The sequence below is a fragment of the Lynx rufus genome, unplaced genomic scaffold (assembly GCF_022079265.1).
Source record: "Lynx rufus isolate CCGP_SWC_20201006 ecotype Redwood Valley unplaced genomic scaffold, mLynRuf1.p SCAF_8, whole genome shotgun sequence".
In the NCBI taxonomy this organism is placed as follows: Eukaryota; Metazoa; Chordata; class Mammalia; order Carnivora; family Felidae; genus Lynx; species Lynx rufus.
The window spans coordinates 57,704,628-57,826,523 of record NW_025814896.1 but is presented as its reverse complement, the minus strand read 5'-3'; the positions used below and the strand labels follow the sequence as shown (position 1 = coordinate 57,826,523).

Genomic DNA, 121,896 nt, shown 5'->3' with positions numbered 1-121,896 from the left:
CACCTTGAGTTGAATATACACAAGGGGATGAGCCAGACCATTTCATATATTTTGGTTGGCTTCACAACATATCTATGACTCAGGCAGTGAGTCATGGCAATTGTTAAGGATGACTTAGATATAAACCAAAAAGTGTGTTCTTGTGAACGCAGCTTGACCACTCGTTTCAGGTAAATGGACATGTCCTTTTTTCCCCTTTGATGGCTAAGTTCCAGGTTTTCCTTGTCATTTTTACAAGCCTGGATCCTATTATATCTCTAGGACTATGGCAAGGGAGCCTTATGATAGGAAGAAGCTGAGAAGAATCCAAGGGCACTTCCTGACCAGATGAAATACAATAAAAGCTTGGAGCCAGGGGACGTGGAGTGGATTATAAAGAAAGTTATAAAGGAAAGCAACGCCTCCTTTGTTTAGATGCAGAAAAGTTACGCGGCTGGAGAGAGAGAGAGAGAGAGAAGTTAGATAAAGTTTTGTTGTCATCAGATTGTCATTGAAATGTTTTAAGTTTGTTTATTTATTTTGAGAGAGAGAGAAAGCATGAGCCAGGGAGGGGCAGAGAGAAAGAGAGGAAGAGAGAATCCTAAGCAGGCTCCTCCTCAGTGCAGACCCCATGCGGGGCTCGAACTCATGAACCGCGAGATCATGACCCGAGTGGAAGTCGGATGCTTAACCGACTGAACCACCCAGGCACCCCTGGATTGCCATTTAATTCTTACACATGCCTTCATATATGTGTGCATGTGTGTACCTGTGTATCTGAGAGGAAAGACAGATTAGAAAGAGGGAAGGGGAAGAGGCAGAAGGACGATGAAGAAGGAAGAGGAGAAGGAAAGGAAAAGAAGGAAAAACAGAAGGAGGAGAAAAGAGAAGGAAAATAGAGATATATCAGGAGAAAAATCTATGAAAAGCACATGGCAGAGTCCCTGCCAGTCCTAAGGCGTGATTTTGGTTTCCTCACTCTCTTTTGGAGAGATATAAATAAAGAGGAGGACAAAACACATAAACATATAGACTTGTATTTAAGCATGTGTATTACACACGCAAATACAATTCATAATATGGACTTCACATACAAGTAGAGAGTCGTACAGAAATGGGAGCATGACTGCCCTACTTCATTCATCCAGATGACTACAAAATTTTCCACTTGTCAATAGACAGCTACATGAAGTTTGAGAAAGAGTAAGGACATCATTAAGTGAGTAAATACAGAATGGGGGAAAAAACTGGGTTGAGATTTCTTTTCTGACTTTATTTCCTCCCTATCAACAACTATGGAGATTCTTATCCCAGCTGACCTTTGTTCCTATGCTTTTACCAAGTGGGAACGCTCGTCCTTGGGCACTGAAGCCTCCATTCTACAGCTGTTTTCCCTAAGAGGTGCAGGCAAGGTTATGGGTCTTGAAAATAGGGCACAGAAGGCAGCAGGTGCTGCGGTCCATACAGGCCCTTATTGGCTTTCCCTGCTGAGAATCCAGGCCATGGCTGATGTAGGGGTGTGTGTATGTGTCACGAAATCAAATTCTTGGATTTAGCCAGATTTGATTTCAACTTCTGAGTGAGCCTGTATTTTCATGGGAGATCAGCAATAACTTCACAATTCTTTCTCTGCAGGTAGAAGGGTAGACCAGGCTGTTCTGTATTCTTTGGGATCAGAAAATTCATTTTACCTTCTCCTCTGTCCTTAGCTAATTCTGTCCTCTGAAATCTCACCCTCTTTGATAAAAACATAATATTTCATAATGACAGTCCAGTAGTATGGAATCTCATTATGTCTCACCAACATCTGTGATTATGTTTTATTCATGTAATATCTTTATTTAGATGACACATTCATAAGGAAAATTTCCAGTTAATCCCAGATAGATATCCAGAAATGTTCAAGGTATGTTAAACTGGTTGGACCATCATGCTACCAGGATTATTTTTTTTTTAATTTTTTTTTCAACGTTTATTTATTTTTGGGACAGAGAGAGACAGAGCATGAACGGGGGAGGGGCAGAGAGAGAGGGAGACACAGAATCGGAAACAGGCTCCAGGCTCTGAGCCATCAGCCCAGAGCTTGACGCGGGGCTCGAACTCACGGACTGCGAGATCGTGACCTGGCTGAAGTCGGACGCTTAACCAACTGCGCCACCCAGGCGCCCCCCAGGATTATTAAGCTGAATGGGAAGTGATCAAGCTACAAGTCAGGAGGTCAGAATTCTTTTTTTGGATATGGCACTGATTTTTTTTTTTTTATTAATTCAGTGCATTTTTTTAAGAACTCATTCTCTTCTGTAAATGCAGGCGTTGGACTCTGTGTGTGTTTGTGTGTGTGTGTTTATATGTGTGTGTGTAGTTTTTTTCCCATAAGAGGAAGACCCAGCTCTTTCTTTTTCAGACCCTTCCTTTTCTGGTCAGATACCCAGAGACTTGTTAGTGAAAGAAGGGAAATTGGAGATGCTATTCCTTAGAACTGACATATTGGGGAACCGGGTGGATCAGTTGGGTAAGCGTCTGACTCTTAGTTTTGGCTCAGGTCATGATCTCATGATTTGTGAGTTCGAGCCATAGGTCAGGCTTTGCGCTCACAGCGCAAAGCCTGCTTGGGATTCTCTTTCTCCCTCTCTGTTTACCCCTGTCCCACTTGCTCTCTCTGACTCTCTCAAAAATAAATAAACTTAAATTTTTTTTTTTAAAAAAAGAATGGACATATGGACATTTCACTTATGTGTCTCCTTCTACTATTTAGCATTGTGGGGACTGTCACCCCCCCATTGCAAGCATTACTGAAAAGGCACCTGACCCCTTCCGTTTCAGTGATTCGACTGGCTTCAGTTTAGTCATCTGGCTCATACCTGTGATGTAACAACTAAACACAAACATCTGGGAAAACAGGGTCCAGGCCAGTGTAACTTTGCACAGGTAGCTGCTTTGGTGGCCGTATGTATGTTTTCCTATTAAATGTTTGTTGGAAGTCCTTTCTGCTAACGTTTGGTTTCAAGGACTACACAGGGTTCCTAGATAATTGAACCGTTAACTCCTTAGCGTGGTAACTGCGTCCATGTTTTTGAGTAGTTGGAAATGAATCCGATTAGGCACGAATTTAATCTAAAACTCAAACCTGCATAGGCCTGAATTTAAATCTAAATAGGCCTAAAATTTAGTTTAGTAAAACTTAAACTATTTTATTTGCAGATCTAATTGGAGTTAGCGATTCTTTTTTTTTTTTTTTAATGTTTACTTATTTATTTTGAGAGAGAGAGAGCCGGGAAGGAACAGAGAGGGGAGAGGGAAAGGCTCAAGCAGGTTCTGCTCTGTCAGCGCACAGCCCCACAAGAGGCTTGATCTTACCAACCTTGAGATCATGACCTGTGCTGAAACCAAGAGTCAGAAGCTTAACTGCCTGAGCCACCCAGGTGCCCCTCAAGTTTGTGATTCTTGATGTCCAATGTATCTTTTTTTTAATGTTTATTTATTTGCGTGTGTGTGTGAGAGAGAGAGAGAGAGAGAGAGAGAGAAATAGAGACAGAGACAGAGAGACAGAGAGACAGAGAGAGAGAAAGCATGAGCAGGGGAGGGGCAGAGAGAAAGGGAGACACAGAATCAACTCAAAGCAGGCTCCAGGCTCCAAGGTGTCAGCACAGAGCCCCATGTGGGGCTTGAACCCATGAACTGCGAGATCATGACCTGGGTGAAAGTCAGATGCTTAACTGACTGAGCCACCCAGGCACCCCGATGTCCAATGTATCTGTACATTCAAAGGAAAATGGTAAGTTCAGAACACAATATTAACTGGTGCTTTGGCCAATCACCCTTCACCCCCATTATTTTTATTTCCTTCTGGTTATTTCCATAAGTGCCTAAGTAATTAGAAAAATGGAAGTAAGAGCACAAGCTGATTTTGAATCATTGAAAATTTAAGTCCCTTAAATCTATAAAGGCAACGAATTTCATTTCCTCACCACATCTGTGAAGAGGTTATATTTTCACCATTTCGGACCAGCATAATTTATGTACGTGAAATGATACCAAGTCTAAATATATATTCTTGTAGTGCCTGGTTGGCTCAGTTGGTTGACTATCTGGCTCTTGATTTTAGCTCAGGTACAGTTTGTGGGACTGAACCCAGCATCAGGTTCCCCTGTGACAGCGTAGAGACTGCTTGAGATTCTGTCTCTCCTCTCTCTCTGCCCTTTTTTCCACTTGCATACTTTCTCTCTCAAAATAAAACATTTAAAAATTATATATATATATATGGATTCCAATGAATACTAAGAATATATATATATGTGTATATGTACATATATATGTACATATATATGTGTATGTATATATGTGTGTATATATATACATATATATGTACCTATATATATGTGCATATATATACACACATATATACATGCATATATATGTATGTATATATATTCATATATACATACATATATATGTATATGTATTCGTATATTCATATATATGTACATATATGTATATATATGTAAATATATACATATCTGTGTGTGTGTGTGTGTGTATATATATTCTTAGGATTCATTGGAATTCAGATAGGACCCAAGTGTTATTGAGCAGTATCAATGGTCATCAGGCACTATGCCATGTGATACTGGAGCTTCCAGGGCCCTCCAGGGACTATGTAGGGAGGAGAGTTGATATTTATTTAGAGTGTGCTCTATTCAGACTGCACTGGGTACTTAACCATACATTTTTGCAATCAATCCTGACAGCAGCTCTCCAAAGTAGACACCATTACTCTAATTTCATATATGAAGAAATAAAGAAACGGAGGTCTGTGAAGTCGTAAAAATGTACCTACATAGGGCCTGTCATAAGTATCAAACACATTCATGATTAGTGTGGGTTGTTTTTTTTTTTTTGCCACTCACACATTTGCATGTGTATATCACTTTTTTTCAACTAACTCTAGGATAGAAAAGATATTCACACTTATAAAATGAAAGAACAATTCAAGATAGACATATGATCAGTAAGAGTATAAAATTTATGTGAAACTATCACAGGAATGTTAACAGTAATAAACACTGAAAAACAATTAAATCTAATATTTGGTCAACTACTCTAGAGAAGGGAATGTTTATAGAAGGGTAATTTTACTTCCTCAATAGAATTCTTAGGAGGGGCACCTGTTTGGCTCATTTGGATGAGTGTCCAACTCTTGATTTTGGCTCAGGTCATGATCCCAGGGTCCTGGGATTGAGCCCCTCATCAGGCTCTGTGCTCAGCACAGAGATTCTTGAAATTATCTCCTTCTCTCCCTCTGCCCCCTCCCCCTGCTCTCTAAATAAATAAAAATAAATAATAAAAAAAAGAGTTCTTAGGAAATCTCAATGCAACATGACATTCCATTTTTAGGAATTTGCATAGTGATTATGCACATGTGAGTCATATTGATGAAGTCATACTGCCCTTCATCAGTGAATCTCTCTTTGCATGTTTTTAGTCTGTCTATTTTATCGGTCACACACTGTTACAATACATAAGAGAGTTCTATTGTTACCACTATCATCATTATTTTAATATAAGAAACTACTTAGTGTATATGTTGTTATATATACCTGTTAGTTGGCCTAAGTTATACTTATCTCTTTAAAGCTATTACATTATTTTTCATAAAATTATTCTAACCTAGAAGAGCATTCAGTATACTAGATGCATATCATAAAATATGCATTTAAAATTAGTGTCAGGGAGTAAAACTTTCTTGATATTGGAAACTTGATTTCTGTGGAAGCCATGTCAAGTATCTTTGCAAACAGTGTATCTGGATAATCTCAATGCTCTAAACCCAGAAGGAGGAAAATGTTCTCTCTCTGACATTGTGGCATAAACAGGAAATATACACTGTTTTCTAAAACTGTAAAACTTGAAAGGCAAATAGCGTATTAATCAATTTAGAAGTGAAGCGCTGTCTGGTTCTGCATGAATTTCCAGTTTTCTTTCCAAGAAGGGATACAAGGAACCCCCTTAAATGAGATGGTAGGAAATGTCTTTGTCCTGGTTTCTTATCATTCTTATTTACCAGGTTCATCCATTTTGTACCTCCCACTGTCACAACAAATTTGATATCGAGTTGTTGTATATTTAAGGTTTAAAATACAAGGCTTTGGGGCGCCTGGGTGGCGCAGTCGGTTAAGCTTCGGACTTCAGCCAGGTCACGGTCTCGCGGTCCGTGAGTTCGAGCCCCGCGTCGGGCTCTGGGCTGATAGCTCAGAGCCTGGAGCCTGCTTCCGATTCTGTGTCTCCCTCTCTCTCTGCTCCTCCCCCGTTCATGCTCTGTCTCTCTCTGTCCCAAAAATAAATAAAATAAATACAAAAAATTAAAAAAAAAGAAAGAGAGGTGTTAATCTCTATTTAAAAAAATAAATAAAATAAAATAAAATAAAATAAAATAAAATAAAATAAAATAAAATAAAATACAAGGCTTTGACTCATTTGGAAACGTTTAAGAGGACTTCCCATGTCCTAGCCTCAGAGATCAGCAGTGCTCAGTTCTGGAACTCAGGTAGGGTTGAGATGATTGTGCTATCAGTTTCATTTTAGAAGGAGAGGAAAGGCTACATTTTGAATTGAAAATGTTTCATTTGTTGAAGGAGGATTTGCAAGAACTCCTTTGGAAAGAGTGACCTATACAGAGAAGCAAACACATTGCTATCCACCTGATCTGTTGTACCTAATTACTTTTATACTTTTCATTGAGGTTTTCACATAAATGGATTCTTTAATTTCCTTTCAAGTTAGTCAACTGATATCTTTTCTTTTTTTTATTTTTAAAAAAAAATCTTCATCTTTGAGGAGGGGGGGAGGGGCAGAGAGAGGGAGACACAGAATCCAAAGCAGGCTCCAGGCTCTGAGCTGTCAGCACAGAACCCAACACGGGGCTCAAACTCATGAACTGTGGGATCATGACTTGAGCTGAAGTGGGACACTTAACCAACTGAGCCACCCAGGCGCCCTGTTAATTGGTATCTCAAACCAATGCCTTAGCATTGTCCCTCCCAGGGGTGAGCTGAGGGTAAGTTTCCCTCAGGAGGTTAAGTAGAGCAGTGCTCTGCTGAGGCACTGATTTTGGGATCAGAAGAGCATATTCAGAGAATCAGGACTGCAGGGACTCGACTTGAATGTATGCTTGCCTTCAGCCTTTACTCAAGATGATTCTGTTCATTTGCCCAACAATAGATTTCGACTGCAGACAAGTCTGACATACCAAGCAGTGTTGCTTTGAGGAACATATTCTATGAGCTGTTGTAAACTTCCATTATTTGCTAACCATATGAAAAAGAAAAAAAAAGGGTACTGTGGAAAACTCATCAATTGCTCCGAAGCAGACTGGTTCCACAACTCCAGAAGTCAACTACCAGGGTGAACTGTCCTTGGCATTCCACACAGTCATTTTCACCTCAGGAGGAAGCCATGAGTGAATGTTACAATCTGGGAGGTTGCTACCCAGACTCCTGAGTAGAAAAAGCCAGTTGCAAGCGAGGACTTGCATATCTTGGGGCTCAATGTCCTTCTCTTTACAAGGATGAGAAAAGCATGTAAGAAAGACCGAGGGAGAGTTTAGATGAAATCGCAAGGAGCACACAGTTGACAGAATGACAGACAGAATGAAAAAGAATTCAGTAAGAATTAAGTAGGACAGGACCAGGCAGCAAATCAAGGCCATTCACTGATTTTTTTCCACTCATTCAACCACTGGCTGAACATCTACATGGCGTCTGCTCACTAGAAACTCACATTCCTAGAGGGTGAGAATGGGACAGGAATAAATGAATACAGGGAAGAGAACCATAGATAATCACATAAGCAACTAATTAAGGGGCATATAAAGTCTTCTGTAAGGATTTTTCTCTGTATAATATTCTCAGAATTCCAGAATTGACAAAACTACCTCTAAGTAATTTCTCTGACCAAGAAGGAAGTAGTGTCCCAGAACAAATCAGGGCTTTTGATTTTTTTAACAGCCTGGGTAAATTCTAGCTCAGATTAAGCATTGGAAATTATTTGGAAATACTTTATGGTATTTAAATCTTGCTCTAAATTTGTACAGTTCTTACCATGCATCTATATGCTCATATTAGGGATAAGTTGTTACTTAATACAAAATAGCCCATTTTAGTCAAATACAGAATTCTGAAGAAATTCCAGGCCATGTCCCTGTGCAAAAATCAACTGTGATCTATATTGGTTTGTAAACTTGAATCTATAAGAACGGTATCTCATGGGCTATTCATTTGCTTCTAGAGGAGGGACTGCCTTTTTTTTTTTTTTAAGTTTATTTATTTATTTTGAGAGAGAGAGAGAGAGAGAGCACAAGCTGGGGAGGTTCAGAGACAGAGGGAGAGAGAGAATCCCAAACAAGCTCCACACCATCAGTGCCAAGCCCCATGTGGAGCTCGAACTCATGAACTGTGAGATCATGACCTGAGCTGAGATCAAGAGTGGGACGCTTAACCCACTGAACCACCCAGGCGCCCCGAGGCAGGACTGTCTTTAAACTTGAATTACCATTTAAGATTTGTGCCAATCCACGAGAAAATGAGCTTCGTTAGTTCAAATACCTCCTATTGTACAATGATGAAAGTCTGTTACAAAGTCTAAAATAATTCAGTTGAATAATCATTTGTTGAATGAATAAATCAATATCTGAACACATTTCACAAATTACATTCACCTTTTGCAGCCCTTTTTCATAAATCAAAGTATACACGAAAATAAACAAATTCATTAATAAATTCAAATATTAAACACTCCACACTTTGGTGCCCTCCACATCTTTCTGGTTCACTCTTTCAAATACCCCCAATGGTATCAATCCTTGCCTTCACTGGCACCTGTAGTCCCTCAGTCCTACCTGACTTAAATGCCGTTAGACCATTGTACCACTCCCTTGCGTATGCACTCAATCACCTCCCTCTGTCCTACACGCCTGGTGAAACCACAACGTAGGTGAATCTGATCTCTGCCCACTACATGCCCGCACCTATACAAGAGAATGTATGTACAGAAAACACACAATTTATCTGACTGGTCCCTTTTTATATGCCTGGTTATAAGCTTCAAAGGAGCTCTAATTCTGCTTGTAATTCATAATTTATATGCCTACATGCCATTCACTCTTCCAATGTCCTTGAACCAATATTTTATATTTTCACTTTTCTCCTTAAATCTTCAATGCTTCACTCCCTAACCTCATTCTCACTGAAGAATTGAAGCAGTGAGACCAGAACGTGTTAATTTGTGCTGTCATCACAACTGCTCACCGACCTGTCTGTGCCCTCTTTCCTGTTGCCGCGGATAGACTGTCCTTGCTCCTAGCCACGCCGGATCCTTCCATCTGCACACTGGATACCATCCCTCACATCTAACCAGGATAGCGCATCAGCGATTTTTCTGTTTCTCTTCTTTCCCCCGTCTCATGGGATCATGCTCATTACTAGGAAAACATGCTGTTGGTTCTCCAGGCTTTACAAATGTTTCTTTCTTTGAACCTGTTTCCGTCTAGCTATTGTCCCATTTATTTTCTTCCCCATAAAGTAAAATCCTTGAAATCGATGTTTCTACTCACTGTCTCCAACTCCCGCTTCTTCAACCTGTCAGAATTTCACAGGTACTGCTGTACAAAAATTGTTCTTCTCCAGGTCCCCAAACCTCTACGTTTCTAAACCAAAAGCCCTGTCTTCCTTCTCATCTTACCCATGAGATGATAGATGCAGTCTTTGAAAAAGAGTCTGTCTCACTTCATGTGATCAGTAAATGTTAGCTATTGGTATTCTATCTATTCTGTCATGGGTATATAATTATCAAGGGAAAGATTCATATGGTCTATCTCTGTATTTCCTGTAGGAACGAACACTTAGCACACAGTAGAGTCGCAAAAAGTTAAATAAATTCTAGAGGTTTGGTTGTATAAATAAATAAATAAATGGATGGATGGATGAATAAAAACAGAAGTCAAAGATAGGCAGGGCATAATGTAGCACACATTAAATTTTAAACTAATGTTATCTCTTTGAGATGTTTTCAGGTTTTTTTTTTTGAATTTTTTTTTCAACATTTATTCACTTATGAGAGACAGAATGCACAAGCAGGGTAGGGACAGAGAGAGAGGGAGGCACAGAACTGAAGCAGACTCCAGGCTCCCAGCGGTCAGCACAGAGCCTGACGCGGGGCTCAACCCTACAAGCTGTGGGATCATGACTTGAGCCGGAGTCAGACGCTCAACCAACTGAGCCAGCAAGGCACCCCAAGATGTTTTCAGGTTTTAAGGCTGATAAAGAGAATTATAGAAGCCAGGGACTGATGGGAGAAGGGAGATTCAGAGGTACACACACTGGATTTCTCCTTTGAGAAGCACCGAGAATCCAGAGAAATAGCCCTTGGTGAACTGACTGGGCCAGAGTTCACATTGGTTGCAGCTGATGAGATTTTCTCAGAGTGAACTCTCATTAAATAAGATCTGCACAAGCATGCCTTTACAGTGACCTTTGGAGAGATAAATTAAAACTCAAAAAGCTTTAAGGACTTATTTCAGATCAAAGAGCAAGAGGAAGTGACTGAAGACGCTGGGATGAAGATGGGTGTTTTAAAGTCTGCTTCCTCTATTTCCAGGTTAGGGTTTGGGCAGATTTCCACCTCCAGTATGGTAGCAGTTGATTCACTTCCAGAATGCTAAACGAAATATACATTTGCAAGGGGATTCCTCATTCCCAGCTGCTTCTACAAGCATTTTCGCCATGATCCTGAAGAGTAGTGGTATACACTACCCCAAAACATGCCACTTTGGTATGTTGATTATTTTGAGCCGTGGACATTTGAAAAGCAGCAGACACAGGGGGAGGCTTTCTCCGAACTCCCTTTATCTGCCTAAAGACAGATTCTCCAGAAGGAAGTTGGCTGCTATACATCTTCCTAGGAGTTTCAGCAACCAGGAAAGATGGACTGGTCACAGGAAATTGACAGGAGACACACTGTGTCATGAACTATTGGTGTTTTGGAATGGTGGGGGCTCGAAGCTGACAGCCAAGAAGGAATTCTTGAAGTGTTTTTGGTGCAAAAAACGTGATTTTTTTGGAGCACGGGGACAGGACACGCCCAGAAAGGCTGCACTGGGGTTAGGAAGAGTGGCTGGTTATATGTTATGGAGTTGGGGAGGTAAAGGCAAATGCAGGTTTCCAGGAGGACTTTGATACGCTAAAGAGGACTCCTAAAATAACTGAGGCCTTGCTATTAGTCACGCTAAGGTAGTTTTCCCTCCAGGAAGGCATTAACATGAAGACAGTTGGGGGTTCCTGGACTAAGGTTATACTCCGTATTTGCCTCAAGTATTTGTCAATGGGCTGCAGGTTATAAAGAAATTTAATTTCACCTGCTATTTCCTCTTGCCTGTGTTCCCCACATCACTGCGGAGGGGAGGGTGGATATTAGGGGCTCCAGAAAAGTGAGCCTATAGGTTTCTGGAGATTAGGTTATTGATAAGATTGCCTTTTTCTTGTCATTTACTAAGACATTTGTAACTGATGGAGACCCGTGTTCTGCATGACTGTGATCTCTATCAGTTAACCACCATTTGTTTTCTTTCCTTTCCTTTGTTCTTGGGCAGCCAGGAGTGCCTGAGGAATATCATACATATCCCACCTGGGGAGGGGGTGGTGCCAGCTTGTACTTTGTGCTCAGCTTGCCTTTTGCTCACTCATCATTATCCTCTCCCATCTATTCCCTTACCCTCCCCTAAAAGGTTACATCTTCCCTCTACTTTCCCTACAAAGATGGCATTTCATCCTAGATTCTAAGCCACCCTGGAGAGATACTCATTTTTCCCTGGAGAGCTCTCATGTATGCACATAACAGGCACACATGTTAATAAGCTTCTGTTTTTCTCTCGTTAATCTCAGCTGAAAACTCAGAAGGGTACCAAAAAAAAAGGTACAAAACGACTTTTAGTAGCAGGTGCCTAGCAACTTCAGAGGTTTACTTTATAAATATTTGTTGAATTGGTGAGTGGGTGTGCCTTATATGTAATCATGGGATACTACTGAGAGGTTTCTGTGGGTTGTCTTTGGTTTTTTGATTGCTCTGCACTTCAGAACCAAGATATAGCGAGATAAAGGAGAAGGAGGCTCTCCCCCCACACCTGACATCACAGGGCCGAGGAGGGTGACATAGGATGTAGGTGTGTATCTCTTTTACACAAATGTGTTGGATTCAAACCCTAGATTTTATTTAAGCCTTCTAGAAAGAAACGTAAAGTTTATTATTACAAGTCTTTTTTTTTTTTACAAAAGAAAAACAAGGCTCTGCAAAGCTTAGTGGTTGAATATCTGAAGACAGAATCTTCTTTTTAAATATACTAGGAGATTTCAATATGAAAAGTACCACGCTTGTTTATTTACCTTCAATTTGCAGCTTTTCAGACACCAAAACATTTCTCTGCTGAAATGAAACAAGTATCTCTGGCTAAAAAGAGAGAGGGAGAAGCATTTAATTCTGTGCACATAATAAAACATTCACACTACTGCATGATCCTTGCTAGGGTGGCTCTTTAAGGAGTGGGCTTTAGGTTTTTGCTGAGAACTGTCTTTAAACAAACAAACAAAGCTAGTGCAGGCTTCAAGACTTGCAAATATAATAATATAATTATCGAGTCAACACTCTTATGAGGGCTGACTTTATAAGCAAAGATTTGGAATTGAAATATCATTACAACATTAACGGTTTGTAGTTGTACAATGCAGATTTCAAAGAAGGAGAAGTTAAAATATGAATATTATAAAAATGTGTAAAAAAATAAATAGTGTGAAATGTCAGTTCTAACTCTTTTCTGTTACTAGGGACTCTGCGGCACCCTAGAGCGGAGCCCTTCGCCGCCCCCTGTGCCCGGAGCACGGAGCACGCATGCGCAGCAGACTGCAGCCCACGTTGCTGTCGCCAGTTTGCCAGTGGGGAGAGGACGGGCGCCACGCTGTGGTGCAGGGGAGCCACTGCCACCTGCAGACGGATCCCTTCCTCTGGTCAGCCTCCACTCTACCTCTGGAAAATCGGGGTGATACACAGGCTTTCTGGAGTTGTCTGCCAGGCTATAGAGATCCCCGCCTTCTCCTTCACACAGAAGTTCCTAGGGTTCAACTCTTACCGAGCTCCAAACTCTGGGTAGCAAGGCAGCCAGTTAAATCCCAGATCCTCCCGAGCTTTCCAGGGCGAGGCGGAGATTTAAGAGCAGCCTTGCACTAGGATGATCCTCATCTTCCCTGCAGGACTCACATTTCTATTTTTTAAGGTGCACTTTCTCTTGAGCTAAATTCCAAAGTCCTTTGTGAGTGTTAGTGATGCCAGAGGTACTGTCCAGTTTCATGACTGGATGGTTCAGGAGTTATTTGTGTTACAGGATTATAATATTCCAATCGACCGCGTCGGATCAAAGGGCAGAGAAAAAGCCTCACCGGTTTCTCGGGGAGGATTCATATGCTCCTATGTGAAGGTCAGTCTCAAATCAGGTAGTTACCCTGCATGAAAATATTGTTTAAATGTTTATTTATTTATTTTGAGAGAGAGAGAGAGAGAGAGCAGGGGAGGGGCAGAGAGAGAATCCCAAACAGGCTCTGCACTCTCAGTGCAGAGCCCCATTTGGGGCTCGAACTCGCAAACCGTGATGTCATGACCTACCTGAGCTGAAATCAATAGTCAGACATTTAACCCACTGAGCCACCCAGGCACCCCAAAGTATGAAAATATTTACATATCCTGCCGTGTGATCAGATTTTCACATCATTTGGGTAGAAAGAAAAAAAGGAGATGTGAGATCCCAAAATATGAACCAGGGATCATTGAAGGGAAACATTTCATGTGGAACCCTTCATATCCTTCCTGTGACTGATACAGTCAGGGAAAGGACTGCAGCCTATACCCCTAAGGCAGGAGAGCTGGCCTTCATCGGATACATACTAGGTGGTATTTATTCTAGGCACTGTGCTAGGAGCTAAGGATAAGCAAGTTAATCAAAGCGATCCCCCTTACCTTCACAGAGCTTTTGGTCTAGTGTGAGAAAAGTAAAATGATTAAGTGCTAAGACAGAAAGCTATAGAAAGACATCAAAGGCATAAAATGGGATTCTAATTAGTCCAGAAAGGTAGGTGTCAGGTAAGACATCCTTGAACCAGCTACCTTCAAGCAGAGACCCTAGGAAGAATTAACAATGTGAAAGGCAGAAAAGAGGAAGAACAGAATGTGCAAAGGTCCTGAGGTGAGAGGGAGCCTGGAACTTTGGTCAGAGTTCACAGTGCATTGGTGGTGATGGGATAGAGTAAGGTAGTAGGAAAGGCAGAGGTCAAATCAGGTAAGCCACTGTAGGATTTTAATCTTTCCAAATGGCACTAAAAGTCACTGAAGGATTTTAATTTGATAGAGATATGATCTTACCTTCAGTCATTTCATGTGTACAGTAATAGGTGGTGTTACCACTTTCAGGGGTTGAGTTCTGACTCATAGGCCCCTTTGAAAAATGGCTCAGCCAGGCCCTCCTCAGCATGGGAGTATAGTTTGATACTTTGTTATTTGCTTTAGGGGAAGGATGAAAAGATTGTTTATAAAACCAAGTCCTTCATCTTCCATTTATAGAAAAGAGTACTTTTCTAAATGTAAGAAAAAGCTGATAATCTTTAACTACAATAACACAGATTTATACAAGTGATACTAGAGTCTGTAATTTCTACAGTTGCTATGGGCAGTCAGATCCCAGAAACATAGATTTGTCATTCGTTTTCTTGTTTATGATGCACAATCATTCTTCAAAGCATTCTGTAATTCAAACTTCTAGAAATTATTGTCTGAATGTGCCCTTGCCCTGCTGTTATTTCACTAAACTTGTAGAACTGGCCCGATTTGCTTACTGCAAAGAAAACTTTATTCTGCTGTGGCTTTTTTGGACAATCTTTAAATTAGCCTCCACTGTTCTATGTAAAACCACTGGAGAAAATAATCTGCCATTCATGGCCAACTAGTCCTCAGGTGGAGGGAGTGCTGGCACGGACAGGCTGACTTAAATTCCTCCTAGACCATTATTTGATTGGTAAACTTGGGTACATCAGCTTGCTTGCTTGTTTGCTTTTAAGTATTTCTTCATCGACAATTCTTCGCTTACAAAAAGGGTACAAGAATGTAAAATGGATAGAAGAATGTCTACCTCTTTGAGGTTTTGTGATAATTGACAAAAAATACAGGTAAAGTGCTTTGCATGCAGCTCCCCACATAGAGCTACACAGTTTTACAAACGTATTATTTGCTGCTCCTTTCTTCCCAGGCATATGAAGCACATACTTTTTAATGAAAATTTAGAAGGCAGGCAGATTTTTGAATGGCTCATTGATTCTTTTTAAGAAGATAGGACATCCCTACATTCAATTCTTGTTACACTTTTGAAACACTAATGCTTTATATTAACTGAAGTACTCCTAGAATCCTTCTCTTATCCTGGACTTGTCCTGCATAACTTTCAAAGTCTGAAGATGACTTATATGCTCTATTCAGGTGGAGACCTTTTTTTTTTCTTTCTCCCGTGTATCCTCTGTTGACCTCTCATAGATTCCCTATGTTAGAACTGGGGGGGGGGGTCTGCTTTAAACTCTGAAATGCCGAGTGCTTAGTAGCAGGAATCATATTTTGACATTGAAAACATTTGAAAAAAGAGAAGGATTTTATTTCCTAAATATCGAAGGGAAAACGGTTTCAATTATTTGAATGACGACCGGTCCGCTTTCGACGATGGATCCTTTCAGTTTCTGGTGATGAAGATACTGGGGCAGTAAGACTTCACCCAGGGAAGCGGAAAACTGCCCTGTGAGCAGGCTGCGCTCCGAAGGCAGGGGGCGGTCGGCGCTGGAAGCTCCTGGAGATCCAAGGAGAATCGCGTTCCCTTTTCCTCCCCTCTCCTAACCGCAACCCGTCCTGTAATTAGCGGAGCGAGTCTATCTGAGCTAGGCAAATCACTGGCTTTTCACGAAATAATTATATTTGTGTTGCTCTCGGACATGTGCACCTCTAAGCCTGAAAACAGAGACAGCTGTTTTTCTTTTTCGTGACCGGGGGCAGGGAGAAAACAGGGGAAGCGACAGTGGTGGAGGGAGCGAAACCAGTACGGGGTGGACGAGAAAAGTGGGAGCGTGGGAAGAGAGTCTGGCACGGACAGTTTCAGCACGCAGAATGCCCTGTACAGTACGCGATGTGATAACCCTCGGAAGGGGAACAAAATGAGGCTTTTCTCAACTTTCTGAAACAGCCACAGAGCTCCCCAGTGTGTCCCGGCCTCCGCAGCTCCGGGGCCGGGTCGGGAGCGCCCCCACCCCGCGGGGCCGGCCTCCCCTCCGGACCCCGAGCCTGCGGCGCCTGGGCGCGAGCCCGGCACACCCGGCGTCCCCTCGTAGGAGCCTGCGGGGGAAAGGGCGCGACGCGTGGGTCGCGCCGGCCCCTTCGCTGGAGGGACGCCCGACGCTGCCTCCGGGGCGGGGACAGCTCCGGCCACCTTGCGCGATTCCGCCCGGAGCCGGCTGGTTCCGGGGGTGGGGGGTCCGGGCGCGCGGTGCGGGCTAGAGAGGAGCGCGGCCCCGCGTCGCCCGCGGGCTGGGGCAGGTGCGCGGCGCGTCGGCCCGGTGCTCGCGTCCTCCCGCCCCGCGGCCGGGGCGCCGTGCCCGCCCCGCCCCTGCCCCCGCCCCCGCCCGCGGGCCGCCCGGGGCAGGGCCTGCAGCTGCGGCCGGCGAGCGGCGCACCGGGCATGGGCCGGCGGCCGGCGGCGGAGGGCGGCTGAGGGTGCGCGCTCGGCCAGGCGGTGTGCCCGCTCGCAGCGGGGACCGAACCGGCGACTGCAGAGACCCCGGCCCCGCAGCGGGCGGCGGCTCACGGATCCGCACCGTGCGCGGCCGAGCGCGCGGCGCTGCTTCGGAGCGATGCGCTGAGCTCGCGGAGGGCCGAGCGCGGGGCTCTCCGGCAGCTCGGGGAGCCGACCCCATGGAGCCCGCGGGCGCCGGGAGGAGCCTGCGGGCGCCGCCACCGCCGCCGCCGCTGCTGCTGCTGCTGCTGCTCCTGCAGGTGGCGGGGCCGGCGGGCACCCTGGCTGAGACCCTGCTGGACGCGTCCAGGGCTATGGGCTCCAGCTCCAGCCCGCCGAGCCCCGCGAGCGTGGTGGCTCCCGGAACGACGCCGTTCGAGGAGAGTCGTTTGCCAGTGTTCACCCTGGATTACCCCCACGTGCAGATCCCCTTCGAGATCACCCTGTGGATCCTGCTGGCCTCCCTGGCCAAGATAGGTGAGCGAGCTGGACCCGGGAGCTGGGGTGGAGGCGATCGGAAGGGGACGCCCAGGTGGGCGTCCGAGTAGGCGAGTTGGCCTCTGGGTGGTGGCCACCTCCCTGCGGATCAGGGCAGGGGCGACAAAGCAGCTTCTGTTCCACAGGGACCCCGGGAGGAACACTTTCATGCTTTGGTTCTTAAGTGGACATTGGCCTTGAAATAGCCCGAAACTATTAGTCCATACAAACTCAGCGATTTGCTGCTTGCTTTTGCCTCGGACACCAAGTGGTACAGCCTCCTGCCAAAGTAGAGACCTGTTTACTGAGGGAGGAGGCGAGTTAGCTGAGGTTTATTGGTCTCCCCCACTGGGAGAGAGGCGCGGGCTAGCACAGAGACTAAAACGGTTAAAGCCCTGGATGCTCTGAGAGAGAGGTGCCTTGGCAGTGACCCAGACCCTGCCATGCACCTGACTAATGAGGTGCATGGAAGAGGACCGGGGACTACTGAGTGCCTGCAGCTGCGACAGGAACACCCTGTCTCCTCCCCTCCTTTGGGCTGAGGCTGTCACTATCCAGGAAGCGTTTTCTTAGGTGACTGAGGCCAGTGAAGCAAGATGCATATTTAAAAATAATTAACCCACTTTTTAAACTGTCTCCTTAACTCTCATTTGGAAAACAGAAGCGCAGAATGTCTTTTCTCATCTGCATTCCCCACGCCCCCAACACGTAAACTTTTGTTATGCTCATGGTGCTTTATGCTATTTTTGCTTTATATTTTAAATACTTTTTTTTATTTTAAAATATGTCAACTACTGTCGTCATGATTCAAAAAGTTATTAGGTCGAAAGACACGTATGCATTATTGCATACGTCTTCTGCATTTGTCCTCGGAAAGATCCTGTGCTGCACCGTGAGGCAGGTCGCCCTAAAGGATGAGAAGACGCCTTGCCTGTCGGCCTTGGGCTTCTTGATTGGTGGGAGGGATGCCATACACACCAGTGACCCTAATACAAGAAAGTGCTAAGTCGTGTGACAAATTCAGAAAAGATAATATGGCAGTGTCGGGAGGCAGAAGTCACTTCACGATGTGAAGGGAGCATTTAAATTGGGCTTTCAAGGATGACCAGGGTAGGGTCAGTCGGAGATGAAAGGGAACAACATTCCAGAGAGGAATGAACAAAGGCACAAATTGGGAGGAAAGCACAAAGCAGGTAAGAAGAGATGGTTTGCAGGAGGGTGGAAGTTGTGGGAGGTAAGCCTGATGTGAGATAAAATTAATTAGATTCCATTAATGGTGGCCAAAGGAGGCACATGCTGTTTAGAGACTTTTCAGGCTGCGGTTGCCTGGCTTTGACATTGTTGTACTAGTTCAGTGTTTTAATTCCACCTGAGAAGTGGAAGCAGGGGAAGTGGATTTCCCCATCTGTCAGGTAGGGTATACACATTTACATAAACTCCTTGTCTGTAACAATAAACTCAGGTGCTGTCTCCTCACATAGTCATTACAACAACCCTGCCACTCAGGAAGGGCAGATATTAATACCCTCCCCGCCCTTGATAGAGGTGGAAACTGAAACTCTGGAGAGTTTACAGGAGTTGCCCACAGATCTACAAAGTGGGGAGCCAAATGCAGGCTCTGTTCACTCTGTCCCAGCCTCCATCGCTGGAGAGGTGCTTTTGTGCCCTGTTTCCATTACTGCTGCTAGGTTGCTATTTCTATTCAATTACAAGTCTTTGTTTTGTTCTTCACTCCTGATTATTTTAATCTGATTAATTACACTAATAACAGCTGCTGGTAGGCACTTAAGTTCATTACCTCTAATTTTCACAACCATCGTGGGTAGGTCTGATTACCCCATTTCCTATACGAAGAAACAGCAGTGGGGAGGTTACCTTGCTGGTGGGTGGGGAGCCAGAATTCCATCCAGGTCTGTCTGATGTCTCATCTTTGTGTCTATCCTGGAGGCTTGTTTTGTTATGGGGATTAAATGACACTACCTATGTATAACATTCTTAGAAAATGCTGGACGTGTGGTAAGCGCTGAATATTGTCACTAGTAGGCGTGGAAGAGGAGTGAACTGAAGCCTTGGGTAGTGCTCTGGCACTGTGTTTCCTTTTCCACTGCGCTGGGTAACCTCCTGCCTTTCTCTACTCCTTTAGGCTCAGCCTTTCCCAAGTGTTCCTATTCGTGTGTGGGTTGCTCTTTCATACTTGTTGTTTTCTGTCATCATCTATTCATCTCGTTTGACTTTATCCCATTAATTGTGTGGTATTTTATTAAAATGCTTCTATGAGTTCATAGGTGTATTCATCTGCCCATTGGCAGTATTTTTGTTTTATACCCAGATGTATTTATATTCCCTGGCACTTGTTGTTCTGACCTTTCTGCCCCTCCCCCAATTGTCATCTTTACTGGCTACTAAGTCCCCTTTCTTCCCTGCATCTGGGGTGGCACAGAAATGGGAACACAGACAGATGTTCATGTCTCCCAACCAGAAGGGTCTGACCAGAGAGAGACCTCAGTGGAGACTGCCATGGGCGGGGGGTAAAGGGTATATATAGTTCCCAGAAGAGAGAGTATAGTTTGAGTCTCCCAAAGCCAGTTCTTGGGGGTCTTTCCTAGGTTCTTTGTGTATATATAGTCCAGCCCTGCCTTCCTATTGCAACTCTGCCCTTAGAGAAGCCTGGAAATGCCCAGATATCCACCCCCAAAACCCTCCCCCACCAGCCCTGCACTTTTTGTTGGATTTGAGGAAGACTGTCCTTGTATTGTGGGATGCCTTTACAGCCAATTAAACAGTGTCTAGTTATTCAAATGCTATCTTAACTTTTGCCCTGGAAAAACTATTATTTGGGGAGACGTATATGACTTAATTTGCTCATATTTTGGGCACGATGATGAATTGAGCTGTGCAGGGAGACTTGAGAGATTACAGATGTGTTAACTCATGCAAAATGCCATGGTTTCTATTTGGAGCACTTTTATGCCATGTACCTGGTGTACCTGAACTTACCTACCCAGAGAACATGGAGAAACATTGCTGGTGATTAATCTAAACAAAGGTAACAGGTTGCCCCAAATGGAGGCTCCTAATAACATTTGTAGGAGGTTTAAATCATGCCTGATGGTGAATTCAGAATTGTTTGCTAGATTGCAGTACAATATAACCTTAGAAATATTGCAGTCAGAAGTGAGCAGGTGCATTTGCGGGAGAGTGTTGAATGATTCAACTTTTCACTGTTTTACCTGATTATTAGGGAAACTCAATTTCTGAATTATTTGGTTAAAAAGAGAATCCTCTCATCATGATGATGATGTGAATGTGTATGTAAAGTAGGTTAAATAAATCAAAGAATGTAGGAAACTTATTATACTTTTGAACAGGTGTTAAATTTTGCAGTTTTAGAATTTGTTTTTCACTTAGATCCAAGTTAGCACATGTGAACTTGTATTATTCTATAATTTTTGAGATCTATACTTTGAATAATTGTTGATTTTTTTAACAGTTATAAAATGCACACCTTGCTTGGTAAATCCTATACACAGCAATGGAGTTCTACAGCTTAGAGTAATAGGTAGCCAAAGAATTAAGAAGAGGAAGAACTTCCAGGAGTGTTCTAAGATTGTCTCCTCTGATTTCCTTGCCCATGAAGTGGATCAGTGGATTTGTCCTAAACCAGGTGAACTTGGGCATGTGTTCTACCATTCTTCGGAGTTCAGGGACAGAGTACTGGGTCCCTGCTGTTTAAAGCAACACAACTCCGTTCTCTTGTCCCCTCACCTACCTAGTAGTCTTGTTGAGCTGGCCTGTTTGCCTCTTCCAGGTGTCAGCATGAATCCTGCCCTTTTCATCTCCTTTGCCCTTAAACTTGGGGTTAGGATGCAGAATTTTCCACTTCCCTCCACCCCGTTGTCTTGACATTAAATAACTTGTAGTATTATTTTAAGGAAAAGTCAAAGCAGTTTGGTCCCTGAAGGTTTCTCCTCTGGGATCAAGTCTGTCCTGATTTGAAATATGAAACCAGATAGTTTCTGCAGTTGTTATCTGTCTGTATTACCTGAGATCTTGATCTCTTAGAAAAACCTATCGTTGCCCTTGATCTGTTTCTCTTTGTTGTATTTGTTTTTCCTGAAGTGTATACACCAGCTGGTTGGTCAGTGGATGAAGCTCATGATCTTTCCTTGTTTCTGAACCACATCTTACTTTGAACACACTTGTGGAGCTCAGTCTTCCTGATGGCGTGCGCTTGTTCCTAATAAAGCTAAAAGAAGAATTTTGATTTCTTTTTGTCTGAAAGCTTCCATCTCTCTCCACTTTGGGTTAACCATACATTTCCTGTGTTCTGTGTGAAGGATGACTGCAGCAGCTTGTATTGTTTCTAAGGATCATTCAGGTGCCACCTGGAATCTTACCACTGCACTGTAACGCAGAAATATTTTCATGTCTTTTAAAAGAATAACAGGTAATTTTTCTTTCTTTCTTTACCTTGATCAACAGTCTCTGAAGTTTATCTATTTTATACTTTTTCAAAGAATTAGATTTTGTTTGGTTTCTAGTTTACCAATTTCTTCTCTGTATTACTTAGTTACTCCTACTTTATTGGCATATATATATTTTTTTCATTCCTGAATTGAAAGTTTAGCTCATTAATTATTGAATTTACTTGTTTTCTAATATGTGTATTCCCACCTAACAATGATAATTAATCCCTGAAAAAACAATTATAGTTGAAAACATAATATTACTTTCAAAAATTTTAATGACAAATGTTTTTATGAGCTCCTATGTTCTAAAATAGGCATGCCCTTATGCTAAAATGACATCAGTCTTAGTAAAATGCACAAAACTATTTCAGTAGTTTATTTTAGTTATTACAACTCCTAAGAAGCCATTTCTCTTCATCAGTTCCTCCAAAATGTGGCTATTTACTTGTTTTCATTAAATTCAAAGCTGTGATAAACTAACACTCAAGACTGTGTTACAAAGCATAGTCATGATAACTATGTTTATGTAAATTTATCTGTATTGCAAATTATAATAACAATAAAGAGCATGGCAAAGACTAAAGAATTCAGGGAGGTGATGCAAATGAAATTGCACTTTCCTAAGCAATTGCATGAAATCATTACTGCTATTAATTGACAAACCACCTGTATTCTGAAATGAGAACTTAACATATCAGTGATAAAGCTGGAAAGATGACTGAAGTATCTCATCAAGGGCACCCAGCCACCGATTTAAAATCTGTAAAATCCAATACAGTCTTTATGAAGTCAAAGAAATGCCTCATGTGCTGAAATAGGAATAGTAAAAGAAACTCTTCTTAAAGATGGTTTCTCATGATCCAAATGGGTATATCTTAGAGGAATGGCAATGAATGTATTTTTTTTTAACGTTTATTTATTTTTGAGAGAGCATGAGCAGTAGAAAGGCAGAGAGAGAGGAAGATACAGAATGTGAAGCAGGCTCTAGGCTCTGAGCCCTCAGTCCAGAGCCTGACATGGGGCTTGAATTCACAAACCGCGAGATCATGATCTGAGCTGAAGTCTGACACTTAACTGACTGAGCCAGCAGGTACCCCAGCAATATATGTATTTAAGGCTAAAAGTATATTGTTCTGTCCTACTCTATTTGTATTGTATAGTTTTGATATGTAGAGTTTTCACTATTGTTTAGTTTTCAGTATTTTTAAATTCCCTTATGATTTTTTTATTCTAGCCCAATAATTATTTAGAATTATAGTTTTTAGTCAGCAAGCATATTGAGATATGTGGTTATTTTTTATTTATTCATATTTTATTTAATTTTGGTTAGATATGCCTGATAATTGATTTTTAATATTGATTGAGATATCCTCTGTGGTTTAATATCTGGTCCTTTTTAAACTGCATTTTCCATGCTTGCTTGAAAAAGATTATAGGGGTGTCTAAGTGGCTGAGTCAGTTGAGTGTCTGACTCTTGATTTCAGCTCAGGTGATGATCCCAGGTTCATAGATTGAGACCTGTGTTGGCCTCCATGCTAAGCATGGAGCCTGCTTAAAATTTGTGCTCTCTCTCTCTCTCCCCCCCCCATTCCTCCACTCTCTCTGTCTCTCTAATATAAAAAAGAAAGAAAAAAAGATTATATATTCTCTATTTATTGGATGTAGGATTCTATACAGGCACATGTGCACATATGAAGATAACATGCCTCCACACAGAGGATTAGATTACATTTTAATTATTGTGTTCAGATATTTAATAGAATTGCTGAGTTTTGGTTATTTTATCTATTAGGTTATGGGGTACATTAAAATCAGTCTCTAAGATTGTGATGCCAATTACTATTTGTAATTTTGTCAGTTTTTGCTTTATATATTTTGATGCCAAGTTATTAGGTTCATACAAGTTTAATATTATATCTTCTGAGTGAATTCTTTAATGATTAAATTATGAGCTTCTTTATTTTCAATAATATTCTTGTGGCTCATAGTCTGTTTTTTTCTCTTATTACTATTGCTATTCAAAATAAAACTAGATTTTGCACATGTATTTTTTCTGTATCTGTTTTCACATCTACATTTTCCAGACATATCTTTTCCCTTAACATTGCAATCAAATCAACTAGATAATTGTTCTTCAGATATATTTTGTTAAACTACATACACATTGGGGTAGATGTGCCCCTATGAATCAGCACTCCCGTATTCTTTGGATAAATTCTTAGTAGTCCTATTGCTGGGTCATAGGGTAATTCTATTTTTAATTTTTTGAGGAACCTCCACACTGTTTTCGGAGTGACTGCACCAGTTTGCATTACCACCAACAGTACAAGAGTGTATACACTGTATGTTAGCCAACTTGACAATAAATTATGTTAAAAAAATTTTTTTTAAATAAAGTCCGTACTTCAAGCTCAAAAAAAACCCCTACATATAACTGGATTTTTTTATATTTAATTTAAATTTTAAAAATATTTGTAATTTAAAAAATTGCAATTACATTTATTGTAAGTTAAGATATATGCGAGCTTATTTTGTTCTTTGTTTATTGTGCTTTTATCTGGTATATTTAATTTTAGTGTCATATTTTGGCCTAGTCAATTTTTTTCATTTATTTTTAACATATTATTATATATTCTGTTTCTATTCCTTTTGTGCTTACTTTTCAATTTTAATTTGATTACCTGATTTAACAGGAGTCAGGGCAGACTGCTTTGGCTCACATCCCAGTTACATGTTCCTACATATTTTGTGGTTGTGAGATATTGGGTACATAACTTAAAACTCTCTGGGGTCAGTTGCCTTATTGGTTAAATGGGTATAATGAAAGTACCAATGTCATAAGCTGCTATAAAAAATAAATTAGTTAATATATGTAAAATATTTAAACAATTTTTGGAACATGGCAAATGCAGTATTTACTATTATGTTATTGTTTTATACTGTTCCTTAATAATATTTAAACTTTAAAATTTTTAACTGCTGTTTGCCTGTTTCAGAATTGTAATTTTTGGTTTAGAATTCAGACCTGGTTTATATTTAACTTCTTCCCAATTAGACTTTAATTTTTAGACCTGGTTTGTATTTACTTTTTTCCAAATTAGTTTTTAATTTTTATAAGCATTGTTTACGTAGATTTGCAAACATGCTTACCGATTTTTTTATTGTTACTTCTTCTCTCTCCCTTCCACATTGTTTTCTTTTTACTGAAGTGTTTTCTTTGATACATACTTCATTCAGGGAGGATCTTTGAATGATAAATTCTCTTGATCTTTAACAATGTCTTTATCTTGATTATTCTCTTGAATGATTATATAACAACATAGGAGTTGGAATTATTATCACTTATCAGTTGGAAAATACTGTTTCATTACTTTCTGTCTGGTTTTGTTGCTAAGGAAATTTATGTTATTACTCTCATTGCCCTTTGGATTAATCAGACTTTGCGGTCTGTGTGTATTTAAGATTTTTCTTTGGTTATTTCTGATATTCTGCTGCTTCTTCAGTATGTCTGGGTATTGACTTATTTTATTTTTGTTGCTTGGACTTGTGCTTCCATGTTTCTTAATGCCGTTTGGTGTTTTTCATCTCTTTTCTATTTCTTGGTGATTTTATCAGATCTTTTTTTCCAGTACCACATTATACTTTCACAGATTAATCTGTGCCTAACTTACTCATTGGATTTTTCATTTTAATTATATTTTCATTTATGCTGCTTTGGTTCTTTTTCCAGTCTACCTGCATTTTGTTCATACTATTCTACTATTTAATTAACTTACACTCCTCCTTTGGAGTATTTTATTTAAACTGTATTCATTTTATAGTTGTTGTGGTTTTTTGTTTTTCCTTTTTTTTTTTTTTTAGATTTTCCTGTTAGGGCACTTGGGTGGCTCAGTTGGTTAAGCGTCCAACTTCAACTTTGGTCGTGATCTCACGGTTTGTGGGTTCGAGCCCTGTGTCAGGCTCTGTGCTGACAGCTCAGAGCCTAGAGCTTGCTTTGGATTCTGTGTCTCTCTCTCTTTCTCTGCCCCTCTCCTGATCATGCTCTGTCTCTGTCTCTGTCTCTGTCTCTCTCTCTCTCAAAAATAAAATAAACATTAAAAAAACTTAAAAAGGTAGATTTTTCTGTTATTTTTAGTTGTTAATTATGTTTATCACATTTACCGATTTTCCCTTTTGGATATTTATTTCCTCATATAGATTATATTTTGTATTGTGAGCTTAGCTTCAGCAGGGGATGTTTACTTGGAAGTGGTTTGTTTCCCTTAAGTTATGAATGGTTCTAACAAAAATGGTTTTGAGTTTTCATGCTGGGACCCAGAATTTCAGTGATTGGTTTTTAGTGCTAGCTTGGTTTTCCTATATTATTCAAGTGGACTTTAAACCTCTGTGTGGGGTCAATCTGGAATTTTATACTTCACAGGTGAATTTTCCCTCTGCCCAAGGCTATAAAGAGTTGATGTATTTCCTTCAATTTTTCCTTGGCTATAGACATCTTTTAGTACGTGTTTATTTGGCACAAAGTAGCTCTCTGAGACTCAGGAATTTATGCATGAATCCTTCCCTGACTGGTCTGACTTCGGATTTCTTGGCTTCATATAGGTGTTCAAATGCTAGGTCCCAGCACGTAGTGCAGGTAACTTGTGTGGAATCCAATCCCCCAGGTTCACTGTGGCTTGAAATCCTACTGATGTCTCTTGCTTGGACTTCTCTTGTTTCTGGCCTCGGAGACATTTTCCTTTATTTCGGATGTGGCTAGATATTAATCTTCTGTGTTTGAAGTACGAGATGGTTTTATCTGTGTTCACATTGTTGGATGGCTCAGTGACATTTTATATGGCACTTTTAAAAGAAATGCGTGCTATGTAGTGTTAAAAGCCCATGGATATGTTCTGCCCATAGGATATCATAATAGACCCTCTTCGATGTAAGGTGAATATAATATGTTCTTTTCCTAGTTTTTCTATCTGCAGGATGGGAAGATGTAACTATTCTCCTTTTCTCTTCTATATTTTCATAGTTGGGTAGAAGAGAAATAGTTCAGCAATTGAAAAAGTGTTGGACTTGAGGTTTGGAAAATATGTCCCCAGATTAGAAGCAGGAAGACCCTGTGGCACTTTGAGTTCTGCCATTAACTTTGTTGTATGATCCTCCCAAGACTTGGTTCTCGCATTTAATTAGTAGAAGTAGGGATATGTATCTGCCCCACCTGTTTAACATTTCCAAGGGATAATAAGAGATACTCTGTAGGGGAGGAAGTAATTTATAACAAAGATTTTACTTTTATAGCAAAAGAAACTTAAGCCAAGAGAAGCATGTGTTTATTATATTAAAGGGACGTGCAGACATGGGCGTATTGTCATTCTAAATGAGGCGTGCACAATTAGAGGTTACTCTCTTGCAATTACATCTTTTAAATGTGATGAATCATAATTGATGTACTTCCTGCAACAATCCTACACATTGTTCATCACTGTTCCAGGGCTTTCTAATCTTGATTTGTAAAATTCATCCCTTGTTTGAAGATGTATGCATTCCTTCCCCTCTTCAATAACTCCAGGGGAGGTATGGGAATTCCTTTGAAAGCTCTCTGGGTGGTTGTGACATAACCATATTTTTAAAGGTGAGTTTCATGTTAATACTTGGTGTTGGCATACAAAGGCCCACATGTGAAAAACAGAAAAGTCAAATTCACAACTGTCTTTAGAAATTTCGGTGGCAAATGGAACAGATTACACATGCCCAGCCTGCCTGTGAAAGTGCTCTAAAGCAGTTTAAAAATTTTGTTATCCATGGAAAGTTTCTCGTGGAGTCACAAGGCCATGGGACGATTCTTTTGCCGTGTTCCTGTGACTCTGCCACAGGCAATTCTGCTACTCCCTATTACTAAGCTCCTTTCCTAGGGATCCATGGGCTGGGAAACCTGATCAATGTAATGCTGCCGAGCAGAGTCTTTTATTGTGGCATTGGAGGGTGGAGATGGGTGGGCCTACATAATCCCTCTATCACAGGTTTCTTTAATAAAACAATAATAGCCAACCAGGATGAAGCATTATTCCATGCCCGGTATTTGGGCCAAGTGTTTTATACCCATTGTCTCATTTAATCATCACAACAACTCTGGTTGGTAAGCCATCATTATTATCCCCAGTTTTATTTATTTATTTATTTATTTTTATTTTTTTTTTTTTTTCAACGTTTTTAATTTATTTTGGGGACAGAGAGAGACAGAGCGTGAACGGGGGAGGGGCAGAGAGAGAGGGAGACACAGAATCGGAAACAAGCTCCAGGCTCTGAGCCATCAGCCCAGAACCCGACGCGGGGCTCGAACTCACGGACCGCGAGATCATGACCTGGCTGAAGTCGGACGCTTAACCGACTGCGCCACCCAGGTGCCCCTATCCCCAGTTTTAAAAAATAGATGAGGAAACAGGTTTAGAGAGCTGAGGTAACCTGTCCAGGGTATCACAACTCTTAAGTGGTAGAGGTGGGATCCATGGTCAGCGTACGTCATTGCTCTACTGTGTTTTGTCCCGGAGAAGAGTATTAAGTTCTAGGCATCTGTCTGTAGTCTCCAGAGCACCTAGTTGTGTCTTATCTCATACACTCTTAACCTTAATCTTGATGGTCTCAGATTTTCACTGTAAAATCGGACCACGATGATTACATCCTGTCTACTTCACAGGATCTTTGTGTGGACCAACTGAAAGCACATTTGACTCTACAGCTGACGTTGGTCGGACCTCACCGCAACTCTGTAAACTGGTAGGACGGAAGGAGCTTCAGAAGGCAAGGTGGCATAACTCATAAGTGGTGTCAGAGCTAGAACTTGAGTCTGGAATTTCTGAAGCTTGGTCTAGCTTTTTCTCCCATGCATAACTTAGAGAATATAGAATTCCAATGCTTTTGATATATATATTTAACATGTTAAGATTCATAGGTTAAAGGTTCAACCCATAACTTGGGCTACCATATACATTTTAATAGGCCAAAGTTCAGCTTCAACAGGTTTACAGGAGACAGGGTGTTAAATGTGTTTCGTGGTTGCACGTGCATGCACACGTGTTGAACTGCATGCACATGCATGCACATGCAGACACATTTGCACACGTGAACGACATTCATTAGGATGGAAGCTCTGTGCAGGAAGGTATTTTGTCTCTTTGACGTGCTGACTAGAACAGTGCTTGGCACAGAGCAGGTACTCAATAAATAAGCACTGAGAAAATTAATAAGTAAATAGTAGAGACACTTTTTGTTTCACCTCAGCTTAATCATGTGGTAATTAAGGTAACTGTGCCTCCTGGTTTGTCCATGATATCCATGATTTGCGTCCATTATCCGAGAACATATATTAATAGTCTGCCCCTCACTCTCCAATATGCTAGTTCACGTGGTCATTTATTTAGTCACTCAACTACAATGCATATACTGTAATTGCATATACTTTGAGTGGTAACTTCTGCCCTGTTGTCCAAAATCTGACCTCTGCCACTTACTAGCTGTGGAGTTTGGGTGAGTTAATAATCCTCTATAACCTCAGTTATTTCATCCATAAAATAGGAGAATGGGAGTAGCTTTCTTGTGAGGTTGATGTGAGGGTAGAGTTAGTGCACGTAGAAAACTTGCCACCTTCAGACCTTGGAAATGTGGTTAGCCCTCAGATAAGAACCGATGTCTTGCTTCCTCCTCCAAAGCGTAACGGTATCGCACCACCAAAGTCTGTTTCGTCCAGTTATTCTGTAGCAAGTTGTTAGATTGTCTGGATGGCCCTGTCTCCTGCTGTTGGTGGTATGCACGGGCTTCTCTCTAAATCATAACCTTGCAGTTTTCAGTGTTGCATAAATGTAAAAAAAAAAAAAATCCTCTGTCTGCTTTTGTAAGTTAATTTGCAATACAAAAGAAAGGCCACGCACCCCCCTTTGTTTGGTGGCAGGTTCCTCTGTCAAAGACTGAAGGGTGAACAGCCAGGCGTAGTAGGTAAGGGGCATAGTAGGTGGGAGGCAGCAGAGAGGGCCTTGCACACAAGGCTTGTGGTCCGGTGAGACGTTCTCTGTAGGAGCTGGCTCTCCCCTAGGCCTTCCTCCTGACACCCTCTGAGCTGCTGGGTCTACTCCGTGTCCTCAGGGTCCCCAGCAATGTCCATTCACACACAAGCAGGGCAAACATGTTTTTCAGTAGGTCATTCCCAAGTCCCTTTGTACTTTTTTCTTTTCTTTTTTTTTTTTTTAACAGTGTTCCTTTAGGAATCGAGGCAGGAAGGAGTTGTAAAACAAAGTCCTGCCCAAAATAATCATGAATACACCATTCATGTCACCTGTCTTCTTAGGAAAATGGCATCATTCTTTGTGCATCCTCCGTGACCTGTCCGGAAGGATACAAAGATGCTGCCGTGGGCTCAAGGAGCTGATGTCTTTAAGAGAACTAGAAAATATGCGTGTGTGCCTGCGTGAAACAGCTCCCACCCCAGTCTCTCTGGGTCCTGTTGTGCGCGGCTTCCTTCCTTTAGCACTTTTGTCACTATCTGACATATGTTTATTTATTTATTAGTCGCCTGTGTGTGCTCACAGTCCCTCCCTCCTCAAGTACAGGCTCCAGGGATGGGGGCCTGTGTCTTTTGTTTTTGTCTACCTCTGCAGGGCTTAGGCGATTCACAGTCAAAACTCATGATGTCTACATCCTCAGTACTGTTTTCTGTTTTCAGCTGCTTCACATGAATAAACCTATTTTGATTCTCACAAGAGTCTTCACTTGGCTTTGTTTTACTGCTGACATGTATTCACGTGCTTTCATTCGAAGCGTGGTTCGTGAGTGCTAATGGCTTTGCTAAAGGGATTTGGTTGATAAGATAGCCAATTTATATATGTAATGACTTTACTCTCTCTGCAGTGATTTTTTTTTTTCTTTTCTTCTTTTTCTTTCCGTTTGGTCTTGATGTCTCAATTTTGTGTTTTGAGGCCACTGAAACCAAGGGAGTTTATTGCTGTCTCTGAATCTGTGAACAAGTGTGTATAACTGGCAGGACTCCGGTCTTCTATTTTTCCACTAAATATATTATTAGTAGTACTGGTTATTATTTTCCTAAAGCGTAATAATTATGATGATGCTTGGACCATAGAATTCTTAAGAATTGAAATCCCTTTGGTCTTTGCAATGATAAGCAAATTGAAAGACACATGGATGTGCAGAGATCACCGAGTTGGTAATCAGAAGCTGGAGAGGAGGCAAAATGAGCAAAAATATGCTGATTCTGGTAAGTTGAGAAAATAGCATCCTTTTGCCAAATAGGGTAGTTTCTTAATTTAGCTTTGGCCACCGGTGTGCACGCAGATCCCCTCCGTGTATATAACCAGTGGCTGGAGTTAAGTGTTAGCGACCACTTAATTGAAAAATGCAATTAGGCAGCAATTACTGGCAATTGTGGGTTCCTCTACTATACTTTGATCTATTTATTTTAAGCAAGTGGTACGTTTGTTTAAAGGCAGGCTCTCAGAGGAATAAAAGCCAAACGGAACATAAAACTCCCAACACAAGGTGGTTGGGTGGGTGCGGTAGGCTCCCTGGATAACCGTGCATAACTTAATGATGGGTGGGCAAACAACACAACCAAAAATTGGCATAAATCATTTACTAACACACGGGTTGAAAGAATGACAAATCTTGGGCTTTAACATCTAGCTGGGGCAGTAGGAAAAAAATTGCTTTCAGCCATTGGCCTGCATGGCAAGTCTTGCCTCTCTCTAGGTTAGAGTACCCCAGGGTCCCTGTCACCACTCCTGGGTCTTGGATCCCGGTGTCCCCTCCCTGTCCCTCTCCCTCCCAGCCAGATCTGCAGAAAGTCTGTTCAGATACAGTTGGCAAACCTAACTGCTCCCTGGATACTGTCATTCCCCCTACATAATGCCTATACCCGGGAGAGTTGTTTCCCCTCAGAAAGATCTCTTTCAGTCTACCCCTTCCTTGGCCGAACCCCTTCATCGAAGGGTGTTACTGCAGTGGAGAAAGAAGAAGAAGGAAAAGGGGTGGGCCAAGAGCCACAAGGGGGTAGAACTTGGTAACGTTAAAGATATTTAGAATATGGGGCTGTCGAATCTGCTTCAGAGATGTAAAATCTGAACCTGCAGTCCTGACAGATGCAGGACAAGCTCTGTGACGACTTTATGTGTACTTCATGAGAAACATGAGTCGAGGACTCTGCTAAATAAGAATTCTTGGCGCGTCCGAGGGCTGCTCTGAGCCTTTTAACAGCGTGGATCTTGTTTCCCACCTGGCGATATTAGAAATTCCCCTGGCATCTGTGGATTACTTTACTTGGCATAGGGAGGCACATATTTCACACCCAGATGTAAAATATGTGAAAATTCTTGGGACACTGGCCAGTGTCATTGTTATTTCCTGGTGCAGAGTTGCTGCCTTGGTGGGCGGTAAGGATGCACCCAAATCAGTTATAATTTCTGGGCCATGTGGATGGTGTGGTATGGCTACTCCATCTTGGTTGCACTGCGCTCATGGAACGTTTTGCAAAATTCGTAGGACCCAATCTGAGCATGCTGATAGCAAGAACTGAACATCTTTGGAATTCATTTCCCTGGCCTAGCCTACCTGTAGCTTCAAAAAGGAGACTGTGGGGGCACCTGGTTGGTTAAGCTTCTGGCTCTTGATTTCAGCTTATGTCACAATTTCAGGGTTCATGGGATCAAGCCCTGTGTTGGGCTCCATGCTGTCAGCTTGGGATTCTCTCTCTTTGCCCCTCCCCTGCTTGTGCATTCTCTCTCTCAAAATAAATATGGAAAAAAAAAAAAAAAAAAGGAGAGTGTGACCTGTTAACAGAGTAATCTAAGATTGGCCTCGTCAGTAGGAAGTAACCAAGATGGTAAACTATGTAATTGGTTTGATCCTCTGAAAGCCATTGAGTGGTAAGCAACCTAACATAAAATTGAAAACCGCAAATAACTCAAATAAAAAGCAAGGAATATTATTTACAGAAAAGCACAGTGTTCATTTATTTATTTCTCCTTTCTTCGCTGGCTTTCCTCACTCTCTGAGCATAGTTTCTTTCTTATCTTGGAAAGGAAGAAATTGATTTGCTTTTGACAAGATAACTATGCAAAATAATTATGATGTATGTACTTTACATAGATGCTAATAAGCTAGTCTCTTGCATGACTGTCTCTTTCAGAATTCCTAGAAAAATAGTGAGCTTTTCTGTCACAGAAGCTGCCTTCGAGCAGCCAGGGCACGCGATTGTCACTTCATTAGAATAGATTTTATAGAGGTATTGGAAGACTGGAGATACGCTGTAACGCACAAGCTGAGGAGCTGTATCAACAGAGTCATTAACTTTGCACAGTGCTTCTTGTGCTCGCCACTGTGGCCCAGCCTCTTTTACAGCCAGGAGAACTTTCCTTGTGATCGGCCTGCCCAAAATTGATTTGGGCTGCCAAGCCTGGAGAGACTCTGGCCCTTTTCGCTTGGCCTCCGGGCCCCTGAGAGCCAAGGGATTCAGTGCCAGGAACATCTTCCCAGGCCACCTGGTTCCCGCTCAGCCCAGCACATATTTCCTCCCAGACACCTTCATGTGTGGAACCAAAAAATTCTCTATCATTTGAAGGGATAGCTTGCTGTTGTTTCAATTTGTGACTTTCCTTGAAATCCAGAGACCTATATAGTCTTTTATTTTTTCCACGTCGGACTTCCGAGAGCAGCACCTCCAGCCGCATCTGCCTTCGGCCCCAGTAAATGTGTCTTCTGTGTGACATAAAACTCTCAGCATCGGATGCAGTGTCTTTCATGAAGCAAGGCAAACCACAGGGCTTAAGGATGACTTCACACATGTATCTCCATGTGTTACACACACCACACACACACACACAACTTTTAAGTCTGTCATGAGCAATCACAGGTAGCCAGGTAAAAACTAAATATGAGATTTCTGCTCATGAATATTTGCATACTCGACACAGCAAAAATACTTTTCTGACCCACTGGTGATAGGCTAACTCTCTGGGCCCAACTTCTTGTAGAAAGAAAAATCTAACTAACACTGAGAATTGATCTTATCTTGCTGATGGCCCCGGAATGCAAATAATGGGTCTGAGACTGAAGAAAAGGCCTTAATTCAGGTGATAATGAGGCAAGGGCACAAGTCACTTCTTGTGCTCAGCCCTGGCTCAGGGGTCAGATTAGGATTCAGTGGAGGAGAAAGTCCCAGCCTGCGATGTATGCCTCAGCATACACTGAGGGAAGTTCGCTCAGCCTGCAGAAGTCACCAACTCCAAGTGTGGCACTTAGGACCTTTCAGGGAGCTCGCCCCATTGACGGAAACCAGCCATGGGGCCCGGTGAGAAGAGGGAGGTACCCCCACCCTGAGTTGCTAAGCACTGGTCACTTGCTTATGAGATGGGAAGCCAGTCTCATAAACCATGGAATCTGAGTGCTGAGTTGTGTTCTCATTGCTGCAGTTCCGATTTGAAGTCAGGAATCTAAAAAGAAGACTGAAGAGAAAGACAATGTAAGGTTTCTCACCCCAGTCTCCATTGCAGTCTTTTTTTTTTTTTTTTAATTAGAGCACAAGTGGGGAAGAGGGGCAGACGGAGAGAGAGAATCTTAAGCAGGCCCCATGCGTGCAGGGATCATGCACGTGGGACCCTGGGATCATGATCTGAGCTGAATGAAATCAAGAGTTGGACACTCAACCGACTGAACCATCCAGGTGCCCCTCCATTGCAGTCTGAGTAGCCTCTGAAGATAGGCTTTTGGACCTGCAGTCTAGACGGACAGCACACAGTGTGGCCTAGTAGTGCATATGCATGCTGTGTGGACTGGATGGGTGGGGATGCCCAGCGTGGGGGAGGCTGGCAGGCAAGCTGGAGAGCCAGTACTCGCTCTGATTAGAGGAAGCCCCTGCCCAGTTCCAGCAGATTGCCACCTTGCACAGACGGGGGGACAGAGGGCCCAGTCTGCTGATTTTTCAAGAGAAACTAAACAGAGGAATTTGTATGTGGAAACTCTCATTTACGAGAGATTAGCTCGATATTCAGAAATACAACGAGCAAAACCAAATCGGTCTATAGGCCACGATGGCCCATGAGCTGCCAGTTTGTAACCTCTGGCCCAGCCTTTTTCACGTTACATGAAATTTTCCTTCCAGTATTTATACCTGCTTATATTTAAGGGAGGTGAGTCTATTGATTGGGATTCTTATGCACTCAGGATCCGTTGGAATTTATCAAGTTAATAATAGTCAAAATGAATACCGTCCTCAGAATATGGTTGTGTTACCAAAAGAGAAATAAGTAAAAATGGTGACATCCCCTTACCATTGATAAAAATGGGGAGGCTGTCATGGAATCCCTAAGTAAAAGGCATTCTTGTTTTACACCTTGAGTAAGGAGCACAGGCGTGGGAAGCAGTGTTGGGAGGGATGCCAGGCTGCCGGCACGTCCCTCTCACCCTGCCTCTGACATTTAGTTATGTCACACAGCAACTTCATTATCTGTGAAAGGTAAACTCTATGGATACATCAAATGTCATCCCGACCATTGTTAAAACAATGAACGTGTTACCTTCCCCCAAATGTCTCTGTTTTGCCAATTTAAATAAGGCTATCTGGTCTTAGGGTCTCAGTGGATGATGAGGTCCCATATAAGAGGCACTTTCCTTTAAAAATATGTCTGTGAACAAGATTGGTGAATTTAACAGTTTTAACGATAATAAAGACAACCATTCTTGTGCTCTTGTTCACTGAGCATCATTTACAATAAACCCATAGGAGTATTGCTGTAATTGACGTATGTGCTATGGTAGATTGGGATAGCATGTTAGCGTGTTATACTTTGGTCAGCCATCTCCTTTTGATATTTTGCTATGAGCGTTTTTGTAAAAATGAGTTATTTTCCCCTCTGCATCGCAGAAAATCCTGATTTTTTGCTTGCTATTTTTGGACAGCCCGTGCTTTGCACATTTTATGGTTCTTGGTCATTTCACCACAAACATGATTGCCACAAACGTTTTGCTGTATATCTAGTTGGGTGTAAGGCAATTTTGCTGCAAAAGAGAAAATCACAGAAGATAACAGGGACGTTCATGTTTAATGGACATAACAAAACATGAAAAAAATTAATAGAAGTGCCATTAGGATATTTGTAATAAAAGATCAAGCCATGGAAGGTAAAACAGGGACATGTAAAAGGACATAAATAAACATGAAAAATACAATAAAATTCATTGTTAATGTCTTCCTTCATTTAGAGAAGTGTCAGTTTTCCAAAGACTAGGATACACATTTATAACGGAGCTTTGTACTGCACTCTGAAAGGCTTCTATACTGCTGTTCATCCTTGACATATTGTCACATGTCTGCTCATAGATGTTCTGGAGTTCTATGGGAAATGTACAAGACATAGTGATGCTATAATGCATTTGTAACTGAGCTTTGTTATCATTGTAACTGATATTTTCTAGTAGAGTATAGTATGCAATACAGCTTTGGACTGTCTTATTTCACACTTCCAGTAAGTTTGGTTACCATCTCTTCTATCAAGTCGATTTAGAAGTTACCGCCTGCTATTTTAATACTACCCTGTCTGCTCATCACCGGATAGAACATTATGAGGTCTAGCCAATAGTTATATAATGTAACAATGGGAACTTTGTCAATGGAGAAATGAAACCAAACTGTCAATCAGTCCTTCTGTCTTTTAGAGCAGAAGTCCTTTTGGTCGATTAGTTGTGCGGTGAAAATGTTTGCGAGTGGAAATGCTGTGGCAGAGACGTACACAGTGAAAATGCCCAGACACGCTTTATTTCACCACGCTGAGAGTTGCCTTCAGCTGATGGTAGTTGTTTTGGGTTATGTGCATGGTGCCAGTGCCTATCAGCAGAGATCAGTTTCAGTTACATCTTTTCACACTTGTTTGCTGAGCAGGGTTTATGTAGCTATTATCAATATTTCATTTTTCTGTGCCATAATTACTTCATAAGAATGAGTAGGAAAGTGAAAAATGAAAGTGAAGATGTATTTTCTATTGTGGTAAAATAGATGCCACATAAAATGTACTATGTTAACCCTTTCAAGTGCAATTCGGTGACATTAGGTCAAGTCACCATGTTGTGCAACCATCACCACTGGCCATCTCCAGAACTTTCCCGTCTTCCCAAACAGAAACTCTGCCCATTAAACACTAACTCCCTGTCCTATATCCTCTGTCCTCCCAGATCCTGCGAGCCTTTATTCTACTTTCTGTCTCAGCGAATTTGACTACTCTAGGGACTTCATGTAAGGGGAATCATACAGTGTGTGTTCTTTTGTGTCTGGTGGAAGTGAAGACTTTAAGGAGAAACAGCATAACTCTTACAACCTTAAGGAAATTGAGTTGAAGGTAGAACTCACCATCGGTGATGAAAGCATAAACCTTTAGGGTAATCAGATATAAACCAGTTGGCTGGGTGTTCCGCTGGTAAATAAAATAACAAAACTAAAGATTAAAGAAAATGATAGAAAAGCTGGAACTAAGAATGTGGGTGAGGACTGTGATAAAAGGCGAAGCCCATGATCTGATCTTTGTTTTCAAGTGCTTGACCCCCAGTGACAGCATGCTTATCTGGTTGTCACTGCATGCTTGTCTAGAGGCATGGAGTAAAACCCCTAAAGGAGCACATCCAGATCAAAGGGAAGGTGAAGCGCTTTTCTCTTTATTGTCATTTTTTTCAAATGTTTATTTATTTCAGAGAGAGAGAGAGCAAGTTGGGGAGGGGCAGAGAGAGGGGGACAGAGGATCTGAAGCGGGCTCTGTGCCGGCTGACGGATGCTCAATGGACTAAGCCATCCAGATGCCCCTCTTTACTGCCATTTTGGTCCACCCGCTACAACCTATGAGATAACGGGAGGGCAAAATTGAGTATAACTCGCTACCACCCTGGGAACCTGCTCTAGTGGGTGAAACAGACCCTCAGGTGGGTCTGTGAACTGTCGTGCAGTAAGTAGTCTGTTAGCAACATCTGCACAGTGTGACTGTGGACAGAGAGCCATGTGGGTACTCACTGCCCTCTGAAACATTTTGTAAATGTCTTCCAATGAAGAGCATGCCTTTTTCTTCATATCACTGCCTGTGTTGGGTGTTACTACTTGCCACTACCTTGAGGTGAATCCAAACTGCGGATGACAAGCCCTAGGACACATTACTGTCACCCTCTCTTGGTTTTCTTGCAGCGCCTCCTATGGGCCACACTTGGTGCCCACACTGTTGAGTTTTGCACATGCCATTCCCTTTGCTCAGAAGCCCCTCCCATGCCTCTTGGCTTTGACAATTCCTACCACTCTTTCCTTAATGAGCCCTTCTCCAATGGGGCAGACAAGATTAAAGACCCTGCAGTGGTTCCACTGTGACTTACATTTCCCTTTCCGTAACAAGCATGGCATTTGTAACCACTTCTTTGGCGTCCTTTGTCCCTGTAGATGGTAAACTTCACGGAGACAAAGACATCTCCATCTTGGTTATTGCGATGTCTCTAGTGCTATGCACGCTTCGTGATGCTGAGTGCTTGGAAATGTTTGTGGGTCAATAAATGAAAGAATAAGTAATCATGGGAGTTATTTATCAGTTTTTAGGAAGGAAGAATATTTTCTTTGCAATGATTTTCCCATAACATACATGGTTTCCACCTAATGATTTATAGTCTATTCAGTCATTTCCCAAACGTATGTGTCTTGAGCACCAACTTTGGGGTTTTTTAAGTGAACAGGCCAACCTTTCTGCCAACTAGGCACTTTTTTTGCAGGGTAATTAAAACTTGGCATTTGGAATCAGATGATCTTTATCAAGTTCAGAAAGTTCCTTCTATTGGTAGTTTGCAGAGGGTCTTTATCATAAGCAGATGTTGAATTTTTGCTAAACACTTTTTCTGCATCAGTTGGTATAATCATGTAATTTTTCTTCTTTAGTCTCTTGATATGATGTGTTACACTGATTGGATTTTGAATATTAAGGCACATTTGCCTCCCTGAAATAAGTAAGCCTCCTTTGGTCAAAAGACAACATATGAGTCTTTGTATATATTGCTGAATTCTTTGATAATATTTTGATAAGGATTTTTGCATTTATACCATAATCCCGCATTCAATTTCAGCATCACCAAGCAATTCTTGGATACCAGCTAGGTATCCTACAACTCAATTATGACACTATCTGCTGGGAAGCAACGTCAGGTTAAGGGCTCAGTCCCACAAGACTGCCCTCTTATCAAACAAAGGTTTTAGGGGCTCTGTAAACCAGAAAAAGGGTTGAAGAGCCAATATGTATTTATTATTATAAATTACAATATCACAATGCTCATAAAGGATATTGACCTGTTGCTTTAGTTTTTGTACTCTTTGTTTGATTTTGATACTAGGGTCTAGTAATTTCAGAAGTCAACTGAAATGTTCCCTCTTCTTCCAGTTTTTGGAAGCAATTATGTAGAATTGGTATTATTTTGTAGAATTCACTAATACGACCATCTGGGCTAAAGAGTTTATTTTTTTAAGAGTTTTAAATCATAAGTTCAGTTGTGTTTTTGTTTTTATTTTTTGCTAGTTGCAGGGCTATATAAATTATCTCCATGTGAGGTAAATTATGGCTGTTTGTGTGTTTTGAGGCATCAGCCTATTTCATCCAGGATGTGAAATGTGTATGTAAATCTGTTCATAGTATTCCCACATCATCCTTTTTATGATGGCAGGGTCTGTAGTGGATACCCTTTTTTTATTCCCAAATTATTGGTAAATACTAATACCAGTCTTGCTAAAGATTTGCCAATTTTATTGACCTTTTTGAAGATTCACCTTTTTTTTTAAACAAGCATTTAAATGTTTATTTATTTATTTTGAGAGAGAGAGCGTGTGCAAGTGAGGAGAGGGACAGAGAGAGAGGAGAGAGACAATCCCAAGCAGGATCCGTGCTGTCAGTGCAGAGTCCGATGCGGGGCTCAGTCTCCCAAACTGTGGGATCATGACCTGAGCCAAAATCAAGAGTCAGATGCTTAACTGACTGAGCCACCCAGGTAACCCAAGATTCAGCTTTTTATTTCACTATTTTTTCCCCTATTTTTCTGTGTTTGATTTCACTGACTTCTGCTCTTTATAATTTCCTTCTTTCTGTTTATTTTGGGTTTATTTTGCTTTTATTATTATTGTTATTTTTAATTTTAAGGGTTTATTTGAGAAAAAAATCTATTCAAATTGGGTGGTGACAAACCAGAAGTCATTAGGAGCACTCAACTGGCAGGAACCAGGGGCAAGACTTTCATAGAGAAGAACTAGAAGTAAAGGAAGAAAATTACTTGATTGGCTCTAGTTTAAACAATTGCCTCTATTTGGGAGAGACTTGTTGGCTGTGTTTAGTTGTTTTGATTTTAAAAATTTCCTTTTTACTCAAGTATAATTAACACATAGTGTTATATTAGTTTCGGGTGTGCAATGTAATGATTCAACAATTCTGTTTTTTTTTTTTTTTCAACGTTTATTTATTTTTTGGGACAGAGAGAGACAGAGCATGAACGGGGGAGGGGCAGAGAGAGAGGGAGACACAGAATCGGAAACAGGCTCCAGGCTCTGAGCCATCAGCCCAGAGCCCGACGCGGGGCTCGAACCCACGGACCGCGAGATCGTGACCTGGCTGAAGTCGGACGCTCAACCGACTGCGCCACCCAGGCGCCCCGATTCAACAATTCTGTACATGACTCAGTGACTCAGTGCTTATCATGATGAGTATACACCTTTTTTTTTTTTTTTAAGAGATGGGTCAAGTGAGCGAGGGGCAGAGAGAGAGAGAAGTGGGGCTCACCCGGGGCTCGTGTTTTTTTTTTATCCAAAGCGGGCTCATGCTCACCTGAAGTGGGGCTGGAGCTTACCCGAAATGGGGCACAAGCTCACCCAATGTGGGACTCGAACTCAACAACTGTGAGACTATGACTTGAGCTGAAGTCAGATGCTTAATGACGGAGCCACCCAGGTATCTGATGATGAGTGTATGCTTAATCCCCTTTACCTATTTTACCACCCCCCCTCCCCCCTGCCACTTCCCTTCTGGTAACCACCAGTTTGTTCTCTATATTTAAGAGTCTGTGTTTGTTTGTCTCTTTTTTCTGTGCTCATTTCTTTTGTTTCTTAAATTCCACCCAGGAGCAAAATCATATGGTATTTGTCTTTCTCTGTCTGGTTTATTTCACTTAGCATTATACCCTCTAGATCCATCCATGTTGCTGCAAATGACAACAGTTCGTTCTTTTTTATGGCTGAGTAATATTCCAGTGTGTGCACGTGTGCATGTGCTTCCATATCTTGGCTATTATAAATAATGGTACAATAAATGTAGGGTACATCTATCTTTTTGAGTTGTTGTTTTCTTTTTCTTTAGATAAATATCCAGCAGTGGAATTACTGGATCATATGGTAAATCTATTTTTAATTTTTTGAGGAACTTCCATACTGTTTTTGAAAGTGGCTGCACAAGTTTACATTCCCACCAACAGTGCATGAGTGCTCCTTTTTCTCCACATCCTCATCAACGCTTGTTATTTATTGTGTTTTTTAATTTTTGCCATTCTGACAGGTGTAAAGTGATATCTCTTCTGGTTGTAATGTGCATTTTCCTGAGAATTAGTGATGTTGAACATCTTTCCATGTGCCTGTTGGCCATCTGTGTGTCTTTTTTGGAAACATGACTACTCATGTTCTCTGCCCATTTTTAAATTGTATTATTTGTTTTTTTGGTTATTGAGTTGTATGGGTCCCTTATATATTTTGGATATCAACCCCTTATCAGATACATCATTAGCTAATATCTTATCCCATTCAGTAGGTTGCCTTTTAGTTTTGTTGATGATTTCCCTCACTGCAAAAGCTTTTTATTTTAGTGTAGTCCTAATAATTTAATTTTACTTTTGTATTTCCCTTGTCAGAGGATACATATATAGGAAAGTGTTTCTATGGCTGATGTCAGAGAAATTACTGCCTATGTTCTCTCCCGGGAATTTTATGGCTTTGGGTCTCACATTTAGGTCTTTAATTCATTCTGCGTTTATTTTTGTGCATGGTGTAAGAAAGCAATCCAATTTCATTCTTCTGCATGTAGCTGTTCAGTTTTCTCAATACCATTTGTTGAAGAGACTGTCTTCTTCCCATTGCATAGTCTTGTCTCCTTTGTCATAGATCAATTGACTGTAAAAGCCTGGGTTTATTTCTGGGCTGTCTATTCTGTTCCACTGATCTGTGTGTATACTTTTGTTCCGGTTCTGTACTGTTTTGATGACTACAGTTTTGTAGCGTGTCTTGAATTCTGGGGTTGTGATACTTTCAGCTTCGTTGTTCTTTTTCAAGATTGCTTTGGCTCTGAGGAGTTTTTTGTGGTTCCGTTCAAATTTTTGGATTATTTGTTTTAGTTCTGTGAAACATGTTGTTAGCATTTTGATAGGAATCCCATTCAATCTGTAGATTGCTTTAGGTACTACGGACATTTTAACAATATTTGTTCTTCCAAACCATGAACATGGAATGTTTCTCCATTTATTTGTGTCATCTTCAGTTTCTTTCATCCATGCTTTATAGTTTTTGTACAGATCTTTCACTGCTTTGGTTAAGTTTATTCCTAGATATTTTCTTCTTTTTGATGCATTTGTAAATGGGATTGTTTTCCTTTAATTTCTCTTTCTGCTACCTCATTTTTACTGTATAGAAATGAAACCAATTTCTCTATGTTAATTTTGTATCCTGTGACTGCATTCATTTATCAGTTCTAGTAGTTTTTTTTTTTTTTGGTGGAATCTTTAGGGTTTTCCATATATAGTAGTATGTCACCTGCAAATAGTAAAGTAAAAGGTTAGATTATTAATTTGAGATTTTTCTTACTTTCTAATGAATGCATTTGGTGGTATAAATTTTTCCCTCAGCAAAACTTTAGCTTTTGATATTTTGTATTTTCATTTCCTTTCAGTTCAGAGCACTTTTTGATTTCCCTTGAGACTTCCTTTTTGACCCATAGATTTTTTTTTGTAATAGTGTTATTGAGGTATAATTTATATAGTATGTATTGCATCCATCTGAAGTATACAACTTGATGGCCTTCAGTATATTCACAGTTGTGCAACCATCACTCTAGTCAAATTTAGAATATTTTCATTATCTCTAAAAGAAATCCCATATGCTTTAGCTATGTCTGTGTGATTTCCCCATCCTGCCCCACCATAAGGAAATCCCGAATCTACATTCTGTCTTTGTAGATTTGCCTCTTCTGGATGTATGATATAACTGGAGACATACCATATGTGGTTTTGTGACGAGTTTCTTTCAATTGGTGCATGTTTTCAAGGTTTATCTATGTTGTAGCATGTACCATTTTATGGCCAAATTATACCCTCCCCCTCCCTTTTTTGCCACATTTTGTTTATCACAGGCATCAGTTGATGGACATTTGGGTTGTTTTCACCTTTTGGCTATTATGAATAATGCTGCTGTGAACATTCCTGTATAAGTTTTTATGTGGACAGGTTTTCATTTCTTTAGGGTATATACCTGAGAATGAAGTTTCTAGGCCCAGGACGTCTGTGTTTAACGTTTCGAGGCACTGCCAGGCTGTTTTCTGGTGTGGCTGTACGATTTACATTCCTGGCAGCAGTGTATGAGGGCTTCTATTTTTCCATATGCTCATGAACATTTGTGATTACCTGTCTTTTTGAGGATAGCCACCCTGGTGTCTGTGAAGACCCACAGATTATTTAGAAGAGTATTGAACTTCCAAATTGAGATTTTCCTGTTTTTTTATATGTTACTGATTTCTAGTGTGACTCCTTTGTGATGAGACAATGTATTCTGTATGATTTCCATTCTTTTAAGTGTATTGAGGCATGCTTTCATGGCCCAGGATATGTCTCTCGATGCGTTTCTGTGGATTCTTGAATGTGTATTCTGTTGTAATTGGCTGGAATCCACTGTAGAATTAGATCCTATTGGTTGATGGTCTAGTTATTCTATCAATTATTGAGGGAGGGAGGGGTATCAAGGTCTTTAACTATAGTTGTGTATTTATCTGTTTCTTCTTTTAATGCTATCACTTTTTGTTTCACGTATTTTGTAGTTCTGTTGTTTGACATATATGCATTTAGGCTTGCCGTATCTTGGTGAATTGACCCTTTTATCATTATATAATGGTCTTTCCTGTCTCATAATTTTCTTTGCACTGAAGCTTACATTACTGGGTATTAACATAGCTACTCCCACTTTCTTTTGGTTAATGTTTAATGATATAACTTTCTATTATTTTATTTTTAGCCCAGCCTATATCCCTGTATTTGAAGTGAGCTTTTTGAGGACAGCAAACAGTTGGGTCATATTTTTAACCTATTCTATTAACAGCTGCCTTTAATTGATGCATTTGGGCCATTTACATTTTATGTGATTATTGATATGTTTGTGTTTAAGTCTGTGACTTTGATTTTTTGTTCTCTTTTTCATTTCTCTGTTTTCTTTTCCTGCCCTCCTGTGGGTTATTTGAACATTTTTTTTAAAACTCCATTTTTTATTTATCTATAGTGTTTTTGGGATTACCTCTTTGTATAGCCTCTTTAGTGGTTCCTCTAGGTATTATGTTATATATGTGACTAAATAGAAGTTTAATGGTGTAGTCATTTACCAGTCTGAATGAATGTAGAAACCTTATCTTCTGTTACATCTTTTTACTCTCTCCAACTTGTCATATAGTTGGCTTAAACATTACCTCTATATACATTGAGAACCACATCAAATGGTGTTGTAATTTTGGTTTCAGTGGTCGAACTTAATTTAGAAAATTAAAGAGGACAAGGCAAATGCATAGAATTTGTCCATATTTTTTATTCTATGTTTTTCTTTTATGCTTCAGATGTTCTAAGATTCCATTTTCGGGGCACCTGGGTGGCTCAGTTGGTTAAGCATGTGACTTGGGCTTATGTCATGATCTCGCAGTTCAAGAATTCAAGCCCTACGTCGGGCTCCATGCTGACAGCTCAGAGCCTGCAGCCTGCTTCAGATTCTGTCTTCTGTCTCCCTCACTCTCTGTCCCTCCCTCACTTGTACTCTGTCTCTCTCTCTCTCTAAAAAACAAACATTAAAATATATGTATGTATGTATGTAAACACACACACACACACACACACACACACACACACACACACACTAAGGTTACATTGTTTTCTTTTTGAGAATTCCTTTAGCCAAGACAGGTGTACTTGCAACGAATTTACTTAGTTTTTGTTCAGCTGACAAGGTCTTGATTTTCCCTTTATTCCTAAAGGATATTTTCACTGGATACACAATTCTGGGTTGGCAGTTCTTTTTTTCTGTACACGAATGATGTCTTGTTACTTCCTTAGAGTCTCCATGGTTTCTGACAAGAAATCTGATGTCATTCTCTTTTCTCTCCTGTAGAGAAGGTGTCCTTTCTCTTTGGCTGTTATCATAATTTTTTTCCAGAAGCTTGACTATCGGGTGTCATGCTGTAGGCTTCTTTGGGCTGGTCATAATTGGGGCTTACTCATCTTGATTCTGTAGGTTTATGTCTTTTGCCAACTTTGGGGAGGTTTTAGCCCTTATTTCTTTGAATGCTTTTGTAGCCCTTCTCTCTCTCTCTTCCCTTCCTGGGACTCTGATGACGGGAATGTTAGATCTTTTGCTATAGATCCACAGGTCCCTAAGCCTCCCCCAATTACTCAGATTGAGTAATTTCTGTCATGCTATCTTAAAGTTGACTAATTGCTTCCTGTCTACTGCTTTCTGCTATTGAGCCTACACAACTGAATTTTTTTATTTCAATTATTATGTTTTTCAGTTCTAAAATTTATGGAAGGTTCTCCTTCGTATCTTCTATTTCTTTGCTCAGACTGCCTATTTTTTTTCATTTGTTTCAAGTGTGTTTGTAATTGCTTATGAAACATGTTTATCATGGAGGTATTCACATTTTTGTCAAATAAATCCGACATCTCAGTCATCAGGATAGTGGTATCTGTTAATTTTTTTTCTTTATCATTCGGTTTGACATCTTCTTGATTCCTGGTATAATGAGTGGCTTTCTGCTGCAACATGAACATTTGGCGTATTAGTTATGAGACTCTGGATCTTATTTATACCTTCTGTTTCAGATGACTTCTTATGATGAGCAGTTTGGTGGTGGGAGAGAAAGGTGCTATATTGTTACTGACAGTTGGAGATGGACTTTCAGATCTCCGCTTTGCTTGCTTTGATTACCTGAGGAGGATGCTTCTCATTACTGTATGGGGCTGGTGGTTCTGGATCCTTATGAGTGCTCCCCTGATCCTTCCTTGGCTGGGAGGGATTAGGAGTACCTCCTTGCTGTTCCTCTGGTGGCCTCCACTTACACCACAGGGGTGCGGTGGCTTCATTTCGGTTGGATGGAAGTGACCTAGTCTTGACTCCACTAGGTCTTCTTTGACCCACCTCAGTGGAGAGGATCTGGGGTGCCTCATTACTGCAGATGGCAGAGGTCCAGGCTCTCCACATAGCCTTTAATGGCACCATAGAAGAGAGTTACCACTCCATGATGAAGAAAGTCCTACCTCCCTCCTTTTTCTTTTCTGACACTATCTCAATAGGGAGGCTGGGGTTTTCCTTACAGTCTAGTAGGCACGTAATCTAGGCTCCCCACTCAGACTTTGCTGAGACTGGGGCCACAGTTTCTTTTGACATGTTGGCAGGAGTAGAGCAGCTATGATCTAAAAGTTTTCTGTTTTGCTATACTGCTTCTTTCCTGGTCCGTAGTATAGATAGGGCAGACTTTTGCTGGGACTTTTGTCATCTATGATTGTTGGCATTTCCAGGTTAGTGGCTTCTCCAGGTCTGGGATGAGAGGCAAAAAGAAAACCCAAAAAACTCTCAGCCATGTTGTTCTTCAGATCTCAAGGTCCCTAGCTGGTTTTCCTTCTTCTGTCCACTTTTCAGAATATCCTTATGTTTGTTTTGTATATAATGTCTAGGGATTTTAGGGTTTTTTACTTAGTTGGAATAATAGAGAAACATTCATACTCCATCTTTCCAGAAGCCGAAGTTAGTTCTGTTTCCTTAATCTTTTTTTTCTTACTTTTTTCACAGTCTTTAAAAGGTGAATTTGTCTACTTATTTAAAGTTTACCCATTTATTTTAAGAGAGAAAGAGAGGGAGGGAGGAAGAGAGAGAGAGAGAGCACCTGAGCATGAGTGGGGAAGGGGCAGAGAGAGAGGGTGAGAGAAAGAATCCCAAGCAGGCCCTGCACTGCCAGCACAGAGCTAAAAGATGAATTTAAAAGGATATTAAGTTCTAGCTTAATATCCTCTACTTTGGGGTCATTGATTACAATATGTCACTGCTTTTTAAGAGAGATAATTGCAGCATAGAATTTTATTGTGTGTTTCATAGATTCTTCTTTTTTTCTAATGCTAAACTATTTAACCTATATGGAATTTTCCAAAATGCTCAGATTCATCTTTGATTCATCAGTCTCACTAAGAGAAAAACATCTAGACTTACGGAATACTTCTAGCCACCAGATGTGTGGGTTTTCCACACCAAGCAATGCTCCAATTCTCTGAGGACACTAACTGGGTGTACTACAGTTCAATTCACTTCTGACATTATCTACCTGGAGTTCGTGTCAGAGCCCACTCGTTAAAGGCTCAGCGTGAGTGCCTGTGCTTCTTACTGACCAGCTATAAATCGAGGTTCTCATGATGCCCTCCGTGAGTTCAGTCATTTGCTAGATCAGCTCACAGAACTCAAGGAAACAGTTATGCTTACTGGTGTATTACATAAGAAAGGATATGATAAAGGATACAGATGAATAGCCAGATAAAGTCATATAAAGCAAGATCTGGAAGGATCCCCCAGTGCAGGAGCTTCTGTCCCTGTGGAGTTGCAGTGTACAGCTCTCCTGCCAGGTAGACTTGTTCATCAGTCTGGAAGCTCTCTGAATACCACAGTTGAGGGGTTTTTATGGAGCCTTTGTCACATAGGCAGGATGGACTATTAACTCTGTCTCCAGCCATTTTCCTTCTCCAGAGGATGAGAAAGGAGAGCTGAAAGTTACAAGTTTCTACTCATGGCTTGGTCTTCCTGGTGACCTGACCTCATCTTGAAGTTATCCAGGAGCCCACCTTGAGTTGCCTTATTAGAACCAAAGACACTCCTATCACCCAGGAAATTCCAAGGAATTTTAGAGCTCTGTGTCAAGAAGTGGGGTCAAAGATCAAATATTAGAACAAAAGATGCCCTAGCACCATTATCACTTGGAAAATTACAAAGGTTTTAGGAGCTCTGGCCAGGAGCTTGGGATGAAGACCAAATATACATATTTGTCTCATATCACAATATGACAGTCACATCCCTCCTCCATGCCAGCAACATGCCCTCTTGGAGCACTTATCAAAATATGTTCAGCATTTGGCCCCCTCTTATACACACCACCACTTTAATGGAAACCATCATCTCCTTCCTGAATTCCTGAGAGACTGGTGTTCTTGCTTCCATTCTTCAACAGCGGTCATAATGACCCTATAAAACTGAATCTGATCATGACATTCCTCTGCTCAGATGCTCCCAGTGGCTCCCATTGCACTAATAAAATATCCAAAGCCTTTCCCATGGCCACAGGCTCTGAGTGTTCTATTATTTTGCTGCTCTCCATGTCATTTCCTACCCTGTTCTCCTGACTTCCCCTGTTCCAACCACGGTGGTTTTCTTGCTCAGGGTGCCCTCAACGCAGAGCCCTTGTTCTTCTCTGTTCTAGAAAGTTCTTCCACCATGTTTCACATACTCAGTTCACGCAGGGTTTTGTTCAGATGTCACCCATCAGAGAGGCTCTCTTTGACCAGACTGATGCCAGATACCACCTTGTCCTGTCACTTCGGATGCCTCACCTCTCTCTGGCTTTCTTTGTAGCGCTCATCACTACTTGCCGCTCTGAGTTTACCGGCTGATTTATTCATTTCCTGTTCCCCTCCATTAAACTGCAGCCTTCCAGCACAGGGGCTTTCTTTCTTTCACTGCTGCAGTCCGAGTGCCTCATATGGTACCCGGCACATAGTAGAGTCCCGGTAAACGTATATTGAATGAAAAATATGATCGGATGGTATTGATAATTTTTATTGCTCCTGATTTTTCCCTGTCACATATAATGTTGCAATATAGTTTTGTTCTGTTATGTATGTGTTCTTTTTATATTACTACATGGTTGTGCTGAGTGGCTCTCCTCTCAGACTTTTCCTCTATAAGATTATGCATACATCCCTTTGGAGTTTGGGCTCTTCTTAAACTTTTTAGTCACATGTTTGCATCATCGTCTTCTTTATTTTCACTGATGGTTAATCGCATCCATCTGGTGTAAAACTCTAGGCAGCTTTCATCCCTCATTTTTAAATTCCAGTCTCTAGTCTCTTAGGAGGGACTCATCCCTGTTCACGCCATGCGTGGAAGACAAGGATGGTTCTGAGACCCCCTCAATAGCTCCCTCTGACCCAGAGAACAGAGGCAGATCTTCAAAGATCGCTCTCCAGGCCTTCTGTAGTGTGGCCATTCCTTGTTTGGCTCATCTCTTCTTTGCTGTTCGCACTTTGTATCTAGATCAGGTGTGTTGCCCCTCCCTCATGGCACCCAGTCTTTCTCGTGCCTTCTTTGTGCTTCATTCCCCTTGAAACCTACATATCCACAGCTAGTTATCTTTAACACCACCTCCTCCAGTTTCTTCCTGAGTCTCCTCCTCTGTTTCTTCCCTTCCTTATGTCTCTAGAACTTCTACAGCTCTTCTTTCTTCACGTTTATCACTCTCTGTGTTGTGTTATAATTACTTATGTTCGTGTCTGATCTTCTGTGCCAAATCCAAGCTCACTGAAGGTACAGCCCATTCATGATCCACGATACTGGTTCCCTCACAGCCTCGTGCAGGGAAGGGACTCAACAGTCTGATTAAGGGTTTAACTCCTCCTTCCTTTTCGAAATTCTTCATGGACTGACTGTACTCATTGTGCTTTTCTTTTCTTTTCTTTGCAAGTGGTCATGTCATTTGGAAAAATTAAATACCATCTAAGTTCTGCTTTGGAATAATCCCAATAAATTTTTAATGTTTCATTTATATTTTATTTGTTTTCAATTATTTTATTATTATAAGTCCTTTGCAGACCTCCTAAGTGGGGCATTTTTAAAACCTCTATGGAGATACTTCAGGTTCAGCTCCTGATTACTGCAATAAAGTAAATATTGCAATAAAGCAAGTCAAATGGATTGTTTGGTTTCCCAGCGTATATAAAAGCTATGTTTACACCATCCTGCAGTCTACTAAATGTTCTAAAAAAAAGTGTACATACCTTAATTAAAAAATACTTTATTGCTGCAAAAAGCTGACCATCATCTGAGCTTTCAGCAAGTTGTAATCACTGATCACAGATCACCATAATGAATATAATAATAATGTAAAGTTTGAAATGTTGGGAGAATTACCAAAATGCGATACAGTGACATGAAGTGAGCAGATGCTCTTGGAAAAATGGTGCTAGTCAACTTGCTCAAGGACACAGAGCTGCCACAAAACTTCAAGTTGTAAAAACCAAAACGAACAAAAAAGAAGTGCAGTATCTGCAAAGCACAGTAAAGCAAAGTGCAATACAACAAGAGTTGGCTATATATTCATAGTTGCACTATTTTTTGGTGGGGAGAAATTAAATGTACCTTTCGGCCCCGGCATCTGACTAAATGTTGTAAGAAGTATACATTCATGTGTCAATAAGTTACTGACATAAATCAGTTAATTCTGTTTTATTTATTGAATTTCATTGTTTATTTTATGTGTTTATTTATTTCCATACTTTTATTGTTTATTTTTATTTACGAATGCAGTTTGATTCTATTTTTAAGATAGTTTTTTTAATGTTTATTTATTTTTGACAGAGAGAGAGAGACACAGCATGAGCAGGGGAGGGACAGAGAGAGAGGGAGACACAGAATCCGAGGCAGGCTCCAGGCTCTGAGCTGTCAGCCCAGAGTCCAATGCAGGGCTCGAACTCACAGACCACGAGATCATGACCTGAGCCAAAGTGGGACGCTTAAGCAACTGAGCCACCCAGGCGCCCAATTCTATTTTTAGAGTTAAAATCTGTGACTCGGTCTTTGTCCACTGGCATCAATCTGGCAGTGACAGCAGCTTGTTGCTGTATCAGATCAAAATGATTCGCATTATTTCCAGTTTCTCATTGTTTAGTGCTTACTGCCATTTTGGTTTTGAAATTGTGCCTTTGCTTGCTTGCTATGTGAATTGGGATACATAAAACCAGCATTTTTAGCTTTGAATGAACTTGCTTATTTCTCTTAATACTTAAAAACAAGTTTAATATACTCTATATTTACCTATTTATCCCCCAGCCAAGTAAGCATGGCTTATTTTAGACTATTCTTTATGTTAAATCCAATGTTTCCCAGAGTTGCTTCAAGAAGGATGACCCTGGGACACGAATTCGGAGTCAGGCTGCCTATGCTGACTTTGTTTCCAAGGGTACCTGTCCCCTACTTAACGCGAGCTTGGAAAATATTTGTGGATCCAATAAATGTCATTATTTTTTCTTTAAGCTCTCATAAAATCTGGAACATTAATTGGATAGTTTTGTTTGTCTGGGCCTGGAGGGTAGGCTTTCTCTCCTGTAGGCTTTGTCCCTGCTCACCTATGCTAGTTGCCTCTTTCCCTCCTGGCCGTGTCACTTGCTAATTAGAACTGTAGGTAATTTTGGGGGTGCCTGGGTGGCTCAGTCAGTTAAGCGTTGACTCTGAATTTCAGCTCAAGTCATGACCTCGCAGTTGGTGAATTTGAGCCCTGCATCGGGCACTGCCCTGGCAGTATGAAGCCTGCTTCGGATTTTCTCTCTGTCTCTCTGTCTGTCTGTCTGTCTCTCTCTCTCTCTCTCTCTTTTTCTTTCTGCCCCTCTCCAGCTCACATTTATTTACTTTTTCTCTCAAAGTAAATAAATAAAAAAAAAGAACTGTATGTAATTTTTGAAACGTATTTTGTATGGTTTTTTGTTGGTGGTGGTTCTCTGGGATTTAGATTTTTACATTGTTGCTCTTCTGTGGGTCCTGCTATCTGGAAGCTTCCTGTGTTCTCTTCCCAGGATTTGACAAATAGCTTATAAGCATAATGAGAAAATACAGTGAATTAATTGCATTGTACTTCTTTCTACATAGATCTTAAGCTCTTAAAAAAAAGCTCAGTTAATTTCAATACTTGTATGCAAAGAGAAATTAAAATAGATTCACTCCAAGAGAGGATTGTCTTAACTATGCATTTTGTATGAGACCCTAATCCTGTTCCCCTTCTTGCTAAGTGAATTTTGAAAATTTAAAGCGTCCACCCTCACAGACTCTTATGTGCTAGTGATAAAAAGTGAATGACACAATTACAACTCCCCATACATTACTAAGTAGAATTTAGCAGGAAATACAAAGAACAAACTAAAACAGGGACAGGTAAACCACAGCCTAGGGGCCCAGCATGGTTCCTGTCCTGGTTTTGTATGGCCTGTGGGTCAAGAAAGGCTGTTATATTTTTAAACAGAATCAAAAGAAGAATGACATTTCGTGACATAAAAACTAGTAGGACATGTCCACAAAGAAAGCCTCCCTAGAACATACTCCTGCACTTAGGTATCATCTCTGGCTTCCTTTGTACCACAACGGCAGAGTAAAATATGGCCTGCAAGCTGAAAATATTTGCTATCTGGCCCTCTGTGGAAAAAAATTAGCTGACCCCTAGACTGAGCAGTAGATTGTACTTGGAGTAGCACACGTTCAACCTCGTGAAAATCATCAGAAAGTTCATTTGTTTTCCTTTTTTTTTGTTTCCCTGATTACTGATCTGTTTCTCCATAGCATTTGATGAGATAATGACTCTGCAGAGCAAATTCTGTCCATTCAAGTTCATGTACCCTCCAAAGAATTGAGGGTGGGGAGAGCCACAAATGAATTCACATTGGCAAGTGTTGATTTATTTGTTTTATTCTGTGAACAGTGACATTTAAGACGACTTTTGTTTTGATTAGTTATTTTGGTGATAGGTGTCTTGACTCTTGTCATTCATAAACCATAGACGCTTAACACCCAAAACCTTCTGTGCCCACAGAGAGTGTCTTAGAAAATTCAGTGTCTCTGCTTGTGTTTACCCAGCAGCACAGAACGAAGATGTCTTATGACCACCCTTCATTTAACCCCCCCTTGCTTGTGGAACAACTGGGCAGATTCGGGACTACTGTCCAGTTTCAAGCAAGGGTCACTCAGACCAATTCGGAATGACCAAAACATTCGTAAAAGAAAGGGAAACAGTGTTTTAAAAATATAAACACAGGCTCTTTTACTTTTATTTATTTATTTTTAAATGTTTATTTTTGAGGAAGAGAGCATGAGCGCAGGAGGGGGAGGGGGAGAGAGAGAGAGGGACAGAGGAGCCACTCTAATAGCAATGAGCTTCATGCGTGGCACTCACAAACCGAGAGATCACGACCTGAGCTGAAGTCGGACGCTCAACTGACTGAGCCACTCAGATGCCCCTAAAGGCAGGACCTTTTAAACAACAGTTCTTGATGTTCGCTGTTCTTTTCTGATGTTTGCTGCTGCCAGACTTCCCCCTCCTCATCCCCCAGTCCCATCTCTTTTAGCCCCCTCTCCCAGTGGCCCTTTCATCTAATGGTATTCTTCTGCCTTTCTCTGGCATCTGCTTGGTCATTTTCTGCTCCCCCGGTTCCTGGTTAGGATCCATCATGGCGCCAGAGCATGGCAGCTGTTGGCCTGCAAAATGCATACAAGCAGCCTCTGTTTCTTCCTTTCTTTCATCTGCCTTGTTTCCCACCCTCCATCCTTAGGAGTAGGACCTCCTTTCAAATACAGTGAGAGGAGACAACACTCCACATGGCAACACTGGGTTTTCTGGGACTGAGTGGCAGGAAGAGGAAAGCAAGAGGCCAGAAGAAGAGGGAGCCACCACCAGGAAGAGGCCTTGCGTCTGTAGAGGATCCTAGGCCTTCTATGCATTTCTTTAGAACTTTTTTCTCTTGTGTTTTCATGTAGAAGACGGAGAAGAAGCCAAAATTGGGGGGCATGTGTGGTATCATAGGCACAGTGGTGACTGCCATGCAGCCATCAACTCATGATCGTTCCAGTCCGTAAGGTGGCAGGTACGTTTGTCGCCAGATAACCAAACAGGCCTGGGCCTGGTTGTGACCTATCCACAGCCACAGGCAGAGTGGGAGCACTGGATGTGAAGCCACGGGCCATTGTCAGACAGCAGCCATTAAGGCTCACAGCACACACGGCGCCTTCAAGTTGGATCTTCCTGTCCTGCATTCCAGAAAGGAGCTGGTTTCCCTTAGAATCAAGGGGGCCAGCAGGGCTATTGTGGGCGCATCCTTATCACACAGGGGGAAGTTGAATGTAGAAGCAGGAGTCATTGTGAAGAGAGGTTACAAAGATACGGTTTTCAGGGGCACCTGGGTGGTTCAGTCGGTTAAGTGTGCAACTTCAGCTCAGGTCATGGTCTCACGATTCGTGGGTTCAAGCCCCGCGGTCGGGCTCTGTGCTGACAGTTCAGAGCCTGGGGCCTGCTTCAGATTCTGTGTGCGTCTCTCTCTCTGCCCCTCCCCACTCATGCTCCGTCTCTGTCTCTCTCAAAAATAAACATTAAAAAAAATTTTTTTTAATTAAAAAAAAACAAAGACAAAGATACGGTTTTCAGGGGACTTTCTTAAAATTCTCTGTTCAGCAGAGGGGTCAGCAGGATAGAGGTTATGGATAAAGAGTGGCTGAACCAGTTGAATACATTTATTCACCAATTAGTGGAGCCTGCTAGAATATGAATAATAAAATGATCAATCCTGGAGGAATGATTCGAATCCCAATGTAAAGATGTTTACTTCATTATTTAGAAATTAGGTCTTTACGTCTCTTCAAATTGTTCGTTTAGTGTTTTGCTGTCGTGTAGAAGCTATTTCGTGCTATGACTTTAGTACGGTTTGTACTAAGGGATTTCTTGTTAAAATTTTTGTGATTCAGAGCTTCTAAGGACTCATTCTGTCATTTCCGTATTGCGTTCCTATAACAGATCACTTCCACGTGCCGCGTTAATTCTACAGTGTGTGAGATGTCTTCAGGATGGCTCGCTGTTGCCTCATAAATAAGGGCTGGCCTTTCATGTGTGAACTTGCTCCTCATGTTACCCCATGTACTGGTACAATTCACATTCCTCTCCTTTTACTGCTGCAGGCCTCGCCCCCCCCCCCCCCCCCCGACATAGTCTTTGCAATAAAGCTACACTGGGCTCCACCATGGATTAGGAGATGGGTATTTCCCTCCATTTCTTCTCTTCCTGGGAGACTTTTCATGCTTCCTCTGTGTATTTAAAAGTCTGTCCTTTAAGGAAGCCCTGCCTGATGTTGCTTCCTCCATGATGTCCTTCTCTGCTGCTCCCCTAGTGGCTGTTTGGGGCCTTATCACACAAGGTCTTACATCAGAGGAGGTCATAAATGTATCTCTTCCTTTGCCTCAATTGGAGACTCTCTGAGACTGGAGATCGTGGTGTGTTTACACCTCTCGTGTCATAACTACCTGATGTGCCTTTGGAGGGTTGATTTGGTTGTTTCAGACCTCTGAAAAATTAAACATACTTAGCGTTCCAAGAGATCATCAGACATTAAAAATATTAAGTAAGTTAAAGCTCTTCTCAGTACCAGAGGGCACAGTGGTAACCCCAAAGCTGCCATGTGATATGGCCACCGTGGCAAGACCCTGTATCTCTGTGAGCCTCGGTTTCCACGTAAATGAATACATTTAAAACGGTGAAAATAACTGCCCTACCTCCTCCTTGAAGTTTTATTTTTTTATTTTTATTAAAAAAAATTTTTTTTAATGTTTTACTTATTTTTGACAGGGGGGAGAGAGAGAGAGAGAGAGAGAGAGAGGGCGAGCGCATGAGTGGGGGAGGGGCAGAGAGAATGGGAGACACAGAATCCGAAGCAGGCTCCAGGCTCTGAGCTGTCAGCACAGAGCCCAATGCGGGGCTCAAACTCATAGACCGAGAGATCATACCTGAGCTGAAGTCGGACGCTCAACCGACTGAGCCACCCAGGCGCCCCATTGAAGTTTTTTTGAAATGACCTGTCACATTTGAAAATGTGTTGGAAATCGCAAAATTGCTTCAAATGTAAAATTGCGTGATCTCATTTAAGAAAACTTAATTGGAGGGGCGCCTGGGTGGCGCAGTCGGTTAAGCGTCCGACTTCAGCCAGGTCACGATCTCGCGGTCCGTGAGTTCGAGCCCCGCGTCGGGCTCTGGGCTGATGGCTCGGGGCCTGGAGCCTGTTTCCAATTCTGTGTCTCCCTCTCTCTCTGCCCCTCCCCAGTTCATGCTCTGTCTCTCTCTGTCCCAAAAATAAAAATAAACGTTGAAAAAAAAAATTAAAAAAGAAAACTTAATTGGAATTTAGACAAAGCCGTGCTGTGTATTATGTATGTATCTCATTCAACTTCTAATGTAAAGTTGCATTTGTGTCTCCATGTACTTTGTGAATAGTTTTAAGGAGATCATCTGACTTTGTACATCATAATCTGTAAAGCCAGTCTGTAGCCAATTATGCTGACCTGGGAGGTTTTGAAACAGAACCTATTGGTTCTGGCAAAGAGAACCAGTATACCTTCTCCCTAATTCATGCACAACCCAAATACCTTGTCTTTATTTTTTCCTTCACAGGCTTCCATCTGTATCACAAGTTGCCCACAATAGTGCCTGAGAGCTGCCTCCTTATAATGGTTGGCCTGCTGCTAGGAGGGATTATTTTTGGGGTCGATGAAAAGTCCCCCCCTGCCATGAAGACTGATGTGTTTTTCTTGTATCTTCTCCCACCCATTGTGCTTGATGCGGGCTATTTCATGCCCACTCGCCCATTCTTTGAGAACATTGGCACCATTTTCTGGTATGCTGTGGTAGGGACCCTCTGGAATTCCATTGGCATTGGGGTGTCTTTGTTTGGTATCTGCCAAATTGAAGCCTTTGGCCTGAGTGACATCACTCTGCTCCAGAATCTACTCTTCGGCAGCTTAATCTCAGCGGTGGACCCCGTGGCTGTGCTCGCTGTCTTCGAGAACATCCAGGTCAACGAGCAGCTCTACATCCTGGTCTTTGGAGAGTCCCTGCTGAATGATGCAGTGACAGTGGTGAGTAACAGGTTCATGCTGTGTCGCTCTAACACCGCTGGTCTATCTGTGTCTGGTAGTGACAGCTGAGGTGAGACCCCGAAGGTGCAGCCTGCCTGCACACTTGTATGGCCCTGTGCTTAGGAAGGCCCCACGCTTGGTTTCATGCTGTTACTGCTGTCTTGAAATACCTTGTAAAGATTTTTATTGATTAATGAATTTTTTATTTGTTTTTATACAGCGGGCCCCTCATTTTCACTTTGCACTGGGTTGTACAAACTGTGTTGCAGGTCCCTGCTTGGAACAGAGGAGCGTAAGAGTGATTGTGACCTCCCTATCTCTGAGGATTTCTCATTTGGCATTTTCAAAAAAATTTTTTTTGAGGTTTATTGATTTTGAGAGAGAGGCAAAGAGAGAGAGGAAGTGGGGGAGGGGCAGAGAGAGGAGGAGAGAGAATCCCAAACAGGCTCCACGCTAACTAAGTTGAGTGTGGGGCTCAAACTTAAAAACCGTGAGATCGTGACCTGAGCCGAAACCAAGAGTCAAACGCTCAACTCACTGAGCCACCCAGGCACCCCTCATGTGCCATTTTCAAAAGTGATGGTCTTTGAATAGAATTTAAGGACTTCAAGTCCCAGAATTCTTTGTGAGATGCGACGCTGCCAGTATACAATACACGCGATAGAAGTGAAACGATAATACCTGCTGTGTACCATTCTGTATCTGGGCCTGGTTTGTCATTTCATGATTTTAGGCCAACTTTTCATCACACATCACTCAGCCAGCTTATTTCTGGTCCTCGCCACTTTCCTGCAAGTGGGTATTTGTTCTGAAAATCCTAGTTATTTTTTATTGTCACTAATTACCCCATAATTAGAGTCTGAGGCTGTTGGGATATTCACGGTAGCACAATTTACCTCCGCCCTGCTTTCGGAGCTCAGGCAAAACACGGAGAAGTGACTGGGAAGTGTCTCTGTCCACCCAGCAAAAGGCCTACAAAATGCCCCTCCGGCAGCAAAAGACACTCAGGTGTCCCTGTATCAGTAAACCTGTTAGTGGGCACCAGTGAGGCCATTTTATGTCAGCCACCAATCTGTAGTGGTGATGGTGACAGTTGTCAATGTAGCCGTGACCCTTTTGTGGATGTCTGCTTTGTGCTTGGGTCTTTATGACAACCTATGCAGTAATTATTTCTTTACCTTTGATAGGGAAGAAAGTTGAGGCAGAGAAGGATTAAATCCTTTTAAGTAACTTGCGTAATTTGCATCACCCCCTTCATTAGGTCCTTTCATTAAAATATTATTCCTGATTCATTTAAAAGTCAGCACAGAGGGGCGCCTGGGTGGCGCAGTCGGTTAAGCGTCCGACTTCAGCCAGGTCACGATCTCCCGGTCCGTGAGTTCGAGCCCCGCGTCGGGCTCTGGGCTGATGGCTCAGAGCCTGGAGCCTGTTTCCCATTCTGTGTCTCCCTCTCTCTCTGCCCCTCCCCCGTTCATGCTCTGTCTCTCTCTGTCCCAAAAATAAATAAACGTTGAAAAAAAAATTAAAAAAAAAAAAAGTCAGCACAGAAACCTACATCACTCGCCATTAGCCTATATTCAGACCCCTGAACTGAGTAAAATATCATTTTTAAGGATATCTGCTAACTCCATGTGGACATTATTAGATAGAAAGTAATTTATTGAGAAGGGAATCCCATTTTTTAAAATGTTTATTTATTTTAGAGACAGAGATAGAGAGCGAGTAGGGGAGGGGCAGGGAGAGAGGGAGACAGAGAATCCCAGGCAGGCTCTGCAGTGTCAGCAAAGAGCCCAATGTGGGGCTTGAACTCACGAGACATGAGATCATGACCTGAGCTGAAATCAAGAGTCAGACGCTCAACTGACTGAGCCACTGGGGTGCCCCAGGAAATCCCATCTTTTAGAATGGCTGCTAAGATGGGTATTTTAAGGCAGCTAAGTTGCCTCACGCAAGTAACAAAATACACTTCCTTTATTCCATTGTTCATTAACAGTGATCAGTCATTAACTTACCAATATAAATTGTAACTGGGAAGGTGCCATAGCAATGAAGACATTTTGTGATTTATTCTAATTTCTAGTTTGATATGTACACATTACCCTTGTGGAGATAGATTGTGGACATTTTAATGAGGATTTCTTGGATCTCTTTTGCATATAGAAAATTTTATAAAGAAATAATAACACCTTGCTGTACTCATTCTTGGGCAGTATAGCAATGTCAGCTCAGTTTCAGAGTGATACTACACTGCTTTCTCTTCTCATAAAATCTGTCATTCAGACAACTCAGTGTCCATTCTTTGAGTTTGTCGAGAATCAGATATGAGGAAACAATCTGGCTAAACCACCATTCAAAGTGTGCGAAGGCCCCAGGCTTTCCAGAGGCACATCCTGTGCTTCCTGTCAAGAGGCACCAAGCCATCAAATGTGATTTTATGGACAGAGAGGGCAGTGGGCCAAATTGAGGACGTCATTCCACTACAGGAAGGAGGGCAAGGACAGAGAAAGGGCATGACTGCTCTTTAGATGTGAAAGCCCTTGTTACAAAGCCAACACCTGTAAGTCAGGATGACTGTAATGGTTTCCCATGAATGAGCCTTCCTCAGGTTATATACCCTGGGCTCCAAGCTGAGGACCCTTAAAGCCACACCCACAGGATAGCAGGGCATGCCCAAGGGTTTTGCCTACCTAAAGCCGAAGAATAAACTACCAGGTATTATTTTCACTGAACTGGCTGAATAGTGGACTGCACTGATGTGGTGTTAGGAATGATTAGAACAACGTTGTAAAAATGATCATTTTGCCTCCCAGTTAGGTACCCTCAGAGTATAGAAGTGGGGATGTTTTATGGAAGATTCTTTGACATTTAGTCTTATCTCCAGGAGTGTTTTAAGGACTCTTAGGGTAGGGAAAGGCATGAAAAGTATGAATCCTGCTGTGTACAGTGAAAATGATGAGTCACTAGAAGTTGCAACTAGAAGGGTAAAGATTAAACAGAGAGAACTCGTGTTAAAAAGGTAGTCTGGTTGATGAGTGAAATTATAGGTCAGTGCAATTAATTCCTTCCCCAAATCACGGTAGGTTCACTACTGAGGTGGCAGAGATGAGGGGAGAAAACCTACCCTAAAAATGTCCCCATTCAAAGAGAAATTGATGATACATATGTTGCACTCCAACTGTGCCACTGTCTAAGGCTATAGTAGATTGGAATCTACTGGAGAAATGACAGCCAAAGGAACAAAGGTGAGATTTTTAATTGGGAACTTTGTACTTTCCCTTATGGTAAATATTTTAGGAAAATCTGTCAAAATTTTCCTTATTAGGCAAAGATGGCTCAGGCTGTCAGTTACCAGATCATTCCTGCCATTCCTAGTAGTCCATAATCCAATGACTTGTGCTCAAATGGTAATTTCCAATATCATCTCTAGACCGTGTTAATGCACCCATTGAATAACCTAATACATTTTTCAAGAACACTTAAAGAATTTCCTTAATCAACCATAACAAGGCTTGGATAAGGATAGCTGGTTCTTTGGAACGAGGCTGGGGATGGGCTTTAATGGCCCAGTCGTTATGTGCAGTGCCCTGGAATTTAACTTCAGGAAGCTAGAAGGTAAACAGCAACCACTTGGTACTCATTGTTGCTCTTGCGAGTAACAGACTATATTTCAAATTCCTTATGCAAAAATGATTATTTCTTGTATTTCACATAAAAAAAAAGTGACCTGGAAACTATTTTTCCGGAACAGAGCTATTCTGGTAAAGGATCCATATTTGCATCTTTGTGTTCTGTGATTTCACTGAATTATTGCACATTTTAAATCAAAGGTCACAATAGATCATTTCTAATTCTTCTATATGTAAGTATTTTAGGAGTCTCCTGCTCTAACAGCTGAGCTAGCAGGGTGCTTATGTAAGAATTTTTAAAAACCCAGTATCAAGTAGAAAGATTGGAAAGTACTCAGCTGTCAGATTAGCCCACTACAAAATACAGGCAACACCCGTATTTCAGTCTTCGAAAAGTACAGTTGTCAGATTGAGGTCAGCTTTACACAGACCAACTAGCGACATAATCGTAGCCGTCATATTTATATATATGTTTATATATTTTACATACACGTATAACATATATATAAATATAGTATATAATAAAATCTCCAAAAGCACTTTTCTACATAGATTCCCCTGTGATACAACTAAAGTATTTAACTGGAATGAACTAACTATGGGTTATGGCCAGTGGTAACTAAAAGAATTTTATCTTGTGCCGATCACTAGGTATCAGGTTCAGTGTAAAGCAGGTGGGAGGTTATGGAAAGCTTTCTGGTTGTCAAGGCAACGTCTCTACCTAAGACATTTCCCTGTAACATTGCCCTGGTATCTGAGGCAGTAGATTGATCCAACTGGAGCTTCTGCCCGGGTGCAGAACGTACAGTGCCTGTGACTCAGCTTTGTTCTCTGCAAAACCTAAAAAGCTATTGAAACCAGAATGTCCCTTGGATGGATTTGATGGATTGAAATGGAGGAAAATGCCTCTGGAAAAACTGTGACTATATGCTAGTCATGGGCCTGCACCTCCTTTGGAGGCCTCATAAATGTGCTCGATGGGGTGGGGAGGGGAGATGTGAGAGAGGAGGAGAAGGAGATTTGGGTTCTGTGTGCAAGGACTCTCTGCTTTTGCTGGGGAAATGAGGTAGGCACCAAGAGGCAACACCTGCAATGCAAGATGGTGCATCACCAAAGCCCAACTGGTTTGGAGCTCATCTCAGTTGTAGGAGGGCAGAGGATAAGGTGATTTGCAGGGGCTGTAGACGTACAGGAAGGCTCTGGAGAGAAGTAGCAGCTTCAGCTGGGCCATGGAAGATAGATAAAGATTGCCCTGGGTTTACTTGGTAGGTTTCTGCCAAGAGAAACCACAAGAAGGAAACCAGGGGCAGTAATGGATAAATATGGTATGTTTTGTGGAGCTGTGATGAGACCCCCTTCCAGACTGAAGGGTGTTGGAAAGTGGTAAAAAAAAGAAAAAAAATTGTTGTCAGGTGTATTGAGCCTTCCCCAAAGTCAGGAAGTCAAGGATTTGATTCGATTTGATTATTACTACTTTTTTTTAAATTTTTCTTTTTTTTTTGAGAGAGAGAGACAGATTGTGAGTGGGGGACAGGCAGAGAGAGGGAGACACCGAATTCGAAGTAAGCTCCGGGCCTCAAGCTGTCAGCACAGAGCCCGATGTGGGGCTCGAGGTCACAAATTGCGACATCATGACCTGAGCTGAAATTGGACTCTTAACCAACTGAGCCACCCAGGCACCCCAGGAAGTCAAGGATTTTAAACTTGAGAGTGACAAATAGAATAACAATATTAAAAGGAAGGGAGTCTTAGGGCCCCTGGGTGGCTCAGTAGGTTAAGCATCTGACTTTGGCTCAGGTCACAATCCCATGTTTCTTGAGTTCAAGCCCCACATTGGGCTCTGTACTGACAGCTCAGAGCCTGGAGCCTGCCCTGGATTCTGTGTCTCCCTTTCTCTCTGACCCTCTTCCACTTGCACTCTGTCTCTCTCTCTCTCTCTCTCTCTCTCTCTCTCTCTCTCTCTCTCTCAAAACTAAATAACGTTAAACAAATTTTTTAAAAAATAAAGGAAGTGAGTCTTCTGTTGGCTGTATGGGGCATTTGAGCAAGGGAGAGCTGAGATTTGCTGGTGTAGGTGGGAGACAAGGAGAGCAGAAGTCATGGAGCCTGGGGATAGAAGTACAGTGACCAAGTGGCCTGGGGAGCTTGTCTATGCAGAGATGGCTGGCCAGGAAACCTACCTCTCTCCTCAGGAAGCAGGTGACCATCACCCTTCAGTCTTGGCTGTTTGGAGACATGGGGTATATATAGCACATCTCTGAACCTGCCTCAGGAAGCAACCGTGGCATGTTGATGCTGATGGAATCCCGTATGCAGCAAGCCTCTGGTTGAAAGTAGGAAGCAGCCACTGCTTGAAGTCAGTTTCTTTTTCAGAAAATGATGATACTCTCAACATATTCAAATCTTTGGGGGCATGAGTTGCTTTTTTTTTTCTTCTTACTCAAGTCATTTCTTGGTGGTCCAAGACCAAATGCTCTTGAGTGTCATACCTGTGAATGAGCAAAGCTCCTAATTTCTTAGTAATCTGCTTTCTTCAAAACCAGCAGACATTTATTGTCCCCCTCCAGGCAGCATGGAAGAAGCAAATTATAATAAGGAATGAACCCTGACCACAAGGAGTGTATGATCCAGCGGAAAAGAGGGAAAAATTCCACAAAACCTGTAACACGGTAGACTAAAAAAGGACCTTAAGTGAGGTGAAGAGTGGAGTAGACTTTTTTCCAGATCACACTCTGGTTCGCTGGGTCAGAACTTGACTCACTCTCCCATGGTTGAAGCTTGAAAAACTTACCAGGAAGGTCAGAAGACCTGGATTCTCATATTGCCTGTGACATTTTGTGTGACCATGGACAAATGGGTTCAATTTTAGCTTCTCAGAAACCAAATAAGGGGGTAGCACGGCCTGTACTGTAAAAGGCCTTCATCCCAATGTCCTGACAGCCAGCTTCCCTGGAGATTCTGGCTGTAAATAACGCAATGAAAAGAAGCAGGGCACCTGCTGGAGTATTTTACTTGCTGGCTTTGTAAAAAGTGTGGCAGGGCGTAAGCCATCACTTCCTGTTTCATTTGGCCCAGTGACCCTTAGAAACATGTTTGCAAGCATATTCCCTAGCAGACATGAAGTGCCTGGCATTTTTGAAGCTTAATTAAACTGAGACTATGTAAAGACTGTGGATTTTTCAGAAGCCAAGTAACTGGGTAAGCTCATTACTTTAGAAAAGGGATAAAATATATATGAAATTACAGTGCGTGTGCACACACACACACACACACATGACACAGGTGCCTCTTGACTTCAAGAAGGTTCCTTTGGGTCTCCTGTGCTAGCTGATGTGCATGTGTGGGCGGGGTGAGGGAGGGGTGAGAAGGGAGGACCTCAGTGCCCTGGGAGGAAGATACCTTTAGATGGGGTACCTGGACTGCTGGGTGGGGCCCCTTCCAGGGCAGGGCCTCACCAGAGAGCCTCACAAAGTAACTAAACTCACAGCAACACGGACAAGCTTTCTCTGTGACGTACTACTTGTCCAGCATCGGTAATACAAACAGGGCCTCTTGGATGGCAACCACATCTCATAAAATTATCTTTTAGATGGTATCTTAAAAAATAACATTTTAGGAGCAAGTCACATCATAATTGTGAAGTCTCCTCTCCCTCACTTTTAGAAATCTCTTTCCTGACAATACACTTTTACATGGCTTTCTGTTCAAAGCTATTCAACACAATATTAAAACATGCGATAGAGAAATATGGTTATTGCCACTGGTCATCAACTTTGGTACATAGAAGGAATGTCCTTGTTGCAAGGCCAGGTGGATTTTTCTGTGGCTGCAGTTACACGGGGAAGTTGGAAGGGTCTTGACCATGCGCTCTCTTTCTCCCACAGGTCCTGTACAACTTGTTCAAGTCTTTTTGCCAGATGAAAACCATTGAGACCATTGACGTGTTTGCTGGAATTGCAAACTTCTTTGTTGTGGGAATTGGTGGGGTGTTGATTGGCATCTTCCTGGGATTTATAGCGGCATTTACTACTCGGTTCACGCATAACATCCGGGTGATTGAACCACTCTTTGTCTTCCTGTACAGTTATTTGTCCTATATAACAGCCGAAATGTTTCACCTCTCAGGTATCATGGCGTAAGTATTTAACTCTTTGTTAAAAGCACTTAATGATGAAGTTTCATTAAATTTATGTATTCTAAGCCAAGAGGCTAATGTTGAATCCATTTTATAAAACAGGGTTCCTTAAATTCTTTCCAGAAAGATTAAAAATAGAGTCTCCTTACTCTTAGTTTCAAAGAAATGAAGAAATTCAGCCAATTTTATACTAAAGCGATCTGGTGCTAGAATGGAAAACTACTAAAGAATTCTCTTTTGGGTCTCATATGAAACATGACAATAAACTGTTGGGGTTGATTGTCAAGCACCAAGAATTTTCCCAGTTTGATGCTCACTCAGAGGTTGTCCATGTGGGAGGCTCTAAACTTACTCCAGCAAGGTCAGATTGCCCAAACTGCATCTGGAGTTCTGGAATTGCGTATGTATATTCATATGAATGATATTGGCAGGAGGGAACTTTCACTTTGCGTGCTCCATTCGATTTGAAATAATAGGTTTAAGTCATTCAAAGCAAAATTCAATGTGGAAAGCATGTAATCATGTCATTTTAGCTTAGCTTTTTAAAAAAGAGGTATGTTTATAAGGCAAGAAATGTATAAAGCAAGAAGTTCTTTATTAAAGATACAGTTGGTGTATCATTCACCGACAAATTCTGAAGGACTTTTCTCAAGAAGCCTTGCATGCGGGCTAGAGAAGGGTGGTGTTTGGATCAGTTTCTAGCCTTCACAGGGTCACTTTGAAGGAGGCTCCTTGTTGAGTGTGGATATTTTTGTAATTTCCAAAAACAAGCCTACTATGGTCACACCCTGTATAGGGTTGGTGAGAAATGCTTAGTAATGGAATGGCTCTATATGGTTTCATTTTGATAAATACTTATTTATAGCTAGACATGTGCTGGGCTCTGTGCTTGGCCCTGCTACATATTGAGTTTTGTAGACACGAGCCTGGTTCTTGAAGTTTCGTCTTGCAGCCGGATTTAGATGTTGCTTTGATTAAGGACTGTTTGTTTTTCACCTCCTATCACCGCTGCTATATTGGAAGCAGGCTAGGTTTGTGGTGGAAGAAGTCAGGTGCCTCTCCCCGAGGAGAGTGGAATCCATTATAATGCAAGCCATGAGTTAAAGGTTGTGTGGTTTTCTGTTTCACAGAGAGCCTAAATAAAGCAACATATTAATCCAGTTTGACCCAGTAATGAAATGTTCTGTATCTTCCTGGTTGCTATTCATATCATTTGTATGACTTCCAGTTTCCTCACTGTTCTTTGACCAGTGTCATTGAAAGTGTGTGATCAGCTAGTTACAAGGTCTCTAAAGAATGATGGGGGTGGAACTCTGTGTCTAGTATCCCAACAGTATGCTAACAGCAGTTTGTGTCAGAACCTTGAGTATCGTTTGACCACGTGCACAAGTGAAAGTTCTAGAACACCCACACAATTATCTAAATATGTTTGACATTGGCAGGGACTGAGATGGGAAGATCTAGGGTGCTGGGGGGATAGTTGACATGTTGCAAGGGGTTGGGGTCCTGGTGCATCTTGCCTAGGAATGTCCGTGAGGCCCAGGGTCCACAGTGGTTGGTTGGTTCTCCACCAAGGCCCCGACCTCCTGCGAAGATGAGATTAGGGGTTTACTTGCTCTGGGAATTAGGAAATCAGGGACAAATAGGGCCACATATCCCTGGGAGATAGCAAAGGGAATCCTCTGCATGGTTTGTTGTGGAAGAAAAACATCACCTCTGTTTCCAGCTTCAGTGTGAACATTCAGCTTACTGTACAGAAAGGTCCTTTATTACATTTAAACAAATTTTGTCATTGCGTGTAGTGCGCTAACATAATACGTTAACTGCTAAATAAGACATGGCAGGAGATTTAAACATTTTCAGATCTGGAATTACCATGCACACCCGTTACCCTATGATAGCCAATGAAGGGACAGATTGATATTGGAGTGCGTTTGTTCTCAGAAGGACCACCCTGTTTTCTAATGTGGGGTATTAGTATGCTATTCGGGACTCGCCCATGCGTGATGCTTCTGTATGGTGTGCATCCAAGGTGTGCGTGTCGCCCCTTTGAAAAGTGCACTGTGTGCTCTTCCCCATTGTAAGTACTACCCTTACCTTGGGACATCGGTCCAGGGGATCCACTCTAATGATGCAGTTAAAATTGCATATCCATGTGTGCTGCTTTTATAGAACTAGGGATTTTTTTCTGCATTTAAATTGCACGGAGTTTAAGAATTCCCATCATACTTCATGCTAATTGCACTCTTCTGCCATTTAAAAACAAATTTTAAGGTTAATGGGAGTGAAGGCATGTGACATGCTGAGCATGCTCAGTGATTTCCCCTGTTTTCTTGAGAGAAGTGTGCAGCCACGCAGAAAGGAAAATAGGCACTGAGGTTAGGCAGCTGGGGAGCAGAGAGGAAGGTTAAAGTCCCTCTCAGAATCTGTAACACAGTGTAGCAACGTGCATCTGTCCTGCTTGAGTTTTGCCTGGTTTCCTCCCTCTCTCCCTCTCTCCCTTCCTTCCATCTATCTCTCCCTTCTCTTCCTTCTTCTTCTGATTGCCTTCCAGATGCTGTAACCCTCTGTGCTTGCACTTTGTCTTGGGTGGGCTGTTAGGCAGCAGCCTGTCCAAGATTGAGATCACTCAGTGAGCAGGAAGTTAACACAAAGCTCTGATTAAAAAGAAACATCCTTCCACAGAACAGAAGAGTTGGGTCTGAGCTCAAAATGCAGTCAGTCTTTTAGGTAGGAAGGCCCTGGGTAGGAATTCAGCACCTTGGTTTCTTTGGAGAGATGTTGGGAGTGATGTACCATGGGCATCCAAAAGCTCCCCTTGCAGCTGTTTATTTTGTCATGGAATTGTGGTGATACCTGATTTTCACTGACAACAAGTACGTGAAATAACACGAGGTGGAGTTCTATCTGCCTTCTCCTCCTCTGTCTGACAGAAGCTATTTGGAGAGCTGATTTCTAGGCATCCCTAGGTCTGGTTTCCCCTTTGTGGTCTCTTCATACTTTCATGAAGCTAATTTAATGTTAAGCGATTAATGATAGTCCTGTCTTCCTGTGTGTTCGGGAGGGTTTTCGCTGCAACTCCTAGGAGGGTAAATGAAATTCCTTCTTTCCTAATATTCTCTTGTTCATTTCTACACCGGAACAGATTGTTGCAGTAGGAAAAGTGCACGTGCGTGTGTGTTTCATAGGCAGCTCCACAGCACTGCAGCTAAAGTTAAGAGGAAGTATCCATAGTCCCTTGAACTGGGAATTTCATGTCTCAGGAGCACTGGACACCTCTGAGAATCACAGCGCCATGGTAGGGCATATAGAGGAAGCGGAATAGCTATTGGCTTTAGAAATGCGCGTCTTGGTTTGCATGTTTTGGGCTTTATGTTCAGAAAAATGCTCAGAGATAAGACAGTGACAATTCCATGTTGTCCCCTTCTCTTATCCGAAGACACAAACGGATGTGTAAGATGATTCCATAGATCAGATCCACAAAGAAGTGAACTGAAGTAGGACTTTGTTCTCTTCCTGTGGACATCAAGCACCTCTTTCGGTCCTCACCTCGTGCCTGCCACGTCCCCCGTGCTCCAGTCAATGAGATGCTAAAAACACACTGTCACCAAGGAGGGGATGTTAGTCTCCACAGCAGCTTGCAGCCTGCGGGGAAGTGCTGATTTCTTTTTGAGGTGCTCCAGGAATTTCAAAAAATGGCTAAATCCTCCTTCAGATAGGAGAATAAGCACCCAGTATTTCTTAGTTGATTTTTTCTTTCATGGATTCATCATTCCTTAGTCTTCCTTCTCTTGAGGGTACTTAAAATGTTTTCCATTTGGGGGCACCTGGGTGGCTCTGTCGGGTAAGCGTCCAACTTCGGCTTGGGTCTGATCTCACCATTCATGAGTTCAAGCCCCACATCTGGCTCTGTGCTGACAGCTCAGAGCCTGGAGCCTGCTACGGATTCTGTGTCTCCCTCTGTCTCTGACCCTCTCCTGCTCACACTCTGTGTGTCTCTCTCTCAAAAATAAACATTAAAAATTTTTTTTAAATGTTTTCCATTTGTTGTTTCAATTATTCTAGCAGCATTGTGCAAAGGCAGTAGACAATAGGAAATATAAGTCCTGTCTTATGAATGAGTAAACTGAGACTCAGGTGGTGAAAAAATATGGCTGCAGGTGAGTCTTTGTAGGCTGGTCCTGGACCCTTGGACTCCAGTTACCAGGCCAGTCCAGCATATGTCCCAGTATACATTTAAAAAAACTGCACATTTGTATGACAATTTTTAAGTGAGACTTTAACAGGGAATTTCCAGAATGATAAGCTCAGAAATGAAGTCTAGGAGTGGGCCAAGCTAGCTGGACTGAGGAGTCATTGCTGAAGATGTGAAGGCCGTTTTTTCTCTCCTCATTTCTCTGTGTATGAGTTGGTAATTGTCATTTTTTTTCAAACATTGAGAAAAATAGGAAAGCATGCCTTTGTTTGCCATTTTATAGTGACTGTCCTGGTTTCTCTTGACCAGCCTGCCATTGGTAGCATTTAGAAGACCGTCTCTTTAAGAGACAGTCATATGGAATCATAGGCCAGTGTGCCAGAATGTTCCTGCTTACAGAATATTCATGTATTCTGCTCTTCTCCAAATATGGGGCAAAAATGAACACTCGACATTGCAGGACATTCATAAAACCTTACATGTGTACATATATACATATATTTGTATGTATGTGGAAGACAAACTCCTTTTATTAATTTTCCTAGACTTGTCTCATGTTAGTGAATGTTTTCCTTAGTGTAAGAATGTGACTTGGAGCTTTAATAAATCAATCTGGATAACGCAACCAGGATAAATAGTGCCCCCAAGTAATCTGTTATTACACACCCTCCGGCCTGGCCTCCATGCAAATCCATTTGGTCTTAAAGCCTGTCTAAACAGACAGCAAGCAGATCACATCAGCTTATTTCTAGTTTGAACTTCAAATCCACTCCCATCCCAGCGCTCATACCTTTCCCTGCGCACACTCAAAGAAGAAATGGCCTTTGAGAATTGACTTCACCCTACAGCCGGCACTTTGAGTCAGTTATTGGTTTCAGTGCAGGCCAGCTGGAGCTCTTGAAGCATCACAAGTAAAGAATGGGTAGGGGATGCTCTAAGGACAGCCCCAGGTCCCGGCGCCCTGTGGCTCCCATGCGTGCGTACTGCAACGCATGTCTACCTCCTCCTTAAGTTGTGTTGTTCCATAGCACTTTCCATCTTGCATCCCGCTAACATTTCGGAGTATAGAGATGGACAGAGACTCATTCTGCAGCGCCTGGGTGGCTTGGTCGGTTAAGCGTCTGACTTCGGCTCAGGTCATGATCTTGTGGTCCGTGGGTTCACGCCCCGCATCGGGCTCTGTGCCGATAGCTCAGAGCCTGGAGCCTGCTTTGGATTCTGTGTCTCCCTTCCTCCCTATGCCCCTCCCCTGCTTGCATTCTGTCTCTCGAAAATAAACATTAGAAAAAACTTATTCTAAATAAGCAAGGTCTGGCTGCAGTCACCCTGCTGTACGCTAGATCCCATAACTTATCCATCTTATAAGGGAAGTTTGTACCCTTTGGCCACCGTCACCCATTGCCCTCACTCCCTCCACCTGCTCCCCACCCCCTCTGCTCTCCACTCCTGCTAACTACTAGTCTGCTCTCTGTTTCTATGACCTTGGTTTTTTTTCGATTCCACACATGAGTGAGATCATGCGGTATTTATCCAGAGTAGTGTAAGCGCTTCATGAAATTGCTTGGATGTATTTTTATAGTTTAAACTGTTTCACGAAACAGAGTCAAACTGACGAACTGCAGAGTTTGCTTGGTTTTTCAGAAGAAGGGGCAGAACCAGTGGGCTGTCACATTTTCCCTGAGTGCTGTCCAGTGTGGTGACCACCAGCCACATGTGGCTTTTTGAGCACTTAAAATGTGGCTAGTCTAAATTGAGATGTGCTCCAAGTTTAAACTAGACACCAGATTTTTAAAATTTAGTGGGAAAAAATTGTAGAAACTCTCATTAATGATTTTTATATTGATTTCAACTTGAAGCAACAATAAATAATATAAATAATTGTTGAGTGAAATCAATATATTATGAAAATTAATCGCACCGATTTCTTTTTGCATTTTTAAAATACTTATTTATTTTTGAGAGAGAGCATGCACACGAGTGGGGGAGGGGGCAGAGAGAGAAGGGGGGACAGAGGATCCAAAGCAGGCTCTGCGCTGACAGCAGAGAGCCTGATGTGGGGCTCGAACTCACGAATGGTGGGATCATGACCTGAGCTGAAGTCTGACTCTCAACCGACAGAGCGACCCAGGCGCCCTTCGTTTTACATTTTTAATCATGGCTACTAGGAAATTTAAGCTCGCATTATATTTCTATTAGATAACAGTGTTCTCTAGTGCTCGCCTTTAGTTTTTGCTGTTTGGATATTTGAAGACGTTGAAATATATTTTTCTTCCGTCTGATACAGTAGAATAAAAAAACAGGGCAAGAAAAGACGGAGGTAAGAAACAGAACGGAAGTGCATTCCCTTCATGGATGTTTATAAATCATGCTGTTTATAAAGAAAATTTCTTTGAGAGTAAGGAAGGTCAGAAAGCAAGAGAGGAATAACAGAAGAGAGGGCAGAGGGTTCTCCTGAGGTGGCTTGTGATGATTAAGAAGTCAACTTAAAGCCCCTGTGAGGAAAGGAAAATTGTTACCCTAAGGTCCACATTTAGAGGCTTTGAATAAACTCTTCAAAACATGGCCAAGGGGAGTGACTGTTCCTGAGAAAAAGTTGTTATCGCTATAGGAATGAGCGAAGTCCATTAAAACAGATTCCCTGGGGTTGGGTACTTTATGTTTTTCACAAACTGAAATTGTAAAATTCAGTGTTCAGAATAATGTGTTTTCACGCCTCATCTTCTTATATAAGTAGAAACATTAAAAATATTATCATAATCATCTGTATGGGGAATATCATTCATACAGGCCATGAGTTCTCGACTACAGGAGTGGTATATGATTTCGGTCACACGGTTTGTCATTCGGCATGTTCAGTGAGGGTAAGCATGCAGCAAGTGACCCAGGGGAATATTTCGTGGCAGTTCCTGAGAAGAGTATAAAAATTAAAAAGAGGGGTCACAGTGAATGTCACCATAAGTGTGTTTCGTTTTGTGAAGTGCACTTTATGGATTTCTCTTTTGAGAGCAACTGAATAGAATGATAGAACTTGAGGCCTGCCTTCCTCACTGGAGGGCTTTGGTGGCTCCTTTAGGCGTGTCATTTTCACACATCTTTATTTTAGGGAACGTGGTTGGTGTTGGCCTGCTACGTTTATTTACATTACGTGAAACTTTAACAATTGGCTCCTGAATTAAGAACCCCATTCCCTGAGATCTCTGATGAATAGAGGTTCTCGATAGTAACCAGTGATCGGGTAGTACTGGGGTTACTGTCACTTTGCTCTTTGGACTGTTTAAGTCTTGTTTGTGTTTTTGTCAAAACAATCACAGCACCACGTCGCCGGGTTACTCTTGGTCCAGAGCTCGCTACTTCACATGGTGCTTTCCGCTTCCATATTCTCAGGTATAAGTAAATTGCAATAGTAAGGCTAAAATTATTTTCTTTTTTTTTTTTAAGTTTATATATTATTAAGAGACAGAGAGAGCATGAGTATGGGAGGGACAGAGAGAGGAGACACAGAATCCGAGGCAGGCTCTGGGCTCCGAGCTGTCAGCACAGAGCCTGATGCGAGGCTCGAACTCACCAACCGCGAGATCATGACCCGAGCCGAAGTCAGACGCTTAACCGACTGAGCCACCCAGGCGCCCCTAAAATTGTTTTCTAGTAATATATAGGCTAAAATGTAGATGTAAGATTATAAATCAGAAACGTAAATGTTGTATAATTGCTGAGAAGCAGTTGCCTTCTCTGTTTTAATGAAAAATGAAAATGTTGCAGCAAACTGATGCTGAAGGAAAGCATGCAGTTACTTCCCAGCTAGTACTTCTGAGTAGGACACCAGCCTTTGGCCACATGGCTCGAATCAATGTCCCGTTCCCTTCATGAGGGAATTCAGCAATGGGGGACAACATTTGCTCTTTCAAGAACAGGACAGGTGCCCTAAGGAAAACCTGTTTCTCTTTCACCTTGCTTTAACAAACCTTAGTGTACTTTTTTTTTTTTTTAAAGTTTATTTATTTTTGAGACAGAGAGAGAGCATGAACAGGGGAGGGGCAGAGAGAGAGGGAGAGACAGAATCTGAAACAGGCTCCAGGCTCTGAGCTGTCAGCACAGAGCCCGACGCGGGGCTCGAACTCATGGACGGTGAGATCATGACCTGAGCTGAAGTCGGACGCTTAACCGACCAAGCCACCCAGGCGCCCCAAACCTTAGTGTACTACTTAGCAGTTGTCTGTGTGGGGGAGGAAGCTAGCCTGAAATGAACCCAGAGACTTCCTCTCTTGGTGCCCTTGGCATGGGGCAGCTGTGAGTAGCTCCTCTTGATGCTCTAGTATTTTCTGTCAGTGTGCCCTGTCCCTCTGTTGCCACTTCCTTTATGCCAGTCAGACATGAGGGCATTTGATTCCAGGGGATCTGGAAAAGTGGCCAAGAATCTTTTTCCCACATGCACCCTCGCAGTTAATCCCCGGCTATTTAAGGTAAATAGAGTCACCTGGGGTCCTTGTAAGCAGGAGCCCAGCTCAGACAGTAGAGGGAGGCTCTGTGTGAGCAAGGGAAACCCAGATCAAACCAGATTATTGGTCACCCAGTGAAACCCAAAATCAAACCAGATTTATTTGAATAGAGGTTCTTGTAAATCACTTCTTGATGAGGGCAGGTGTAGATTTGGCTTTGGGTTGATGGGACCCCAGGCCAGAACCCCCTCTCTCTCTTTTTCATCTTACTCTGTGTGATGGCTTCCTTCTGATAGGCTAGCCATCTCTAAAGCATCAAGCAGGGGTTACAGACAGATCGGGCTTTATTGTTCTGCGACTCTTGTCACTAAAGCGTTCAGGGAGTTCTAGTCTGCCAGCTCCTGTTAGAAGACATTTCAAAGCAAGGACCATGACTGGATCAGACTGTGTCACATGACCAGCCCTGTGGTGGGAGAAGTACCGGAAGAAGGTGTCGTGAAGTTAAACTTAATTCGAGTGTGACCTGCCTCTCGGTCTGTGTTGACCACAAGTTATCCAGGAAAGCTCAGTCCTTTGTAGTATAGTGAGGGTTGGACTGGTGATGTATTGAGTTGAGGCCTCAGTGATGAAGAGAAGGTCATTATGTGCCAAGGGTGATGCGCAGCAGAGAGCTCCAAGGCGAAAAGCTTTGCTGCCTCCAGGGAATGGAACCCGGGGGTGATGAGAAAGGCGGTAGGTGCTTGGTCTCGCCCTGCTTTGTGCTGTAGGCAGTTGGGAACCTTTGGAAGCTTTGAGCAAAGAGGTGACGCAATTGTGTTTCTGTTTCATAGTGAAGACTGGAGTGCCTCCAAAGCTTTCTTAGGCCATCACATACCAAACTAGTAGTATTTTCATAGCACTCTGGGGTGAAAGCTGGCAGGCAGTCATGGCCTCAGGCTCACTGGATGCCCCCCGGGGCAGAGGATTCGCCTTCTGGGTGGGAGGAGAGGGAACAGCTTCTGGCAGCAGAGTGAAGGTGCCTAGGTGGAGGCTTGCCAGGACAAGAATGTGTGCCGTCCAGGCAAGAGAAGATAGAACCTACACCCAGAACCGAGTAATGGAAATTGGGAGAAAGGAAGGAGAGAATAGGTGGTGAGGTTTAATTCAGTCCTCACATCTCACGTTGGCCCTTATTTTCACTCTCCAATAACATTGTAAATAAAATGATTCAAGTTGCAACGCTTTTTCTCGTTCATTCTTACTCCACTGAACCCTCTGCCTGTAACCCCTCCTGCTTTCCTCAAACTTTGATGTATTTAGGAATCACCTGGAAAGTTGTCTTACGTGTATACAGAATCCCAGGCCCCAGCTAGAGATTCTGAGTCTGTATAGGTCTGGGATGGGGCCCAGGCATTTATGTTTGTCCCAGGCTTTCTAGTCATTACAGAGAAGCTATATTTTTATGAAAGAAACGCAAGGCCTTTGCCAACACTCCCCAACTAGAGTCAGTGGACTCCGTGGGTCCCTTGATGCCTTGTGTGTCACTATACTATTGATAATGAACTGTGATTCTTTATGTGTTCTCTCCACAAAATCAACCCTCACTCAGTGAGTGACCTATAAATGTTAGTTGACCTGAGTTGAAAGCCTATAAAGGAGAAGAAACAAAAGACGTGGAAAATACACAAAATGGGCAAGACTACACGAATAACCAGGCATTTGCAATAGTTTAAGTTTACTTTTCTTTGGTATTTTAAGAACGATTGTTCCGTTCTTAGACTCGGATCCTTCTTTAAAAACAAATTTTGCTTGTGTTTTCTCATATGTCAAACTCTCTCTCCCTCTCTTTCTCTCTCTCTCTCTCTCTCTCTCTCTCTCTCTCGGTTGTCAGGTTTTGTAGAAGAGGCAATCCATTATATAGTAATTCATGCCCTGGAATAATTAATTTACCTCACATGAGTGAGTACTTTATTCTGAGAACATGCAGTGTACCCTGAGTCACCACGAGACCTGGCTTTAATCAATACAGAGAAAGCTTTTTAATTGTCCTTTGTCACTGCTAATGCTTGACACTGATTAGTGGAGTATGCTTTCCTATCTGGCAAAGTCTTTATTGAGAATATGCAGTTATAATTTGGACCGTATTTTTCTGCAACTGAATCCGTACTTTTTAAGTTCACATGTGGAGATAGAACAGGAGCCAAGAACTTTGCAACATTCTTTTTATCTGTTTAACTCCAATAAGCAGTTCAGATTACAGAAGAAGTCTCCTAATCTGGGAATGGAAATTAGAGAATTGACCACTCTTCAGAAACATACAAGTGGGGTACCTGGGTGGCTCAGTTGGTTAAGCATCCGGCTCTTGATCTCAGCTCAGGTCATGATCTCACAGTTTGCGAGATCGAGCCCCGCGTCTGGCTCTGCCCTGATAGCACGGAGCCTGGGATTCTCTCTCCTCCTCTCTCTCTGCCCTTCCCCCACTTGTGCTCCTGCACTTGTTTTCTTTCTCACTCTCTCTCAATAAATGAACCTTAAAAAAAAAAGTAAAAGCACTTGTATTTATAAACTGAAGTCACTGAGGCATGGCATCACCATATGTACATAAACACAGACAGGGTATGCATTCAGTATTGATGCTGGTCCCTTTCGTCCTACAGATCACTGTCATCTAAATGAAGGGTTCTGGACCTTCATTAAACTAAGCTCAGCCAGGATTATTTGAACATGCAACTCAGTACCATAACATGAAGTGAACCATGGTAAGCGTGGTTGAATGCTAGCCCTGCTCTCTCAAAATCTACATTCTGGTAGAAGGAAATGAACGTCCATGGAACACTGGCTTCATGGACTGCTGGGATGGAGTCTTGCAGTACAGAGAAAAGGATTTGTTGGAATTTTCTATTCAGAAATAGTCAAATGACAGGTCCTCTAAATACAAAGTTTGTTTTTCCCCCCAAAGACTCTGTTGAGATAGTATTAGCTGGCCTGAATTTTGTGTATGCTGTATTTAGCATGACGTAGTGATGAAGAAAACCTCAATTGCCGGTGAAGGTAAAAACCACTAATTGTAGTGCTTTAGCTTCTCCGCCTCTAAATTGGTGATAATCACCATACATTTATGTTAAAATGTAATGTGAGGTAAGGTAATAACAAAGCAGAAAACACCAGTGAATTCTATACATACCTTACCTCCTTGTGGCCCCGCAGAATGGAGGCCAACACCTGTCAAAACACGGACACATTTTGGGATATCGTATGGGCCAGGTAGGTGCTACAATGGATTTTACAAACAGAATGACCAACCATTGTAGGAAATGAGTTGACTCCAGCCTCTAGGTTCCTGTCCCTCCAAATCTGGTCTCCGCATTTCCTTCAGAGTTCTCTTGATAAAACACAAGATCTGTGCACACCACACCAACATCTCTGTGAACAATTCATCCCTGGATCCAAAGTAGTCATTGATTTGAAACACATTAATGACCTGCTGGACACTGCTAAACATTGATGACACTTTTTTTTTTTTTTTTCATCATGAAACTAACAGTTGGGTTGGGGAAATAGGCATTAAGTAGAAGATCAAAGGTAGAACCTCTCATTTTTTTCCCCTCCAACCTTTGGAATGAAGTTGAAACTCCTGAGCATAACATATAACCGTGTCATTTATCATTATCTGGCCCCTAACTCCTTTCTTTTGACATTGTCATCTCTGGCTAACCAAATCATTCCTTGTTCCCTGAATATGCCAACTTTTTTTTTTTTTTTTTCTTTTTCATGCCTTCGTACATGGCCACTGCTTTTGCTCGGCTTACTTCTTCCTGCTTGGTGAGCTCTTCCCTTAGCCATAGAGATATTGCTCAAATGTCTCCTCCTTTGTGACAGGTAGAGTGATTTCCTTCCCTGCACTCCCAAAGCCTCATTTCCAATCCCCATATCTGGCACTTGCACTGTTGTGTCACGATGCTATCTTTGTGTGGCCCTTTCTCCTCTGAGACTGTGAACCTTTGAAAATAGAAGCTGTGCCTTACTTGCTTTTTATCTTCCTAGACCCCAGCACAGAACTTGACCCAGAGTAAATGCTAAGAAAATGTTGGTTGATCTTAAATTGTTCTTCATAATCATATTAGCTAGCTCTGGAGACTAGGAAAGAGAAATGTGCATGGGAAGGAGGGGGATGACTTAGTGACATAGGCTTATAAAAGTAAGGCTCTATTGCAAATTCTAAAGGCCAATGGTTTTATATTTGATGGAGCTTTAGAGTTAAGAGATTCAACTAGAATTTTCTAAAATGAGCCTGTCTAGGTTATTATTTTGAATTAAAAAAAGTTTAATGTTTATCTTGGAGAGAGAGAGACAGAGAGACAGAGAGTGAGTAGGGAAGGGGAAGAGAGAGAGAGAGGGAGACACAGAATCCGAAGCAGGCTCCAGGCTCTGAGCTGTCAGCACAGGGCCTGACGCAGGGCTTGAACTCACGAGCTACAAGCTCATGACCTGAGCCGAAGTCGGACGCTCAACCGACTGAGCTACCCAGGCGCCTCTGTTTAGGTTATTATTTTGGTGCGGATATTATCTGTCACACTGATGCTCAGAATGAGGATGAGAAGGCATGGATTTCAGGCATGAAATCATCATGTGATCCCATGCTGATGGAGGAAGAAAATCTTAGTTCTCTGTAAGGACATTGCTACAGTGACATGCTTTGACATGACCCTGTGCCCAAGGACACTCCTGGCCACACACTTCAGAGCCAGTGAGGCTGAAGACAGACACCAGCCTGGACCATTACCACCTCGTAAGTTTCTTGTGCCTGCTTTTAGAAAAATGAAGAAGATGCATATTTATGGTGCCAACACTGTCAGCTGCAGATGATGGTCTTTGCAGCGAGGAGAGAAGGTTTCTATTCTTCTCAGCCACTGGGAAACTGTATTGTGTTTGCCTCCCTAATGGGTCGTTTTGCGTACTTACGAGATGATTGCAGTGAGGTGGTTTGACTTCAGGTCAGAGCGTAGCGCAACAAAAAACCCCTTTGCGATGAAAACACCACTAGGCCTTTGCTTGAGAGGCCACGTGCATTATTAAGCTGTCCGTGACACGCCAGAACAGGGACACTTGGAACTTTTGTCCCCAGCCTGTGGAGCGCATCAATGTCCTAGACGTGCCCACACTTCCTGAATGGGGAACTACCGGATGCCGAGGCCTCTGGTACCTGCCAGGGCTGTTCTTCTCCCTCCAGTGTCTCACTGTGCAGGTAGGAAGTGGCATTAAGTTACAGTGACGTGTCTGGCAGACATGAGCATCACTGTGGTGTCGTGTTAAGGACACAAAGCCATGGAAATTGATACCATGGACATTCATGTAAAATTCATTCATGTCTTTTATTCTTACACCAAAGCTCTATCTCTTTCAATAATTTCTGAATAGAATTTTTATTCAGTTGCTCCCATAATGAACTGGAGCTTATTCTTTGCCTATATACGGTTTACATTTTGCCCAGTGACTGATGGGAACGTGATCTTAGAGGGAAATGTTTATCATATTCGCAAAAACAATATCCTCCAGCCTTTTAAAAATCACTTTTGGAATGATTAAAATCCAATGCCAGGAGGGAGAGAGGGAAATAGGGGTAGTAAGAAAAGTGTAGGGATTTCAACTCTGTAGCTGATGTTCTATTTAAAAAAATAAAGCGAGGGGCACCTGGGTGGCTCAGTCGGTTGGGCGTCCGACTTCGGCTCAGGTCATGATCTCGCCGTCGGTGAGTTCGAGCCTCGCGTCGGGCTCTGTGCAGACAGCTCAGAGCCTGGAGCCTGTTTCGGATTCTGTGTCTCCCTCTCCTCTGACCCTCCCCCATTCATGCTCTGTCTCTCTCTGTCTCAAAAATAAATAAACATTAAAAAAAATTAAAAAAAAAAGTGATTAGAAAGAGCTGGGTAGTAAGTACTTTGGTGTTTATTCTGTATATTCGTATCTAAACTTAAATGCTTTATAATAAAATCATTGTGAAGCACCCTTTGCGTAGCATTAGACAATTTCAGGAAGTAATGGGACCATTATAATTTATTTTTGTTACAAATTTTCAACTTGACAACAATGAAGAAATGCTCACTAGTGTGTATTGCTGTATGTCTTTTTTGTATAAAACATATGCTTTAGATTTTTAATCAGCTTAATCTGGCTTTTGCCTTCATTACTTTCTATTGGGTAAATCTTACTTTTTTAAGTCGGGTTAAAGAAAATCTAAAATATGGAAGCCGAAGATGTTCAGGAGTGTAGTTAACAAGTGGCTTCTATTCGGGGGGGGGGGGGCTGGTGAGATGCCCTGTAGACTTGCTCAGAGAGATGCTCCTTGCCATTCTGTTCTCCTCCGGCTCTCTCGCCTGCTAGTAGACATTCCAGCCTTTGATTCAGGTTAGCGTGGCAGAGCTTCTGTTTGCCTCTGTCACCAAGCACACTTGAGCAACTCCGGTCACGCTCATCCAGAAACACACTCTTGACTGTGGCCACCACACATCTGCTCAGTGACGGCCCCCTGAAGATTCTCATCCCCAGACTCTCCTTGAGAATATGGTACCTTCCATGGCAGAAGGGACTTTGCAGGCATGATTAAGTTAGAGCCTTGAGATGGGGAGCTAACACTAGATGGTCTGGGTGGTCAGATCTGATCACTTAGAACCTGAGGAAAGGATCGTAGAGTCGGAAGGAGATGGCCAAGGAAGTTGGCATGACCGGCTCGTGAGTCCAGACCTGTGAGCGGCCTCCAGAAACTAGAAAAAGTGAGAGCAGTCTCTCTAAAGAGCCTCCAGAAGGAATACAACCCTATCAGTCAGTACCTTGATTTCAGCCCAGTGAAAGTGGTTTTAGACTGCTGACCTCCAGAAGCATAAGATGATGAGTCTGTGTTGTTGTTGCTAAGTTCTGGCTAATTTCTTACAGCAGCCATACGAAGCTCATACAGAGGGGCTTGTACTTGAGACAGGATGAGCAAGGGCTTGGCAGAGGACTAAGACCTCTTCCCCATCGGAGGTAACCGGGCTCACAGAGAGCAAGGGTTACATCCTCAACAGTGCTGGCTTTGAGTCAGACTGCCTGAGTAAAAATCCTGGCACCACCATTTATTAGCAGTGTCATCTTGAATAAGAGGACCTCTGTCTGCCTTTGTTTTCTCATCTGTAAAATGGGAATGATAACAGAACTTGCTTGAGAGGCTTGTAATGAGGCTAACTGACATAATCCACACAGGGAGCTTGCATAGCACCTGGCACAGCAGGGGTGCTATAAAGGTTGCTTGTTATTATACAAGCCCTCGGCTATGTCAAAGGCTTTGCTGTGTGTTTGTGGTTGCTGAATTTTACTAGGTTATTTAATAAGGCACTCTTTCTTTCGGGAACCACGTGAATTATGCATTCCTCCCACATATAAATCTAAAAGAAGTACCCACTCGTTCTGGGGACAGTGACATTGTAGCTAAATGCATGGTTCTTGACCTGATGGGGTCTTTGTTTTCTTTTAATAGGGGCACAAAAATAAATATACATTTTTTGTGTTTAAAAAACAGGTCTTTTTCTTGCAATGAAATCTGTTCATGATTACCCGTTTAGGTCTTAATTCAGAGAGCCCTTAGGTTTGTGTTCTTTACCTATCCTTGTGCTCACAGTAGGAGGATTTTCCTAAAATACCAGCCATCTTCTCAAGGTCAGGAGGACTATATGTGGTGGTTGGGGGCAGGGTGCATTCAGGGTCCTTGTAGCTTTGAAGTTAGAATGTGGAAAACTTCACAGATCATGGCCAGCAATTGGTTTATGGCATGGTGGAAGGCGGACAGCTCACTCAAATTCTGTCTTTCTTCATTCTGGAACACCCTCTCTCATAATGAAGTCATTTGGTACTTTCTAGTCCCCATGTCTCTGTATATTTTTTTTATCACTTAATTTACATCATGATAAGTGTACTCTTTAATGCTCATCCCCTATTACTCTACCCCCCCCCCACCTCCTCTCTGGTAACCATCAGTTCTCTAAAGAGTCTGTCCTTGGTTTGCCTCTTTCTCTCCCCTTTTTTCCTTTGCTCATGTATTTTGTTTCTTAAATTTCACATATGAGTGAAATCACAGGGTATTTGCCTTTCTCTGACTGACTTAATTCTGCTTAGCATTATACTCTTGTAGCTCTATCCATGTTGTTGCAAATGGCAAGATTTCATTCTTTTTTATGGCCAAATAATATTCTGTTGGATATACATATATATATATATATATATATATATATATATATATATATACATACACACACACACAATAGTTTGGCTATCGTAAATAACGCTGAAATAAACATAGGGGTGCATGTATCCCTTTGAATTAGTGTTTTTTTTTTAACGTTTATTAATTTTTGAGAGACAGAGCGTGAGTGGGAGAAGGGCAGAGAGAGAGAGGGAGACACAGAATCTGAAGCAGGCTCCAGGCTCTGAGCTGTCAGCACAGAGCCCGATGTGGGGCTCGAACTCACAAACTGTGAGATCGTGACCTGAGCCGAAGTCAGACGCTCAACTGACTGAGCCACCCAGGCACTCCTGAATTAGTGTTTTTGTATCTTTTGGGTAAATACCAAGTAGTGCGATTGCTGGATCATAGGGTAGTTCTATTTTCAATTTTTGAGGAACCTCCATATAGTCTTCCACGGTGGCTGCACTAGTGTGCATTCCCACCAGTAGGGCACAAGGGTTCCCTTTCTCCACATCTTTGCCAACACATGTTGTTTCTTATGTTTTTGATTTTAGCAATTTCTGACAGGTGTGAGGTGATACCTCATTGTAGTTTTGATTTGCATTTCCCTGATGATGAATGACGTAGAGCATCTTTTCATGTGTCTGTTGGCCAACTGAGTGCCTTCTTTGGAGAAATGTCTGTTCATGTCTTCGGCCCATTAAAAAAATTTTTTATGCTTATTTTTGAGAGAGAGGGAGAGAGAGACTGAGCATGAGCGGGGGAGGGGCAGAGAGAGAGGGAGACATAGGATCCAAAGTATGCTCCAGGCTCTGAGCTGTCAGCACAGAGCCTAACACGGGGCTCGGGTTCACAGACCATGAGATCATGACCTGAGCTGAAGTCGCGCTCAACTGACTGAGCCGCCTAGGCGTCTTCTGCCCATTTTTTTTTTAATAGATTGGTTTTTGGGGGTGTTGAGTTGTAGAAGTTCTTAATATATTTTGGATACAAACCCTTTGTCAGATATATAATTTGCAAATCTTATCCCATTCAGTAGGTTGCCATTTAGTTTTGTTGGTTGTTTCCTTTGCTGTGCAGAAACTTTGTATTTGATGAAGTCCCAGTAGTTTATTTTTGCTTTTATTTCCCTTGCCTCAGGAGACATATCTAGAAAAAATGTTGCTACAGCCGATGTCTAGTATCTGTGTCTCTTTAGATGGAACCTGGGATGAGCTGTCATTGGGCTCATACTGAATTTTCCTCTGTGGTTGCCATCTGAGTGGTCAGGGGTAGCATTCCAGACAGGGAGATGAGCTTATGCACACGGTGAGGCAAAAAGACAATAAAGAGCAGGGTGTGGTGGGGAAATTACAGTTGAGCCATATGGTGTATGCTGGGTGGAGAGGCTGTGTGGGAGATGAAACTGGAATTGTCCACTGAGGAAAGAGTGTGAAGAGCTTTGGACGTCCAACTTAGGAGCATGAACTTGACCCTAAAGCCCTTCCCTCACCAGAGTGTGCACAGGTGCTCTATTAAAACAGATATATTCCGAGGGGAAATAAGGGCTCTGTAGTCCCAGAGTTTTGGAAATGTTGGAGGAAACAAGAAAAAGGGCTTCTTTCCTCTTGGAGTTCCTCTGAGCCTATAAATACATTGGGAATTTTCTAGAAGCGCATACAGTAGATAGGTAGAAACGAGACCCGAAACTAAGGCTTTGGGATAAAAAAGAGTAAGTGGGTCTGGGAAATATTCAGGATGAGGGGTAGAAAACAATTGGTGACCAATTAGGTGGTGGGGTAGGGGGCACCGAGGAGGTGTGGCAGGGGAGAGAAGGCCAATGCCACTGCAGTTTCAAGTCAGGGTTTTAGGCAATACCTTAGCATTTTAGGCACTGGAGGCATAGAGATGATGAAGCCGGTTTTGTGGGAAGATGACAGGTTTTGAATTTATCGTGGACTTGTTTTTGTGATGCTGGCAGGTGTCCGTGCCCATAGACTACAAAGCTGGGCAGAGCTGAGACGTTCAAGCCATAGGTACTGATGAAGACCTCCAGGGACAGTGGGGCTCTGATGACGCACGTCACGTTCACTTACACCGGTCAATCAATAACACTGTAGTGACTGGCAGAAGGGTAGAGCCGCCATTGAGCCCTTAAGTGCTGACACTCATATTCTGATTAGGATCCGTGTCATGTTTCAATAGGAGCTGCATCTTTTCTTGCAGAATCACCGCCTGTGCAATGACTATGAATAAGTATGTTGAAGAAAACGTATCTCAAAAGTCCTACACGACCATCAAGTATTTCATGAAGATGCTGAGCAGCGTCAGCGAGACCCTGATCTTCATCTTCATGGGCGTGTCCACCGTTGGAAAGAACCACGAGTGGAACTGGGCCTTCGTGTGCTTCACTCTTGCCTTCTGTCTCATCTGGCGAGCGCTGGGTAATGGTGCTTGTTTCGCAAATGAACACTCAGACGAATGGGGCTCGCTTCTTCTTGTCCTCCCTTTGGCTGCTGCTCTTCGTCTTCTTCCTTGTCTTCTCCCTCGCCCTCTCCTCCCCCTCTTCCCCATTCCTGATAGATGCTTTCCATCCCCAAGTACCTTCGTGACTATGCTGTAAGTCAGACTAACCTCTCTGGGCCTCTCTGAGTCCACGTTTTCTCCCGTTATCCTGGAACAATGAGGACGCGCGCCTGAGAGCGGAGGTGCAGGGGAAGATCATGGGACTTAGATTAGATACCCTGCCCGTGTGCCACAGAAGCGCAGAAAATGAGTCTTCCTAGTTTCACGTCCCGGCCTCACACAGTCTGCTCTCTTTGGTTTTGCTTTTTGTTCTCAGGTGTCTTTGTCCTGACTCAGGTCATTAACTGGTTCCGGACGATTCCCCTGACCTTTAAGGATCAGTTCATCATTGCCTATGGAGGGCTCCGAGGTGCCATCTGCTTTGCGCTTGTGTTTCTCCTACCTGCTGCTGTGTTTCCTCGGAAAAAGCTGTTCATTACAGCTGCAATCGTTGTCATATTCTTTACTGTCTTCATCCTGGTGAGTAAGTTTCTTTGTTCCGGCAGAGTCTGTCTGGTTACCAAGAGGAGACCAGATCTTTCAGGCTATCATAATGTACTCCTTTTGCAGGATACAAAGTGGCAAAGGTGGGTTGGAGCTTTGGCAGTCGTGACGTTAGGGAAAGTGCTATCTTCTCATGTCACCTGATGGTTCAGGACCCTGGGAGAATCCAGTTTGTTCGCTTGCCCCCCCCCCCCAGGAATTCTTATTTAAGGAAACTCAGCTAAGTGATCTAAGCTTACTACTGGAAACTTATGAACTGAGCTTGCTAAACCTTGTCATTTGTCTTACTCTCTGACCTAGTAAATGTGCTCATTAAATGCTACTTGTGTGATGACCTTCCCACAGCAATTTGACATTAGTTGACTGCATAGCAGTGTGTCCCTGCAAATGATGGGCGGTGTGAATACATGTTTAGTATCAGGAGGCAGAAAGTGTGGTAGGAAGAACACGGGCCCGTGTCAGGATCCTGACTTCACCAACCAGTCTCTTTAAGTTAATGAGCCAGCCCTTAGGAGATTATATTTTGCAGATACTCACTTAGTAAATATGTAGTGGGACTCCTACGATATGCCAGACAGTGCTCTGGGGGCTTAGGATCCGTGACTGAACAAAACACAGAAATATCTCTGTCCTTGTGAACTTAGCATCCCAGAGGGGATGGCAGAAACTAGACCCTAGACATGGCGAGTGAGTAAATTATAGAGTATGTAAGAAGGTAAAAGGTGCTATATAAGGAGACGTAAGGGCTCAGGCGAGGGTGGAGTGGTAAATGACAGGGAGTTGCGGTTCTTTTTAAAATTATTTTTAATGTTTATTTTGAAAGAGAGAGAGAGCGTGTGTGCAAGTGTGGCAGGGTCAGAGAAAGAGGAAAGAGAGAATCCCAGGCAAGGTCCACACTGTCAGCACAGAGCCCGATGTGGGGCTCAAATTCACCAAACCATGAGCTCGTGACCTGAACCAAGATCAAGAATTGGACGCTTCACCTACTGAGCCACCCAGACGCCCCAGGGGAGTTGCAGTTCTAAATAGAGTCGTCATGGAAGGCGACACTGGATCAAGTGACACTGGATCAAAGGCTGGTAGGGGGTGAAGGAATTAGCTGAGCTGAAGAACATTCTGGGAAGGTAGGACCATAGGTCTGCAGGCAATGTGTTCCTGGCCAGTGTGGCTGGAGGGATGGGGGATGAACACGGTGAGGGATGGGGGATGAACACAGAGGACGCAAGGTCTTTGGGTCTGAGCAGCTAGGAGGGGCGACTTGCTCTTAAGTGAGGAGGGAAGGGTGTGGGTGGAAGGGATTGGACTCGATTACATGCAACGCCAGGTTAGGGGTGCTGCGTAAACCTACAAGCAGAGGGATGAGCAGGCAGGGTCCTGAGCCTGGGATTCAGGAGATAGCTTGGTCAAATGCAGAGAGCTGGTGTTGGAAGCCGTGAAACCGAACCTGTTACCAAGGGAGTGAACATATATATCAAGGAAGCCAATATACGGGACCAGCAACTGGTCTCTGGGGAAGCCCAACTCTAAGACACTGGGGAGAAGAAGGAGGTAGCCAAGGACACTGAGAGCAAGTGATAATGACAAAGGGCGAAACCCAGGAGGTACTTTAAAAAAAAAAACAACTTTGTTCAACAGTTCATCACAGAATGCTTCCTAGCTGCCTCACTCAGGTCTAAGCTCTTCTTATAGTATCTCATTTGATCCTCATAACAATTCTGTGGCACAAAACTCTAGGACTCACTGTTACTAACCCCATATTACAAAGGGGGAAACCGAGACACTGAGCCTATGCTTAAGTCGCTTTCCTAAATTTACACGCATAGTAAAAGGTGGTGCAGAGACCAATTTGGTCTTGACTCTCAATAAAGTACATAATAAGCATTCAGTATTGTGACTCACTGTGCTCCTTTTCCTCCCGCTGATCAGTTCCCCAAAAAGCAGTTCATCCTTCATCCGTTCATACCTCCCAGTGCTGGAGACAGTGGGTTGTCCTGTCTGAGGAAACCTGGAGAAGAATGCCTTGGGCGACCCTTTCCTAAGTCAAGAAGTAGCCACTTTTTGTTACTGTCTTTGTCCTCAGCACCTTCAGACTGCTGGACCCATCAGTGATCCTGTGCCAGGTACTCAGACAAGGACTTTCCTCTGTGCATTATCTCATCTGCACAACAAACCTTTGAGCACGAGCCCCATGGGGCTGAAAGAGAGAAAGGAGACTGACTCAAGGACACACATAGGCGAATGACAGAAGCTGAGGTTAAGCCTAGGACTCTGACCCCACAGACGAGCTCAGAATGACTGAATTCCATTGACTTCACTCAGAGAAGACATTACCTATCAGATTATGATTCATAACAGTGCCGGTTATAGTCACACATACTAGTTGTGGTTCAAATATCCCATGTTGGCTTGAGTCCCCTTCTTACGCTCAGTGAGTCACCTGGGGGTGTACAGGAGAAGCAAACTGACCTTGTCTTTATCTCTTTACTGTGGTGTTTACAGAATTCTTGTAAAAAGTCATCGGATTTGCTACCCCCACACGTTACCTGAGGCAAAATTGTGCATTGAATCCATTTTGCCTTGAGCGTTTTAATCTCTCTGGAGCATCCATCCTGGGGCATCCGGCTCGAGGGGAAAAGTCAGGCGAGAGTGAGTGAACTACTGCCTCTCCTAGGCCAGCTGCCCTGTCCTTAGCACTCCTAGCGAGCCCTGCCAAGGCTTAGTCAGTGCTCTGGACTCCTCCGTGCCCTCAGAACTTAAGGTGTCGAATACAAAAATAGAACCAAGTCAGCCTGGGGTAACTAGGAACTAGGTCATTTGGAGATGAATATATCAGCTGCTATTAATTACCTACACAAGTGCTTCTCAAATACCTATAGTGCAGAACCAGCCCCCTCCCCCGACATCAGGGGCACATGCTTTTGTAAAATATAATGAAAAGGACTAAGGGGCGCCTGACTAAGGTGGCTCAGTCAGTTGAGTGTCCAACTTCAGCTCAGGTCATGATCTCACAGTTTGAGAGTGCGAGCCCCCATCGGGCTGGCTGCTGTCAGCGCAATGCCCGCCTCAGATCCTCTGCCTTGCTCACTCTCTCTGCCCCTCCCCTGCTCACACTACTCTCTCTCTAAAATGAATAAACATTAAAAAAAAAAATGACTAAATAGGAAGATGTAATTCAGGAGAGGACATACAAAATACAACCTCAAATGTTTTAGTTATTAGAGTCAACAGGCATAAGATTGCATTTCTACAATCAGAACAAACATAACATAGGGAAAAGGAAAGTATTACAGAAAAGTATACAGTTATTCAATGAATGTGTGTATATAGGTGATTAATATAGAGTGCCATTATTATGCTTATAGTATCTTGGCTTTTTGGAACTGTAAATCAACCAAAAGATACAGGTGAACTTGACATACCCATATTTAAAGCCTACACACCCAGTTTGAATGAACAGCATGTATATCCAGACTTAACTGCGATTAACAGAGTTTTTGATGCGACAAATGAAAAAACACCGGCCACAAACAGAATAGTTTAGAAGTATTTGCTATATTTTGTATAGTAGGTATATCAAATTAACCCTTCAGTGATGGAGATATTTGGGGGTCAACATTTGGGAGTCTGTAAGCATACACCATGGATAGTCTTCTCCTCTGATTCGGCTTAAGGATAACCTGGCAAAGCTCTCTCTGATGCCCCTGAAGGAGAGGAATTTCTATAGTTCCATACTTCCCATAATCTTCCTGTCACTGTTGTTTGCCCACCCTTTTGTGTGCACAGATTGGAGACTAATGTATCTGGCTCTTTTTATTTTTATTTTTTAATTTTTTTTAATGTTTATTCATTTCTGACAGAGTGGGAGGGCAGAGAGAGAGAGGCAGACACAGAAACTAAAGCAGGCTCCAGGCTCTGAGCTGTCAGCACAGAGCCAGATGCAGGGCTTGAACCCACAAACCATGAGATCATGACCTGAGCCACAGTTGGACGCTTAACCGACTGAGCCACCTAGGCTTCCCTGAATCTAGTTCTTAAGAGCCTCTGGGTTATGAACACACACATGCACACACAGACAAATGCACACACACTTCCTTAATAGAGGATATTTTTTCCAGAATACATCCATAATTAAGGGACTCGGGGAAAGAAACCTGGAAGAAAATACTTAAATGGATTATAAACATACCAGAAATAATTATAATATATGCATAAAATTGTGCCTTCTGATTAAGGGCTATGCATTCTTTTTCAAATGACAACTTTTATGTTGATGGATCTATCATGAAACTTCAAAATGCCTTCCCCCCTTATTTCACTATTTCTTATATGATGAGCGCCTCCGTTCTAATACTGTTGAGTTATCAGCACTATATTCTAAAATAGAATTCCACGTGACATGGTTTATTGTGTGACACCAAGATTTATAAGGAGAATTTTAGCGTTCCTTGAGTCATGGTGATAATTAGAGAAGGTTGCCTCTTTATGAAACACATTAACATGTTACCAGAGTACAGTCTTGCTTGTGGAATATTGAATGAGTAAACAATCTGATCCCTTGAGCATGTGAATTCATTTTCTTTTAGATAAGATAGGTAATGATACATAAAATATAAGCTGTCTCTCCTGTTTTAAAATTATATTCAAGATTGGGGATGAGGTAGAGTCCAGTAGTAGAAAGCACAGACATTGGGGTCAGGCTGTCCTGGCCAGTCTCTTTCAGTCTCCACTGCAGATAAGTGTTGTTGTAAGTCATTGTTCAGAACCGTAAAGCATCTGAGATTTTACCCTGTTTGCAAGTTAACAAGTTTAACCTGCTTGTCAAATTTCCACGGATACTTGCAGACGACTCCATGAATCAGAGAAGTCAGAGAAGATTCTGACTCGTGACTCAGAGACAAGGGGCTTTCTCGCACATGGCCAAAGGAGTAGCCGGAGCTTTGTGTTGGTTTGTGTCAGTGTTTCATCCCCCGGGGTTTCCCCACAGAGGACTCACAATGGAGGTCTGCACGTGTGGTGCGTGGCAGGAGACGGGACACAGGCACTGAGCTTGAGGCTCTATCTCTCTTTGTCTTGAGGGGGATATTACCTCATCCCTCAATGTTGCTTGTTGCAAATGCAACCCTGAAAAATGGCCTGGGTAAAAGTGGTTGAGGCCCCGCATTATTGGTACCCCCTGCAAGAATGGGTGGGACACTCAGGATCCGAGGTGGGCTGGCCTTTTTCAACAACAAGTATCTCTGCTAACTTAGCCTCTCAAACTGGGCCAATGATGCCAACTATTTTATAGATATTGCAAGGACCTTCAAGTGTGCTTTGATTTGTTAAATGATTGGTCATATTTAAGATATGTATGTAGTGTAACAGTGACACCTTCCATATTTAATTAACATACATCATTACTAAGTGAGTGGGGAGGGGGCTATGAAATTAACAAAAATTCATTCTGGTCCTACAGTAAAATGACAAGATGATCAGGAATTTTTAAGATAAGATAAAAAAAAAAAGTAGGTGAATAATTTAGGATGTGGGAGAAAGCATAAAGATAGTTCCAAGGGTTTGTGACTGAGCAACCAGATGAGAGAAGGCAATGTTTAAATTAATACCGGGGGTGGGTATTGGGTTTTAAGGGTGGGGAACCAGGTGTTCAGTTTTGGACATGTACATTTTGGATATGAATATTTGCCTATTAGACATCTAAATGGAAATCTTGAGTAGGCAATTATATATATGGGTCTAGAATTTATGAGAGAAGCTGTCTCCTCACTGGGAGATAGAAATTTGAGACTCTGGTATATACATGGTTTTTAAAGCAGGAGTCTGGAAGAAACTATTCAGGAGCAAGCATAGGAGGAATACAGAAGAGGAGGCCTATCCATATTGAGAAGTCAAGAAAATGTTTAGGAACCAGCCTAGGAGAATGAGAAAGGTGAATAGTAAAGTGGGGGAAAGATCGAGAGGGGCTCATCCAGAAGTCAAGTGAAGAAAGTGTTCAGGAAGGAGAGGGTTCTGGTAACTGTGATAAAGGGGGTGCATGGTCAGGTGAGATGGGAGCAGAGAGTGGACTGTTGGATGCAGCAAGTCTGTGATGAGTGGACATCTTCACAAGAGTGCTGGGGTTCGATGGTGAGGAAACACCAGTCGATTGGATTCCAGGGAGAAGGATAAAGAGACATCGAAGACAGGAGACATAAGGCAAGTCTGTTGAGATCTGGGAGAGGAAAGGGGTAGTAGCTAGAAGGGACTGTGTGGGCTTTTGTTTGTGTTTTTCAAAGTAGGAGCTATAGTAGCATGCCTGAATGCTGGTACAGTAGAGAGAAACATTGATGGCACAGTAAAGGGAAAGACTTGGTTTAGGGAAAGAGACAGACAGATGATGGCCAGATACCGGGCAACGTGGTTAAGCTCAGAAAGAAATGTAAACAGAAGCCGGGAGACTGGGGGGTGAAGAGCGTGAGCACCGTGTGAACACTTTTATGGTTCTTGCCCACTTATCCCATTCAAAAATAAATACTGTGTGTGCAACTGGGTTTACAATCTCTGTGATCAAGTTTGTAATGTGAGCACGGCCTTACATAGGATATGGGCTACGCATAGCAATGATGCAGCCATTTTTTAATAAGAGAGTTTCCTCAAGTTGTTCTGGAAATTGTCTGCTAAATCAGCAAAGAAATAGAAGGTAGTTCCCCCCCCCACCAACCTCCTTTTTTTTTTTTTTTTTTTTTTTTGGTAAAATTTAATTAAAACCAACCAACTCATTTTCTTCCAAAAGCTTAAACCAAAAGAATGCTCATTACTTAATCAGACAGCAGTTCTTTTTCGTGACTTGTTACTGGGAACAGAAGCAGGCAAGGTGGGTGGAAACAGGGGTGGCACCAGGTAGAAAACAAGGCTCACCTCGCTGTCCTTCTGTTTGCACCTGCTATTAAATATTCCCTTCCATGGGGTCTGGCCCTGCGGTGTTATGTTCGTTGTGCCAAAGCCGGATGAATGGGTGAACATTTTACTCGTACTTTGCAGATGCGCTTTTCAGTGGTTTGATGGAGAACCAAGGGGTTTCTTTATTTTGTTTTTAACCCACACGGATGGTAACAAGCTGATCAGGTTGCTTCCCAAGTGACCTAAATTAGAAATTTTCCAGTGTGGTAAAATGAGGTGACTTCTCAAGGGTTAGTTGTTGTTGTTGTTGTTTTCCCCCTTTGTTTCTCCCAACCCAAGACCCAGGGCTCCTAGAAGAGAGCATCCAGCTTGGGGAACTTAATATGACATATGCAGATGCCACATACTCTGCCTCCAAAATAGATGGACTGAGGAAGGAAGGAAGAAGGGAAGGAGAGGAACCTATCAAATAATTCCTGTTGACATGACATGACAACTGCAAATACTTCAAAGAGCAAATAGGAGACTCTTAAAGGAGCTGTTTAAGAACAGGTTGTCAAAATATTGTACCAGTGATCCATTGCATATAACCGATAGATTTTATTAATTATAAACTATAAAATAGGTGGTGTTTTTGGAAACTGGATTTGCCCTAAGCACCAGACCGCACTTGCTTCCTGTAGTTGATCAGTTTTCTTTTATTTGTAGCAGTACATTAACTTCTAGATTATATGTCCGGTGGAAGGAGTCCACATGTGGATCGGGGCCCATGTCCTGTCTTTATTTTTATGTCTCCTATATTACAATGCCTGGGCCCTTGTTTATTTTTTTACTAAATGGATACTGATAGAAAAAAAGCATGAAAACAACCGCGAGTGTCCTTAGAACACATTAGATAGTTTCTACATGACACTGATTTTGTTGATTTTTTTCCTGGAGTGATTATTAAATCAGTGTTTTCATGGAATCTCAAATTCAATGGAATCACCCATCTCTGTAAACCACGTGTTTACACCTATTTTCATTTATAGAAGTTAAAAATTACAGAATACTTGTTGATTGGGAAACTGTGTATCACCTCTTATATTATTTCAGAGTGACAGACTGAAATGCAAATAGAACATAATGTGTGTCTTATATACCAAATTTGGTCAAAATGAGTTCACACTCCAGAAAGTTAAACTTAAAAATACCTGAAGCTGGATTGATAGAACACAGTGGATAACCTCCTTTAAAAAGTGTGTGTGTTTCTCCCTCTCTCTCTGACCCTCCCCCACTCACACTCTGTGTATCTCTCTCTCGCAAAAATAAACATTAAAAAAATTTTTAAGAAAGGTGGAGAGCACCTGGGTGGCTCAGTCGGTTAAGGGGCTGACTTTGGCTCAGGTCATGATCTCACGGTTCACAGGTTCAAGCCCCATGTCAAGCTCTGTGCTGACAGCTTAGAGCCTGGAGTCTGCTTCGGATTCTGTGTTTCCCTCTCTCTCTGACCCTCCCCTGCTCATGCTCTGTGTCTCTCTCTCAAAAATAAATAAACATTAAAAAAAAGTTTAAGAAGTGTGTGTGTGTGTGTGTGTGTGTGTGTGTGTGTATGTCACAGTTTATATTGTCAAAAACATTCTCAAAGACATGTGGAAAGGCAAGACAAAATCAAATACATGGCAGGGAACATATTTTAATATGTGTATCCACCCCCCAAAAAACCCAGTTACCATCCCCCCATTCATGTGTTGCCCATGCCAAGAAGGGCCACCCATCTGCCTACCATGCAGCAGACTTGGGGATCTTCCTTGACCCCACATTTTCACCACCTCCTTACCTGGCCTGTTTTAGTGCTAGTATCTCATAATTTTAAGTCTATTAACTGATTGTTTTGATATCTGTAACTTCCTCCTCATTCTTCTTTTTCTAAGTTTTCCTGGCTATCTGTACTCTTCCAGACTAATTTAGAGCCAGCCTCTTAAGTTCTGTTAGTAAAAATACTTTGGAGTATGTTACCGGAATTTTATTGCATGTACTGAGATAAAATTGTCAGGATCATACTGTAATGTAATCCCATCTAGGAACTATGTCTTTTTAAAACTCAAATCTTTTAAATATCCTTTATTAATTTTTATGGTTATTTTTATAAAGGTTTTGTGCATTTCATGATGGGAGCATATATTTCATAATATGCGTATGTGGAGTATATAATATATATTTAGTATCTATATAGTATACTAGCATATATTTTATATGTTATTATATACTGACACACACTAGTATTATATATATGTGTTCTTTCATGTAAGTGTTCTGTTTCTTTTTTTAAATTAGGATATGGGATAGATTTGTGTATGTTCATTTTGTGTCTAGTGACTTTATTAAACTTTCTTGGTATTTTTTAATGAAAAAAGATCGTCTTAGATATTTTAGGACAAAAACTAGATCGCTCACGAGCAACAAAAATCTTGTTATTTCATTTTTATTATCTCTACTTCTACCTGTTTGTCTCTTATTAAATTGGCTGGGACATGCAGAACTGTGTCAAATAGCAGATAAGGAGTATCCTTGTGTTATTTCTAGTTCTAATGGAAAGGCTTTTAATGTTTAATGATTAAGTCAGATGTTCACTACAGATTTCTGGCAGATTTTTTTTTTTTATATTAAGGATATTTTTTTCTTTTCTTAGATTACTAAATACCTTATGGTTCTGTCCATTTTTCAAGTTCGCAAACGTGCCCAAACCTCTCTGTACCCTTTCTCACTGCTGATTCTTTGCTCGTGTTTGGTCCTGCTACGATACGCTTCCAATGTCTTTTAAGACTGTTATCCAGTATTCCCACTCCAGGAAGCCTTCCTGGATGGGCTTCCTGGGTATCTCTCATTCTTCCTTTTGCCTACTTTATAACTGTTTTTGGTGTATCCTTCTCTCTGTAAAATTACAAAGTCCTAGAGCTGAGTGCCTTAACTTTGTCCCAAATGCCCAAGACCCTAACATTTGTGCAGAAGTTCAATAAAGTGGTTTTAATAAAGTAATGAATATAAGAATTACTGAAAAGTTTTCTATGGGTACTGCAAGTAGGTGATTCCTCTGACTTGGGTAATACTTTACTATTTCTTAGAATTTCTTTCTTTCTCTGTTTCTTAGAATAACTTACTTAGAGTCTGTTTGCAATGTCTTGTACTTTGTCCATTGTTGTGTTTCTAGTAGAGGAGGGTATCTTTTGTTAGTTATCAAAGCTTAGAAGAATAAAAGTTATTCTTGAATTTTAAACTTAATTTTATAAGAAGATACACTTTTTTTTTTTTTCCTACGTAGGGAATTACTATCCGACCGCTGGTGGAATTTCTAGATGTGAAGAAGTCCAATAAGAAACAGCAAGCGGTCAGTGAAGAAATCCATTGCCGGGTAAGTGTTAATGTAATGTAATGGTTGAAATGATAAGAGAAAAAATTGTTGGATTCGGTCGACCACTTGATATTAAGGTGTTCATTTCCTGAAGGAGAGGGAAATGGCAAAGGATAAGAGGGAAGGGGGGCCAAGGAAGGCATGAGTAGGGGGAATAGAATGAGCACAACCCCATAGTGGCTTCTCCAAATTGACCCACTAGACCTCTTGGGAATAGGGGCCCAAGAAATCCCTCTTGTTACTTCATTCAACCTGAAAATGTTTCTGCTGGAAAACTATCACTGTATGTCATTATTTTCCAAAATTATGAGCAAAGTGTTACGATGAGAAAACTAACCTGAGAATTGCCTAATATTGATATAATACACATCAATTTGTTTGGAGGTGCATTATTGTTTTGTGGCTTGCAGTAAAAACAAAACAAAATGAGCAAACAACCCAACAACAACAACAGCAAATGAAACAAAAAATGATCTGCGTCTTCAGAGTTTAGAAGTGGTGGCAGTAGAGTGGAAATTAGTGATTTCAGGTAACAATTAATCAAGAGCCTGCTTTTTCCGTTTTAGTTTTTTGATCATGTGAAGACCGGAATTGAAGATGTTTGTGGACATTGGGGTCACAACTTTTGGAGAGACAAGTAAGAAGGTCTTGCGCCATTATATTCTGAAGTGGCTCTGGCTCGCTCTGGAAGCAGGGCTTACTGAGCTGTGTTACTTTTCTGAGTTGCACACCTTTCCTGCGCTGTGCCAGCCTCTGTCCTTTAAGACAAAGTTCAACAACCACAGACACCTAGAACAAGATAGAAGCTTACTTTTCTCTTCTGTAAAAAGCCAGAGCTCTGTAGACCACGTAGGCATTAATAGGTGAGCTCCGCTCCACGGACCGCTTGTGGTTCTCAGGACCCTTCTGTCTAGGTGAATCCACCAACTTCCGTTTCCAGGGTTGCCTCTTAGACCAGAGTGGCTGCTGCAGCATTAGTCATCATGCACACATTCCAGGCTGCACGTAGGAAGAAAGATAATGAAGAGACAAGGAATATGTACCAGCTTCCTCTGAAATGGAGCTGTCTGAAGCTTTCACAGAATTCTTCCAGTTACACACATGGCCTGGCCCTATAGGGCTAGGGCTCCATCACGTGGGCTGTTCTCACTGCACAGGAGGCTGAGGAATGTAGTCCATTTGGTTAAAAACTGAGGGTTCTGTTACTGTCTGTTCTCCCACGCTTGTTGAGGGGCCTTGTCCAGTGCAGAGCTTCAGAGCACCTGAGGATATAAATAGAATAACACGCGTTTTACAAATAGATTTAAAATACAAATAACAAAGGCTTTTCAATCTACACTTACATGAAATATTGTGTGTGCTTATATAAATGTGTCTGTCTCTGTCCGTTTTTGTTTGTTTCTTTGTCCTTGTTTTGTTTTGTTTTAACCTTTAAAGTCTCTGCGGTGGATAAAGAAGATTCAGTGCTTCTCCTCAAGGATCTTAGAGTTGAAATGGACAAGGTACACTAGCCAGGCAGAATTAGGTACAGAATTAGGTACATGCTTTCATATTAACTGAAAACCGGACTTATGGGATCAAGCAGTAAGGATTAGTGTGACAGCAGGGCTGGGGACCACAGAGTGGAGGAGCCAGCCCACCCGACCACCAGGAGCTGATCGTGCGCCTTCACTGCCATCCACACGGGTAGGTTGAGTCAGCCATGGCAGGAGTTTGCCATGGAGCTAACAAACACTCTGAACCAGAGCCTTTTTCTGGTTTGTCACAAAACAATTTGTTAACACTTATCAGCCCATCACTGTTGAGGAGAGCCTTTTGAAAGAGACAGACAGACAGACAGACAGATTTAAACTATATTTTGGTAGATTCCTCTGCTGCTTGCCTTTGCGTGCCTGACTTGCTAGAGCCCCTCCCTCTCCCAGCTAACTTACGTGAAGTTGACCAACGTACCAATTTATGCAGTTTCACATAAGGGGGTTTTTGCGTGCTTACTGTTTGTTTACATGTTCCGACATGGTATTGGATTACACGAGAAATATAAACCATGAACTCAGGACTTTAAAATTTTGCAATAAAATAGAGGTAACAACACAGACACACAGCAAACCGGTGTGTGTGTACGTATGTATGTGTGTGTACGTATGTATGTGTGTGTGTGATATCATTAGGTGATCAAATGAGTTACAGAGACTCTAAGTTCAAGAGCAACCTTTACAAACCTGGCTACACTTTTCTATTAATGTAGAAAAGTTCCTTGGACCTTTTAGTGGACCTTGGTGGACCTTTTAGCAACCTTTAGTGTTATTTTATTAAGTACAGAAAAAATATTTCATCTGTCTGGAGAGAGTGCCCAGTTAGCCACATGGGAGCACAAAGTAATAAAGCAAACTGAAATCTCCATCATAAAAATATGGAGAAAAATGGCCATTTATCTTGGGCAGGATTTTACATTTTTTTGCAGACAGGAGGTAGATGAGAGAACCTACCCATCTCTGTTGTGACTTTCTACGCTACCCTGCTTTACATCCCTGGGACCTTCCTAACAAAGATGGATCCTTGTCTTTGCCAAGCCAGCAGTAGAGACTTTTCTGCCTTTCTCTCTCTCTTGTTTTCTCAGCCCGGCCCGTTTTCCACCTATATCCTCCCTTTCCAACCGACCACTTTTCTCCCTTCTCTAGGCACCCCATCCTTCCCTGGAGGGACAGGAGAGTGTGGTAGCCCACAACGGTTGGTTCCTTTCCAAAGGGGCGATGAAATTAAAGATTTATACCACTCCTCTGCCTCCCAAACAGGGGGAAGTAGACATGAGTAGATAGATGTAGGCATTAGGTCCGCAGCCGCTGGGACAGTGGTAGGAGGGATTGGTGGACCCTGTGATTCTGTGGGTTTGATCTGGAACAGCAGAGAAAAGTCTGGCTACATCCTGTCTTGCAGGCAGAGATACTCTGTCTCTGGGGTACGGGAGTCTGCTCCAGACTGATTTCTACATGCTGCCAGGGTAATTGGACCATAAATACTAAAGAGGGCAGAGCCAACTCTGATTTCCTGTCTGGAAGGTGGTATTGCGGCGTGTCTCACGTTTTTCTCTGCAGTGTGCATACTTCATTTCAGTCCTGTATATTTCCATGCCTCATATTCTCCAGGTAGATTTCAAATACTTCTCTGGACTGTCAAGTACATTGTATGTCACAGGTAGAGCAGGGAAGTGGGTGTGGGTGTGGAGGAATTTGGTGCTGACGCAGGCCATTTTTAAAATTAGCTTTCCGCAGATCCTATCTCTGGTATGTACATGATTGTTGATGTTAAAGATCACATATAAAGAAGTGGATTGTTTCAGGTATGTTGGGTATCTTTCCATTTCGTCTGGAATCCTTATGCTGTAAATTTCTAGTGGTCTTGCCAGAGAATTCTTGAGGCATTTGATGCTTTGAGGAAGGGTAAGGCGCAATCTTTTGAGTAGGGAAGTTTCTCAGACTTGGTAAAAGTTGCCTAATGACGGCGAAAGGAAGAAAGCACCTAGGCGTGGCTTGGCAGAGAAATGAAAGGTGTGGAAATAAAGAAAAGAAAATACATATTTCCTATGCTAAATAGATCAGATGTCATTGCCCTTGATGTTAATTCTTCTGTTGATCTCTACTGAAAAGCTAAAGCAATAATAAAAATAACAGAAGTTTAAAAAGAGGTGGTGCTGTGGGGCACCTGGGTGGCTCAGTTGGTTAAGAGTCCGACTCTTGATTTTGGCTTTGGTCCTCGTCTCACAGTTTGTGAGATCGAGCCCTGCCCTGGGCTCTGCGCTAACGACACAGAGCCTGTTTGGGATTTCTCTGTCTCTGTCTCTCTCTCTCTCTCTCTCCCCCTACTTGCTCTCTCTCTCTCTCTCTCTCTCAAAATAAATAAATAAACGTTAAAAAAAAATACAGTGAAAAGATGTGTTGCTGATGCCGGGAGTCCTGGCCTAATGGGCCTAACATGAAGTTGAGAATAAACGGAGAAAAAAGTTAGCTGTGTGTTTAGTGTTGTGGCCCCAGTGGAAAGGATGGCTCTCTTTAATTATTCATAGCCCTCCAGTACAGAACAAAGGACTAGTACCAAGAATGTGGGTTCACATTGTTTCCTTTCATAGCACAGGTGTACCTGTAAACCTCTTTGGGCTTATGGTGATCACTGGAATGCATTTCTTTCTTTCTCAACAAATATTTATTGCATGCTGTTTTGCTTACCTGTTGGCATAATAATGTTACATAATAAACTGCCCTGATATACAGCTGTCCAAACAACAGTCACATTATGAAAGCATATGAGTCACGCGTCTGAGAGTCCAGGATCTGGGGCTGCGCCGGGCTGATGCGGACAGGTCTTGCTAATGCTTCAGGGGGTTGGCTAGTTGTCAGCTCATCCTGGCTGGCCTTCTTGTGTGTGACTGGAGTAACAGAGCTCTGCTTCGTGTGCCATTCACCTTTGTCCTGGGACTCACGAGTCACTCCACGCATGTCCTTCTCATGGTAATTGTGAAAACAAAAGAGATAAGCTTCAATACGCAAGCGCAAGCCAACAAGTCTGTTTTAAGCCTCTGCCCCAATCATCATGTCTGCTGTAGCCCACTGACCAGAGCAAGTAACATTATTGGGGCCAGTGGCAGGAAACAGGACAGCACAGGTCACCTAGGCCGTGGCGGAAGGACATTGCCAAGTAATATGGCAGAGGGTGTAGATACAGGGAGGAATCGAGGCAAAAGATCTCTTCTACCATCCATGCTTATAGTGTACCAGGCACTGTCCTAGGCACTGGTGATACAGGAAAAAGTGGAAAAAAAAAACAAAAACAAAAAGTCTCTGCCCATATATACCATTCTAGTGCTAGGGGACAGAAAGCAAGATAAATAAATTATATAGCATGTTAGAAAATGATAAATGGTATGGAGAGAAATCTATCTGGGAGGTAGAATGGGAAGTTAGGAGGGTGGGAGGGAGACAGCATGCATTTCTAATGGGATGGATGGGAAAGCCTTTTGGAAAAATGGCTCTTAAGTAAAGACTTAAAGGGGGGTCTGCAACTGTGGGGCAGGGGTGCTCCTGGTGGAAGGAATAGTGGCTACAAAGCCCCAGAGGTGGCAGTAGAACTGCCAGTTTCCAGGGCAGAAAGGACACCAGTGAGGCTGGATGTGAGAAGCACAGTGCTAAGAGGTACAGCTCCAAACTGTGTAGGGCCCCCAGGTCGCTGTACATTTACTCAAGAGAGATGCGGCATTGTTGTGTGGTTTGACCTAACGTTTTACCAGGTTTGCTCTGGCTTCTGTGTTGAGGGTAGTCTGGAGGAATGTGGTGGTGGAAGCAGGGAGACCAACTGGGTGCCTGTTTCAAGAATCCACTGAGAGGGGCGCCTGGGTGGCTCAGTCGGTTAAGCGGCCGACTTCGGCCCAGGTCATGATCTCGCGGTCTGTGAGTTTGAGCCCCGCGTCGGGCTCTGTGCTGACAGCTCAGAGCCTGGAGCCTGTTTCAGATTCTGTGTCTCCCTCTCTCTGACCCTCCCCCGTTCATGCTTTGTCTCTCTCTGTCTCAAAAATAAATAAACGCTAAAAAAAAAAATTAAAAAAAAAAAGAATCCACTGAGAGGTGATGATGTCTTGCATCAGGGTGGATCCAAGAGATAGGAGGATAGAACTGCCGAGGCATGGTGGGATTGTGTGTGTGTTCTGATGGTGGCACTAACAGAAATTTCTGGTAGAGTGGACATGGAGTATTAGTTTGCTAGAGTTGTTAGAGTACCACACATTGGGTGGTTTAAACAGTAGAAATCTAATTTCTCACAGTTCTGGGGGCTAGAAGTCCAAGATCAAAGTTATCAGTAGATTTGGTTCTTTGTGAGGGCTATAAGTAAAGCATCTGTTACAAGCCCCTCTCTTTGGCTTGTAGATGGCCGCCTTCTGCCTCTCAACATGGTCTTCCCTCTGTGTGTGTGTCTGTGTCCAAATTTCCTCTTACTATAGAGACACCAGTCATATTGGATTGAGACCTGACCTAATGACCTCATTTTAACTTAATCACCACTGTAAAGACCCTATCTCCAAAGACAGTCACATTCTGAGGTACTGGGGGTGAGGACTTCCACCTGTGAACTTTCAGGGGCCCACAATTCAGTCCATAACGTGGAATGTCAGAGAAGGAGAAGAATCAAAATTGACTGGGTGGAGTGGTCATTAACTGAAATGGCGAGAACTATAGGAGAAGATGCATTCGGTCTGGGAAAGTCAAGTTGGAGAACTAGATATCCAAGTGCAGATGTTGAATAGGCAGCTGAATATTCATTTCTGGGATTTGGGGGTGAGGCTACAGCAGGATACAAATATGGGAGTCGCTGGCACGGAGATGCTATTAAAATCACGAGACTGGGCAAGATGGCTAGAGAGCAAGTGGAGGTAGAGAGGACCAAGATGGAACCCTGAGCACTCCTACATCAAGAGGCCAGAAAGAAGAAAAATACCCAACAAAAGAGACTGGGAAAGAGGTAGGAGGGCGCCCAGGGGAATGTGACGTCCTGGAAAATGACCTATTAAGCAGGACAGGTCAGGAAAGGTGAGTGCTAATAATTGGCCATTGGATTTATATTGTAGGGTCACCGATGACCTCAGTACAAGTAGCTTCAATGGAGTGCTGGGGACAAAAGCGTAATTTGTGAATGTGCAAGAGAAAATACATGGAGAGGAATTGGAGATAGAAAGCATTAAAAACACCTTTGAGTAATATTGTTGAAAGCAGAAGCAGTGAAATAGCAATTGTTAAAAAAAAATACATAGTTTACTCTGTTATTAGTAAATATTAGATACATGTATATCATGGCTGGATACAGCAGTGTCATTTATGTATACATATATTATATATGCACATACATTGAGGTCTACACATAATATATATATATATATATATATATATATATATATATATATGTATAATGATCAGATGAGCTAAACATTGCTACTGAGTTTTTCCCCAAGTATAGTAGAAATGATTTTATTGGTAAAAGCAGGCTTGTTGTTTTGTTGTTGTTTTTTTTTTTTTTTTTTGTCAGTTTAGTATTAATTACTTGAAGCTCTGATTTCCTTTATTTCCAGGTTTAAGAAGTTCGATGACAAATACCTGCGGAAGCTTTTGATTCGGGAAAACCAACCCAAGTCAAGCATTGTGTCTTTATATAAAAAGCTTGAAATAAAACATGCCATTGAGATGGCAGAGACGGGGATGATAAGTACTGTTCCTTCTTTTGCATCTCTGAAGTAAGTGCTGTTTTGCAAATAAAAGTTAGTATTCCTGTGTATGTCTTTATAGTTTTTTGAAACCGGTAATAATAACAAATTTGACCTCTTCCTGGACACCTCACAGAAGAGTGAGATCCTGGTTAAAATGTGCAGCCTAGAAATGTGTGCCGTATGTCACATCATGTCAGGTTATTTTAGAATTGACTGGTCAGCAAATACTTTGTCATGTTTAGGATGGGTATGCCTTTATTCTATCTTCTTAATGTAATTCAGTGCTTTTTAAAGGTGCCTCTTTAGCGAGCATTTTGAAATGGAATATCTTAAGGTGTGCTATTATAAATACGCATGTGGCTATAGCTATTTCCTCATAGATTATTCATGCATCGTAGTTTAAGGCTTGCAAGGAACATTAGTGATCATACGGTATGATGGTTCTCAACCTAGGCTGCGTATTAAAAATATCTTAGGAGCATTTAAATGATACAAATGTCTGGGCCTCACCCACACCAATAAAACCAGGATCTGTGGCGTTAAGGCCCAGGTGTAGGTATATTTATAAGTTCTTTGGATATTTCCAATATGCAGCCAGAATTGAGAGCCACTGACCTAGTCTATCTCCCTAATTTTAAAATGAGGAAATGAAGACTCAGAATGGTAAAGTGAGTTACCCAAAATTTTATAGCAAGTCCATAGCAGAGCAGTAAATTACTGCTCAGTTAACAAATGAAGTCATTTTATCGTGTAAACATCAGTCCTTCCCTGCCACAAAAATAACAGAAATTACAGGTTCTGCTGATTTCTTCTTTCACCGATGAGCTTGAAGTGCATTTAAAGAACATGTCACGTAGTTAGAATGCTATCAATGGGAGAGTTGAAATAAGACAAGGAAACTCCAAATTACACCCAACCATATTAACTAGGGTTTTTACTAAGACTGTACATCCCCTATTAAAATTATGGGAGTTTACCCAATCCAAAATAAAAAGAAATAGTGATCAAGAATGGCTTGGAGGTAAAGGCATTATATTGCACTAGGAACAGTAGTTGACTGAGCGCAGTGACTGATTTATAGTCCTCCGCTGCAGTAACTCACTATGTGACCTTAAGCTGGTCCATCTATTTCCTTGAGATTGAGTTTCTTCAAGTAGAAAATGGGGCTACACTTGATCTTTGTTTCCCTCTAGCTTTACAAATTAATGATCTTTCTTACTCACCATTCCTTTCACAGTTGTGGCAAAGGATAATTCAATTATTCAGCTTCACAAAGGAGAGCCATTATCTTTGCGATCACTAAGAAATCTTAGTTTTACTCTCTGTGTATAGTTCATTTGGAAGCTGGTAGTAAGCAGAAGAAAGGCAAAGGCTTAAGGTTATGGAAGTAGGTAACAGAATTAATGGTCAGCTGCGTGGCTGTGTAAATGAGTAGCATATTGACCATTCCACAGCTCCTGAAACATTTTCTTTAGAGAAAATGAAAAGCAGAAAGGGAGGTAATAAGGAACTGTATTTCTGACAGTAATGGACTCAGTGTTGTAGTCCAAACCATCCTATGCAAACAACTAGAAAAAAAAAAAAAAAGCACAAAATGTATTTTTAAAACCTGCTGAAAAGCTGGAAAGCACCAGTGCAAAGAAGAATTTCTTGGCCAAGAGTCAACAGAAAAGGGAAGTCCAAGAAGATGGAACGGGCATTTGGTGCCATTTTTTCCCCTGGGTCACAGAGAAGTTATCTGAGAGTCTAAAAGGCTAAAACAGAATACAATTGGAATTCAGTACCTACTAAGAAGGAGGGGTTCTTGTACCCAGCTTATAGGCTATTACTTCCAAATTCTACCCTTTAACCCTCAAGGGAAAGAAGTCTAGCCTAGAATTCTCTCAATCCATGATTGTTTAAATCATCTGAAATTGGTAATTACTCCTATCCCAGCTGCTTGAGAGAAATAAACTTAAATCTTCTCCAGAGGAAAATAAGATTATAAAGAGTCTTAAACTACTTCCATGATTTTTCCTATATCGTGTCTATCAACCAATCCAAAGCATAAGAGTAGACAAGGAAGTGAGATACTGAAAACACTGAGAAGAAGATAAAACAAAAACAGGGAGTAGTAACAGACATAAAGGGGATTCACATAATTAAGTTATCAGGCAGGGACTTTAAAATAAAAATAATAGTATGTGTAAGGAAAGAAAATGGCATTGATGCTTTTGACATTGTTGTGGGGGATGATATAAATAGAAAAGATCTAAGTGGAATATTTGAGCTAAAACTAAAATAACTAAATTTAGGATCTCATTTGATAGTGTAAAGGCAGAGTAGATACAGGTATCGAGAGAATCGACTGATTATAACGTAAGACAGAAGGAATAACCAGAATGAAGCAGAGAGCTGGTGCGGTGGGGCGGGGGTGGGAGGGGAGCATGGAAAATGTTGCAAATAAAGGAAGTAATATATGGGATTATGTTAAAGTTCCAGGAGAAAATGAGAGAGAAATTAGTAGGAATAGTATTCTAACAGTTAATTACTGAGCATTTCCCAGACAGATAAAAGACAAACCCCAAGCAGATTAGATAAGAAAAATACCAAATGCAGGTACATGCTAACAAAACTGCTAAAAGTCAAAGACACAGAGAGAATTTTCAATATGATCAGCGGGAAAAAGAGACCTGTTTTCTTCAAGTAAAAAAGAAATGCTGACAACTGATTTTTCAACAAAATTCTGAAAGCAAGCAACTGATAATCTATAGAGTTCCATATCCTGCTAAAATATTCTTCACAAAAAGGAGAATGAAAACATTTTCAGACAATTAAAAATCATCATACTAAATTGAATGATAAAAAATTTCAGGCAGAAGAAAAAAAATTTCAGAAGGGTAAGACAGAAGGGTAAGAGTCTCCGTAGAGAGAAGGGTTGGAGATTAAGGAAGGAATTAAAACAGTGGAAATGAGTACTTGTAATAGCTAAATGAATATCAGTTGCATAAAGTAATAATGTCTGTGTGGTTTTGAATGTAAGCAGAATTAAAATGAACAACAAATACAGTTTATAAATTGGGAGGGAGGTAAATGGTGTTAATTGTGTTTTGATAACCTTGTGTTGTCCAGAAAATAGTAAAAATTATTTTGGATTTTAATAAGTCAGTGATTAATGTTGTAATCCCAGGTGACCACCAAAAAAAAAAAAAAAAACAGTAAAAGAACATAAAAGCCAACCTAACTACAGAAATAAAAGAGCAAAATAAAATAAAATTTAAAAAGGCAGCAAAGTAGAAAAAACAACTATAGACGAGGTAGAACAAATAGAACGCGAATACTAAAATGATGGTCTTGAACCCAAAGGTAATTACATTAAATACAAACATTCCATTTGAAAGGATGGATGATCAAAATGGATAAAAATATACAACTCACTAAGTGTTGCTTATAAGAGATAGCACTTCTAGCTAAAAGTACAGACCGATTGCAAGTGAAAGGTTGATAAAAAGGTATCTTGTTAAAGCACCTAAACAAAAGAAAGTTTGTATAATTATATTATTGCTATAAAATGTAAACATTACATTCTGCATAACAGAACTACAAGTAGAAATACACAAATTCATAATCATAGTGGATAACTGTATTGCTCTTCTCCTAGAAAATGATAGAATAAGCAGACAGACTTTCAACAGGGATATAGAAGATTTCAATAACACAATAAATAATCAAGTCTTAAAAAGTTTCATATAGGGTATGTTCCCTTACCAGGCGGGAATCAGAACCAAAATAAAATATAAAACAGCATAAAAAGTAGAATATCCCTGTAGTTAGAAGTTAAATAAAAATTGGATCTAGTAAGAAATTATGCTATAAATCAGAAAATACTTTGAAAAACAGGATGTATGAAAACTTGTATAAAGCATTTTTAGAGGAAAATTTTTTTAACCTTTAATGAAAATGTTAGAAATACAGTTAATAGGCAAAAACAAACAAACAAAAAAAAAAACAAAAACAAAAAAACAACAAAGTTAGGCTGAAAATCAATAAATCATACTAGGAAATTAGAAAAAAGGAATGACAAATTAAACCCATAAAAGAACAGAGAATTTGAATAGTACTGTAAATACTAAGGAAATAAATCTGTACTTGAAATTGTTTCTACAAAGGAAACCCCAAGACCATTCGGCTTTATTTGTAATTCTACAAAATATTTAAGGAGAAAATAAAACCAATCTTCCACAGACTTCTTCAGTAAGTAAGGAAAAATGGAAAGCTTCCCAAATTGCCGTATGGGACTAGCATAATTTTGATACTAAACCTGACAAAGACACTTATAAGAAAGGAAAATTATAATAAACCTGTAAAAATTCTAAACATAATATTGGCAAACCAAATCCGGAGATCTATAAAAAAGATACACATCACAATAATTTTGGTTTATTCTAGGAATATAAGTATGATTTAAGAGTCAAAATCAATCCATTATTTACCACTTTTACTGAATAAAGGAGAAAAATCAAGGGTTATTATCTATCTGTAATAGCAGCCCAGAAATTATATGATGAAATTCAATATCCTTTATTTTTTTTAAATATCTAAGTAGACTAACAATAGAAGAAATCCTTTCTCAAGCTAATAAAGTTTGTTCACGAAAAATCTATGGCAAATACGATTTTTAATGTTGAAATGTTGAAAGATTTATCCTGAGATCAAGAACAAGGATGCCTATTATTACTATTTCTATGAATATTGTACCAATGGTAGGCAAGAAAAAATTTAAAAGTTAAGGATAGGAAAAGAAGTAGAACTGTCACTATTCCCAAACAGCTGGATTGTTTTCAGAGAAAATCCAAAAGAACCTACAGAAAAGTAATTAGACATAATAAGGTAATTTATCTAGGTTTCTTAATACATGGTAAAAAAAAAATCAGTGGTGGCTTTATAAGTATCAACAAATAGAAGATGACACTTTAAAAAAATGCTTAATTTAGAATGGTATCATGAAACATTCATATACGTCAATGTCAAACATCAAAATGAAATTTAGAGAATATGTGTGAGACCTCTCTGCAGAAAGTCCAAACCAGATAAAGACTATATTAGTAAAAAGAAAGACTCAATATTATAAGACTATCAGCTCTTCTCAAATTGATCTGTGGACTCAAAGCAATTTCATTCAAAATCCCAGTGTGTAATTAGACAGTCTGGTCCTAACATTTCTGTGGAAACATAAAGGGCCCAAATTAACCAAGACAAAATTGTCTTTAACATGAAAGAACAAATTTGGAGGATTTATACTATCAGGTAGCAAGACTGTAAAACTCCTGTGATTGAGACAATGTGATTCCTGGGTAAGGATAAAAGAACAAATAGACCAGCAGAACAAAGTAAGAGTTTGGAATAGACCCATTTTCATAGAAGCATTGTTTGTCATATCCAAAAGTTGGAAATAAGCCAAATACACATCAATAGTAAAATGGGTAGATTGTGATATATTCATGTAATGGGATATTGCACAATGAATAAAATGAACCAACAATAGCTACATGCAATAACACAGTTGAATCTCCAACATATAACGCTAAGCAAAAGAGGCTAAATTTAAAAGACTACCTATTATAAAAAATAAATAAAATAAAAAAAATAAAAATAAAAAACTGCCTATTGTATTTAAAAGACTCCATTTATATACAGTTCAAATTCAGGCAAAAGTATTCTGTGAATTCCAAAGTTAGGATTGTGGTTGTTTTTGTCAAAGAGGGAAGGAAGTAGTGATTGTTGGGGGCGTGTAATATGAAGTGGTTTCTGGGGTTCTAGGTCACGTTCTGTTTTTTGACTTGAGTAGCGGTTGTGCAAGTACACTTGCTTTGTGGTAGTTCATTGAGCTGTGCATGTAAGATTCCTGTACTTTTTGTTTTTGTATTACATTCCAGTAGATACACTTTGGGTATAAACAAGGGAGGTAGTTGGGCACTTACCACTAGAGTTATACAAACATATGTTGGATAAAACTTGGTGGGAACATTGTACAAAAAAATCAGACACCCAAAAGATTGTTACCTCTTGACTATATTTGTCCTTCTCAAGTCCTGTGAATTAACTTTGCTGATCAAACTCCTGATTAGATACCTGGACAGCTGTCTAAACAACAATGCTTTAGTCTAAGAAGATGCTTCTTAAAAACTCAAGAACAATTGAGGTTGAGGCAAAATTGAATCATTTATATCTAGAGAAGTCTGTCCTGCTGAAGCCTTAAATCTCTGTATCTGTTCCTTTGCTTTTCTCCAGTACCAATGGGCATAGGTAATTAATATTATGGCTGATTTTCAGTAACAGCAAGTTTGCATTAAAAAAAAAAATAAAGGAACTATGCCTTCAATTGGTGTGTCCTTAGCCCATCTTCTATAAGACCTGGATTTATGTATATTAACTTTCTCAGCTTTATTCTCTTAATTTATCTTCTTAGCTATGTATTTTATTTTATTGTATATTTTTGTAGGCCCTCTCAAAGTCTTTTTGAAGGCAGTAGAATAAAACTGTATAAAAACAGTTGGTTCTCATTGTTGGCAGTAGTCATGTCTTGTAAAATTACCATAAACGCTGATTTGCCCATACTGAACAGTTGCTCCTAGGGGAAATACGGGCTTAGGTTCTTGTGAGCTTCTGGTCACAACATTTTCATCAACTGATGATATATAACCTCTTTTTATGTACGTTTCTATTTAAAGACACCTTATTTCATGTATATTACTATTTCATTAACATTCCTCTCACGGCCAGCAGCATTGTACTCATGCCTGAACAAAGCTTACCAAACATGACTTTTCTCTAGAAGGCACGTCACAGCTTTCTTTTGTTTAGGAAAATTGGACAGCACTTCAGATCCATGCTTGGGGGCCATTTTAAACAGTGAAGTCACCAAAAGAAAGCACAAAAATGTGAAAAATGTGTCATTAAATAGACCACAAAAAGGACATTTGTTTACAGTACAAGACCTGAATCAAGAAGGCAGAGTGTTGCCCTGTTCAGCCTTATCCAGGAACCTGTGTGTTGGGGCACTCATATTTTCCCCCCACTTTGCACATGTCTGTGAAAAAGTGCCAGGAGTACTGATACTGTGTTTACAAGTAAATTTTAGCAAGTAGTTTACTTTACAAATATGAAATCCTTGAATAATTATGATTGACTGTATATGCATCCATATTATAAGTGGCGTCTTTGCAAATATTTATAATGATGTGTTTAAAGGACTAAGCCCTAATAGTAAAATGTAGCTAATTAAGTTTCTGTTGGAAAAAACTCAATCATGTATTACCTTATTTATGGAGTATTAGAAATACTAAAGTGAGACCATTATAAGCTACTATAGTTTTTCTTCCTTAAAATAATAATTGTATGGAAAAAATAATTTCATGAACAGACTGTGAAAACTTGTGCATGATTGAACTTGTTTTGAATAATTTTGATGCTGAACAGTTTTAGAATTTTGAGTTATCTTAAAATACTGAATAATCCCTAAGTGTTATTCTTTAAGCTAAGATTCTACTTAGATGATACTCTATCTCAAAAAAAATTGATGATTCCAACATTTGTCCAGTAAATAGTAAAATGTATTCTTCTTCTAAACTTTCACAGTGATTGTCGTGAAGAGAAAATAAGGAAGCTCACACCTGGTGAAATGGATGAAATCCGAGAAATATTATCCAGAAATCTCTATCAAATCCGACAGCGAGTGAGAATAATTTATTTAGCCAAGCATTTCCTTGCCTTTGGCTGAGAATATGCCTTCTGATTTCATGCTACCCAGTTGTAGCGGATATTGCCCTACGATTATGCCAGCCTTTTGCAAGTCCCACACCAGACAACTTCTCTTCTCTGGGTCCTATCTTGTTAGGGTGCCATTCCTTCGCAGACACCAGTGGAAAAATCTTGGAGTCCCCTGGGAGTTCTGTTACTCTGGACTTGGAGATAAAAGAATATGTTTTAACTAATTGTGAAAAAAGAAATTGATGGCTCTCTTCTGATTTTTTTTTTTAAGAGAGAGATTGACAGCACATGTGGGGAAGGGGCAGAGGGAGAAGAAGAGAGAGAATCTTAAGCAGGCTCCACGCTCAGCGCAGAACCTGACACAGGGCTTGATCTCACAACCATGAGATCATGACTTGAACCCAAATCAAGAGTCAGACGCTTAACCGACTGGGCCACCCAGGCATTAATTTTTTTGGTGAAATAGCTTTATAGCTTGTAGAAAACTTACAGCTTTAAGAAAACTTATCCAAATTCATTTAATCTTCCTTGTTATTCATAAAGTGCTATAGTGTCTTCCTTTAATGTATCTCCGGAATCACTTCTTTCACAGCCGTCCCATTGTTAACACCTCATTCTAACAGTTGGCTAATAATATAGCTAACATTTCGAGAGTGCATACAATTTGCCGTGCCCCATTTCAGCAGGTATTAACTCATTTCTCCAAGTGGGGTGACTGTTGTTTCCATTCTGTAGATGAATAAATTAAGGTACAGTGAGGCGAGGTGGCACACAGATCACATCGCTTGTCAGGAGCCTTCCTCACCCGTGTTGGGGTCATTTCTGCACTTTTTCAGCTGGTCTTCCCCAAAGCAGTCCCCATTCCATCCTGCATTACTATGGCTCCTCCTTTTCCCCTAAAGCACCTTTTAAGCAGCCTTCCCCTGTTTGAATTGAAACAAAACCACAGCTGTGGCTTACAGGCTAAACTATCCTCTCAGAATTTGGGATCTCTAATTCCAAGTTCTACAGTGTCTGACCTTACACCTCCTTGCCCTCCCCAAGCCCCCAGGTTCTGTCTTCCTTCCTTGGACTCTGTTCCTCTTTTCCCTGTCTCCACTTGGAATGTCCCACTGGTTCCTGTCAGCAGATCCACATCCTCCGATGTTTAAGGATTCCTCAACAGCCTCCGTATTATTCCCAGCCCTGTCTTCAAGTGGGGTAGCACTAGGAGCTGATAACGTACCACATAGTTTTAGCACTTAATTTCACAATTTTGTATTACTTTGTTAGCCTTTGATTGTCCAGCCAGCCAGTAATTTTCTCAAGGCAGGACTTGAGCCTTGTTTTCTATCAGTTTTGCATATTTCTTCAAGATTTAATATTTAATAGTTCGGGACACAGGGATATTCCCAAGTGGGGAATATTGGATATTCCCAATCTTCTTGGATATTCCCAAGAAGAATATATTAAGACACCAGAAAATGAACTCCATCGCTAATTACAGTTTATTTTAGGAAACTTAGAAAACTAACAATGTGTGCCATGTCCAGCCCTGGTTTAGAAATTTTACTGCTTCAAATACTGGCACATGGTTATTGCTGGTGATAGCCCCCAGCCTTTTCAGTTTGACCACCCAGTTGTAAAAGTGTTCTTAAGTTTAATCACAAGGACACGGCACCACCAAGTGGCTCAAAGTGGTTTGTTTTCATACCAGTAATTCCTGTTCAATAGAGAATTTATTAAGATGAATTGTATCATTTTCCCCAGCTACTAATGAGGGCTAAAAACGTATAAAGCACTTCAAGGTAGACAGAGGCATTTGATGAGTTCCATCATTTTTCTGATTTATGAAGATCACGCTTTTGAATGAAAGATATTCACACACTTTTATTAGAAAACAAGTGCTTTCAAAATTTGAACGAGTGTTAACTTTTTTATGAGTGTTAACAACCTTTATGCTTTTTATTCATTTATTTTTCTGCTCTGCACATTAGTTAAGTGCCTCGCTGAGGTGCAAAGCCAAAGAAACCCAGCAAAGTTTTGGAATTTCTGGGGCAGCAATCAGGCTTTGTTTGTTTGTTGTTTGTAAAATGTCTCTTTTTTCATTTCAGACTTTGTCCTACAACAGACACAATCTGACGGCTGACACAAGTGAGCGACAAGCCAAGGAAATTCTGATCCGACGAAGGCACAGTTTGCGAGAAAGCATCCGGAAAGACAGCAGCTTGAACCAGGAGCACAGGGTAACTGGCATTTGTTACCATTTGTCTGGGAGGAGGGAGGCTTCCCAGAGCAGAGCCAGCCGCCAGTCTGGAGGCTCTACTGACAGAATGGCTGCTGAGGGTTGAGTCACAGGACTTCTGAGATGGAGTTAATGGTAAAGTCTTTCTAGATATTTCTGGAACACCTATTATGTTCCGGGCACTGTTCTAGGCACTTGAAATATGTTGGTGAACGAAACTGACCAAGCAAGATACCTTCGCTTGTAGAATTCCTATTCTAGTGAGAAGGCAGCCAGCAATGGAATAAATTATCTGTTATGTTAGAGGGCAGTGAGTGCTATGGGGAAAAAAAAAAACAAAAAAACAATGCTGAGGAAGGAGATTGGGAGCACAGAAAGGGTCAGTTAAGTTGCAGATTTAAACAGCATGGCTGGACCAAGCTTCATTTGCAAAGTCCTATCTGATATCTCCAGGGAGAGGTTGCAGCCCAAAGATGGGCAAGTGGCACGTGCTGGAACTGCAAGGTCACGGCCGCTGGGGGGACGTGAGTGTTCACCTTTGCCCTTGGTGGAGGGCATTGTCAACAGATAAGGACAGCCATCTTTAAATGACATTATGATTGATTGATTTAACGTAGCAGACGTTGTATCTTATCACTCTGACACACAAGGTTGCATTAATTTTAGGATTGCATTTCATTTTTTAATAATATTCTGTATTGGGTCATCAGAGACCAAAATGGTAATGTGTGAACAAGATAATTATCTTTTTTTAATGTGTAAAATGTGGCAGCATCGATGAAAAGTTAAGGAAAGTAGGATTGTGGCATTTGAATTGTCAGCAAATTAGCTATACTAATAACTTTTTGTTCTATCATTTTCAAGACTTACTAAAGTAATTAAAACTCAAGTAAGCTACATTTTTCATATGTTTTCTTCCCATACATATAGGTTCTACATATTTTTAAAGTTTATTTATTTACTTTGAGAGTGAGAAAGTGCAAGCGGGGAAGGGGGGTGAGAGAGAGAGAGAGAGAGAGAGAGAGAGAATGAATATGAATGAGAGAATCCCAAGCAGGCTCCCAGCGTGGAGCCTGACACGGGGCTGGGTCCCACAACCCTGGGATCATGACCTGAGCTGAAATCAGGAGTCAGACACTTAACTGACTGAGCCACCCAGGTGCCTTGTTTCTACGTATCTTTTGTATATTCTTATACATAGGTGTTTCCTTAGCTTTTCTTTAAAAAGACTCAGTAGTTTGCACATCTTATTGTTAATGGTCCTATTTTATTTTCATTTTCCTTAATACTGATTTCTATTACATTTTAGAAGAGATTTGGTTATTTTAAGTAAAATAATTATTGCTGGGAGCTTTATTCCCTATGCCCCCAGCCCCTCACAAGTAATTTTGGAGTAGAAAAGTACAATTTTAATTTTTAACACCAGGGTTTGCCCTAAGAATTTAAACTTCTAATATACAATAAATGACATCTGCGTAATCTAAACATTTTCTGTGTTTCTCACAGGCATCCACTTCAGCCTCTCGATATTTATCCTTACCAAAAAATACAAAGCTTCCAGAAAAGCTACAAAAGAAAAAGAATATTTCTAACACAGGTAATGAACTCAGTTGGAGCAGAGTCATGTTACTAATGTTCACAAAATAGAGAAAATTTCCCATTCTTCTTCTTCATTAAGGACAATCTGTTTAATGGTTTGCAAACTTCAAATAATAATATGGTGACTTATTATTAGCATTGTAAGCTTTTTGGATGGAGTTCTGTGTACGTTATAAATAATTTAGCCAATGATTTTCCATAATGATTCCATTTGATACAGCACGAGCCACTGTTGTCACCTGTGGTAGTGAACAGATAAATAGAGAGTTGTGAATGTGCGAAGGAGTGTTTAAATTTTTACAACCTGCATATATTTTCATAAGGTCAACCATAAATTTTACTTCTGCCTATAATCACGAGTCTAATATCTCTTTATTTAATGATAATCTTTGGGTGGACTCCCAGCCATTTTCTGTGAACCCCAGGAGAAATATTTTAAGATACCATGTTATTAGAATGTGGGATATAACACTACCACGCCCTTTATTTTTGCTTATTTACTTAATTAACCAAGAAGAGGAAATTCTAATGCTGGCTGGTGGTGATGATCAGTGAGATGAGACCTGAGAAGAGAGGCCAGGCAGCACTGAATATGTAGAGCCGTGGGCCTCGTCCACTAAGACCGGGTCTTAGGGTCCCAAGAATCTCAGCTCCTGGGCAAGCTCCCCGTCAGCTCTTCTACCCACAGTTCTCTAGGACCTGAATTTTGACACCAGCTCATTCTGATCGTGTGTCTTCCCACTGTTTGTAAACGGCACATGGGTGTTTCGGCCCTTTTATGAAACTGCACAGGAGATAAAGAAGGCTGTCTCTGAGATTCCAGATCAAGACAAGAATTTTCATAATAGCAGCCAATTGCCAATCTGCTTTCTGTGTGCCAGACACGTAGCTGAGCCTTTCTGGGATCGTTCTGATGGGGCAGGTGGGAACACAGCTGCTGTTGCCAGATAGTCGCACTGTGACACCCACATGCACTGATTAATAATATCTCTTGAAGCTCGGTTACTTCACCTGCCGAATGGGCGCTTGTGAGGATTAAATGGGTTAATGCATTTCCAAGTGCTTAGGACAGTTGCCTGGCGCACAGTAAGCTCTTCGGCGTTAGTGTGGACAGTCAACATTAACGCCCACAGAGGTTATGTATCATGCCCAGGTCTGTGGGCTAGAGGTAGCGAGCCCTCGGACCTCCCCTGCCCAAACCGTGCCTGAGGTGCCTGAGGGCACCGCAAATGCTGGACCCACTGATGCATTGCTGAGTCACTTAAAATTCCTTCCCTCTGAAATGCTTGCCCATGTTGTCCTTCTTTTGCTCTGTGGTAGGTGGCAATAGCAGTGACTCGGACACAGATGTTGGGACTACCGTCCTCAATTTGCAGCCCCGAGCAAGGGGCTTCTTGCCAGAACAGTTCTCAAAGAAAGCCCCACAGCCCTATAAAATGGAATGGAAGAACGAGGTAGACGTCGATTCCGGACAGGGCCAGCCTTGTAACCCCCCAGCACTCCCCAGCAAAGAGGGGGGCACCCAGACCCCAGGCATGCTACGGCAGCCCCTTCTCTCCAAAGGCCAGTTTGGCTCAGTGCGGGAAGACAGTGTGACCGAAGGCGTCTGCCCCAAGCCACCACCCAGGCTGGTCCGGAGGGCATCGGAACCCGGCAGCCGGAAAGCCCGATTTGGAAGTGAGAAGCCTTGATGGAAATGGCCAAAGCAGACCTGGAGTGACTGGCCCAGCACAGCTGGGGGTTGTCACTCTGAAACATGACACAGAAGTGGAATCCATTTAATGCCCTCTATGCATCTCAATACTTCTTTGGGTAGCAGAGTCATGCCATTGACTTACAGGATGAACGCTCATCCCAAGAAGAGGAAAATCAAAGAAGAAAGTCCCGTAAAATGCCTTTTATGACTTCTTGCTAGCAGTTGTATTCCTTGCAAGCCTAAAGGAAAAAAAAAAGTGTGCCTTTATTGAACTTGAATGACAGAACTTGAAATTTTTAACACACCCTTGTTGGTGAAAATTTTAATATATACATGTATGCCTCAAGTTTTATTTATGAAAACATGTATATCTGTAATCAGTTTTTAAATGAAGGGCGCTAAACATACTCAACATCTTTCTGGGGTGTAAAAGGCGGCGCCCGGAGGATGGTGGGCCATTTGTTCAGAGTCAAGGTGTTTTGCCATCCTGAGCTGATGACCAGTTGGTACAGGAAGAGCACAGCATGGAGCAGACCATGCTCCATGAACTCAGACCAGGGAGACAACCAGAACATCTAGGCAGATGAGGTGGCCTGGCTCCCAGAGCGCGGATTCCCGTGAAACAATGAGTCAGCAGGACTTACTGTGTTCCTCATTCTGTATGTTTGGGGGTGACATAGGTTCCATCTCTCATTTGTGTTTGGCGCAAACAGGCTGTGTGGGTGACGCGACGTATGACAGACTTGGTGGCAGCTTTTGATGAAGTTCCAGCGTGCAGGCCTCATGTTGAATGTGGGGGAGATAAAGCAGCACCTGCTTACACCTTGTGGGCAGGTTTTATATTGTGCAATACTGGGAAGAGGATACAGGAGATTCCCTTTCATGCCCCTCTAGGACTACCCGCTTCAGAATTTTCTGTAGAATGTTCTAGAACTTTGAGCCTCCAAGCAGTTTATTCAAACAGTATTCCAATATTTAGCAAATTGGTGAGAATTCAGGTCTTGAAATTTATTCAGGAAGCACTTTGGAGAATGTAGTTTTTTGTTTTGTTTTGTTTTTTTTTTTTTTGCACTAGTGTGTAATCTGTTACCTCCGGCCCCTCAATAAAGTAGTGACTCAAATTCTTCATATAAAAATGGATTCTCCTCATCTGAGTACTTTTTAAAAGTACAGCAGAAAGACAAGAAGTGGAATATAATCATTAAAGATTAATATTTGAATTTCTGTCTCTTAAACTGTAGATTTTATTGCCGTCTTGGTTTTTTGTTTTTGTTTTTTTTTTTCTTTCCTGAAAAACTCCCTTTTAAAACTTGACTAGAACAAGATTCTAAATGTCTGGGTTTAGATACAAACCCGGCCACACATTTTGTCCCCTGGGTGCACGTTGGAGATGCAGCAGAGGACACAAGGGACCATGGTATTGTTGGTGGAAAAACATGAATAAATTAAACGAAGACTCAGTACTCAGAAATCCTCAGCAACACTTCTCCTACCCCCTTCCTTCCTCCCCATCGACATGGAGAAATGAATCTTCCACCCTTTCTCGCATGTTCTACAGTCTTGGAATACTGCTAGATTGCTGGGCGTGAGGCGGAGGGAGAGATAAGGACACGAGGTACAAGTTCATCAAGAGCACCATTTCCTTCCCAAACTCTTCCACGTTGGCCAGTGGAAAGTGGCACAGCCACAATTTGGAAACTGTAAGCTGAGGACTCTGTGCCAAATATCTTAATTTTAAGCAAAAATATTTATATAAAAATACATATATTTCATCTGCAGAAAAGAAATTAAAACTGACTTTTAGAATTTTACTATAGGAATATGATTCATGAAGAGATGGGATGAATATTTTTGAGAATGTTCAGAATAAATTTTTAGAAGTTAATGAGGACTGAAAAAAAAAAAGAGGTTAAAATGGAAAATGACCTTAAAAATAAACTTCCTGATTTTTCCTGGTGTCCTAGAAAAACAAATAGTATAAGGAGTCCAATTTTCTAGAACCGAAGGAGAAAACCTGAAAATTTTTGTTACATTTCTTCCTGTTAAGCAGGTAGACCAAGTTCATCTAGCACTGATTAAAAGTCAATAAAGAATTTGGTTGACATTGTGTAAACTTCCAAAAACAAAACAAAACAAAACAAAAAAAGGAGCACTTAATGTCATCATCAATTTAAATTTTTTCTTATTTGTTGAATGACGAAAGCAATGAAAAATAACCTTGACTTCATTTCGCTTTTTTCTATACTTTTTTTTCAAATAAAATTAAGTTCTAGACACTACAGGAGAGAATATGATACTTTAAATATCAAAACAGTCTAAATTTTCTGTAGGACAGACCCATCCCAGACCCTTTGTAAATGATTCCCCTATTTCAAGCAACACTTGATCCAACCAAAGTTCCAGTGTAACTGTAGAATTTTGATGGGTGTTTGGTGATTGTTGTAACAGATTTGACTTGAAACCTGTAAAGTTCAAGGTCAAGGCTTGTTTCTTTACGTTTAACGTTAAGGGCTGACTGTTGGGAACAGGCCAGTTAGCAAACAACTAGAAATTGGCTCCAGAGTTTGATACTTTTAAAAAACATGTGTTTTATGTATGAGCCCCCAGAATATCTGGGATGAAATTGCCTTCGGCTTTTTCTGAGCTTTGTAGTGGGGGAAGGGAGTGTTTATTTATATAAAGAGCATAGAGAAGTAGTTATATATTACATGTCTCAGCATGTTTTCCATTTGTTGTCCTGCCCAAATCATGTCTATGTGAAAACTGGCATTTCATAGACAAGTGTGAGAACTGTAATATTTTGTTAGCTCAAAGTTCACACTTGACTTTCTTCTCTGAGGAGTTATTAAAGAGATTTCTTTGTCCAGTTGAAGTAGCTGTTGGCATCACCTGCCAAAGCCTGAACACAGTATGTTGATTCCCTTTGTTAAGATGAACGAGATTTTGGCTCATGACTCAACTGTCTCATTATCTGAGATTTTGTGTGTGTGAATGTTTTTTTTTTGTTTGTTTCTGTTTTTGTTTTCTTTTAGAGCAAAACAAGTAGCTTGCTGGTACTTTATCTCTGATATTTTAACCAGGCCCTTTCTTCAGTCCATTTGTAAGGCAGTGAGAGCCCCTTTTGGGTAACTGCTGCCTGCCAGTGACCACAGCTCTTTGTTCAAGAAAATTGACGCCTCCCTTCAGAACTTTTTACGATGTCATTCACTCCACATGTGGCTGACACCCTCAAACATGGTCGCCCACTGTAGATGTGCAGACCAAGCACCCACGTGGTTAGTTGTGAACGTCTTTAATGTTGCAATGGTACACGGCTTTTTGATCCCTTTTGTTCTCTAATTTTCTACATTTTTTCTCAAAGAAAATTCTATTTTACTACCTCTAAAAAGAGTCATTAAAATGTGGCTAGCTCTCTTAACTGTCTGGTCAGAGAAGTAAGTGTTTCTGTGTGTAGAGTGAATATATCTACTGCAAACGGATTACCAAATTTTCAATCTGCACAGCATATTGATTATTTTGAATGGCTCAGCACCTACTTCAGTGCTCTTATGTCACATAGGTTTCATGGGGATCTTTTATCCTTGTATTGTGCGGTGTTGAACTGTCCCTCCATGAGATGCCCAGTAGACAGAATGCCAGACACATTGGCGGTGACTTTTCTGATTTTCACCACTGTAAAAAAATACCTTGAATTAAATATTCAAATGTACATTTCTCCTTTTTTTTTTTTTTTTTATTTCACTGGGTCTTGTCCTCAGTGCAAGTGGTAACAACATTTCTAATTTAAACAAGGCTCTCTGCATCTAGTCATGGTCACTGCTTGCCGAACAAATTTTATAGATGTACACCAACAAAGAAGTTTTCCTGGTGTCTGTGAAGTATACAAAAGTCTAAGGGTTAAATCACTATGGAGTGGAAACATTTAATGGAATAAATGTAAATGGAAATAATCACCGTGGAGAAAATCATGCATCACAAGAAACCAGGACAGTTCCCCAAATTCCACTTTTTACGTTTATATATCAAAACCACTCTCATTTGTGCTAAAATGGAGGCATGATAGCTGGAATTAGTGAAAGGTAAGAATTCAAGAGTATTAAAAATTTCAGTTGTTTTAATTTCAAATACACATATCTTAAACAGGGCTAACATTGCTACCGTGTTAAAGAACCTGATTAAAGGAATGAAGATTTTAACTGGTCCATTAATTTTCTTTTTTTTTTTTTTCTTTTTTTGTTTTTGTTTTTGAGAGTGCCAGAGGGCCTGCACCAGTGGGGGAGGAGCAGAGGGAGGGAGAATCTTAAGCAGGCTCCATGCACAGCCTGATGTGGGCCTTGATCTCAACACTGAGATCATGGCTTGAGCCCAAATCAAGAGTCAGATTCTTAACCGACTGAGCCACCCAGGTGCCCTTTAATTTTCTGTATGTCAACAGACCCTTTTGTAAAGGGCTCGAAGATAATGCATGCTCTGGAATTTTGAACGCTGCTTTCCAAAGCCAACGCAAGGAAAACAAATTAGGTTAATGCCATCCACTGTCTTAAGGAATGATTTTTAGAGATGATTTATGCAGGGCTGTGTACCAACAGATCACATTTTTAGGTTTTCACTAACGTTTTCGTACCCGATCGAAACCACTTACTGTGGTTTCAATTGCTACCCCAAGTACCTCTTACTGCTGGGCGTGCAGTTCAAGTTCTTACCTTTAGCTGGAAAGTTACTTTGAATGGCGTCACAACTTGGCATACTCTGTTGTGTTACTCATTCCAAAAAGATGGCACAGGGAAGGTGCTTTGAAGGTGCCCAGGAGAAAACGATCACCCTTACCCGTGTCATTACCACCTGGCACTGGTCAGGAGTTGGCTTGATGCCAGGCATCATGACCAAGGCAAGCTGGACCATGCACCCATTCACATGCACTCCCACTCACAAGGGCCAGGCCCCAAGTCAGCAGCAAATGCATTCATTACATCAGGTTCATTCTGGGTAGTTCATGTGGCCTCAATTTCATTGGGTAAACTCAGGAGAGATTTAGGTGGGTAAGCTATCACATGAAAAAATAATTCTCAATATGGATAAGAACCTGAGTCCCAGTGATTCAAAATGTAAGAGATTCTTTGATAAGCCTGAAGAAGGGACATCTCCTATTCCATGTTGTAAACTGCAACTATTAATAGGTACTTTAACTACTTTTATCCCCCGCCACAGTGTATATTTTGGAAAAAAAGATGTCTATTTATCAGGATGTAGTATAGTTTAAATCAAGACTGATTAAAATACAATTTTTCATTCTAACAAGATCCTTATAGTCCACTTTTATGCTATAGTTTATGCGTATAATTATTGGTAATAATTAACACCTCCTTCTTTAATGTTTATAATTATCTTTTCCCCTCAAGGAACAGCACAAGCTGTTTGAGAGTGTCCAATTCCAGATAAAATCCACACTATTTCTTACAATGTACTGAATCACAAAAACAGTAGAAATTGCATTGTTTTTCATATGCAGCCGTCTGTAAAATAGTGGGATTAGACAATCCATTGGGAAAAGTGAGAAATCTAAAGTAAAATGTTTTAAAATAAGTTAGCATTTGTGTACCTGATTGATTAAAAATAAATCCTATTGATGAGATATCTTAAAACAATTTGCTTACCAACGGTGTGCAATAAATTTCAGATTATGTGTATATTTGGTATTAGCAGATGGTGTGCAAAGCCAAAAGCTTGTTGTTCTTACTATTAGGACATGTTTCTACAGTAACTGGAAGTTCACATTTTCAGGCGCTTCTGGATACTGATGTAAAATATGTATCAGGATACAGCAATGGCTCCTAAAAATGACAATTAGAATAAATGACAACACTTCATTATAATTTTAAAGGGGTTGTATGATTAAAGAAAATTATTACCATGTAACTGGCAAGTTCTTCAGGAAAAATAAAGCTTTAGGACAGAAAATTATTTTTTCAGTTCATCACCCTGTTCTGAGAGGAGTCACATTATACATCATCCTGGCTGGATCTGTGGTATCTCTATTGTGGAATCTCTTATTTCAGAGACTTCTTTTGAAAAGAAAAATCTTTTTCTAACATTTATTTTTGAGAGACAGAGCAAGACAGAGCACGAACAGGGGAGGAGCATAGAGAGAGAGGGAGACCTAGAACCCTGAGCAGGCTTCAGGCCCTGAGCGGTCAGCACAGAGCCCTATGTGGGGCTTGAACCCACGGACCAGGAGATCATGACCTGGGCTGAAATTGGATGCCCAACCAACTGAGCCACCCAGGTGCCCCTATTTCAGAGACTTCCTAAAGGCTTAAGTTTCCAGGAGGAATAGGACATGGAGAATTACCATGCTGGCTACACTCACACTCCAAATAAAAAGCCATTCTCTTGTAACAGACGCCCAAATGCCTGAAATTTCTCCTAAGTGGATTGACATTCCCCCTCCCCCACAGATGTCTAAATTTCTTCTAGAAA

General features: G+C 41.5%; 1 protein-coding gene across 1 annotated transcript; it reads left to right on the top strand.

Moving 5' to 3' along the window:
- Positions 1 to 17,013: 17,013 nt before the first annotated feature.
- On the top strand, positions 17,014 to 115,414 carry SLC9A2 (solute carrier family 9 member A2). The gene is made up of 12 exons (XM_047069579.1): positions 17,014 to 17,311; positions 56,547 to 57,010; positions 64,521 to 64,771; positions 83,799 to 84,016; positions 84,415 to 84,617; positions 94,819 to 94,908; positions 95,475 to 95,545; positions 102,017 to 102,178; positions 109,769 to 109,865; positions 111,994 to 112,125; positions 113,631 to 113,721; positions 115,044 to 115,414. The coding sequence occupies exons 1-12, from the start codon at positions 17,014 to 17,016 to the stop codon at positions 115,412 to 115,414; spliced, it is 2,448 nt and encodes an 815-aa protein (XP_046925535.1).
- Positions 115,415 to 121,896: the final 6,482 nt, after the last annotated feature.

Coding starts and splice junctions, on each gene's coding strand:
- SLC9A2 (XM_047069579.1), top strand. CDS start 17,014: ATGGAGCCCGCGGGCGCCGGGAGGAGCCTGCGGGCGCCGCCACCGCCG. Junction 84,017..84,414: donor TCTCATCTGGCGAGCGCTGG/GTAATGGTGCTT, acceptor TTTTGTTCTCAG/GTGTCTTTGTCCTGACTCAG. Junction 94,909..95,474: donor GTGAAGAAATCCATTGCCGG/GTAAGTGTTAAT, acceptor TTTCCGTTTTAG/TTTTTTGATCATGTGAAGAC.